Consider the following 143070-nt stretch of genomic DNA (forward strand, 5'->3'; position numbering starts at 1 on the left):
TGTTATATGTATATCACTGTAGTCTGTGTTTGTGTTTTATATCCCACTAGATTGTATACTCATTAAAGGCAGAGACTGTGTCTTATATAAACTTTGTATTTACCTTACTACACTGTATACAACAGGCACTTAATGTTTACTGTACATACTATATTATGATCTCAACTTGATCCTTTCCCAGATTTCCATAATGGTAAATCAACCCTTCTATTTTCTTTCACCTTCCCCTTGCTTCCCTCTCATCTTTCCATAGGCCTGGAACTTTGCCTTAAAGAAAACACAAGTTTAAGATGCATAGGGAGAAGAGGAAGGATTTACTAAGTGATTGCTATGTATGAGGCACTGAGTTAAATGCTTATTGATCAATCTTATTTGATTCTCACAACAACTCTAGGAGATAAGTGCTATTATTATTTTTTACTTTGAGGAAACTGAGGCAGACAGAGGTTAAAATTACTTACCACCCAAAGTCACATAGCTAAGAAGTCTCTGAGGCTAGATTTGAACTTAGTTCTTCTGACTCATCTCAGTATTCTATCAACTGTACCACCTTACTGAAAGAGATCAGTTAGGTTCTTTCCTTTTTAAAACAAGAGGATTGAACTAGATGACTTCTGAAGTCTTTTCTGGCTTAGATGGATAATCCTAAAACTAATAAAATTTTTCCATTCCCTAGCTCTACAGAAAGGGCCAAGACATAAAGAAAAATAGAAAAAAAGTACATTACATTAAGATTTGTTTTAATAGAAGAAATTGAGCTGGAGATTGTTAGATTTGATTTTGCTTTGTAGGAGAATGTCACTAGAATTAAAAAAAAAAAAAAAGCAGAGAAGACATGCAAAAATAGAGAAAAGTTTTCAGTAGAGAGATGGATCAGGGAGGAAACAGCCTTAAAGTCAAAGAAAGGAGTGTTAGATTTCCCAAATAAAACAATGGGATTTTAGTTATAAAAGAAATGAAAGTAACTGAAGTCAGGCAGAATCTAATCAGTTATTTGTACAGACTTACAACCCAACCAGACTCATTAAGTACTGAAGAATGAGCAAAAAGATTAGAAGCAGGGAAGACTTCTGCACATTTTCACTTAAATACCAAAGCAAATGGCACACTAATGAGTCTATCTATTAGAACCAAAGCAGACACTCATGTTGATGTCCAAATAATGGAAAATCTATTAGCAAATACGTTAATTGGAAACTTATTTTTGCATCCATTTAGCATGACTAATATACTGAGTCTTACAAAGGGTAGACAATCAGTGAAAATCTTTACTAAGGATCCCTAAGGAGAGGAAACATCAGACCTACACAACTGACATCAAGTGGTAGAAGTTCAAATATATTTTTCTTTAATGGCATGTAATAATGAGTTAACAAATTAACTAACCTTCAGTTTAAATAACAAAGATGACCAAAAAACAAAGAGGCATGACTCTAATTAGCCAACTGGCTAATTCTTAATCCTTCATTTATGGATAGGAGGTTAAGTCTGATCAACATATTTACTATATGAAAAAAGTCTTCAAAATAATCATAATAGCTAACATTTATATGGTACCTACTATGTTCCAGGAAATCCTCAGAACAAGTCTGAAGGTACATGCTATTAATTTCATTTTACAGATGAGAAAAATGAGCAGAGATTAAGGGATGTGCCCAGGATCGCACAGCTGCTGTCTAAAACTGATTTTGAACTCTGGTCTTCCTGCTTGACTCAGAGCCCAGCGTTATATCCACTACTTAGTGGCCTTGAAATTTAATAAAATCAGTTTAAGATATCTGAGAAATTATTTTAAAAGAATGCAAAAGGAATTTTTTTTTACATTTAGAATGAATTCTGTCAAAGTATCTTGGAGAGGTCTGGAACTCTGAAAAGGTATACTTGAATCAAGGACAACATGGTGCTTATAATTAAGGACCTATTCCGTGTGAGATAATGGTTCTCTAAACATATACTTAATGTGATAGTGATGTAATGGGCAGCTGGCTTGTTCTCAGTGTGCTGTAGTGATGTAATCATATTGAGGTGTTTAAGGGAATCTCAGGTGCAGAAGTCTCTCGCCACCACAGACACAGAAGAGTCTCAGACATAGACACAGAGAAGATTCGGGACTCCATCTTTGACTATCCTTGTGGTGGCCCTTCTGCCTTCATCATTTCTCTCCCTAAAGACCAAGGCCTTACCAGAGATCCTCTAGAAGGCTAGTCCAGACATTACATTTTGGCGCCCAACATGGGGCACCAAAATATAACGTCCAGACTAGCTCTCTAGAAAACTTCGGGACCCACCCCTAGTCCTTGATCTTAATGGAGGAGTGATGATGGCAGGAGGGCCACCACGAGGCTAGTCAAAGATGGAATCTGGAATCTGGAGTCTGGAGCCTGAAGTCTTCTCTGTGTCTGTGGCCTCGAGAGACTTCTGCACCTGCAATTCCCTTAAACACCTCAATATAATTACATCACTACAGCACACTGAGCACAAGCCAACTGCCCATTACATCAATATCACATTAAATATATATTTAGAGAGCCATTATCTCACATTGAATAGGTGCTTAACTATAAGCACCATGCTGTCCTTGATTCAAGTACACCTTTTCAGAGTTCCATCCCTCTACATCTCCAGGCCCACTACATCTCCGGTTTTCTTTTGTTTTATAACAAAGGTGGTCATGTCTTCCCTCATTTCTCAGGAAGGGAGATGAAAACACCAAAAAGGAAGTGCTCAAGTGCTCTCAGCCACAGACACAGAGAAGATTTGGGACTCCAGGTCCTGATGTCCTCTAGAGAGCTAGTCCGGACATTACAGTATCTAAACATATTATTTCAAATCCTAGGATTTATGAAAAATGAGAAAGCAAATGGTTTTGTGACTAACAGAACCAAAGCCATCTTTATCCATTGTTGAATGCTGTCTACCTCCAGAAAGATTAAAGATTTTATTATACCCTCAAATTAAATTAAAAGTGTACAACTACAAAAGGATTTTTTGAAACACTGAGTTTTCTAGCTGGAAAGAGCCTCAAAGATCACACAGTTCAAATTCTTCTTTTTGCAGATGATGAAAGAGATGGCTGGAGAAATGACTAATCCAAAGCCACACAGCTAACAAGGAGAGCTGTGACTGGAACACCACTCTGAATGATAGAAAAGTACCTTTCTTCTATATCATGCCATATCTAGCTTCAAGATATGTTATAAATTTATATACTGTTAAGTATGAAGGCTAAGGTTACTTATACTTTCAGAATCCAATACTTAACGTGCAACAAGAAAATTGGATTTACACACATATATTATATCTAGGTTATACTGTAACACATGTAAAATGTATGAGATTGCCTGTCATCTAGGGGAGGGAGTAGAGGGAGGGAGGGGAAAATCTGGAAAAATGAATACAAGGGATAATGTTAAAAAAAAATTACTTATGCATATATACTGTCAAAAAAATGTATAATTATAAAATTAATTTTTAAAAAGTATGAAGGCTATAGCAGTGGTCTTTGAGGTCAGCAGTATGGTTTACATTATAATAAACCTTTTTTTCTATAACTCCTTTCTTCCTTGAATTCCATACAAACTAAAGCTATAACTGTGGGATTGAACCCAAGTGAGTAACTAATGCTAAACTCCTGAAGGGCTTTTCTTCATTACTTTCATCCCTGACATCATGTTGGCAAAAACAGACCTAATCTTAGGGACCTGCAGAAGCATCAGCTAAATCCTGAACCTCCCTGTGTTCCCGAACACAGATTAAAGCTGCATTCCCCAAACTACCCTGTGTGAGGAGTAAGAGCTTGTCTGTGAGGATAGGTAAGCCTGCTGTGCATTTGGGAGCCTTTTAATTAAGCAGAGCTTATTTAATTAAGCCCTAATTCAGGTGTTCATTCCCATAGCCTTCTGATTAATAGCTTGAAATAGAGCTCCCTTAAGGTCTCTAACTGCTCCATTAGATGACTTCCGTTTGACTGTCTCTCAGAAGGAGGTCTGTTATTTATACTTAAAGGGTCATCCTAGAAATTTCATGCTTACCTATCTATATTATTGTTCCTTCTGGTTTTATGAGAGAGATAATTCTCCCTGGAACTAGCAGGGAAAATCAGGATTCCAAATGAACACAACATGGAGAAAAGACCAATTCCATTTAACAAACGTGCAAGTCCCTATTATGTACAAGGTAGAGCAGCAGCTTAGGGATAGAAAGCTGGCCTCAGAATCAAGATCTGAGTTCAAGTGTCACAAGTCTGGTACTTATATTCTGTGTGATCCAAGGCAAATCCCTTAACCATTCCCTGTCCCAGGCAACTAAGACTATTTAGGTCATAGCCTGAAGTTATTTCCTTGTTAGTAATTCCCCATATACACAAAATTTTGGTGTGTGTGTTTTTTTTAAATAAACAGACTAACAAGCAAGCAGTATTTGTTGTTGCTGGCCAAACTTCAGTCCTCTCCAGCACTACTCCTAACTACCTAGAAATCAGACCCATGCCCTGACATGATCATCTTCATTTCCCCCATCATCCTTTTCAGCTCTACATTATCTTTTATTATTAAGAACTTCAGCTCCTTGAGGATAAGGACTGTCTTTCCTTTTGCTTGTATTTGTATTACTATCACTTAATAGAGTATCTAATATATAGAAAATGATTTTTTAAATGCTTAATGCCTTACCTTATTTTGTTTTGTTTTGTTTGGGGTTTTTTTGGTTTTTTGGTTTTTGGTCTGCAAGTAGTCTGCTGGCAGAAAACATATATACATAAAGTTAATTTCCAGAGGAAGAGCATACTAACAACCAGATAGCATCAAAGAAGACTCTCAAATAGAAAGTAGTTGCTGAATTTCGCTTTGAAAGAAGAAAAAAAGAGATTAGACAGCTCTCCAAAAAGGCAATATCACATTCAGGAAACAGCTAAAAGGCAGTCTAACTCTGATGCATCATGAGAAGTCTAGGAAAGAGAACTAGGAAGGGAGGTAGAAACAGTATTGTGAAAAGCTTTAAATGCCAGGTAGAAAAAAAATCACCTACTGAAAATGTAGCACAACCTGAGCTTGTGAGTATGAAGATAAGGTTGATTAGAAATAATACTGAAATTTATATAAGGTTTTGAGGATTATGTAATATATCACTTACATTGTCTTGTAGGGTAAACAATATAGGTTTTATAGATTAACTCTGCCACTTATTAATTGTGAAGGACTTTTCCCTTCTTTTAGTCCTCAGGTAATGACAAAGTTATCACAAGCCAAGTCTTCTGTTTTCAGATGGTTCCAGTAAGAAATGCTAGGATTCTGTTCAAAATAACAGCATAAAATTCAGTTAACATTTCTAGGATAATAGACCCAAAATCCTTTTGGTGAGGATTCTTTCCCTAGAGGATTCAGAATAAAGCCCTTTCTTGAATAGATCCCCTTGTGAACAGATAATCCCAGTAACATCTATCCATTTGCACTACTCAATTATCTCTTCTGCTAACTAACAAAATGCAACTATGAAGAGGAATTTTAAGCTCACAGCTTCAACTTTGCACAATACAAACAGAAATCTGCTATCCATGAGGATAAGATAATTTTTTTCCAAGTCTGCACTTCTCTCAATAACATTCTTTACCACAATGCACTTCCTAATGCTTGTTTCACCAGCCCATATACTGAAATTAAATTATATAGAAAAGATCAATATGGTCTCTGTGCAAAGATGACATGCAAATTTGTGAAGTACTGCATATTTTTAAAGGCATCTTACCTCTCTCTGTGTATCTTGAATTGGGAAATCTCAAAATAAAGAATTCTGGTTTTCTACCAACAGTCCTACTAAAACTAAATGACATTTTCACTTAAGAAGAAATGAATGTCTGCCAAATAAAATATTTTCCAATATGTGATGAGATGGAAATAAAATACAAATTAATATCAGCAGTAAAAACTGTATTCAACTAATCTCTTCTCCCATAGAAATTGTATCTATGCATTAAAAGGAAAGTATAAAGAATAATTCCAGATAATTCAAGGCTCAAAAAGAAAAACCAATCTGAATTTCAACTATAATATTCAGATGCTTGCAATATTCTAGTTATTATCAGAGCCTCCTAACTTACTTATCTCAAGTTTCTCTCCTCTCCAATCCATCATCCATATAGCTGCCAAAGTGATTTTCCTAAAACACAATTCTGACTATATCATTTACCTGCTCAATAAACTCTAGTGGCCCCCAATTACCTCTAGAATCACATAAAAATTCCTTTGTTTAGCATTTAAAACCCTTCACAACTTCACTCCAATCTACCTTTCCAGCTTTATTAGACATTATTCCCCTTCATTCACCCTAGAATATAGTCAAACTGGCTTTCTTGCAGTTCATCACACAGGAATCACAAATGGTCATCTCCAAACCTTTGTAAAGATTACTTGTTCTCCATGCTTGGAATTCACTCCCTTTCCACTTTTCAGCATTCCTCCTTTATTTCAAAGATCAGTCCAGCACCACTTTCTACAGGAAGCCTTCCCTGATACCTCCCAGATACTAGGGCCTCCCCCCAAAAAACTGTCTTTTGTATATGTTGTATTTGTTTTGTTTATATTTTATTTATTTAGGAATATAACTGGGATCCTGCTTGGCTGACATACCTTCTCCATGTTGAGGGGCCTAGGGAGTTTGCTTTTGGGAGAGTCGTGATGATGAGGAATGAAAATGTCTTGGAGAAACTGTGAAGCATATGTAGACTTTTTATAACTGACCCTAGTAGTATGTATTGAAGGTTCTTTGGTTACCTGTAGAATCAGTCAAAAAGGCCTATTAGCATCAGTTACTTCCTCTTCTGGTCTCATTTGGTGACTTTCTAAAGTATCCAATGGGAGACAGTTCTATAAGTTCTGTAAGGAAGTTCTTCCCTCTGAGACCATCTAACCCCAAAAAAGACCTTCTAGCTTATGCCTTTGTTCTTTTCCCCCCCATTTTTCAATTCTATTTAGTCACTGGTTTTAGAGATCAAAGACTTGATGAAGGTCTATCATTCCTGATAATGGATATGTAAACAGGACTAAAAAGTTCTGTCATATAAATACTCAATGCCTTGTTCCCCCATTGGCTTTGTCATGACTATAGCACATGAAAAGTTGTAAATTCTGATAGAAACAGAAATCTTCCTATACCAAATGGCAAGCCTGAACATTTCAGGTTACTCTAATTTTAACTAAATGCTTTGGGTTTTAGTTTTGGTTTTGGTTTTTTTACAATGCTTGTGTACCCAGGTCATCTACACAGGAAATTTCAATTCAACTCAATCAAGGTCTCAGATAAGGAGCTGGAATTAGACACCAAGATGTATACACTGGCTATCTTGTCAAGCCCTCTTTTTAGTAGCATTCATTGGGAAAGACAGGAAGGAAAAAAACAAAATCAGTATTAAAATCTCCTGTTCCTAATTGTCCCCCTCTTTTAACCCTTCCAAGCCTTTTGGAGAAAAGAATCCTTGTTCAAAATGTTTTTTTTATTCATTTCTGCTAATCTGCAGCTACCAGAATAATGGCATGTTTAATTAATGACCCAATAAAAAGAATTTGTGCCCACTATGCAGTGAAAACTACTTTAATCAGTCTCACTCACTTGATGCATTAGATGAGGAAAAATAGATGAATGAAAATGAACTTTAAAAAGAAATAGAAGTTATGATCTCTGATATCAAAAAGTTTAAAATATAAAGGAAAAAGGACAAAAATGTCAGGAAAAACATTCATCATAAAAACACATAAAGAATACACAAAACAAAAACAAACTAACACAGTCATAAAAAATGAAAAGGAATTGTATTTCACCTTCTAACTTATTTATTTAACCTGATGAAGTGTGCTTCTTTCAGAAAGAGTTCTTAATCCACTTGCTAGTTGAAGACCAAAATCAGTGAGCAACTTGAATGGTACAGGTTCCATGAACGAATGAATGCTTGTTCAACAGTCCCCAGAGTATGTCCAACTGTCCTGGTGTAGTACAAAACAAAGGATGTTACTCCAAGTCATGGAACATTATATAAAATTCTTTGTGAAAGAGTAACTCACCAAAATTACAGAGGGATACCATAAGAGCATCCCAAAATTAAATATTCTTCCAAAAAGAGTTTTATAAATTATGCTTTATTTGTTCCTGGGCTCCAGTTGGTCCTGAGCATCATATGATCAAATATTGAGTCTCATGCCCAATTTCTATACTGAACTCTGAGTATCTTATGAAAGTTGGGGACCTTGTTATTCATGAGTCAAACTTAACTTTATTTTTAAGATTTTTAATTAATTCCAGGTGAAAGCAATAAGCCATAGAAGAAAATTAACCCTCTGGGGAATCAAAACCTGAAAATTGATCTTTATGAGTTCACAGTCCTTGGGAGGTAGGGGACAAGTGAAGGGTTATACCTATGCATTTTATACTCACTTCTCTGTGAATACATTATGAGATGAGACTATCACACTTTTATATTTGTATACTTGATAACTGGTACAATGCCAGGAATTAAGTTTAAATTACATGATTATTGATCAATTGATTTTGTGAATTTTAGATGAGATTGATTGAATTCTGATATTTTTCTGGTGACAAAAATACTATACCTAATTTTGTTTTTTTTTGGTTTTGTTTTGTTTGGGGGGGGCGGGGCTGGTTTCCCTCAGATAGAGGAAAGGAGAAATTTCTAAGTAACTACACCAATATGAGGTAAAACACCATAAGGAAATTTCTAGATTTTCCTGTTATTTCCTAAAGCTAGCATTGGAAGACCCATGACCTTACTCTAGGCAGCCTGGTTAGGTTATTTTCAATATATTTAGCTTAGGTAGTGTTCTGAAAGGAAGCCATTATTTCTCACTTACAACTAAAAGGCTGCTGACCCTTGGTACATAGCCCAAAATGCTATCATAGTCCAAGGTTAGCATGAGAAATATTAGGTCAGGAAGAATTTCTTCCACACCATGGTGGGACATCAAAAATGTGAAAGTCAAAAATTTCTGCTCTCTATGGCACTTGGTATTTATTTTGGGATGTCAAGCCATAAGTGTTACAGTGAAGACTCAAAATTTGTATGAATTTGGGCAAACTATTTAATCTTTAAGTGATATTGTTGAAGGCATTGATCTGTAAGGACCCTTTCAATTCTAAATTCTATGATGTCTGGTAGACAGTCACATACATAAAGCATAATTTTCAAATCTTCCTCAGGAAACTTTCCATAAATTCCTACCCTGAAGCCTCACAAGTTAGAGAGAAGATCCTAGATACTCAAAGACCATGCCATGCCCACACTATAGTGGGTCCAATCAAACAAGAAAGGCTTTTGAGTTAGAGGTAGGGAACCTTTGTTCTGCCAAGAACCACTTGGCAGATATTATAAATTATGTAAATTTATGTATATATATATATATGTATAAATATTATAAATATCATTTGTGGGCTATAAAAAATTATCAACTAATAGAATTCAAGCAGTGAGGAGTTGTTGTATCTAGCTTTCAGCTCATCATTGCCTGCAGTTGCCTTAACAAATGACTTATATGGCTCATGAGCCAGAAATTCCCCATCCCTGTTTTAAACTCAGGGTAGTTAAGGACTACATAGCTATCATTCAAGAAGCAGCTTCGATTAGACACTTGGATTAGTTCACTACTAGACAGCTACCAAGAGATGACTTTTGGAGTTAGCCTTAACAAATCATAAGTATATTTATTTATATGCAATAGCATGAAAGATTTGTCTTTTGTGTTGATTGAAGGAGGACCCACTACACAGATAAAATTATGAAAATGTTGAACTAAGCTCTAAGTAGCACTATTTTGTTTTGGTTCTAAGTGAGGAATAAGAGTGAAGGGGTTATTCTTAAGAAATAAAAGGGGGGAAGGCAAGAAGTCTACTCTAGTCACCCTTCTTCAGGCACTATAAATCCACTAAATCAAGCTTATTTTTAAACTTATTATTGTTTCAAGGGTAAGAAAGACAATACCCTTCTATCACTACAATACAACAACGCTAGCTCACAGCCTGCTTGAAATGCCTTTTTAAAAAGTCAAAGCTTTTTTCCCACAATTAGAAATAAAAATCTTAAAAAAAAAAAAAAATCACCTGTGAGAATTTACATGTTGATTTGAATGTTGATATAAACTTCAATGAAAATATAAATGGCATTAGATCCTTTAATGTTCTGCCTGAGGGTATGGGATTGGAAAACAAGAGGGTACAAATTTAAATGGATGAAAAAGGAGGAGGGAATGCTACTAAACAGTGGGAAAAGTTCCCAAAAAAAAGAGTCTAGAGAATGCAACAAATTCTTGACTTTATAATTTTATCCCCTGCCAGCTCCCTTTGCTTATCTTTACTTGTGTCAAGAATAACAGAAATCTTTCCTGATATAGAACAGTGCTGCAGTAATCTTTGGAACTATAGTAAGCAATCATCATGACAAGACTCCTACAATTACATTCTAAATTCTGGTCTATTGACTTCTACTCCTGTCTCCTCCTATTTACCCTAAAGATCTTCTTCTCCATGACCATAAAATCACTAATGTTCTAACCTATGAGAGTAATTCTCTACCATCTTCTGAACTTGGTTGTCCATACAACAAGAAAAAAATGAAGCGAATGATTGAATCTTTATTTATTAGATTAGAATATTTTATATTGTTTGAACCCTGGAAAAATTCCTACTGTAAAACTATAATTGGTATGTGGGTCTTCAATTCTTGATGGAAAATGCAGTGTTCATTGGTACAATTACACAAACACAAATCCTTCCTCTTTGTCCCAGGCCTCCAAACAGATAAAAATTCCAGATCTTCTCCAACTCACTTCCAATTGATCAATGGACAGAAACAACTACACCCAGAGAAGGAACACTGGGAAGTGAATGTAAATTGTTAGCACTACTGCCTGTCTACCTAGGTTACTTATACCTTCGGAATCTAATACTTAATGTGCAACAAGAAAATTGGATTTACACACATATATTGTATCTAGGTTATATTGTAACACATGCAAAATGTATGGGATTGCCTGTCATCGGGGGGAGGGAATAGAGGGGGGGAGATAATTTGGAAAAATGAATACAAGGGATAATATTATTTTAAAAAATTACTCATGCATATATACTGTGAAAAAAAATTCTAAATAAAAAAAAAATTCCAAATCTTCAAAGTAAGGTCCCCAGGCTGTGAAGTTGAGGAATCTCATTCAGTGGTCTCTGGATTCCAAGAGAGCATGGGAAATCTCCATCCAGAAAGGTGAGGAAGCCAACCATGTATTACAAGCTATTATTGAACAAGTGTGAGGTTATGAAGAGATTGCAGCAAAAGACTCTGAGGATATCTTTAGCAAACATTTTATGGGACCCCAAAGATATCCACAAAAGATTTGGTCCATTACCCAGTCTTTTGCAACCATCTTATGGTTGTACCCCCACAAAGTCACCTTGGTAATACCCATAGGTCCTAGAGCATCATTCTAGAGCCTCTATGGGGCAGCTAGGTGGCTCAGTGGACAGAGTGTTGGACAGACTCCTTCCTGAGCTCAAATATGGCCTCAGATATTTGCCAACTGTGTAACCCTGATTGAGTCATTTGACCTTATTTGTCTCAGTTGCCTCATCTATAAAATGAGCTGTGTCATGACCAAAAAACAAAAAAGATCTCTTCCAGGTATAAAGCTATAATCTTATTGTTAGGATTCATACAAAGTGCTAAGTCACTGGAATGGATAAGAGATAATAGTTATCTAATTTAGCATGGTTCAGTATGATTGATCTGACCCTACAAGGAGATGTAATGGGCCAGAACTTGAAACAAGGTACTGAGTGGAATTGAGGAGACGCTGGTTAAATATAATTTAGCACTGATTTATCCTACAACAAATAATGGTTTCCTAGTAATAAAATGATTGGTGTGCAGCATATAAGCAAGAAGCTCTCAGGACCGGGGGGAACTTTGGAAGATTCACAACTAGGATTCACTTCCAGGAGATTCACAAGCCCACAGAAACCCACAATCCCACTCTTGGAGTCAGAGTCAAGATTCATTCCAACTTCCACCTTTGTGCAGGCTGGAGACATTTGGACAAGAGCTCTCGGGAACCAAGGAGAGAGATAGGCCTCTGTTAAAACTACCTGGGCCCAAGGAAGGAGACAAGACTTAGAAGGAGAAAATAAAGGATCTGGACTTTAATTCCTGGCTGCATTTGAAGTTATTGAACTGAACTGAAACTAAGGCTGCCTCTAGAAGCTCCCCAAGAAACCTGCTCCCAGAGAATGATTACAATTTAAAGAAGAGAACATTACATCTTATGATTTCTGGTTTTACAGATGAGTGAACTGAAGTACAGAGACGTCCATAACTAATAAGTGTCAGAAGCAGGTTCAAATCCAGGTCTCTATTGATTCCAGGTCTAGTGGTCTTTTTACAATGCTGATAAAAATAAATTCACCCATGAAACCCTCAATCTGAAGTTTTTCCAAGCGAGGTTAGCTCACCTTGATGGAGATAACCATGACAGGCCACCATATGTAAGGTGACCTGGATTTTTTCAGCACAAGTCTCATTTCAACATTGAATGGCTTCAATAATGAAGTCAGAAAGACTATGAAAAAAATCCTTTATGTACCATTTTTGACTTGGAAAAAATATGGCCACTATAATCTATAAGCTTGTATGGGGGGAGGAGGAGGTGGAGGAAGATTTAAGCAACAAGGCAAATTACTTCCTAACATAGGACACTGAGAACTCACAGAATAATAGAATGTCTGGGGTGGGAGTGGGGGGCATCAGAGGTCATCTAGTTACTTGACCTACACATGAGCAGGAATTCTCTGGACAGAAGGTCAAAATGGAATGCTGGAATAAATCAATGGTCCCTTCCAGTTATAAAAATTTATGATCTACTATCCATGGAAGATTTGGAAAACAGACAACTAAGAAATCAGAATAATTTGCAGATTTTAACAGGACTAAATTGCCTCTTCATGGAAGTTGCTACAATTTACTAAATGTCACATAATTTAAAATCCAATACTTTTAAGGTCTACAAAAACTAAATCATCTGCAAAATAATCCAAAGCCCCCCTGGAAATATTATAATATGTAACTGTGCTTAACAAAATAATTTCAATTTTCACCTTGAAGAGATATTCAGGATAACATGAGCTATTTTTCTCAGAATCCTACTATTTCAAATAAACTAACTTGTTTGAGATGCCAACTGCAAGACAGCTAAAAATAGATTTAGTACCAGATCTCTTGAGGGAAAAAATGTCATTCATATAAATATCTACAGGGATAATGGCACTACTGTTATAGGTGAGTATGAAATTTGAGCTATTCCCTCAAAATCTGCACTCTACTGCAGGAGAACCACTATTATAAGAAAGATTACTTGGCACAGATACAGAAAATCTGGATTTGAACCCAGCTCTGACATTTGCTAGATGTGTAATCCTTTGCCTTTATGAAGCTCTGTTTCCTCATTTGTAAAATAATAATAATAATAATAATAATATTTATTCCCCAACTTAGCTCCCAGAGCTCTTGCTATGAGTGCTTTGTAACCTTTAAAATTTTATTTAAATGTATTTTTGTTATTGTTATTGAGAAAGAAAATGTTTAAACTACATGGTAAAAAAAATTTTTTTTAAATGTTAGTTTTGCTTCTTGAATCCTTCTTTTTGTCAGGGGCAAAATGAACACGACTCTGAGCTAAATTCTCAGTTAAGAAACTTGAATAGAATAAAAACCTACTTATTGAAGCTGGCAAATAATTCTAAGGACAACAAAAAGGGCTTTTTGGCCATGTCTAGAGTAAGAAGAAAATCAAAGAAAGGATTGGTCACTGAATGTATGGGCCAGTTACAATGAAAAACAGATAATACAAAGTTAGTCAACTCTTGGTCCACTTCTGTTTTTTCTAGTAGGGGCAATAATACACTTTGGATTGAGAAATATAGAATGGAAGTGGTTAACAGAGAATTGAAACCAGTATTGAATAAATTGAGGAAATGGTAAGAAGTGGCTTGAAATAAGGGAAGAGAAGGCAAGAGCCTTTAATTGCCCTTAATGAATCTAAGAAATGAATCCTGAATGAATTCCAGGATACTAAACAAATTGGCTAATGTCATTACTAAGTAAGACAGTGATCCCTTGTAGGGGGAAATATAAAAAATGAAAGTACCACAGGATTATGGAAGAGCAAATGTTATTTTGATTTTCAATAAAAGTAAGAATGTGTTCAAAAAGAATCCTGATCCAGGCCTCATACTTGTCAATTAAAACACAAACTCAAGAAATAAGGCAAAAGGAGTTTATTGGCGCATTAAGGTATCAAGCAATTGGAGTGTGGCCAGTCCCACCTCCTCACAACCACCTCACTTTCAATTCCAATTGTAAATTGCTTTTATGGACAGGTGTAAAGCAAATTACATTTCAGGGTAAGAAAATCCTGACTGGCAGACCTCAATGAAGAGGTGGAATTAGGCCTCAGCCCCTACCCATGACTGCATCACTGAGGAAAGGAATTAGAGCTAAAGAGAGGGGAGTAGCCTTCAGGAGATGGGATTAGTCCTATGGAGTTGCACTTTCTGCTGCTGGTAGCTGAATACTGTACGCAAAGGTTGAACAAGGTTAAAACATGGTGGGGGTCACTCAGACTGACTGTCCCAAAGGTTATATCTTCACTATAAATTTCCAAATTATGGTAACTGTTAAAACAATTTAGTAGATTTTGAGGATTGCCGCTGGAATTAAGATTAAGGGCAAACAGCATACATCTCTCTCCCCTTCCTTCCTTCAGGGTGATAGATGTGTTTTTTAGTAAAAGCTGATTTTATCTAATTAGAGAATAAGCAGAACTGAAACTAGTATGAAATGATTCAACATAAAAATTCAATTGTGTACATATATTAGTAGTTGTCACCTAAATTAAAATAGAATATGCAATGATATGTTAGACTAGGATGTAATTAAGAAATAAGATAAAATGGACTTAAGAAAACAGTATAGGTAAAGAGAAGTGAGGAATCAGAGTGTAAAGTAAAAATTTAGTCAAAAAGTTTCTAAGCTTTTATCAAAATCCACTGCAGAGATATAGAAGGAAAAGGAAAAGAGGAAGTTTGAGAAGGGTTTGATTTCATTGAGATATCCACTTCTTTTTTCTGTTTTTTTTTTAATATGTTTTTCCCTTTTGCTCTGATGTTTCTTTCCCAACATAATTCATAAAATAATCTGTATTTAAAATAAATAAACTAAAAGAAAGAAAGAAAGAAAGAAAGAAAGAAAGAAAGAAAGAAAGAAAGAAAGAAAGAAAGAAAGAAAGAAAGAAAGAAAGAAAGAAAGAAAGAAAGAAAAAAAGGAAGGAAGGAAGGAAGGAAGGAAGGAAGGAAGGAAGGAAGGAAGGAAGGAAGGAAGGAAGGAAGGAAGGAAGGAAGGAAGGAAGAGAAAGAAAGAAAGAAAGGAAGAGAAAGAAAGAAAGAAAGAAAGAAAGAAAGAAAGAAAGAAAGAAAGAAAGAAAGAAAGAAAGAAAGAAAGAGAGAGAGAGAAAGAGAGAGAGAGAGAAAGAGAGAAAGAGAGAAAGAAAGAAAGAGATAAAGAAAGAGAGAAAGAAAGAAAAGGATAGCTATGTGACAAAATGGGGAGAGTGCTAGGCCCAAAGTCAGGAAGACTCATCTTCTTGATTTCAAATATGGTCTCAGACTATGTGTGACCCTGGGTCACACTTAACGCTGTATGCCTCAGTTACTCATCTATAAAATGAACTAAAAAAGAAAACAACAAAGCATTCTAAAATCTTTGTCAAGGAGACCTCAAAGGGGTCAGGAAGAATTAGACACTACTGAACAACTGAGAAGAATGGCTGTCAAGAATGGGGAGTAGCCTTCCCTCATGAAATGGGATTAGTCTTAAAGAGAGTAAATCTACTACTAGCTGAGTACTTTATCTAAGGGTTGAACAAGGTTTAAACATGGTGGGGTGGGGTCATTCAGATTGACTGTCTATGGGTGACTTTGTGCAAATGGAGTTCTCAAACTACTAACTTATAATTTGATTATAGAAAAATTCTAAAGCAAATACTAAAGGGATGTGTTTTTCCATGTAATGGGAGAAAATGGATAAGCTCCTTTGATCTGCTGGACATTGGGTCACTCCCAGTGGGCCACATTCAGGAATATACTGGTAAATATTTTACAACTGGCTCTACTATAAAATAAATGACACACTTTTAGGTTTAATCTGTATCATTAACATTTTCTGTAACACTTTTCTAATTCTAAACAATCAACAAAACCAAAAATAAAACCATAATTTGTAATGTTTACCAATTTCCAAAGTGTAAAATACACTGAAAATTAAGCAATGGGTTCTCCAGCTGATATGAGCTGGCTAGCTGGCACCAATACACCCTTGACTCACATGTCATTCAGTATTAAAGATATTGCACTTTGGTATATTTTGTCATCCTATTTTTGAACAAAACAATGCTACTGTTGGTCATGGAGTCAGGAAGAGGCACCACTCAGTGGACCTTAAAAGGAGGGACTCATCTCTTTTGGGCATTCCCTTCTTCTCTAGTAGTCCACAAGAAGGTTGGGGTGAGGAAGGGATGCCTCCCTCTACACACAGCATGATGAAGATACCATATGTGGTATCGAAAACATATCTCCTGAGTGAGCCTGAGCCTGGACTTGTGGTCCCTGGATGCCTCTTCTGTTTTGAGAATAGTTGACCAAATAGCAGAACACCTGGAATCTCCTGGATGAACATTAGGAATTGTCCCCCTATTACTACTACAACTCTTCCAGGAAAAGAAGATGACTACCAGGGAGATGTTTGATCCCAAACATCTGTCATAGCTTTCCCAAAGACCTTGAAGATCCTTGATGTCCAGAGGATGCAGAACTGAGTTTAAGATGAGCTAGCTCCAACATACCCCTAACTTTAAGTGATTCTCCCCAGGATTTGGGGGTAATAATTTAAAGAGGTAGAAAGTTCAATAAAGGGAACTTGATTGATCAGCTACTTGGCACAGTGGATAAAATCCCAGCTCTGGAATCAGGGGGGGGAAATGGACATAATGACCACAATAATACATGGAAAGAATAAAAAAGAAAAAAGAAAAAAAAAAAAAAAACAACCTGAATGTGTAAGTGTAATAATCAACCTTGGCCTCAAAGAAGAATTGAAAAAATACACTTTCTTTCCCTCTTTATAAAAAGGGGAGGAGGGGCAGGGAATGGGTAACTAATATTATCAATCATATACAGTTAATGTGTTAGTTGGTTTTGCTGATCTAACTTTTTTTCTCACTTTTAATCTTTGTTACAAAAGGCTAGGGAGGGTGAAAGGGACATTGAGGAAAAAATGTGAAGGAAAAACAAAAGAAATCAATAAAAATAACATTTTAAAAATGTCATGACAGATTAACTTCACTTTCTTTCTTGATACCATTAAAGATTATAAATAATATAATAAATAACAGGAAGAAAGCAGACCATTTTTTAAAGTATTTCACAATATCTTTGTGGACAGGATGGATGGACTAGATAATAATACGACCGGCATATTTTGGGGATTGTTTGGGCAGGATCAAAGTCTTAAAAGGTTTGCTGGCCTTACATAGGTATGAAAGCTAGGAATGTAGCACTGGATTTAATGTTAGTCCTAAAGATTTACTTCCCCTATTCATTTGTATATGGAGCAAAAGAGATTAGGAGCTGAGAAAATGTACATCAGAAAGCTCCTTGAAATCTTGACAATTTTTTGGGAAGACATTTAGAAAAAAAAAAAAAAAAAACTGAGAGACTTTGGAGCTCTGATCAATGAAGTGTTCTATTATAACTTCAAAGGTTTGATAATAAAACACTTATCTCACTTGTCATCAAGAATATGGAAATGGAAATGAGGCATACCTAGTCAACAACTCAATGTGTTGATTTATTTTACTTATTTAATACGAGGGAAGATGGGGGTGAGGGCAAATGAAGGAGAGGAAAGGAATCATTTGAACTTTACAGAAATGTTTTGTTTTAAGAGCAGCAAATTTAGAAATGCTTTTAAATGTTTTAGGAAACAGAGGGCTGGAGGTTCAAATCCCACATTTGAGGCTTACTATTCATGTGATCTTGGGCAAGTAATTTAACCTCCCTGAGCCTCAGTTTCCTCATCTATAAAATGAATTTAGACTCAATGTCCTCTTCCAGCTCTGAATCCATAATCTGTTATTTTATGTTTAATAAAGAAAACTTTCTAACAAATAGCACTATCCTAAAAATGGGCTATAGAAAGAGAAAAGTCTTTTATGCAAAAGCTGCATCGATGTAACTACTGGGAGGCAGCTAGGTGGCACAGTGGAGAGTACCAGCCCAGAAGTCTATTATAATACTTTTGCCAACTATTATACTATTATGCCAACATTCTAAAGAAGAGATAGGTGAAGTCACATCCCCCTTTTGCAGAGATTGGTGTTTACAGGTGAGGAACACTACTTATAATATCAGATCTTTTTGATATGGTGATCAATTTTACTGGTGTTTTTTCCCCTACTTCCTCTTTTACTTCTTTTTTTTTTTTTTTAATTGTTATAAGGATTATAATAGAACTCTCCCTGAGAGAAGGAAGGAGACATACAGGGAGATATAAAAACAAAAGATTTATATATATTTTTTAAAACTATACATAATAAGTAGGATACACAAAGCCAAGAATTTGTTTTATACTACTGGCTTTTCTTTTATAACTTGGAAAATTGCCTCAAACATGTAAACTTGACAAAAACTCACTAGTTCACAAAAATTGCTGGGGAAATCTGGAATTAGTATAGCAAAAAGTAGGCACTGACCCATATCTAACACCCTACACCAAGATATGGTCAAAATGGGTTCATGATTTAGACATAAAGAGGGAAACAATAAGCAAATTTGAAGAGCAAAGGATAGTTTACCTCTCAGCTGTGTGGAGAAGAAATTTGTGACCAAAGAAGAACCAAAGTACATTATTAAATGCAAAATGGATAAATTTGGTTATATTAAATTTAAAAGTTTTCGTATAAACAAAACCAATGGAGACAAGAGTAGAAGGGAAGCAATAAACTGGGGGGAGGGATGGAATTTTACATCCAAGGGTTCTGATAAAAGCCTCATTTCTAAAATATATAGAGAATTGACTCATTTATAAGAATGCAAGCCATTTTCCAATTCATAAATAGTCAAAGGATATGAACAGACAATTTTCAGATGATGAAATTAAAACTATTTCCACTCATATGAAAGAGTGTTCCAAATCACTACTGATCAGAGAAATGCAAATTAAGACAACTCTGAGATACCACTACACACCTGTCAGATTGGCTAAGATGACAGGAAAAAATAATGATGAATATTGGAGGGTCTGTGGGAAAACTGGGACACTGATGCATTGTTGGTGGAGTTGTGAAAGAATCCAGCCATTCTGGAGAGCAATTTGGAACTATGCCCAAAAGGCTATCAAACTGTGTATATCCTTTGATCCAGCAGTGCTACTACTGGGCTTGTATCCTAAAGAGATCATTAAAAAGAGAAAAGGACCCACATGTACAAAAATGTTTGTGGCAAGAAATTGGAAACTGAGTGGATATCCATCAGTTGGGGAATGGCTGAATAAATTATGGTACATAAATATTATAGATTATTATTATTCTATAAAAAACAATCAAAGACTTATATGAATTGATGCTAAGTGAAGTGAGTAGAACCAGGAGAACATTATAAATGGCAACAGTCAATCCTGAAGGATGTGGTTCTTCTCAACAATGAGGTGAGTCAGGCCAATTCCAGTGGTCCAGTGGGATAGAGAGAGCCATCCGCATCCTGCGAGATAACTGTGGAGACTGAATGTGGATCACAACACAGTATTTTCACCTTTTTTGTTGTAGTTTACTTGCATTTTGTTATCTAAATTTTTTCCTTTTTGATCTGATTTTTGCTGTGCAGCATGATAATTGTGGAACTATATAGAGAAGAATTGCATGTATTTAACATATATTGGATTACTTGCTGTCTAGGGGAGGAGATGGGGGAAGGGAGACAGGAAAAATTGGAATTCAAGGTTTTGCAAGGGTGAATGTTGAAAACTATCTTTGCATATGTTTTCAAAATAAAAAAGCTTTAATTTAATTTTAATTTAATTTATTTTTTTAAATTTAAATTAAATTTAATTTAATTTAAAAAGCGTGAACTTGGGCAAGTCACTTAACTGGGCTGGCCTCAGTTTTCTCATCTATAAAATGGGTGTAATAATATCTCCTTTCTTCTAAGTTGTTGAGAATGAAATGTTTTTAAAGGTTTTTGCAAACCTTAAAGCACACAAAAATTGTAATATTGTCTTCTAGAACTTCATTAATATCTATGAGTTTCATTTCTGAGGTTTGTGGTAGTATTGTATTGCATTTTTTTGTGTTGAATTATGTATGCCAAGGCTGTGATTCCCAAAGTGTGGCCCACAGATCCTTTCTTGGAGTCCAAAAGATCAAAATTATTTTCATAACCTTTCTAAGTTACTATTTGCCTTGTAAAGTATTCCTCCATTTCCTAACTACCTATCCGTGCTCTGTGCAATGCCAGATTTTTTTTTTAATATACTTCTACCAAAACAGCATCTAATAAGAGAGTGGATTCAGAAGCAGATATGAGAATCAAACCAGCCAGTTATATAAAAGATTTGTAAAAATATACAAAATAAGGTCACTTTTCACTATTTTTTGTTGTTGGTGTTGTTTTGGAAAATAGTTTTTTTGTTTTGTTTTGTTTTTAATATTATTTATGTTAACATGTAATGGCTTTATTAGTTTTGTTTTGTTTTTTTTTCAATAGCCACCTGCCCCGGCAGCACCCCTCCCGGGCGGTGCTCTCCCCAATCCAATATGGCCGGGCAGCGGCTTCAACACAGAGAGAATAGCGAGTCTCGTGCCCTTATTAAAGATGGCCACGGTCACTGTTCGTTGCCAAAGACGCCAGACAAAAGAAATAGGCTTCTGGTCCGTAACCAAGGCGACCGCCACATGAGATATCCCCGCCCCCTGTCCTCTTACCAGTATCAAAGATGGCCGCTCGCCTCTAGTTTGTATGATGACTCAGTTTGTGCGAATTCCTTTGACTTCCTGACCACAACTAAAAGGGCGGCCTCTCGCGTGAGAATACACTCAAAGCGCAAGCGCAATACCGCTTTCTCTGCCCGGGAAGATGGCGGCGCGACGGATGTGTGGGAACCCGGAGGTTCTGCGCCTGTTTCGGCCTCAGCGCCAGGTACAACCCCCCTTTAGGCCAAGATCCTGGCACACAGCCCAGCCCACCTGTCCAAAGTGGGCCAGCTCCACCTGTGCTGACAGCCCTGATGACTTCGACCCCTGAATGGGGGCTTATCTAGCTGCATGGTGGGGTTAGAAAGTCTCAACCTCTGACCTGATTGCTTTGCCCTTAGTCGTGACCTCCGACCTCCTTGATGGATCGGTTTTTTGTTTTTTTTAAAAGAACTAGAGACCAGAATTCAAGTCCTGCCACTGCCACTCGTGCAGGGTGACCTTGAGCAAGTTCCTTAACCTTTCAGAACCCATGTGTTTTGCATCTATAAAATGAGGACAATAATTGCTCCTAGGCCATTTTCACTAGGGGTCCTTTGAGTGTCACTGTGTAAATTGCACAGCATTTCGAGCAGCCAGGAGGACTCGAGTTCAAATCCAGCCTCCGACACTTACCAAGCCGTGTGGCTTTGGACGAGTCACTTAGCCCTAATTGTAAAGCAGGATGCACATGTAAAGTTAAGGGCAGCTAGGGGGCGCAGTGGAGAGAGCACCAGCCCTGAAGTCAGGAGGACCCGAGTTCAAATCTGCCCCCAGACACTTAACACGGCTTAGCTGTGTGACCCTGGGCAAGTCACTTAACCCCAGCCTCAGGGGGAAAGAAAATGTAAAGTTAACAATAAAGTCACTGTGGCAGGAGTGGGGACTATCTGCAGTCCGAGGGGGGTCTCTCACCTGTCATTTCCCTCCCTCAGTTCCACAGCATCTCCAGGCATTCGGACTGGCTTCCCGGACCACACTGGAAACAGCCGCCTGGCGCCTGCCTCTCCCCGGCCACACAAAGGTGGGCAGTGTCTCCCTTTGTCCACAAGCTTGGCCCGGGCCCAAGGTGCCTCAGTACCTCCACCGCCCTGCTTGCGGAGAGCCAGGTGAGAGGCTGGTAACAAAGACGCTCCTTCCCCTAGAGAGAGGCTGAACCCGGTCTGGTGGGGAGTGGGACGCGACGGAAGGTTCTGAGAAAATCGAGTAGAATTAATATGGGGAAATGCAGGAAGAGACAGACCAGCGGTCCTCACACTTTCTAAATAGGGGCCACTTCACCGGACTGGGAGGCGGGACTAGAGAAAAACAAAGCCTCACACACTGCCCCCGCCCCTCGGGCGCATCTGGCCCCGGGCCGGGGTTCCAGAACCCTGGCTGTATGAGCCAGTGCCAAGTGGAGGGAGCAGAAAGCGCAGTAGCACACCCGGGGCTTACCGTAAATGGAAAGAACAAGATGAGCTAGACTCGGTGTTGTGAAGTTTTAATAATGAGGTTTAGCCTCGAAGAGGAGTTGTCAAAATAGGTCTGCGGGAGCCGAGTTAAACGTGCCAGTGCCCGAGAGGCGAAGTGGCCACCCAGAGCTACACAGGGGGCTGCATGGGGTTGATGGGTTGCTTAGCTCTACTAAGCTTTTCCCCCCTTTTATTCTTTGTTATAAAAGTGCTCTGGGAGTAGAAAAAGGAGGACCATTTTTAAGAAATTTAAAGGTAATTGTTATAGCTAACGTTGGGTGGTCCTTTGAGAATTACTTGCAGTTTACATGTTATCTCATTGGATCAAAACAAAAAATATCAGCCTTTTAAAGGTGGCAGTCCGAGTGACGGGGATGGCGGAGGTGGTGTGAATGTCAAAAACCACCACGTTAGAAAGGACCTCAAGGAACGCGCCTTCTCACCCTTATTGCCTAGAAGCGCCGGAAGTAGGCGTGCTTTTTAGAAAATAGCTGTTTGAGTCTCAGAGGTTCAGTCTGGCGGAATGGCCCGAGCCTCCCATAAAAGAAAATGAAGTTACAACAAGAAAGATTTAAGTTTTATATATAACATGGGGGAAATTCCTATTCCCACATGACCTAGGTACAGACAAAATTATCCTCCCAGCCTGGAGGTTCTGTGCAAGTTATGGACAGTATGGAAAGAATGGGGAGTTAAGAGGAGCAAGTGGATAAAGATGTTGCAGCATATATGAAGGAACAAAGAGAGACCCACGGAGATTCCTGTTATGTGTTTTTTAATATTTTGTGGATGTATTTTCATTTTTTATATCACTCATTTCCTAATGACTCCTTGTCATCCCCACCCACTAAGCACTAGAGCACAGTCAAACAAACCAAATCACACATTGGCTCAACCGTGTCTGAAAAACAAAATGGATGCATTGCTCCAAATCTGTTGCCTGCCTCTCTACTGAAAAATGCCTAATTATTTTCCCACTAGGCTCTTCACCATACTAAGTTTCTTTTCCTCCAACAGGTGCAGAGCTCTCCCATTCTCCCTGCAACCCCTTCCCCAACATCAGTGACAGAGGTGGTTCCAGCCGGGGCTGCCGATGTAGTCCAGGCTGCCGCAGAGCAGAGCCTCAGTGACCTGGGGCTAGGAGGCTATACTCCCGTGGGGCTGGTGCAGAACTTTCTGGAGTTTGCACATGTTAACCTGGGCCTGCCATGGTGGGGAGCCATTGTTACAGGTAAGGGGGATCAAGACCAAGAAGTAGCGGGGCGGGGTCTTGCAAGCAAAAAGGATTAGAAAAGTAGAGCCTGATGAAGGAACGTCTTAGTGATGACAGCCTCAACTAATAGCAGGAGAAATTACTTGGGTAAGAAATACAGATCCAAAGACTTGGATACATGATTTCTTAAAGTGACATTATGAAATCTATGTGTGATATGCAGTTTGTGAAGGGTCCTCATGCCCAAAGATTGCTGGGGAAGGTAGCGAGGATAAACGGAAATCACATAGTAAAAGGCAATGGTAGAAAAAGGCTTTTGAATATTGAAATTCTGAATATTGTAGGAGGGTTAGAACACAACAATTTAAAACTACTATCATGATCACTGTGGGCCAGAGGGGAAGAACTTTGGTCTAAATTGCTGGGAAGCTGGTCATGCAGAGTGGGTAGGGAAACAAGAAGGTATTAAAACAGTAAACCATCAATAAATGCTTCTTTCTCACTCTAGTAATAAGTGAACTCTGACAGATTCCTAGATACAGAAAAATTAATATTAGGCTTCCTGATTGAACAGTAAAGAGATGGGAGCTTTCTCTAATCTGTGCCCTTGGTGAGGTTATCCCTTCTTGTAGGGACTTAATCCCAGCCCAATTTAAACAGATTTGCATCTGTCTTTGCTTTGTCTTTACTAGGCACTATTGTTGCAAGATGCCTCATTTTCCCCCTCATTGTGAAAGGCCAACGGGAGACAATGAAGTTCAATAACCACCTGCCACAAATCCAGAAACTTACCAATCGGATGAACGAGGCCAAGTTGTCGGGGGACAGAATAGAGTGTGAGTCAGTGAAGGGGGAAGGGTGGGACAGAAGCGACGTGACAGCGGTCACTTGTGGAGCCTTCTGGGGTTGGGCAAGTCCTGGAGGCTCGTGCATACCCTGTGAACGGCCCAGGGTAGGGGAATGTGTGAGTTAAGTGGCAAGGGAGATATTTCCCTGCTCTGGCACCCCATTGTTAACTTGCCTCACTTTTTCTGGTCAGTTTACAGGGCCGCTTCAGAACTGCAGCTCTATCAGAAGAAAAATAATGTAAACCCTCTGAAAGGATTAATTGTTCCTCTAGTTCAAGTGAGTAACTGGACTGTTCTCCTCCCAGGCTTCCAGGACTCCTTTCTGAACTGGTTCCCATTCTTCATCCTCTTAAGATATAGTTAAGATTCTGTACTGACTTCCCCTTCGTACATTGTAGGATTACAACAATAAAGACTTATTCCTCCTGTCTACCTTTTGCCTAGGCTCCTGTCTTCATCTCCTTCTTTATTGCCCTGAGAGATATGTCCTCTCTCCCTGTGCCCAGTATGCAGACTGGTGGGCTGTTGTGGTTCCAGGATCTCACGGTAGCAGACCCCACCTACGCACTGCCCTTGATAGTCACAGCATCGATGTGGGCAATCCTGGAGGTAAGCTTGGATTCTCCTGCAAAACTGGTTTTTGAAGTGCGGGTAGCAATATAAACTAAATTCTGAGAAAGCAGGATAAACCGTAACACTAAAAAGGTTATCTTAGGAAGCTAAGAATAGCAGTTGGGGACAAGAGTGGTAATCTGGCTTATTCATGAATTCAGCTGTGGACCTTTTGCTTTTCAATACTGGCCTGTCCTCATTTATACCTTTATTGGGTTCTGTGAAAACTGTTCGGGTTATAGTTGGTTTCATAGAAATGGTCAGTCTAGTCTAGCCAGCCCCATAATGTTACAGTGCTGTATGGTTATGATGTCATTGGATCATTCCTCCAGAAATTTAGTTGGGCAAGAAAATAGATGTAGCTTTATCTTTCACTTTTCATATGTCTCTGTCTTCTCTGCCTCCCTCCTTTATATGGACTGTTTCCTTATTGACAGCTGGGAGCTGAAACTGGTATCAACAATGCCAGCCTGCGTATGATGAAAAATGTCTTCCGAGTTCTGCCCCTCGTGGTCTTGCCCTTCACCATCCATTTCCCCACGGTATGTCTTGTCTGCCTGTCTGCCTGCCCTAAATTCTGTTGCCTCACACGCCGGAGAGTGTGATCCTAAAAGTCCTCCTCTTTTTCCAGGCAGTGTTCACATACTGGTTCTCCTCCAACCTCTTCTCACTGGTCCAGGTGGCTTTCCTTCAGATCCCAGCTGTGCGTCTCTGGCTGCGCATCCCAAAGCAGATCATACTTGAGCCAGGCCAAGGCCAGACTTTAATGCAGGACGGCTTCTTTAAGAGCCTCAAAAAGGGTAAGGCTTGTGTCCTAGAGAAAGGGCATTGCTGGAGGGAAGGCCTAAATGCTGACTTGTAGCTTATCGCTTCCCCCGATAGGCTGGAAACATGCCCAGGAACTTCACCAGTTACAGGAGCAGGAGCGCCGCATGCGGAACCAGCTGCAGCTGGCTGCTAGAGGCAAGTCGTTTTCCTTGATTTGGGATTCTAGGCTTATCTTAGCTTCAGTTTCTCCCTTCTTATCTATTTACTCTCTTCTTCTAGGCCCCTTACGACAGACCTTTGCCCACAACCCCCTGCTACAACCTGAGGGAAAACAGCCTTCTACTAACCCCACCACTACCAGCAGCAAACCAAAGCCACAGAAGCCCTGGAAGGATACTCTTGGATGACTGCTGTAGTACTTACCATCAAAGGGCCAGAGAACAGTGACTACCAAGAGCCTCAGAGTTCCTGAGAGCAAGATCTGGACAATGCTCCCTACCCTGGCCCTAGGAGCAGTGGGAATGAGAATTTTCTCACAGGTGTTCAATGCCACAGACTCTTAATAGACCAACATACAAAAGTGGGTATGGGAAGGCTTTCAGTGATATATGCATAGTGAGCATCTGAGCCATTTTCTCTTCTCTGGGAAGGTAATAAACTTCTATATTCATATACTATTTCCTGATTCCTTCTCAGTAGTCAGCATGGTAAAGGGTTTGTTTGACAAAGCCTAGGATGTCAGGATAGAAAAACTGGGTCAAATCCAGCCTTTGTTATCATATAGGTTTAAAAACAAAAACAAAAATCTTCCCAGCCCATAGTTCTGTTTATTCCATTTACATTCATGTAGAAACTTTCCAGCAAAATAGTCACCTTTGCTTGAAGAAGTATATCCCTGAGTTGGTTGAGAAGTCAGATCTAATTAAATCAATAGCTCATGTCTGTGTCCTATACTTTCACCCCCAACTCTGAGAGATAATTCACTCTAATTTTGCACCTGTTACAGATGCAATGCAAAGTCCCTACAATGGACTTATGATCATATAGTTTCTAACTGTCAGAATTGGGAGTAGAACCATGATTTTCTGTCCCTGAGTTCAGCAGACTTCCCAGTCACATTTTCCCTTATCTTTGCTACATCATACATAAGGCATGGCTCTAAAAAGACCCCATGCAATATTTTTTCAGATGATGGGTCTAATTAAATAAATATTTATTAATGAAAGTAACTTTTTTAAGACCAAGAAAGAGATATTTGCCAATTTGGTTATAGATTCCACTGCCTAATATTCTTTTTGTGTTTGTCCTCAGTGGAGGTAGAAATCAGCTTTTTAATCAACATTTTACCATTTAATAATTTAACTCTCTTTAAGTTCCATTTGAAACAGTAATTTCATCTGACTATATAAAACACATGGGCTTAAGGTTGGAGGGAAAGGAGTACCTGGGAGACACTTACAGAGCATCAGGATTTTTTTTCCCATCTCTATACCACATCTGTGAAAATCACAGCCAAAGTCATCCCAAAAGAAAATCTGACAGTACAAATAAAGAGGCCACTGTGTTCCCTTTTATTGTTATCCAAGATGGTCCTACAAGTGCCCTCTGCCCCTTTGGTAGGTTCCTCCCTGATGAAGACAGGAGCACTGCTAGCCCTGGTGGGCTTCAGCGGGATAAAGGGATGGGTGGGTGGAGCAGAGTTCAGCTACTGATTAGTCATTCTGGCACCTGCTTCTGTTTTTCCTCCTCCTGAGGAAAAACTAATAGGAAAACCAAACCCAAGGCATGCTTCTTCCCCCCCAACCTTCCATTTTAAAAATCTTGAACAATTAGTAACAAAAACAATAAATTATTCTCCACATCTCTTAAAGAATAAGTTCAAATGGTTCCTAAAGTTGTCCCAAAGCAGGTTCTGGACTTGGTAGGCTGTCTTCAATCTCATCCCTCTGGCCCTGGCCACTGGGAAAAGGAAATCCCCTGCCCTCATTGTCTTGTGAGGGGAGAAGTCAGGTTGTTGATTAGTCGGACTTGGAGTCCTGTTGCTTGGACATCTCTTCTTCATCTTCAAAATCCATCTCTGAAGCAACAGACATGCAAAGGACTTGGAGATACTTGGTGACCAAAGCTACAAAGAAGAAAGAGAAAGGTCACAAAAGAAGAAGGATTATCTGAAGATTAGGGGAGGAGGATCTGCATCAGATTTGAGAGCAGGAGGGCCCCATCTGAAGGGCAGTCAATAACTTCTCTGAAGGCCAGAGACTTAGAAATAAGGGAGATCTTCACCTTAAAGAACAAGACATAAACTTCAAAGTCAAGGTCCAGGATCCCCCCGACTCACCCACAGTCCTCCGCAGACAGTGTGGCCGCTTGTGTTCTGGCACTCTGACAAAGAAGAAGTAAAAGGGCAGGCCTGAGAGGGCAATGCCAATGCCGATAAGGGAGTTGATGGTATCACTGTAAAGAGGGACAGCCACCAGAAAGACAGTACAAAGGCAGAAGACGATGGGGAAGAACAAGCTCAGCTGCAAATGGAAAGATGAACAGGGCATTAGACAGCTTCAAGTTCCTAGTGTCCTGAGGAAGTCTGTGATAACTGACACCCAATAAGGTCATCAATGTCTTCCCCCACTTTTTTTTTTAAATTATTGCCCTTGTATGAACCCTCTAATTTTCCTTCCATGAAGTTTCTTGTGTCTAGTTCCCAACTGCCCCTGAACAGTCCTGGCTCAATGTTCTTTCATTAGGAGGACTTCCTGATGTTTCATAGAAACAAAGTTAATAGATCACCTTGAGGGGCCGATGTCGATTGGGTTCTTTCCAGCGTAAGTAGAGTTGCCCCACAATGGAGAGACCCACGAAGAACCAGTAGCTGAAGCTGTAATAGTTGATGAGCTGGAAGATGTCCTCCACACACAAGTAGATGAGTGCCATGGCTCCCTACGATATACAAATCCTGGAGCTACCAAGAACTGGACCCAGCCTCCCCCAGAACAGCACTATTAATACTCCCTCCATTAACAGCCCACCCATCCTTTAGGATAACACTTACATTGAAGAGCAGGGATGGCACTGGAGTAAACCTTTCAACATGAATCATGCAAATGGCATCGGGGAGGTGGCCTTCTCGCGAGCCCACAAAAAAAAGCCTGTTTCAGGTAGGAGAAGGGTGGCTGAGGTGGACTGAAGTGAAGGAAAATTCAAAACCCACAATGTACAAGGAGAGCCGGAATCTGAATGGTGGGATCATCATGGCACAGTTGCAAAAGGTAAGAGGTGTATTTATCACTGAGCCTAAAGAGTACGATAGCAGGCTGGGCCCCACAAGTCCTCCCACCTGTCTATAGTATTCCTCAGTAACCATAGTATCTCAAAGGAATACCCAGTCTTACCTGGAAGCCGCCACAATGGAAGCATTGAGACCCCCAAAACAGGATAAGGCAACGGCCAAGGGAATTGTCCAGTTGAACATCCCAAAAATTCTGTCAGCAAATGTCTACGTGGGGCGAGTAGGGAAAAAGAATGTTTATTGTATGAAAATCAAGGTACTCTCCCTCCATCCCAGGAACCTCATGCTTGCTCCCTAAATCTGAGGTTACCCACTCTCCAATTGCACCTCTGAGGTCTTCCATTAATGCTGAAAGGGACAGGGACCTATCTATCCTAGACAAACTTCCTTGCCCTCTTGATGGCCATAACCCTTTACCACAGCAACAGCATCACTGTCCATGATGTCCATCATGCTGAGCACAGTGTAGTAGGCCACATTGGTCAAAATGTAGATAATGGTGACAATGGGCATGGAAATGCCAATGGAGAGGGGCAGGTTCCTACAGAGAAGAAAGGGCACAAGTTAGAGCCCAACACCCTGTAATTGATCTCCCAACATCCAAAGGCTCTTCCCTGTACCTCTAAGAACAGTAGAACGGCTTGCTATATGTCTACCTTTAGGCTACTTGCTGAATGAATGCTGTTTTATTAAATACCACCTAATAGGCACTGGGCTCACATACTGAGGATAGATGGAAGCACAGTTCCTTCCTTCAAGGAGTTTACATTCTCCTAGAGAAATTTGGTATATACACTATTTTTTAACCATAAAGTCCTGTATAAGTAGTCATGATTACATCGGCCTAAGTCCAGCCCTAATTCTATTCTAATTCTCAATCTATTTGTGACTAAGGAGCTTTTGGAAAAGGTGCCATTAAACCTCCACCACAGATAGAAAATTGATGGACTCTACAGATTGAAACAGTTATTTCTCTGTTTTTCTTGGGGTTTGTTTTTTTTTTTTTTTTTTTGGTAATATAACTAAAGTAGAAATATGTTTCATATGTATAATGGGTATTGTCTTTATAGATGGAGCAGGGGTGGGAGGGAGAGAATTTGGAATTGAAAATAAGAAAATTAAGGAGATGGGGCTACTACTTAAAAAAAAAGAAAAGAAAAAGAAAAACCTTCTGCTATACAAATGAGAGGGAAGAGTTGTTTATAAGAAAAGAAAATGTGGCTAATAAAGGGCCAAACTACAAGATAACAGTGCAGGATGGTAGAAGCCATTTACCCAGAGCCTAAATGAGTCCAATTTGCTAATGAGAATACCTTCCCCAAGGCACCAAAGAAAAGATATTTTCTAACAGTCTCCACTGAAAACCTCACTACAGATAATACAGGAAGGCTCTAAAATGTCCTATGGAGAATAGTTAAAAATAAGAGAGAGAGCCATCTATCTTAACCAGTTTACATACTATTCTAAGTAGATCTGGGGTCTTTGACTAAAGGGTCTTTGAAGGTCCCTTCCAGACCAATAATGTTATTGAGGGCACTCCAAAGCCAGATGGCAGTTCTAGTCATACCAGTTCTGTCCAGCAGGTGGAAACAACATTCTAGCCTGAATCCAACTTGTTTCTACGAACTGCCCCCAATCAGGTTCTGAGCCTTTACTAAAGGGCCACCTTCATGTTTCTCAAAAAATAATATGGTCTAATATCCATATCATTTTGCATGAGAACCAGGTTATTCACAACTCTAAAATGTACCCAAAAATGTGTCCATCCTTTGCTTATTTTCTTCTTCCTCTGCCCCTCCAGCTTGTGTTTCATCAAGGTGGCCACTAAATTCCCTCCACTTTGACTGAAATGTTGACTGTTCAGAATTGGGCCAGATTGGGAGGTTTTCAGTACTATTGCTACCAGGCATATTTCCCAAAAGAGATCAAAGAAGAAATGTTCTATATATACAGAAATCTGTAAAGCAGCTCATTTTCCTATTACTGCCAAGAGTACCACCATCCTCCTCCTAGTCGTCCAGGCATGAAACCCGCGTGCCATCTTAAACTCACCAGCCCCACTCCCCCCATCTCCAGTCTGGCTTCCTACCATTTCTGCTAATGTCTCTCATGTATGCTGTCACTCCCAGGAAGCCCTCATCACCTGGTGCCAGAGCTACTGCAACGGCCTTCTGGTTGGTTTCCCTGCCTCAAGTCACTTCCCCATCCCAGTCTGTCCTCCAGTTAGCTGTCAGATTGATCATCCTAAACCCAAGGACTGATGAGGTTATTCTTTCTCACACACACACACACACACATACACACACACACACACACACACACACACACACACACATCATTCAATAAATTCTGGCAGTTTCCCAGGATCAAATCCTTTTCTTTTAAAAGCCCTTCATAGCTTGGCCTCTTCTTACCTTTCCAGTCTTCTACCTTACTCTCCTCCACATACTCAGTGATTCAGTGACAATGGCTTGCTTGCCATTCCTCACACACAACTTTCTGTCTCACAATTGCATTTTCACCAGCAGACTCTCAAACCTGATTATTCATCTCCATGTTCTGGCTTCCCTGACTTTTTTCAGATCCCACATTCTGTAAAAAGCCTTTCCTATTCCTTAATTCTAGTGCCTTCCCTCTGAGATTTATCCTCTTTATATTTTGTTTGTAACTGTTTACATATTGTCCCCTTCATTAGCCTGTGAGCTCCATAAGGGCTGAGACTTTTCCCTCCTCTGTATCCTTTTTCTTGTAGTAGCAAAGAATAAAAAACTTAGGGGTTGCCCTTCATTGAGGAATGGATGAACAAATGATGGCATATGAATGGAATGGAATACCATTGTTCTACAAGAAATGATGAAAGGATGCCCAGTGAAACCTATAATCTAGAATGATACAGACTACTCCTTGGGGTTATCACCATTATTAATGATGACTCCTATTTGCCTAGGTGTCTAGCCACAGAAATGGAAAGCTAGATATTGTAGTGAGTTAAAAGAAAACAGCAACACCGTGCTATAAAATGGGGATGGACAATAAGAAAATATCTCACAGGGTAATTCTAAGAGTCAAATGAAATAATGTATATAAAGTACTTTGTAAACCTAAAAGTATAAGCATTTATTAAATACCTTCTATCTGCCAGGGGCTATGCTAGGCCCTAGTAAAAGATAAAACAAAGCAGTCCAGGCCCAATCAGAGCTCACATTCTTACAGAGGAAGAGAAATGTGTACATAGAAATATATACTAAATATGTAATTTTTTTTAAATATGGCGAAAAGGCAGTTTCAGAGAAAACTGGTAAGAATCAATGAAATGAAGTGAGCAGAATCAAGCAAACAATTTATGCAATCACAACATTGTAAAAGCATTTTGAAAGAGTTAAGAATTCTGATCAACACAATGATTAACTATAATTCCAAAGGATCAGTAATGAAGAATGCTATATATCTTCTGCTAGAGAAATAACAGACTACATATGTAAATGAGACATTTTTTAACATGATCAATAGGGAATTTGTTTTGCTTGATATTTGTTACAAGGATTTTGTGTAATTTTATTTTTACTCCCCAGTAGAACTTGAAAAGAAAGCAAGAGAATATTAATGTTTGTTCGTTTTGTTTAATAAAATTTAATTTTTATAATATTCAAGGTTTTCAAACAAATTAATTCAACATGGTAATAAATTTGGAAAATAAGGAAAGGATGGTGAAGGCTACAGAAGGAATACATATATAAGATCTATAAGACTGTGTACACTCTAATCTCTTAAAAGTATCAGGGTAAAAGGTAGATGAAAAGCCCTACACAGGTAAGTACACAGGAAAGTGTAAGTATGAAGTCTTTGGTGGAGTACCTACCTTTCAGGATTCTTGATCTCCTCAGTGACATAGTTGAGAGTGTCCCAGCCCGAATAGGAGAAAAGAGCAGAATATAGTGCCAAAGCAATATCTCCCATTGAAAATGAAGACCCCTCAAATGAATTTTCAAAGTTAGTCGCCTCTCCTGGAATGCAGAAAATTTTGTGGGGTAAGAATATTAAGACAATCCAACAATCTCAAAGTGATTCAGAATAGAAGGTAAAACAAAACAAAACAAAAAACCCCACTAATGCAGATGAACCTGAATTTCTTAGATCTTCAGAAACTTGGAAAAGATAATGTCCAGACTAAAGGTGGGGAAGGGAACAACTGACAGTCTCTTAGGATCCCAGATTTAGAGCTGAAAGGAATGTAAGCCAACCTTATTTTTCAGATGCGGAACCTAAGGCCCAGAGTTGTGGAATAACTTATCCAAGACCATACACCTAGTAAGCAAACCCGTCCTCTCCAAATCTAGTGCTCCTTTCCCTATCAGCATGCTGCCGGGTCAGAAGAATAGGAGAGGATCTGGGGAGAAGTATTCAATGCCGTGGTGTCCACAGAGAAACCGGGACCTCTTAACTGGATGCAGAGATCCCTGAGGGCCACAGAGCGACTTAGAAAACCCCGTATTAATATCCCATGGTCTGTTCTGTGACTCTCCAGGTCATTGTAATCTGGTTCAAAGGGCACTCGGGGAGTGTTATGGGTTGCATACAGCCCTGGGTCTCACATTTAACATGTCTATTCCAAGGTTCCGGTGGGGATGCTGAGGGTTAAGAAGCCATGACATAACAAAGACTGGGATAAACAAAAGAGTTCCACAGTTGTGCTTAAATTTGCCTCCTTAGTGGTCTCTTCTGGGCCAGCCAGAAGGATAGATCAAATCTAGATAAGAAAGAGAAGTTTAGTATCTAGGTGAATGATCTTGCATCTAAATGGGCACACCCACACACACCTGCACCTTTTGAAAATAGGCAGGGAAGAGATTCAGGTGAGCTTGTTTCCACCTTTGCCTACTCCCAAGAGTATCAAAGCTCTAGTGTGCAGCAAGGTGCGAGGGCCCCTGGAAAGCCCCTGGACCCAAGCACATTCCATACCCTTTGCCAAGACCAGCTTTGCCTCTTACCCTGGCCTATTTTGACAATGCCAGCAATGATGACTGCAATCAGGGCCAGGACTTTCGCATAAGTGAAAATATCCTGTACCATTGTTCCCCATTTGACATAAGCACAGTTAATGAAGGTTAAAAGACCTGGAAGAAAAAAAAAACCTTGGTTAATGACCATATCAGGGCAGGAAAAGGGGGGAAAACATTGATTTCCAACCACCTTTGGGTCAAGGTGTCTGCAGGGCCAAGAGCCACTTCAGCTCCCACGTGGTCTTAATCATCATCATCCCCAAAATTAGCTGAGCTTGGACATATACCTTGATCTAAAGATCATGGAGCTGCCAATTAAGGAACTATGCCCTTGCCCTCAAGTAACTCGCCATCTAAATTGAGGACATGGGACAAACTCAGATTATCTCAGATACATGGTAGAAGTAAGTAGGTAGTGAATGCAGCGGATAGAGTGTTAGACATGGAGCCAGACCTGAGGTCAAATTGAGCCTTAGACATTTTTATTAGCTGAATGATCCTGGACAAGTCTATCCTATGCTTGCCTCGATTTCTCAATCTATAAAATTGAAATAATAACAGTATCAACTCCCAGGGTTGTTATGAAGATCAAATGAAATATTTGTAAAACTTTTTTGCAGACCTCAAAATGCTAGCTATAACTATTAGTATGGCTAAACATACATTAATAAGAGAGGGCAAAAAATGGTGGAAAGAGATTGCAGAGGAGAAAAGTTTTGCTGCTTCTCCCTTCCCCCAGTTACATCCCCCTGTTCTGACTCTTTTCTGTTACTGCTGAGTTATTTTAACCTTGATCCTTTCCCTGAGAATAGTCTTGTTGTGACTTATCCACTGTCTGAGCCAGCAGGTCAGGACGTGTGACCAAGGATTAGAATCTAAGCCAGACTTCCCGTGCCTGCCAGCCCTGTTGCTTATTTTTCTGTTGAAAGAGACACTTGGAACTGAGAGGGCCGCTGAGAATAGGTAGGGGCTTTACCTCTGGTCCAACAATCATCTCAGTGGGAACAACTACAAATATTCCTCAGGCAATTCTCTGGATGTAACTCTAGAATCTTAGCATGAGGGAATCCGGTAAGAACTACAGAAGCCCTCTACTCCAATGCTTCGTTTTTACAGATGAAAAAGCTCAAAGAAGTTGTGATTTGTTAGTCCCTGGTAGAATTCACCCTTCAACCCAAGACTCCCAGCTCCTTGCCCAGACACTTTCCACTGCACCACACTGCCTTCCTCACTATTTCCTGTGGCTTTGTTAAATTTCATAGGTCACCCCTCAGATGAAAGAGTCAAGGAAGAAAAGCCCACACATTGTCAACAGGCAAGTTGGCTCCAGTAATACAGGATGTGAAAGGAAAGAAAGGTGAAAAAAAGCAGTTTTGAAGCCAAAAAAATCTTTATTCGAATCTGTTCCTGTCCCAAATCTCCCCTTCCTTGCGTTCTCTCTCTTGGTTTTTCCTTCTCTAACATAGGGTAGACACATTCCCTTGGAGGACAAATGTGAACCATGTTATTATTCTCTCATGGGCTCCCTTCCCCTATGGGCTTCAAAGGAAAAGACAAAGTCCATCTGTCATACAAGTGATAAAACTGAATCACACCGGGAGACTTGCCAGCTCCAGACCGCCAGGTCAGCTGAAGACTCCAAGACCTGCTCAGCTCAAGGATTCAGTTTTATCAATATGGCCTCCCAGCTCCTTCCATGCTCCAGTCTTCCCATTTCTTTTTTCTGGAACGCTCACAGCTATATGTCATTATAACCAAATGACCAAAATAATCAAAAATTAAGTGTTGTTGCTCAGTTGTGTACCACTCTTCCTGACCCCATTTGAGATTTGCTTGGACAAGATACTGGAGTATTTTGCATTTCCTTTTCTAGCTCACTTTACAGATGAGGAAACTGAAGCAAGCAGGGCTAAGGGACTTGCCCAGTGTCACAAGGCTAGCAAATGTCTAAGGAATGATTTGAACTTCCTGAGTCAAGCCACAAATCTGTATCCAGCTAAGAGTGACTCCTCTCCCCCGTATCTACAAAGGAACAGTCCTGCGTTCTCCACTGCCAAATCCTTCCACTGACGGTTACTGTTCTGAATCTGTGTCCAATTCCAGCAAGGTTCATTTCTGTTCCATATAGAAAGAAAAAAACACTACAATAAACAATAAAAACCTTATCATGGGCTAGGCCAGAATGCAATTAGAGCACCAGGCCTCCCCAGTGCCAAGTTAATCATTAAGGCACGCACAGGCATGCACAATTGAGCCAGTTCCCCACCAAATGAGCAAGGTTCCTTCATCTTATCCTTCAGTTCACTGCTCTTCCAGCTTTTCTGCTGCTCCCTGGACTTCCCAACACCCAATACATCCAAGGGGCCACTCCCAGCCACTCTCACTCGAGATTCCCAGAAGATTCTCAATCCCCCCTTTCTTGTGTCTTCATCCCCCCTCCCCTCTGGCCACCACCAGCCTTGCCTCTCCACCTCTCCCCCGGTACCCTTCAGGAGATACTACAAGGTGCCAACATTCTAAGAGCTCTGTGGCTTTTCTCAGGCATTAAATTGTAGTCACTCCAAATTAAACAAAAGGCTCTGCGTTACCCTGGGGAATGGATCCTAATTGGGATGGATTCAAGGGACCCATTTTACCCACAGTACAAATGAAGAAACACTAAATTTGAAAGCAAAAGTCTTGGGTTCAAACCCACCTTTGACATTTACTATATATGGGACCCTAGGCAAGTGACAACCTCCTGGGAGCCGTTTCCTTGGGAGACTATACTAGCTCAGCTGTGGTATGGTGGATAGAATGCTGGACTTGGAGTCAGGAAGAATTTATTCCGATGATAAGCCACCACCTCTCTGGGCCTCAGTTCCCTCATTTATAAAATAAAAGTGAGTTGGATTCATGACTTCTAAAGTCCCTTCCAAATCTAAATCTGTTATCTCTTCCTGAGACTAAGAACTCGACAAACAATCCTCTTCATTTCACTACAGCAGAGGGTAATGAAAAATGAAGGTTTGTTTGCACAGTTCAATCTCCACAATCCCTTACTTTCTACTCTGTTCTCTGACTTCATCAGTAAACTTATCATCTCTGCAAAGTTACTCCAGTCCCTATTCCTCTGGTCTCAGAACTCTTAATTTTACAGGCTTTGTCCTCATGAGCTTCAGGACAGATGATGTATTTGAAGGGAACTCGGGGGAGATGGTGTGTCAGCTCTGTGACCTAAACTCCTCTGGTATCATATCACTAAATAAATGTATAAGGTGTCTAACTTTGATCTCTTTGTTCTTTTTAAGGTGAGAAAGGAGTCCTGTGAAATAAGGTGTGAAAGAAAAAGGACATTTTGTAGGAGTGGTAGACCTGACCTCTTTTTTCAGACTCCAAAGCTCAGCTTCCTCTGGACCCAAGGACCATGGGAGCAGGAAGTGAATATGACAAGTAGAAGAGTGCTGACTTGACTTTTTTCCTACCCCTCCCAGGGTGGATACAACTGATGGGTGGCCCCAGAGCTATAGCCAGGATCATTGCTCTTAAAGTGGAACTCATGCTTTGAAGGCAGAGCCAGAGGAGGAAAGCACTTGTAGAGGAGGAAGACACACACTGGATTAGTCCCAGAGCAAACTTGACCCCACATTCCCACTCCTGTTTGGCAGGTCAGTTCTTCCTGACTAGGTGTGTCAGGAGTCCATTCTGGTCCAGACAGCGTCCTGGAGATCCAGCCTTGTCTCAGGCCTTTCTTGGTACAAGGAGGCCAAGTCATTTCTAGCACCAGCACATACTCAGACCTACTTTAAATTGGATCTGCAGACTCTGTCATGGACTTTCTCTCAAGTAGGAGCAAGCTCCAAAATTGACCTGGACAACTCAGGACTGAGTAATCCCAGAATCAAGCTGCAATTTCTAGGGCCATTCAACCAAAGTAGAGCTACCAAGCTTCCAGTGGTTTATCTGTGTGCCCTGACCATGAGCCCAAAAGTGAACTGTCCCTAAAGAAAGACATTAACCTGCCATTCATGTAACAAGACCTGCTACAAAATCATCCCAGGACACTTGGACTTCTTGTGGATGTGAAAACAGAGAAGTATTCTATGCAGGAGTTAAATGGCTATTAGAATCCCTACATTAGAAATGAACCTAAAGAGACCATCTTCTCACTCAGTTTCACTTTGAACCAAAAGCAAGAGGCTTTTAGGAACTAGCTCTTTCATCAAATACTGGGAAATAAATATGAAAGCGTTTCGCACACAGAGAGAAGTGAAAAAGTGGGTAATGGCTTCTAGAGGACTCTAAAAATCTCCCAAATGTCAGCTGGGCAAAAGCTGCTTTATCCTGAGGTGAAACAAAGCCTCAAAGTACCCTTCAATCACCTTAGTAGGAAAGTGCTATTTCCTCCATTCCTTAGACCCAATGTTCCCTTTGTAGAAATGCAGTCATGTCACCCAAACTGTTGACTCAAATATAATGAGTTCTAATTTACTGGTCAGACTACAGTTTGCCTGCTAGTCATTTAGTGGCCACATGAACAGAAATGTACCCACCCTCTCCTTCTTTCCTCTCTGGGTCACTTTACTGGCCCAGAAAAACTACTAGGTGGGTTGGATCTTTTTGATCCATCTTTCCTGTAGCTCATGGTGCTTTTGTCCTCAGCACCACCTTTTCTGCTGCCTTACTTACTCTGTGCCAGTTTAATCTTATATATTGCCCACTTAAATTAAGACTCTTCCTTAATCTCTCCGTGTTTCTCTGTCTCCCTTTGCCTCTCTTTGTCCCCCTCTCTCCTTTTCTCTTGAAGACAGTTAGGTGACTTGTCCAGTCACACAGCCAAGGTCTGTGATTTGAACTCAGACCCTTCTGACTCCAAGGTTGGTATTCTATCCACTGCACCACCTAGCTGCCTCCCTAATCTCTTTTAGAGACTTTCTTTCAACTACTCTAGTAGCAGAGAAAAGAAGGAAAAGGAGGAAACCAGTCTCCAGCTCGAGATAGATTGGAAAAACTTCAAGAAAGGTCAGTCTCACTGGGATGAAAGGGGTGTTCAGCCCAGCTCAGACAGTGTCTGGGAAAGCCAAGAAAAGGGTCTTTAAACACAGCAGATTGGCAACTGAGACCCTCAGTCCTGGCTCAGTAGTGGAGCAAACTAATGGGGCAGCCTCCAGTCCCAGCTCAGAAGGCAAATTCTGAGAAACCCAGCTGTTTCTTGGAAAGAACAGACAAAGCTACCTCCTGCAAACAGAAGGGGCTCTGCACTCAAATCCAAGGCTCAGAGCTGTACAGGAAGCTTGGGACAGCATCCCCTTTACCCCAGGAGCAGAGCTTGACCATAAAAGTCACAAAAGAGGAAATACAAAAAGGAAAGGAAAGAAAATAAGCAAGAAACAGAAAAGAACCTTGACCATAGAAAGCTACTACAGTAACAAGGAAGACCAAAACACCAACTCAGAGGTGGACAAAATATCCACAGAGGAAATCTTGAAGAATGATATGAATTGATCTCAGGCCCAAAGAGGCTTCTTGGAAGTGCTCATAAAATACTTTAAAAGGCAAATAAGAGAGGTAGAAAAAAAATGAGATAATAAATGAGAGATACACAAAAGAGTCAACAGCTTGGAAAAGGAAGGCAATTCCTCAAAAGCTACAATTGGACAAATGCAAAAAAAAAAAAAAAAATCTATCTTCAAAAGTAGAATTAATCAAATGGAAAAAAGAAATACAAAAGCTAACAAGAAAATCACACATTAAAAACTGGAACGAGGCAAATGGAAACTAATTACTATGAGATAGCAAGAATCAGTCAAGCAAACTAAAAAAAATGACAAAAATGGAAGAAAATGTAAAATACCTCACTGGAAAAACAGCTGACCTAGAAAATAGATCCAAAAAAGATAATTTAAAAATTGTTGCTCTACCTGAAGGACATGACCAAAAAAAGAGCCTAGATGGTATTTTTCAAGAGATTATCAAGGAAAACTGCTCTACTGTTCTAGAAACAGAGAGGAAAAATAATCACTGAACGAATCTATCGATCACTCTTCAGAAAGAGATCCCACAAGGAAAACCCCAAAGAACATTGTTACAAAATTCAGAACTACAGTCTCAAAGAAAAAATACTGCCAAGCTGCCAGACAAAAACAATTCAAATATCAAGGAGCAACAGTCAGAATCTGGCAGCTTTTGCAATAAAGGATCAGAGAGCCTAGAACTCATATTCCAGAAGGCAAAGGACCTGGGGTTACAACCAAGAATTAACTACCCAGTGAGATTCAGCATCATCCTTCAGGGGAGGAGATGGAGCTTCATTGAAGTAAGAGACTTTCAATCAATTCTGTTGAAAAAACAGAACTAACCAAAAAAGGAAAAGGAAAAAACTCAAAGACAAGTTTTGAGGAGAATTGGTACAATATGAAAAGCCCCATATTTGGCATCTAGAGGATCAGATCCCATTTCAGATCCTATCTCTGTCACTGCATGATCTTGTATAACCTTCAAGGCTTCAGGCTCCTCATCTGTAAAACGGAGGTAGTCAGAATGGAGGACCAGCTCTAAATCTATGATCCCATCTGCCTAAAACTTTGTGCCATTCTATCGCACCTTCCCCACCCACTCACTGCTCCTTGAAGCCTTCATCCAAAAAATCCCTCTGGAGGATGACATCCTGCATGTCTAATTCTAATGTCAACACTAGTGGAGTGTGTGTGTGTGTGTGTGTGTGTGTGTGTGTGTGTGTGTTAGAGAGAGAGAGAGAATGAGAGCCAGACAGACAGAGAGAGAGAGACAGACAGACAGAGAGAGAGAGAGAGAGAGAGAGAGAGAGAGAGAGAGAGAATGAGAGCCAGACAGAGAGAGACAGAGACAGAGAGAGAGACAGAGACAGAGAGAGAGAGACAGAGACAGAGAGAGAGAGAGAGAGACAGACAGAGATACCCAAGTGCTGAAATCCAAGGACTTAATGGTGGTCGCTAAAAGACCCTTTGGGAACAAAGTAGATCTGTGGCTACAGAATTTTTCCTTATCTAAACCCAGATGCACCACTAAACAGAATCCGGGGCTCCTGGGTTAGCTTGTCTCTAATCTAATCAAGACAGTTGCTCTGGTTCAATATGGGATATAGAATTTAACCTTCCTCACTTACTTCTGGTTACCCAGTTTTTCAACACATGAGAAAATTCTTCTGAGAACACTCCTGGAAAAGGTGACTGGCTTCTCAGTGGAGGCCAGTTCAAAGGGCAGAGGCCAGTGGGGGGCCCCATGAGGCAGCTGTTCTGCCTCATTAGTCTTGTGTACATGGGGTCAGTGGTTCTGGTACAAGGCAAAACTGCATGACAGCACATGCCCAAGTACCCCCGAGCACGGAGCTCAGAAGGGCCAGGGCATAGCCTCTAACAGTCCTGTTCAGTCCTCTTACTGTGCTGGATTCAGCTACATTACTCCTAAGAAGCCAGGCTTCCCCCTTAAAAGTAGTCTGGAATGAAAAGCCTAAATTCATGTCCTATACCTCTGATGATTTCTGCCATTGTGAGTGTGGGCAAGTCTCTCAGACTCTCTGAGCCTCAGTTTCCTCATCTGTAACATAAGTAGGCAAGATTAGATGACCTCAAGGATCCCCGCTGGCTCTAGAACCATAATTCGCTGATGCTAATGGCAACTGAGCACCAGGAGTGTTTCAGTCTCCCAAATGCTATGAAGTGATCCGGAAACTGATGTCCCAAACATAAGGGACATCACTTCCATGTGAATCCTGGTTCATCAACCTGAGATCTCTCCTCAAAGGAGGTTACAAAAATTCTTATAAAGCGCCCTTAGAGGGAACGGAATAAAAGTGGGCTGACGGGTACAGGTGGGGAAACAAGGCACTTGTAGTGAAAAGGCACTCACGAAAGAGCAGCAAAATCTGGAGAGATTGACATGTTTAAACTAAGCACTGTGAGCAAGGTGTCAGGTGTGGGGCTGCCTGACTGCTACCAGAGACATCCAGAAATCAGCTAAGAACAGGACAAAGGATTTCGGTATCCAGTCACCTGAACTCTCCTTGGTTCTGCACCTGGCTCACAGAGTTCAAGACCATAATACCATTGACTTAAGAGTCAGAAGGAAAGTTCGTGGTCCAGTTTTTTCATTTTATAGCTAAGGAAACTGAGGTCCAGGGAAGTTAAGTCATTTGTCTTATGTCACACAGGTAAGAAATGATAAAAGCTAGGATTTAAACACAGGACAAATTTAGCATTTGTTTCATTGCAACATGTAATGAAGCCTCCCTTTCCTCCAGATATCAGCTTCTTCTTCTGTAAATTAGAAAGAATTCTATTATTCTTTCTGCTATTCCTAAAAATAAAAGGGATGCTTTGAATCCCACCAGAAAAAGAGGACATAGAAGCTGACAGTTCTCAGTAGTTATTATACCATGCCCATGATAGGGATTCCTGCTAAGGCATTATGCTCCCTGGCTCCACTCAGGGTCATTGGATGGATGGTGGTACCAATAATGACTGACCTCCCTGTGGAGTTCTTAGCTTTGTTCTAGAGTGAGTTGTAGATCAGAGGTGTCAAACTGCCCAGGCTCTGAACCAGATTAAGATGTAATTAAGAAATGTTTAATAACAAATAAAAATATAATAAAACAGATAATGCTAATTTGTGGTTTGAGAATATTAATTTATGGTTTTCTAAATCACTATGCGGCTGACCAGCAGGAATCTGTTTCTATTTGAGTTCAGCATTTTTGCTCTATATAGTAGACTCTAGGATGCTGGGCTTAGAATCAGGATAACGCAGCTTACATACAGTTTTATTTGCAGTCATACTAGCTATAGGACCACAGATGAGTCACAATTTCTCTCAGCCTCAGTTTTTTTGGATTTTGGAGGGTTTGTTTTTCTGTTTTTTTGGTTTTTTGGAGGTTAAGTGACTTGCCCAGTCTGGGTAACACAGCTAGTAAGTGTCTGAGGTCATACTTGAACTCATGTCCTCCTGATTCAAGAAGCATGTGCTCTGTCCACTGCACCACTTAGCTGCCTTAGTTTCTTCATGTGTATGATGAACATAATATCTATAATGCCTACCTCATAGGTATCAAAGGATACCAGACTAAAAGTGCTTTGCTGCTATAACTGATAGTTGCTATTAATATTCTTCTGTCCAAGGCTCATTTTGAGAAGTTGCCAGAGGCACTTTACAAGGGACAATCCATGAATTTCACCTCTCAAGATGAGAGAATCAAAGTAATAGCTTGGAGGAGAAAGGATTCTTCCCAACTTCAAACACTAACTTTTCTCATCAGGAGAATCATCCCCAAGAATCACCTTTCTCTCTGTCCCTTCTGTCCACTACTCCTGTTTCACTGTGCTCCAGTCTTTTCTACTAGGTAACTGGTAGACACAAAAGCCGGACATGCTGACTGCAACAAAAAGTCACAACTGAAAGCTTGGAAGCAAGAAGCAGGCAGAAAAAAACTCTTAAAAGGTCATATAAGAACTTGAAGAAGCAAGTAGTCAGGAGCTATTTTGTGTCATCACAATCTGAATCATCAAGAAAAAAAAATGACATCATGATCAGTATACTGTGTCTCAAAAAGCAAAAGGTTCTTAACACATTTTAGAATATTCAAATTAAAACAAGATGATTGGGAGCTGTGAAGGGCTCTTCTGTCATATGAAAAATAAATTTAGGTGAGATGGTTCATTCCTTGACAATGTCAAAGAAGTGAAGCTTTGTTAAATGCATGAATCTGAGGCAGGGAAAGCATTGAGTCAGAGGATCTGCATTAGAAGCCTAGCTCTGTCTCTTATATCTACCTCTATGACCTTCAGCAGCAACTCATTTTACATGTCAGACTTTCAGATTCCTCATCTGCAAATGAAGGCATTGAATCCAATAACCTTTAAGGTCCCTCCCAGCTTGAAAACCATGACCTTCCCAGCTGGATTCCAATAAATAGTGAACTTTCCTTTTAGTAAACCCCCCTGTCACCTCTCTTCTAAAAGAAACAAAGGATCCCCTCTAAGTCCTTTAGACTATGGGGGGGGGGGGAAATTCCCTCCTAAAAATATAAGGCATTACCCTCTGGCTATTGTACCCATATACAGAGGATACCCAGGCAGAGACAAAAAATACATGGAGACAGGTGCATCCATAAGATGCAAACAAAGAAAAGCTCAAAACTTTGAGTAGAAGCAAAAACAAAAAGAACTTTGAAGTATGGGAAGGATAGGATAGGACAGTTAAAAAAAAAGAATCAGATAAAAGGACAGAAACAATAGTGGTCCTGCAGAACCTTGCATTCCTGCCTGCCTCCGAGGTCAACCATGGCAGCTGTCCGAAACAAGGCACCGTTTCTTCCCTTCCTAGCAACAGGGGATCAGGGAGAAAGAAATGCCCCAGGTATCCAGGCATTTTAAATGTCCCAGCCGAGGATGGTATTTCTCAGAGGCATGGGGAGTCGGGAACAGAAAGATTAGTGGAATTTCCTCCCTGCCCCCATTCAGTGTAGTGTCAATGCTATAGTAGCAGTAACCGGGGAAGGAGTCATAAATTTCAGGGATCTAGGATTTACAACAGATCACAAGCCGTCTATTATACCAAATCTTCATCTTGTTTTATATGTCATTGATTTCTTAAACAGTCCTAGTGAATCTATGAACCCCTTTTCAGAACTGTTTTAAACTTATCAAAGTAAAATACAAAGGAAATCAGTTTATACTGAAATAAAAATATAGGGTTTTGGTTTGAGTTTTTTTGTTTATCAGGTTCTTGGACCATCCTAAACTCTATCTGTCCCAGGTCAAGAACATTTTCCTTCTTAGTATGTAGGTTAGAGAGTCCCCTGGTATTCAGAGCAGTAAAATGATAGCTAGTTAAGTATCAAAGGCAAAATTTGAACTCAGGTCTTTCTGATTGTAAAATTAAGCATTATACCCCCTCCACCATACTCCTTCTCCATGGGAAGGGAAGAGGAAAGGTAAACAGTAAGAAGGATAATTCTTCCAGTCCTACTTCTTACTCCCTCATCATTTCCCTATTCTCAGTCCCAGGTCCCAGCCCCTGCTACAACCCCATCTTTCACCCCAAGTTCCCTTTCCCCAACTGTACTCACAGATGCAGGCAGCTGCAAGCAGGCGTCCAGCAGCATATGGAGCAAAACAGCTGGGGAAGAACGGTTGTACCATGTAGTTGGCAAAGGTGATGGCAATGATGGCCTGGCTGGTGGGCTCAATGATAAGCAGGGAAGTCCAGAGTCGGATGAAGGCCATGAAGCCCCCAAAAGCTTCAAGAATGTAGGCATAGCTAGCCCCAGACTTCTTGATGGTGGTCCCCAGTTCAGCATAGCAAAGGGCTCCAAAGACCGAGAAGAGGCCCCCGACCGCCCAGATAACAAGAGAGAGACCGAAGGAACCACTGTACATGAGCACCCCTTTGGGCGAAACAAAGATACCAGAGCCGATCATGTTCCCCACGATCAGGCACACCCCATTGAGCAGGGAGATCTCCTTCTTCAGTTTCATCTGTTCGGGGCCTGAACTGGGCCCATTGGCCAAGGAAGGAGCATCTTCATCATGCTGGGCAGCCACTTCATACTTGGTGCTGTCAACCATTGTAGGGGAAAAAAGGAAGTCTTCACCAGCTCCCTGGCATCTCCCTCTGAGGAAGAAAGAAAATGGTCCTGAAAGAATTGGACATGTGACTGACCCCTACAAAAGCCAAAAGGGGCAGCCTGACCCCTCTTCACCACCCCTGGAGTTTCCCTTCCCACCTCCTATGCATCCCCTCTCAGTTCTCCACATGGACTCTACCTTGGCCTGACTGAATCTTTTGGGAATAGAACCAATCAATTAGCACCATTTCTTAGGCTCCTACCATGCGCCCAAGTACAGAAGGTATAAATGAGAGACAGGCCGTTCCACAGAAGAGAAGAAGCCCTCAGTTTCCTCCACCATAAAGATCATAGCTTTAAACCCAGACAGCACCTCAAAGGTCATCTGGTCTAACTCTCCTTTTTTTTTTAAACAGAGGAAGAAAGTTAAGGTCCAAGGGAGGTTCTGTTATTTGCTCAAGTGACACAGGTAATAAATAGCAGGAGCCAGGACTTGTACGCAAGCCCTCTAGTTCCAAAACCAGTGTTGTTTACACCGTGGCGCATAATTTCCTGTAGAACAGGCCATAGAAATTATTCAACAGAGAGAAAGAATGTTGAATTCCCCTGAATCTCATGTGAAAAGAGGGAGTAAACAGGAAGATGATGATAATAATCCCTTCAGCTGTTAGGGTGGGAGCCCTTCACCCAGTGCTGGGTACAAGTGTAACTGTCCTGCCAAGGCATTCGTCAGACTGTTGCACAATATTAAGCACCAACTTAATGCACAGCCCCTTCTGTCTCCATAAGGAAGAAGGTCCCCTAGCCTTGATGATCTGCCCCCGGAAGGTACGGGTTTCATGGCACTCTTGATAAAACGGAAGTTCCACTCATAACTCTACAAGGCACTGTGCTATCAAGGAACATTCCTTGCAATCAGAATTCACACCATGCTGCAATATCCCCAACCAGCTCAGTCATCACCTGTAAGAGATGCAAGCCTTTGTCATCAAGAGGGGTCCACTACTGTCCAGCACTTAGCACAGTGCCTGACACTTAGGCAGGCACTTAAAAATGTTTACTGATTGACTGTCACTAGCAAGGGAGCCCATTACTTTAAAAATACGAGTGGCTGGGTTTGAGTAAAAGGAGAGATAAACCTAAAAATGAACAAAGATAGCCAGAGAACCCTAGGGGACACGGCTTCTCAAACAATAGGACTCACGTTAAGAAAGTGAGGTTAAGAGGTTAAGTGGCTTGCACAATAAATAGCGGAGAGGACACTGACTCCAATCCAATGCTCTTCCGCTAAACCACACAGCAGTCCCATCAGACCGATTAATAGAAAGATACTTATTCGAATCCCATGAGGAGGGCCAGAAGAGAAATAAGAAGGCAATGACAGAAAGGCAAGAGGGACAGCTGGAAGGAGAAAGACATAGCTGGAAATACTCAAGGCAGGAGACAGACAGCTGAGGGGAAGACAGGTGGAGAGATCCCTGGGAACACTGGGAGAAAATGGGCTAAAGAGTAAAGACAAAGTATTTAAATAGAAAATATGAGTGGGGAATCAGGAGAGGAAAAAGGCTGAAAGTAAGACTTACACTTTTATCCTAGATATAGCAGCCTCTGGCAGCGGTAGTGTGGAAGATCCAGCTGGCCTCCTAGAGCTCTTTTCTTGGAGTTTTCAGCCTGTGGTAAAGAGAAAGACTGGGCAAACACATATGGATTTAACTCAAGAAGGGGGAGGAGATGGGGGAGATGAAGGAATAGAGGAGGAAGGGGGAGGGGGAAGTTGGTATTAAGCAAGAGTCTAGGTCCAAGGTTCACAGGCCCTTCACATCTGCAAAAGGGGCTGGCTAGGACCTCTTCAATCAGCATTTTCTCAGATAAGAAGACCTCAGGAATCTCCTTTGTCAGCTCAGTCCAGAGATAGATCGGTGAAGGGGAGGGGCAGGCAATAGGGTGCCACTTCCGCCTGCACCCCAAAATATGCAGTCTGGTCACAGAGAGTTAACATGGGCAGCAAATAGAGTTCTAGTCGCCCTACTCCTGATTCTTCTCTTGCCCCTCAACAATTTGTTTTTAAACAGAAAAAGCTTTGTGGCGACCTAAGTTCTTTTGGAGATTTTCAGTCTAGAAATATTAGAGGAAGTGTCGGAAATGCTAGATCCCTGTGACACTGCTCCGTGAAGTGGCTTCCCCCTGCAATACTCCAGGCCGAGGTGGAAAACTCTGCTGACTTCCCCTCTGTCGACTGGAGCTGTCTCTAGTTTAGACCATTACCCCAAAGCTGAGTCACAAGCCATCTCATTACAAGCAAGTTCAAGAAATGGCCCCCTGATCCCGTCCTGCCCCACCCCATCACATGCCCTTTCACCCTGAACTATTCCTTAATCTCCATCTCAAAAAAGCGCACCAAGACATTGGAGGTAAACAAGGACACCACTGAAGTAGTTGTTGGAACTTGTACTCTGTGCCAACTGAGACAACACGGGTTCAAACCCCACTTGTGCTCCTTCCTATCTATATAAGTTTGCTCAAGTCACTTCAACTCACTGGGCCCGTTTCCTCTTCTGTGAAAGGAGGACATTGGACTATATGACTTCCAAGACCCTGCCTACTCTAAAATCTGTGCCTCTTACCCTATTGGTGCTTACCTCCAAAGCCCTAGAAACTCATACAAAATGATAATAACGATAATAATAAAACAATCGCATTTATATAGCACCTTTACATAGATATCCTACTTGCAGTTATTACATAGTAATCATAAAGCTACTAGTTGGATAGAGTTCTGTATATGGAGTCGAGAAAATAAATTTAAATACAGCCCCAGACACTGACTAGTTTGTGTTTCTCTGGGAAAATTATTTAACCTCTTTCTGCCTTAGTTTTTCATCTGTAACATGGGGATAATAATAGCATCTATGTTCCAGAATTAGTATGAGAATCAAATGAAATAACATTTGAAAAGTTGTTTTGCTAACCTTAAGGCACTATATAAATGCTCATTACTAATATCATTTCCTTTGATTAAAAAATAAGCATTCAGCCAAAATAGCGGAAGTTTATGCCACATTGATACCCAACCTTAAATGCATCCAACTGCCCCATCTCTTATTAACATAGAGCACTTCACCCCACCCTGAATGGCTCCAGGGATGTATCACTAGGCCAGGATTCAAACACAGCCTCAGACCTTTATTAGCTATGCGATCTGGACAAGTCACTTCTGCCCCTCTTTGCCTTAGTTTACTCCTCTGTTAAAATGGGGATAATTATAAAGTGCCTGCCACATATTAAGTGCTATATTAATATTGGTCATTATTAAACCACAATTCTATGTCTCTTGTCACGCTAATTCTCACTCATTGCAAACAGACTCAGAAATTATAGTGATGAAAATCCTCATTAGACACCTTTTCACCCATAATTTTTCAGACTTTCTGGGAGTTCATCAAAATATAAAACTCAGGTAGGTGTAGAAGGAAGAGATCTTGGAAATCATCTTTCCTCCCTGCATTTTACTAAAGCCTTTAAATGGAGTAACTTCTCCAAAGTCATTCGGGTATCAGACTGAAGCAGGATTCAAGAGCGGGTCCTAGCACCCCAAAACTAAACGGACGGAGTGCCTGCCACGGAGGACCACGGGCTTCGAGGAGTGTGCTCACTTCCCATCCTTGGCAGCCCTCCCATTACTCTCTGCAAAGGCATAGCCTAGATCCCGTAATGGAGTGCAACTATATAAGGGAGAAGGAAAGGGGAAAAAACCTGGGGAGACAGGCTGATGTCTAAGGAAAAGCAACAAGCCCTCGGACCTCTTGGCCGGATAATTCCATACCTATAACCCCACTGCAGTACACAACATCCCCTAGCGGACACACAAGGAAGTGGCAAAGACTGAATCTATTACTTGCTCTAGTGCTAAATTGGACAAACCAAGTCGGCCAGGGAGCACCGTCAGTCAGCTAGAGAAAAAATACCCGGTCCCTGCCTTCAGGCACCCTGGCAGGGAACACAGCGGTCCGGCCTAGCCCCAGCATCTAGCATTCATTCTCCCCTAGGTCACTTGGTTACTATGACCAACTGTGGCCGTCCTCAAGCTGCCTCCCCAGCTCATGACACCTGATGGAGGCAGCGAAATCCCAGCCCACCTGAGGCTCCCCACAGTGACCGTGGGGCTCCAAGGAGACCATGAGTGCTCCCGCCCAACTGCCTCCGAAACGTGGCCATTTTGGGGGCTCTGGACAAAGCAGTAAACAAGCACCAGTCACTTCTTTTTTTGGATAGGGAGTGAGGGAAATTCCAGATTGCAATGAGACCCCATAAAGTTGGGCAATAAAAACCTTCTGACTCACAAAATACACTGAATGGTAGAGCTGGCAGCAAATGCCCATTCTCAAGGGTTAACCCCTGCAGCACGCTTCCTCTGGAAAACCAGGACAAAACCCCCCGAGTCTTAGATCCCCAGCCCACAGAGTAAATGTTAGGACACACTTCCTCCCTGAGAACCAGGGTGCCCTGCCTCCCTGTTTCCTGGCACTAACTGGTTTGCACTGCCTCCCATAACAACAGAAAGCAAATAGAAAACATGCACTTTCTCATCAGGCTAAAGCCCCCATAACCCCTAAGCATGCAACTTTGCTCCACCCCCACCAGTTACTTTGTTTTCTAGACTTACTGTAGCTGACAAAGACGGTCTATTTTTAAAATGAAATACAAAACATGTTTTGCTCCTGTGGCCCAGGGTTCCCATTAATAGGGGGGTTAACATCCCTGAGAAGGGGACCCTGCAGGGGAGCTTCGGGAAGGGTTGTCCTCCCTCATTTTTAAGCTTCACCCTTCCTTTCTCCCTACTTTCTTTGCCTCCCACTTCTCCTTCTCTCTCACGTCTTACCTGTCCTGTGATACTGGGGCAGGTGCAGGGAAAGCAGGGGCCACAGTAACTCCAGAAAGCAGGGAAGGGGGGACAGGTGCTAGGCAGGTTAGCCAGAGTGCTAGAGCTGCAGCAGTCACCAACTTCTGAGGAGAAGCTGGAAGCCGGGGGTGGTGGGGGACCGAAATGAAAAACAGGAAAACACATGTGTGACTCTGACCGGCAGGGAGGAGGGGCCAGGGGATGGGCTGGAGCTGGGACAGCCCAGGCAGACTCAGGGTATCTCAAGAGGTGTCAAGAATGGCACCGAATATTCCCCAGAACTTAGCCATGAAAGGAAGTCTGAAGTGCTGGAGAGAAAACTTGGCTCCACAGTCAGGAAAACTTGGGTTCAAGTCGGTCATCTGACACACCAATTGTGTGTGACCATGGGGCAGCTTAACCTCTCAACACCCCCTGGCAGCTCTCTAAAATGGCAAGCCACAGATGAGGGGCAATCTGATTTGTGGAGGAATTTTCATTCTGGAATCTCTCTACACTGAAAAAGTCCCAATTCCCCTTCCAGCAGCACTAGGAGACCAAAAATAACTAAGCCACAGTTCCCTTGTTCTTCATATTTTATCTATTCAGTTTCCTTGCTCTTTTGCATCCAATGAACACCTAGGATATCAGAGAGTTTGGCTCCCCTTTCTGACATATTACGTCCCTTTTAATTCATCTCTTACCCATTCTCTACCCATTGAACATCCCATCTTCCCTTAAATCTTCATTGTTCAGATCAGAGGGTAATTAAATGACTAAAACCCTAAGCTAAAGCATCATGGCACTTAGAGAATCAATCTTAGAAAGTTGTGTAACATCATGGGGCTAGTCCCTCAGCTAGTGGATAAGGTGAACCCAGGATAGGATACTCCAGATCAAGGAAAGCCATTTGGAAGAACCTCAGTCAAGTACACAAGACCCCAGGCCAATCTCAAGCCAGGAACCCTGAAGATCTATGATCTGCCCATCCCCGCGAAGTTTACTAAGTGAAATTCAAATCACTCATCAAGTTCAAATCACTCAACAAGTGCCTAACATGTACCAGGCACTATATGAACTACTTTATAAATATTACTTCATTTAATCCTGATAATAACCTTGCAAAATAGGTGCTAATATTACAATCCTTTTATCTATGAGGAAACTGGGGTAAATAGCCATTAAGTGACTTGCCCCGGGTCACACAGCTAGGAAGTATCTGAGGTCAAATTTAAACTCAGGCCTTCATAATTCCAGGCCCAGAGCTCCATCCACTGGGCCACCTAACTGCCTCTAACTTCTCTTTTTGGAGGGGAAAAAGCAATAAAAACAAATAAATATAAAATAGGGTTTGTTTGTTTGTTTGTTTGTTTGTTTTTTAAGTAATTTGAGGGCAGAGCACTTCTAAATGGGACAATCAGGAAGAAAAAAAAGTGTTGTTGAAAGAATCTAGTGATTTTACAAGGTGAGGAAGGGTTTGGAGGATAGCTTGGATTAAGACATAAAAGAGATCCAAAAGAGAGATGCAAGAATTTTTTGCTGAGGGTATACATTTGTGAACAAGCATTTATTAAAGCAAAGTACTTTTATAAATGTCATTTGATCCTCACAACAACCCTGGGAGGTAGATGCTATTATTTTCTGTTTTAAAATTGAGGAAATCAAAGCAGAAAGAGTTTTAGTGAGTTGCCCAGAATCACAAAGTTAGTAAGTACAAGAGAATGAATTTAAGTCTTAGGAATCTTAAGTTTATATCCAGCACTCTATCTCTTGCAGTTCCTGGAAAAATAAGCAGAAGTCAGATTATAAAGATGAAGGAGGTGGAATTTTATTCTGGTGGCAGTTGAGTGACATGTCATGTTCAGCCCTATTAAGACCAACTATCCATTTGACTACTATGGAGGCAAGTACTAGAGAGAGGAAAGGCTGAAGTCAGAAAGTCTAAGATAGTCTATGGCAATAGTCTAGGTAAAAAGTGATAAAGTCCTGCACAAGGGTGGTAGTTCTGTTAGAGAAGAGAAAAGGGTACATACAAAGAGAATTCACAGAGACAGAAATGTCACGATTTAGTTACTAATCACATAAGCTGGGGAAAGTTAAGGATAATTCTCAAGGCTTCAAACTTGGATGTCTGAAAGAAAGATCAGTCAGTCAATAAGCATTTATTAGGTACTTACACAGTACAAGGCAGAGTAGCTAAGCATTGGGAGATAAGGAAGACCAAAGTACATTCCCTGCCCTTAAAGGGCTTACATTCTAGTGGGGGAGATATGTCAATAATTCTGTATATACAAGATACATATAGAGTATATCAAAGATAATCTCTGAGAAAAGACAATGAAAAGATCAGGGAAAAACTTTCTGCAGAAAGTAGTGCCATCAAAAGGAATATAAAAATTAGAAATATGAATGGAGTCAAGAGTTGGGGGAGAGATGGACATATTGAATTTGAGCTATCTGTAGGACATCCAGTTGGAAATGTCCATTAGACATCTAGAGTTCAGGAGAGAGACTAAGGATGAATTATGAATCTGAGAGTCATTTGGAAAAGAGATGCTCACCATGAGAGAAAGTGTAGAGGAAAAAGAATTAAGCCCAGAATGGACCCCTGGGTTGACTGTATGCTTATATATAAGACCTAGTGCATGGATGATAATCTATCAAGGAGTCAGAGAAAAAATATCTAGACATACAGGAGAAATCAACATTCTGAAAACCCAGGAAGGACAGAGCATCCAAGAGAAGATGGTCAATAGCATCAAAAAGTTCATCACCAGAGTTCAAAGGAAGTGAAAATTTTTAAAAGGTTGTGGTTTAAAGAGATCATAGATGCCCCTGGAAAGAACATTTCAATTGAGTGATAAGCTACAAAATCAAATTGTAAGAGGTTAATGAGTGAGAATAAAGGAATTGGAGGGAATAAATCCTAATCTTGAGAAATTGCTGCTGGATTCTTAGGGGCTGGAGTACCATGCTTCTCTTTAGGTACCTAGGCAGTTTCAAATAGATTCACTTCCAGGAAGCCTGGTTCCTTCTTCTCACATTCCCTGGCTCATTATGCCCATAGGCCCCTCAAGGGAAAAAAATTGCTTAAGGTTTAAATTATGGTTTAAAAACCTAGAATTTCCTTTAAAAAGGTCAGTTTTAGAAACTGAGTGGATGCCCATCAGATGGAGAAAGACTGAATAAGTTATGATATACAAATGTAATGGAATATTATTGTTCTATAAGAAACAACCAGCAGGATGATTTCTGAAAGGCCTGGAGAAACTTATATGAACTAATGCTAAGCGAAGTGAGTAGAACCAACAAAAGAATATTGTACACAGCAACAAAAATATGTAATGATCAACTATGATGGACTTGGCTCTTTTCAACATGAGGTGATTCAGGCCAATTCCAATAGAGTTGTAATGGAGAGAGCCATCTGCATCCAGAGATGGTGGGAATAAACGTGGATCATGACACTATTTTCATCTTTTTGCTGTTGTTTGCTTGCTTTTTGTTTTCTTTTATTTTTTTTTCCTTTTTTGATCTGATTTTTCTTGTATAGCATGATAATTGCATTTAGGGAAGAGGGTTGGGTAAAGGGAGAAAGAAAAAATTTAGGGAAGAAGGGAAGGAGAGAAGGAGGGAAAGAGGAAAGGAGGGGAGAAGGGAGAAAGGGAGAGAGGAAAGAAGGAGGGAAGGAGGAAAGGAAGGAAGAAAAGAAGGAAGGAAGGAAGGAAAAAGACAGAGAAAACAGGGAAAAGACCAAGGAATTTCTCAGGGTGTTTGTCTTTGTTTTTAACCATGTCATAGCAAAATACAATATTCTTTTACTGCTGTATCACTAGGGAGCCAGGAAAAAGCCCCTAAGTATGCACATGGTTCACTACCACTAGGAAGAACAACACTAAGCATGGTTTTAAAAAGAAGGGAAAGGAATATCCCTTGATACAGGGTATAGGAAGCTCTTTCTTTGTAATTCAACCGAAAAAGCAAGGAGAGGTAAAAGATCATAATTTAAAGGGATAATAAGGGATAAGGAAGAGACATCTGGGCATTTAGGCTGTAGGGAAGGTGCCAGTAAAAAGGAAGAGATAGGAAATTAGACTGCATCCTAATCAAGAGGAAGAAGCTCAGTTTTTAAAAATTGTATCTTATTAAGATGTAAACCCAGACTGTAGATGTTCCATCCTGAATAGAGTCAAACTTGGGGAAATATTTAAGCATCATTACCTCTCAAAAGACTTTCTCACCGTGGCAGGTCCAGGATTAGACTAGATGTTCCTAGGTAACTAGTGCTACTATAGAATTACCTTGACTTCCAAGGATACTCAAAGGCTCAACTTATGGTAGATAGTGGTTCTGTGATCTGTGGTGGCAAGAAACTGGAAATTGGAGAATGGCTGAATGTAATGGAAAATTATTGTTCTATAAGGCGTGATCAGCAGGATGATTTCAGAAAGGCCTGGAAAGACTTATATAGACTAATACTAAGTGAACTGAGTAGAACCAAGAGCAACAAGATTATACAATGATCAATTCTGACGGACATGGCTCTTTTCAACAGTGAGGTGATTCAGGCCACTTCCAATGGTCTTGTGATGGAGAAAGCCATCTGAACCCAGAGAGAGGACTGTAGGGAGTGAGTGTGGATCACAACATTGTATTTTCACTTTTTTTGTTGTTGGTTACTTGCTTTTTGTTTTCTCCTTTTTTTCCCTTTTTGATCAGATTTTTCTTGTGCAGAATGATAATTGTGGAAATATTATAGAAGAATTGCAAGTAGAGGAGAGGGTGGGGGGAAGGGAAGGAGAAAAATTTGGAACACAAAGTTTTGCAAGGGTGAATGTTGAAAACTACCTGTGCATGTGTTTTGAAAATAAAACCTTTAAATATATAAAGAACCCCTGCTCAGGCATAAGCATAGATTGTGTTTTGCCATTCAAGCAGACATAACAATATCCTGAGTTTTGGAAAATAAAGATAAATGCATAGATACACAGATACACATACAAATATATATATGTGTGTATCTACATATATATAGAGAGAGAGAGATCGATATAAATATTTGTGTGTGCATTTTTATAACACAAAGATGATCTCATGATTAAGGGCCCCAAGTAAAATTCTAAAAAGTACACAGATTTTTTTTTCCCCCAAGACCCAGGATATTGTTGTACTTGGATTGTGGAAACTGTTTTAAGCCATGGAAAGATTTAAGGATGTGAACTTGGATGGAAAAAATTTTTACATAGTTACTTTCACTAACTTCTAACTGAAATTTAGTATTTTCTTCAATTATGTATGTAGGCAACAAATGTTATTGTGAGAAAGGATTAAGAGGTTTCATTAGAACAAAAAAAGTTAAGAAGTCCTGTGCTAAAGAAATAGAAGTAACCTTATCCTTATAGGCTGTATATCTATCTATCTATTTAGATAAATAGATAGATAGAGAGAGAGAGAGAGAGATATGTGTGTATATATATATATATATATATGTGTATGTGCACATATGAGAATGTATGTATGTACATATGTGTATGTGTGTGTATACATATGCATGAGAGAGAGCTGTATACAACATTCCAGTCTGTGCTTTTGAACAGGCTGTTCTTCCATGCCTGGAATGCTCTCCCTCCCCCACTTCTGCTTTGAAGAATCCCTAGTTCTCTTTCAGGCTCAGCTCAAATGGCACATCTTACAAGAAGCTTTTTCTTTTTTAGTTCTTAGGTTCTTCTCATATTATATAGACAGACAGATATAGGTATAGATATAGATATAATTAATTTTTATTTATTTTGTTTTTACTTATCTATGTATCTATGTTATTTACTACCCACTATTTTACTTGTCTATGAGATCCCACCCTTCTCCAGTAAAATGTGAGCTCCTTGAAAAGAATGTATTGTTTCAGGTTTCCCTTGTATCCCTAATATCCAGCAGCACACTGCAGGCCTCATAGTAGGCACTCAATAAACATGTGCTGAATTGCTTTAATTAAATGTGGGAAATAGCACTTTGTAGATAGAGGGGGAAGGGAATAAGTATTTATTAAATGCTTATTGTAAATGCCTTAGTATAATACTTGGTATTATACTAAGCATTTTATACAAATATTGTCTCATTTGATCCTTGCAACAATCCTAGAAGGTATTATTATCCCCATTTTACAACTGAGGACAGTAATGCAGAGAGGTTAAGTCACTTGCCCAGGGTTGCACAGAGATTGTATCTGAGGTCACATTTGAACTCAGGTCTTCTTGATTCCTGCCCATCCATAACTAGATGCCTCCCTAGAGAGAAGACTTTAGGGTGTGGAGGATCCAGGTTCAAGGTCTGCCTCTAACTATACGAAGTAGTTAAAAACAGTCTCCAATACCCATCAATTGGAGAATGGTTGGGTAAATTATAGTATATGAATGTTATGGAATATTATTGCTCTGTAAGAAATGACCAACAGGAAGAATACAGAGAGGCCTGGAGAAACTTACATCAACTGGTTTGGAGTGAAATGAGCAGAGCTAGGAGATCACTATACAATGATACTGTATGAAGACATATTCTAACTGAAGTGGATATCTTCAACATAGGGAAGATCTAATTCAGTTCCAATTGATCAATGATGGACAGAATCAGCTACACCCAGAGAAGGAACACTGGGAAATGAGTGTAAACTGTTTGCATTATTGTCTTTCTACCCAGGTTACTTTTGCCTTCTGAATCTAATTCTTCCTGTGCAACAAGAAATTCGGTTCTGCACACATATATTGTATCTAGGATATACTATAACATATTTAACATGTATGGGACTGCCTGTCATCTAGGGGAGGGGGTAGAAAGAGGGAGGGGAAAATTCGGAAAAGAAGTGAGTACAAGGATAATGTTGTAAAAAAAAATTACCCATGCATATGTACTGTCAAAAAAATTATAATTATAAAATTAATTTTTAAAAAAGGGAAAAAAACAGTCTCCAGTATGTTTTTCTCTCTTATTCAGCAAAAGCAGCATATATATTACAGCCACGGAGGAACTGGGGCACACTGAATATTTTAAGTTGTCTTCTAGTTAGACCTACAAACCCCTTACCTTGACCTTGGGACTCCTATACCTTACCTTCTCCTGGACCACTCCCTAAATGACCTCCCCAGAGGGAGGCAACTTAGTCATTCAGAAGACAGAACTGCTACTGTAGCCCTCTTGGGAGGGCTGTCAGGGAGCAAGATGAAACTGGGGCTGAGAAATGTGGAACTCTCAGGATGTGGGAAGGAATTTCACAGCATACCTAGTGAAGCGACACACCCTTTAAGAATTACTGCTGTAAGAATATCAGTTACCTATCAGTTTACTCAGAAATTATAGATCTACATCAGTGGAAAGATATTCCACACTGGGAATTCCCACACACAGATGAAATCATAGTTCTACAGGGTCCTACTATCTCATTCCCCCACACACTCATATACACACACTCCTACAGACAACAAAACCAAACAGAAAATGAAATCGATTTTATTTTAACAGACAAGAAAAGACTTGTTATTAATGTGGTAGTTATCCCTGAATCAACTGATTGTGTACAAGCCAAACCATCAACTTGTCAGAGTGAAAATCAGAATTAGTTAAAAAAAAAAAAAAAAGTAAGAAGAAAAAAAAAAAGACAGAGTGAACCACTGAAATAATTCAATCTTGAACTATCTAAACAATTAACAACCAAAAATAGGAAACATAATAGAAATGACAATGAATTCATATAATCATCAGTTTATCCAGAGATTAGAGACCTACATCAGTGGAAAGATATTCCACACTGGGAGTTCCCACACCCACATAAAATCACAGATCTACAGGGCCCTACTCTCTCATTTCCCACACACATATTCACACACACACACACACACACACACACACACACACACACACACACACACACACACACTCTTACAGACAACAAAACCAAACAGAAATTGAAATCGATTTTAGTTTAACAGACAAGAAAAAACTTGTTATTAATGTGATAGTTATCCCTGAATCAACTGATTGTGTACAGGCCAAACCATCAATTTGTCAGAGTGAAAATCAGAATTAGTTTAAAAAAAAAAAGACAGGGTGTACCACTGAAATAATTCAATCTTGAACTATCTAAACAATTAACAACCAAAAAATAGGAAACATAATAGAAATGACAATGAGTTCATATAATCATTTTATAAACAAGTCTGGCCAATATAAATTAGTTGCCACATAAGAAGCCCAAAAGAACCCTGTAAGCACCTTAGTCAACAAACAGCTTAGTTGTCAACAAAAGGAGATGAATCTCTCCATTGATGACAACACTGAGTTAGTACATAAACTCATTTGCAAAATACCTTACAAAAAAAGATGTTGGGTGATGATGAGCAGTATCATCCTATACAGTAGAAAGAAGCTCAGGTAAAACTTATTTAAAGAAGGCTTGGTGAGGTATCCAGATAAATGAAGTAATCCTAAGGTCATTAAAGGACTAAAACAGAAGGACCCCCCCCCAAAAAAAAAAAAAAAGAAAGAAAGAAAGAAAGAAAGAAAAATGGCAAAGATGTGAGAAAAGTATTACAATAGCTTTCTTCATCCAGGGCAGATTGTTGTGATGAGGTCAGAGTAGCAATTCCTAGTTCAAAATAATCATTTGACAAATTCACAATAGCCATTCTCTTTGACAGAAGGAAGGTTTATTTAGGGAAATAAGTTATAGACAAAAATAAGAGATAAAATAGGCACCAAGAGAGGCAAGTATGAAATAAAGTCGGGAGAGCATATAGTTAGCAAGGAAAAAGTTCTCCAAGGGAACTCACAATTAACCAGGAGAAAGGAAATATTCCATAAAGTAGGAGTAAGCCAATGACTAGCATGTTAGGCTGTCCATATTAGGGAACTCAAAAGGGAGGGGAAAAATCAAGGTGGAGAAGAAGTACCAGAGAACTCAAAAGTGAGGGAATCAAAAGAGTCAGACTGAATGCACCTAGCAGATAAAGTTTCAGACCAGTCTAAAGATATGCTAATCACTAACTCAAAGGTTGTTTAAAGATGCACAAAAGTTTGAGAGACAAAAGTTCCATCCTCACAATCACTCTAGACCAACAGGATACTCTGGGAATTGGTTATATCTGATAATTGCCAGTTGGGCTTTTTCTAATACGAGAAGATATTCATCATTTGGATCCTAATATCAATAATCCCAGATGTGTTTATAGGAGAGATAAATTTTTTAATTAGCTATAAAAGAACAAGGGTAGCCAAATTGGGCTAAATGGAGTCAAGGAGATATGAGTTGTATGACAGAAAGATTAGGTGGGCCAGTAAGAAAAATGATTATTTCTCTCCCCTATAAATTATTCAGGCAACCTTTGAAGGGTTCATAATGAGATGAAATCATTGATGAAATCAATCCAACTGGAAAACTCAGAATTGAGTAAAAGGCAAAAAAAAAAAATTGGTTTAGATGAATTAATGGATTCTAGCTCATAGTATTTTGGTCAGGTTTAGATAAAAGTGAATTGTCTCTTTTGTTTAAATTACCCTAGGCAGGATGATATGGATATAGATAAGTTTCTGATCCAAATTGAGTGATCAAAATCGCTCTCCCAGCCCTACATTAGAAAAACCTACCCCTTATTAGAATAGTCGTTATTCTCATTGCCTGTTAACCAAAGTGATTTTTATATATTATACCCAATGACATATAGGGATGAGGGATAACAAGTAAACAACCAGATTGATACTTTTTTCCAAGTCAGAAGAAAATAATGAAGAGTTCCAACTTGGTTCAGGAACCTCTAGATCAAAACTCACAATAGACTATGGACAAGAGTCACCAGTAATAGATGGTACATGGGGGTGGGGGTGGGGAACAACTGAAAGGGGAAGGAAGAATTGAGTTCAAATCCAGCCTCAGATACTTAGTGGATCTGAGCCCTAAGCAAGTGACTTAATCTGTCTGCCCCAGTTTCTTCAACTGTAAAATAAGGATAATAATAACACTATATCCCAGTTTTGTTTAAAGTCTCAAATTAGATATGCTTGGCTCATAGTAGACACTATATAAATGCCGGTTGATGTTTACACACACACACACACACACACACACACACACACACACACACACACACACACACATACACACACACTCGATGTATAATTTCTCCTTCACTGAATCAGATGGGTGATTCTTCTGTAATTGAGAATTGAAAATTTATCTGGGAGCATTAAAGTTTACTCATATTCACATTAACTAGTATGTGTCAGAAACAGGATTAGAACACAATTCTTCCTGATTCCAAGGCTCTTTCTCATATGTATTTTTTTGTTGTTGTTCCCAGGGAATTTCTTTGTTGTCTTACTTTCCTTCCCCCACTGATAGGAGGTACTGAAGATATCTTCATTTTGCACATAAGGAAAGCAAGACAGAAAACAAATGGACTTTGGAGATGCCACATAATCTTCAAGGTTTCATGAAAGATTTTTTATGGAAATTTCAGTTGAATCCAAGAAATCAAAATAGGGATTTAAATCCTTACTCTTCTTTCATTTTTCTTTCTTATTTTATCTCCATAGACTTTCAAGTGGATTGTTATTTAACTATCTTGACTGTTTATTCACAGAATCTTGTTTCTTGATGATATGTTGAATTATGATTTTGTTTGAGTTTTTAGTTTTAATTTTGTTAACCTGCTCCTCCCCATTATGTAGTTCAAAACTCTCACCTTTTCCCATAATTTCTTCTCTCTTTGTGCTAATCTATTTCACCCTATCCCAAAATTCTCATCAAATTCTTTCCTGAAATATATTTATCAGTTTCCTCTATCTCACATCTTTTCAATATTCTTATCTTTTCTACCTCTTCTCCATCTATCAAGACTACATATTTCTTCCAATGTCAGCTTCTCTATCACTTTTGGTTGCCTTTATCACCTATCTAATTCTCTCTCCTCCCTTCCTTCCCACTCTAACACTCCTTTGAGGAATCTGCCAACAAGTTCTGCTGTGCCCAGTCTAAAAAGGTCAATGTCTTGTTGCCATGAAGACCATTACCCAAAAATAAAAGTTGTGTGCCTTGTTGGGATCTGTGCTCAGAACCCTAACTTTCTACCTTTCTCTCTATTCTTCCCTCCAACCCCTGTGCCTTCTTTGGAACACTGTAACCTGAAAAGAATCTAATGGTTTTGAGGAAATGAAAGGGTGTGGAGGAGTGCTAAGAGGACCCTAATGGGTTTAGACAGCATCCTTCCCTGATTCCCCTTCAAAATCCTAAAATGCCTTTCTCTTAATTGAAGCTTAATAAATGGTTATTGACATTCTGGAGAGCAATTTGAAACTATACTCAAAGCTATCAAACTTTGATCCAGTAGTATCTCTATTGGACCTATATCCCAAAGAGACCAGAAAAAAAAGGGGTGGGGGAACTACCCACATGTGCAAAAATGTTTGAAGCAGCCCTTTTTGTAGTGGTAAAGTACTGGAAACTGAGTGGCTGCCCATCAGTTGGGGAATCGCTGAATAAGTTAGGTTATATGTCTATAATGGAATATTATTGTTCTATAAGAAATGATCAGCAGGCTAATTTCAGAAAAACCTGGAAAGACTTACATGAACTGATGATAAGTGAACTAAGCAGAAGTAAAAGAATATTGTACACAGAAACAAGAAGATTATACGCTGATCAATTCTGATGGACATGGCTCTTTTCAACAAGGTGATTCAAATCAATTCCAATAAATATGTGATGGAAAGAGCCATCTGCATCCAGAAAGAGGACTATGGGAACCAAGTGTGGATCACAAAATAGCGTTTTCACCATTTTTTTTTTACTATTGTTTGCTTGCTTTTTGTTTCTCTTTTTTTTTTTTCTTTTTTTGATCTGATTTTTCTTGTACAGCATGGTAACTGTGTCTAGGGGAAGGGATGGGATGGAGAGAGAACACAGGATTTTGCAAGAGTGAGTGTTGAGGGGCAGCTAGGTGGCTCAGTGGATAGCGCATCAGCCCTGAAGTCAGGAGGACCTTAGTTTAAATCTGGCCTCAGACACTTAATATTGAGCTGTGTGATTCTGGGCAAGTAACTTAACCCCAATTGTCTCAGAAAAAAATAAAAGTATTGAAAAATATGCATACATTTTGAAAATAAAAAGAGAATATAGAGGATCCTAATTCAAAAAAATAAAAGATAGTAAAAAATAAGTAAATGGTTGCTGAATTCATTATTATGACTAAGTTATTGAGGGGTGGGGAAGTGCAATAAGAATAGAAATGTGGACCTCATTAAGGATCTGCCATAATTATGGAAATAGATTGGAGCTAGAGGGCAGGGAAAACAGAAGTTATTTTTATGCCCTCAGGTCCTTGTCAAGGCCACTCTATTACTCAGTCACTAAAAATTATTCTCACTTATTGGCTGAGTGATCCTGGGGGCAAGTCACTTAACCCCAATTTTCCCCCAAAAAAATAAGCTTAAAATTTACACGAATTGATACAAAGTGAAAGAGCAGAATGGGAGAACATTGTACATAGTAACAGCAACATTATGCAATGAGCAACTATGAATGATTTAGCTCTTAGCAATATAATGATCCAAGACAATTCCAAAGTATTCATGATGGAAAATGTTATCCACATCCAGAGAAAGAACTGATGGGATCTTAAAGCAGATCGAAACATACTATTTTTGCTGTGTGTGTGTTTTCTTCCTCTTTGTCTGCCTCTTTCACAACATTACTAATATGGAAATGTTTTACATGATCATACACATATAATCTATATCAAATTGCTTACTGTTTTAAGGAAGTAGGAGGGGAGGAAGAAAAATCTGGAATTCAAAAATGTTTCGAATGTTTTAAAATGTTTTTACATTTAATTAGGAAAAAATGTTATTTTAAAAAAATTATTTCCCCTCCCCACCCCTGCCTCGACAATAAACTTTTATTTAGTCTCTGTGTATGTATATGTTTATGTATGTCTCTCTGTCTCTTAACTTTGCTCCCTCCCCCAGGTCACCTGTCAGATGTATTATTCCTCCCTTCTAGTCTTGTCTCCATGGGCTCAAAGCCCATATGCTCTGGGGTGGGCAGAGGAGGTAGCTGCCACCCAAAGCAACCTGGCAGGGAGCTGGGGCGGAGGAAATATTTTGCTAGAACGAAGGGAGACCTAAGGCCATGGAGAATCTGAGGCATCTCTGCAAGGGCCAAGGTGCCCCTGAAAAGTGCCCCATCCCTCCCACACCCAGTCTTCTACTGCCAGGCCCTCCGCCCCCGCTGAGCGGAGATTGCATCAGCTCAGGAATCCCCAGTTCTGGCTTTCTCTGCCAGGTAGGGGAGGGGACACTGTGCCAATGATGGTCGCTGGGAGGCAGCAGTGAGGCAAGCTTTAGGATCTGCAGAAATGCTGCAGTGAGCTCAGGTCCTGAATCGTTTTATAGCCATCTTGAGCTAAGTGGCAACAAGAAGCACTTAAGACTAATTAGTTGAAAGAAAAAAAAAAAAAAAAAAAAAAAAAAAGATCTGGAAGTATTTACGCTAATTGTACTATTAAATGGAAGGTAGGTTCAAATACCATCCCTGCCACTAGCTGTGAGGCCATGGATTTCAGCTGATCTTTTTCAGGTTTAGTATCCCTCTTTGACTAATAATACCTTCAATATTCCCCACAGGGTTGTAAGGCCCAAAAGAGAAAGCATATAAAGAAATGTAAATTTATGTGGAGCATTACAGACTTAATTTTTGAAGGTGTTGGAAGGATCTTCACACATGCCTTCACTTTATTGAAGAAATAGTCATTAATAAGGTGGGGTGTTTTTTTTTTTTGGGGGGGGGTAGTAGAGAGGGGTCAGTAGGGACTCCCAGTAGGAAAACTCTCTTCTGGCAGAAAACTCTTATGTAATTTATAATTTCAGGGAGTTGCCCAGGGTATCAGTGACAGAATTTAAACCTGAGTTTCCTTGACTCCAATCCTTTAGGTCAGATTATTCCTAATTGATAAAAGCTGATTTTTGGGGTGGGGAGAGGGAGGCTTACCTGCCCAGAGTCACACAGTCTGAACTCAGAGCTAGTGCTCCATTGCCTCACCTAGCTGCTCCAATATTTAACATTTATATTGTGCTTTGACCCAGTGCTTCTTAAACTCTTCCCACTTGAAACCCCTTTTCACTTGAGAAATTTTTATGTGACTCCAGGTATGTAGATATACAAATTAGGTATACAAATCAAACATTTACTAATAATAAACCATAATTTTGCAATGCCCACATTCAGTTATGAGACCTCATATAGGGTGGTGACCCACAATTTAAGAAACAGGGCTTTAACTAGGCTATAAGAATATGATGATGCAGTACATAGAGAGCAGGCCTTAAATCTTTGAAAATCAAAGTTAAAGTCTCATCTCTGATACATACTGTGTGATTGAACAAATCACTTGATTTTTCAGTACTTTTAAGCATGCAATGGTAGAGGAAGTTTTATCATCTAGGAGTTCCCTGTAATAACTATAATAATATAACTATTAATAAGTAATAAATATAAATAATAATATTAAACTATAATAAATAAAACTATAAGCCCAGTGTTCTACATACTATAGTAGTACATTTGGTCAAAAGCACCTACTGTGTGCTGAACACTGTGCTAAGTGGATCTGGGAAATAAGAGGTTTAGACTAATTATACTGTGCCCTCATGAACTATTTTAATGATTCTGTTCTTGGACATCCCAACAAAAAAATACTATCTTATTTGAAAATATAGTGTACATATGAAGATTTCATATTTAAATGTGCTAAAATACTTCCACCTCTTCTTTTCCCAACCGCTTTGCCCCTAGTAGCCATAAGCCCTTACACAACTGGCTGCCACTGAAATTTTGTGCTTTTAAGATACTTTGGGATCCTTAATACAAGGCTCCCACTATCCATTACTCCACGTCTCAGCAGATGTTCATCACATAGAAAGCACAGTGCAAGCTTTAAAGAGAATAAGTTGTAAACACCTCCATAAAACTATTATTTACTTCCCTGAGGGCAGGGATTGTCTTTTCTGGGTATCCCCAATGCTTATCAGGCAAAGAACAAAAACTTAATAAAAGATAGTTGACTGGGGGCAGTTAGGTGGTATGGTGGATAGAGCACCAGCCCTGAGTTCAAATGTAGCCTCAGACACTTAACACTTCCTAACTGTGTGACCTTGGTAATCACTTAACCCCAATTGCCCCAGAGAGAAAAAAAACTAACTAAATGAAAAAACATAGTTGATTGACTAGGACTGAACCTATGATTTCTCATTGGTACAATTGTGATTGTTCATTTGGTCCCTGGATCACATTGCCCTGGGATTCTATTAGCAAAAATACTGGAGTGGTTTGTCATTTTCTTCTACGTGGGTTAAGACAAGTAGAAGTGACATGGCCAGGATCACAAACTAGTAAATTAATTTGAACTCAGGCATTCTGGATTCCAGGCCCAGCACTCCATCCACTGAGCCACTCAGATGCTTCTTCCCATTGGTATAGAAAACTCCCGATGATGAAAGGCCTCTGAAAGCATATTCCCTGCACCTTGTCTGCAGTCGAGTCTGAGAGGGTCGCCAGAGCACTGAAAAGTCAAAGTGGATTTGTCCACACAATCAGTACATGTCCAGAGGTGGGACTTGGACCCAGGTTTTCAAATCCTGAAGGCCTGTTCTCTATGGACACCATACTACTTAAAACACATATAAATATCGGCTGTTAGTAGTGGCCTAATGGATTGGAGACAACAGATAGTCAACAGACAGCATACGTTGGATTAAAGGAAACTCATATTCAAATCCTGCTGCTGGTATCCTAAGCAACTTCCTAAAATTATAAATTATATAAGAGTCTGCCTGAAGGAGCTCCCTCACTGACAAAATCATCGATTGAGAACCTTATCATCATCACCCAAAAAAATGTTGATCAATAAATATTTCTTCAATAAATGAAGGCATATGTAAGGGTCTTCCCAACACTGCCAAAAGCCAGGTGTCTGTGAGGTGGATACTGAAGTATTATTACATCCATTTTACACTTAACTGAGAGTGACTTGCTCAGCTAGCGTCAGAGGTGGATTTGAACTGTAGTCTATCTGACTCCTAATTATCAGTTTTTATCATTGCAATGTGAGTTCCCGGAAGGTAGGGACCGCTTGACTTTCACTGTATCTCCAGCACTTGGCACAGTGCACCACATATAACAGGTACTTAATAAAATGCTTGTTGACCTGACTTTGATCTATTTATTCGATAGGTAAAGTTCTTTCAGAGTGACGCTTTCCCCCCACCCACTAGAGGGCTCCAGGCCTTCACTGCAGGCATGAGTTCATTCTCACTTTGAAAATCAGTTCATTTAGAACTTAAAAAAACATTTGTGCTACAGTAAAGGGGAGGGGGAGAGGGGTCGGTGTCACATCTGTGGCTATTGTTGGATGAAAGAGATGGAAAATTTTTATATTAAATTAAGGATGTAAATGAAGTGTAAATAATAGACAAACTAATATTTTATTGTTCTGTGGTTCATTTTATCATCACCATCGCATCGCTGATTGCCATTAAGTGTAATTTCTTCTCAGATGCTGCCAAAGGGAGGGACCAGAAAAAACATGACAGAATGTGAAAAAAGACACAGCCTTATGCATTTCCAGTAAAGCATTATGGACTCCAGCCAGTCCACTCCCTGCAACCTCTCAAGTAGATCCCTACGAGGAACAATTATTCAATCAATCAATAAATGTTTATTAAGTGGCTTCAATGTGCCAGAATGGAAGAGAAGGGAAAGGGAGAAAGGGAGCATAACCACTCACCCTTATCATCAGAACCATAAAGTGACTAGTTGCATGTTGTAGAGCTTTGCCGCCTTAGACCTGACAGTCTTAAGGAGCAGGAAAAAATGTACAGAATAAGAATATACCTAAGTAGAAAATATGAATGGGTAACATTGGAGACAATCTATTAGATTGTAAATTCCTTTAAGGGCAAAGAATACATTTTTCTACACCTACACACACACTCTAAAGAAGAGTGTCTTGTATACAGTCCATGTTTAAAAAAAAAAAGATACATATTTAATAATTAATACTCAAAGTAAGAGCAAAAGATTGAAATATGCATAATTAAGGTTGATTGGCAACAAAGAAAGCTGATAGAAAATAGAAGATAGAAAACTGAACATGGAGTAAGGAGATCAGACTTCAAATCTTAGCTGACTCCAACTGGAGGAGCAGGGGCAAGTCAAAGCCTCAATTTCTTCATCTGTAAAATAAGGATGATCATATTTGTACTACCCTCCCTGCAGGAAGGAAAGCATCTGCCATAGAAACTTAGTGCCTTACATATGAGATGGAACTGGACAATATACTTGGCCAGAGCACTATCAAAGAAAGTGATTTTTGTATTGCAAAGGATCACCAGGCAGCTTCAGAAGGTTGGTACTTAAAACGAGACGTCTGAAATAAATTCATGCTAAGTAGAATGGGGTGATCAAGTCCCTATTATTAGTCAAGAACAATGCTAACCACAGGGATTCAAGAAAAGGCCAAAGAACAGACTTAATGCTCCAAGTCTAAAGCAAACAACAGAATAACAGAATATAAACAATATGTAAACCAGAGTTAAAAAAGAAAAAAAAAAAAAAATTCAGCAGAGGAAAGGCACCAGTCCCCTTAGATGGGGGTAAGGAAAGGCTTCTTGCAGAAGGAATGTAGCAGAGGCTAAAAGTCATCGAAGGGGAGATGAAGAGATAAAGTAAACTAGGCAAGTGAAAACAGTCTAGAAGTGGGGGTGGGGAAATGTAGAAGTAGACTAGAAAGGTAGAAAAAGGCTATGTAATGGAAGGCTTTAAAAGACAAAGGGTTTTATATTTGATCTTGGAAGCAAATAGAAAGGCACTAGAGTTCACTGAATAGAGGTCTGACATGGGCGACTTAAATTTAGACAAATTAATTTGACAATTAAGTGAAGCATGGCTTGGAATGTTAAAGATGTAGCATTAAGAAATGCTACAAAGGTAAAAATCAATAGACCATGACAATAGATTGGATATGGGACCTTAAGAATGAAGAGTCCAGGATGGCACCTAAGTTGAGAACCTAGGTGACTGGGAAGATGATGATAGTTATTTATACTTATAGATAAAATAATTAGCAAGAGGGAAAGACTTGGTGAAAGGGGAGAGGAGGGGGAAGGAGGAAAAGGGGGAAAGATTGTGAAGTCAATTTTAGATGCTCATCCATTTTGAGATGCCTAAGAAATTGGAGATGTGAGGCTGGAGTTTAAAAAAGAGGTTGGGTGGAACAAATCAACCTAATAATCTTTTGCAAAGAGATGGTAGTTGAATCCATGGGAGCTAATAAATGAAATAGTAGGTAGGGGGAAAAGAAGAAAATTCAGAATAGATCCTCCTGAAGAATTTCCATTTTAGGACATGGATGAAGATCTATCTAGCAAATGAGACTGAAAAGTAATGGTCAGAAATGTCACAAAAATCTAAGTGATCAAGTAGAAGAGAGTAATCAACAGTATAAAAGGCAGCAGGGAGGTCAAGAAGGGTGAGAACTGAGGAAAAAATCATGCTATTTGGCCATTAAGAAATTATGGGTAGCTTTGGAGAGGAAAGTTTCAGTTGAACAAAGAGGTTTGAAGATTGTCCAGAGTTAAGAAGAGAGGTATTGTAGACTGCCTTATCAAGTTTAGCCACAGAAGGGAGAAGAGATAGAGTATTATATAGCCAGCAGGAATAGATTGTGAATATTTCTTCAGGTTGAGGGTGGTTTTTTGAGGACATAGTCACATTTGTGGACAGTAGGGCAGCAGCCAGTAAGTAAAGAGAGATTGAAGATAAATGAGAGAATGAAGAGCAATCTGCTGGAGAAGATAATATGTGAAGAGAAATTTGCCTTGACAAGATGAAGGGTCATCTTGATAAATTTTTGCTATTCATTTCCCAATGGTAAACTGATAGATTAGAGATGTAGATATAAGAAATATTTTTTTCGACATGGATAAGCAACATGAAAATTTGTTTTCCTCAACACATGTACTTCTTACAAGGGTTCATTTTTTTTTTTTATTGAAATGGGAAAAAGAAAAAAGTAAAATGGGGGAAAATAATTGAATACAGTTGAAATTCAGGAAAGTAGCTTATGACTTCCAAAGCAGTCTACTCCCTTTGGATTATTCCACTAAGTTAAAGAAGAGAGGACCAAGATCCAAAAAATGCCACAAAAGCATTTTTTTTTCCCAATCCCTTCACTCATATCAAACCAAAAGCTGCTGACTATGAAATCCTAAAAGATAATGACCTATAGAGGATTCTGAATGGCTCTAAATTGGCAGAAAACAATCTCAATAATGGTCTTGGTCCTAACCATTTCAACTCAATCTCATTTGCTCTATTAGTTTGCTAAAGGCTTTAAGACTAAAGGACACCTGGATAGAGAGTGAAACTACTTTCTCTTGAAGTCAGAGGGTAATAAAGTTACTTAAGTGCCTTTACTATGAGAGTCCCAAGAACGCAGATGATTCTTGTTTTTTCTCCCACAATCCAATCCCACATTTTTTGCCATAGATAAGACTCCTGTTGCCATATCAAACAATGTCATAAAATTACTTTGTCTTCCTTCTAAAAATCTCTTCATTCCTAGTTTCCCCATCTCCTACCAAAATATCACCATACTGTTTTTTCTCACAAGGGCAGGTACTTCCTTATTTTTGTCTTTGCTGTCCCCAGCCCCAACACAGATCCTCATACCAAAAAAAAAAAAAAAAAAAAAAAAAAAAAAAAAAAAAAAAAAATTGTGCTTCTTGAATTAGGATCATACTGTAATATCATGTTACAACAATTCATTCATTTTAGGCTTAGGGAAAATACAGTGTTTCCCCAGATCCACATGGTTCCCTCCTCTGCCACTTTAGGGAATTTATATTAAATGAAAAGTTAGAAACATCATAATAATCACTCCAAGTACCAGTTAGAAAAATACTTAATATTCTAGCAGAAGTTTGACTCTGTGCCTTAATTAACATTTATTGGTATCTCAAGGTAATCCCTGACATGATTGAAAAACTTCAGGATACTAGAAATGTTAGGAATAAAAGAGAGTCTATTGCACATATTAATAAATAGGCCCTGGAAGGGAGAAGTTATAAAAAGAGCAGACCTTTTCTTGGAATTTCACTCCTCGAGAAGCTGGTATCTTTTACTCCAAGATGCCTAGAGGGCTGATGACCCTCCACCTTCCTAGATCTCTACCTTCTCCGCCACCGCCCAATTTGACTTTCTCTTTCTCCTTCTGGTGATAGTCTCTGTGGCCACAGGTTCTTTCAAGCTCAGGTCTGGATGTGTCCAGAGCTTCGGTTCTGCAAGATCCTCCTTTTCTCAACTCCTGCTTTTATACAAGTTCTTTAGGGTGTGACCACATTTGTCCATCCAATAGGAGCAATCTTTCCATCATACCTACTTTGATTGATTGATTCAACCAGGAAGCATTCTCATCTAATAACTGAAACTACTTTTTATTGGAGATAGGAAGTCAATAATCAATGGATCCCCATTACAATACCTTTACAATAGAGCCATAAATTTAGAGCTGGAAAGGACAGAAAACAAATTCAGATAAGTGAAAAGCTGGAATTCAAACCCCAGTCCTCTGCCAAATCCAGTGGGTTGTCCCTTTGGACCATGACTGTTGATGTGAATTGAATTCCCCTGCATATCCAATTAGTTTCCACATTTTTCTGCTTCATTCAAAGAAGAAAAAAATTTCCCTGACTTCATGAAGCTTGCCATTTCATAGCAGACATAAGAGATAAATAAAATTCAACACATACAATGCCCTCTATATCCACAATACTCAGGTAGGAACGGGAAATAAAAATTTAATCCTATCTTCAGAGGTCACATTCTAGTAGACAGGATAACAGACACTGATAACATTAGTACACAAGTCTACAGGTAATTATAATAAATTATATAATATGGTAAATGGATTAGGAAGTATAAAATAATGCTATATTAGGCTAGAAGAGGTAAGTGCTTTACTAAAGAGAAGAGGATAATCAAGGAAGTCTTCTTGGAGGTGAAGACATTGAAGTTGGATCCATACCACCAGGACCACTGTTGAGTCTATGCTACCAGGTTGTCACTGTGGGCACACAGATCTGTCAAAGAACTGTTTTTATTAGCGGAAATCTTCCCATCTAATGATACCTGCCTGATTCATTCATTCCCCATTGGTTAGGAAATTTCAAACCTTCTTACTCTCCCCTACCCAGAAAGTAAAAGTAAATCTCAGAGTTATCCACAATAATCTCAACATTCCTGTCCCCACCACCTACTCTATAACTATTAGTCCTTTCTACTGTTCCCTCTGGAACTCCTATGCTACAAATTTCTCTTTACTATGGATCTCTTCCTCTCATGTTTCTTCCACCTTCCAGCTGTCATTAAAATCTGGGCCTCACTAAGTTTTCTCAAATAAGATTGAATTCTTAGACCTTCCCATGTAATACTGGTTACACCATTACTTATATTCCTTAATTCACTAGAACCAGAAGTATAATAATTAAAAAAAAAAACTTCTTGCCCTCTGTTTCCACTTCTAAACTATCAATATCACTCAGCAACTTCTCCTCCTTTGAGGTTCACTCTATATAAATTTATCATCCAATCCAAATCCTGGTAGTAACCATATTCCAGGACAGTTTCCCTCCTTTTTCAATGAGTTTGGTGCCTGGCTCATTATATTTCTCTACTCAAGTTCATGTCTTTATAATAGGTAACTTCAATGTACATGTTGACTTCCCTCCAAATATTTTAAATTCTCCCAGTTCCTTTTCTCCCCAATTCCTATTTCCATAGAAATGGTCACACCTTGATCTTGTCACCACCTGCAAGTTCTTCATTTTCATGATAAAGAATTCTCTAATTTTCTTTAGCAAATCACAATCTCCTACCACATTCCCTTTGCTATCCTCTCAAGTGAGGTTCTCACTCTATGTTTTACTAAAATACTTTAAGACTTTTTGGGCAGCTTTGTGGCACGGTGGATAGAGCACTAGGCTCTATTAGGAAGCCTCATCTTCCTAAATTCAAATCCAGTCTTCAGACATTTACTATCTATGTGACTTGGTAAGTCATGTAACCCTATTTGCCTCAGTTTCTCATATGTAAAATGAACTTGAGGAAATGGGAAAGCACTCCAGTATCTTAGTCAAGAAAACAACAAATAACTTTATCAAGAGACTAAAATAACTGAATAGCAACAATAAAAATTGGGCTATTCACTGAAAATTTCTCTTCCCACAGCTTCTCATCTCAAAACTTAACTTCATCTCCTGCCATTTCCTCATTTATTTCAGTCTCTGAAGAAGAGGCAGTATACCCTCACCAAAGACATGCAGAGATTTTGGATTAGAATTTTTTTAAATGCCTAACAATTAAATCTATCCAAAAGTATAGGTTTCTCCTTAACTGGAGGTATTTAAGTGGAGATTGGCTGATCACTTCTCAAGGATGTTGTAGAAGGGACATCTTTGCTGTTCACCTTCACTCAACCTTTACATTGATTCCAGTCTCTCCAACCTTCATCAGGATCTCATTATAGCAATTCCCTCCTATTTCTCTCATACATTGTGAATGTTCTCCCTTGATCAACTCATAGGATAACAACAGCACAGAAAATGGATTGGACTTTTCCTTTGTATGAAGGGGGAAAAAGAGTCCCAACTCTGTCTTTTATTGGCAATGTGTCATTATTTTCCCCATTTCTCCAGAGTCTAAGAGAGACTGGCTAAGATAAAGGTCCGTGAACTCAGATTGGAATGTTTGAATCATGTTGCTTAACAGCCTTGAGTTAGAAGCTGCAAAACTCTCTTATCTATACTTGCTCAGACCATGAGGCACCACCCTACCAACCAGTGTTATCTATAGGGCTATCATTTGGGAAAATAGGAATTTGGACATAGAAGACACAAAGCCAAAATCATTTTTAAAGGTATTACAAAAATGATTAATATATACATGTGCATATTACATATATATCTTAATACAGGCATTTCTTCTTATTTGAAGTCATCTAATGCAAACAAGAATTTATTTATAGCAAAATTTTAGGGGCATTCTTTTCCTATTATATAAGTTTCTGTTTTTGTTTTTTGCTGAGGCAATTGGGGTTGAGTGACTTGCCCAGGGTCACATAGCTAGCAAGTGTTAAGTGTCTGAGACCATAGTTGAACTCAGGTCCTTCTGACTTCAAGGTTGGTGCTCTATCTATTGTGCCACCTAACTGCCCCTATAAGTTTCTGAAAGAACAAATTCAGTTAAACAAAGGACCAATTGGCTTTTGTTCAGCATATCATCTATTGGTACCCTACATATTTGTAAGCTAATGTATAACAGGGACTAGAAGGGGTACCATTATACATGATGACTTATTGATTCATGACCCATTCAAATACCTGATCTATGTGCTTGAACTTAGATTTTTAAAAGGAGCTAGAGACAACAGTGGTAAGCCTGGGTCATCAAAAGATTTTTAGGATCAGTTCTACAGGCTGTGGAACATGAGAGTATGAAATATGCAGAAATAAGAAGAGGCACCAAGAATAAAAATGGTAGGATTTCTATAGTCAGAGATATGTGATATGTGAGAGATATAGCCAGATATGTAATGATACAAGGATTATGGATGGAGATATAATACATTTTGTCATCAGTGTTCTCTGATAAAATCTATATTATACTTTATACATAATCCCGTTGTTTAGCACAATGTTTGGCACGTAATACAAGCTATATAAATTTTAGCTATTACTATGTCCTGTCTTTCCATCTATTTAACCCTAATATATGGTATTCGGTATTTATTTATTTGGCTGTACATGTATATTCATTTTTTTATATATTTCCTTATGAATCATGTTGGGAGAAAAAAATCAGAACAAAAGGGAAAAACAGCAAGAGAAAAATAAAAGAGAAAAAAAAAAAAAAAAAAAAAAGAAAAGAAAGCGAACATACTATATGTTGATTTACATTCAGTTTCCATAATTCTCTCTCTGAATGTGGAGGTGTTTTCCATCCAAAGTTTATTGGGATTGCCTTGGATGACTGAACTGCTGAGAACTAAATCTGTCATAGTTTGATCATTTCACAATCTTGTTGTTACTAAGTACAATGTATCCCTATTTCTTCTTTGTTATGAGCCAGAACTTGAAACAAGGTACTAATGCTTATGTATTTAGTTCATACCTTTACAGGAGTTCACATGTTAGTTCACACATTCACACCTTTAGAGAGCATATATAAGGAGGAGTTCACAAGCCCACTAAAGGACAAATCCACTCTTGGACTTCCAGGAGATTCACAAGCCCACTCTCTTGGAGATGCAGAGGCAGATTCATTCCAACTTCCACCTTTGTGCTGGCTAGGGACTGTGGGAGATTCAAAGCCAGGATTCAGTAGAGGAGATTCACAAGTCCAGCAGACATAAGGAAGGCAGAGAAGTGGCAGGCTGTCCTGCGGAGAACACTGAAACCAAGATCTGGAAGGCCTCCATAAAACTAGCCAAGCCCCAAGTGAAGGAGATAAGATTTGGAAAGAGAAAATAAAGGATCTGGGGGCAGCTAGGTGGCACAGTGGATAGAGCACCAGCCTTGAATTCAGGAGGACCCGATTTCAAATCTGGTCTCAGACACTTAACACTTCCTAGCTGTGTGACCCTGGGCAAGTCACTTAACCCCAGCCTCAGGGGGGGAAAAAAATTGAAAATAAAGAATCTGGACTTTGACTCCTGGCTGCATTTGGGATTATTGAACTGAATTGAAACGAAGGCTGCTCCTAGAAGCTCCCCAAGAAACCTGCTCTCAGAGAACATTACAATTTAGAGAAGAGAACATTACATTTTGGCGCCCAATGTGGGGCAGACAGGATCCTGATCCAGTGAAAAAGTCTCTGTGACCCAGAAATTAGGGAGAGTACAACAAGGAAACTTTGTTAAAGAGCTAAAGTAGAATTTCAGCTGAAATGGGACAGATGTTTAGAAAACAGCCTTCTGTTTCTCTTCAAGGAAAACGTGTTTGTTTGTTTGTTTGTTTTTGTTGTTGTTGTTTTCCTGAGGCTGGGGTTAAGTGACTTGCCCAGGGTCACACAGCTAGGAAGTGTTGTGTCTGAGACCAAATTTGAACTCTGGTCCTCCTGAATTCAAGGCTGGCCACCTAGCTGCCCCCAAGGAAAATGTTTACAGAGCATTGTCAGGGTTATGAAAAGCCAAGGTTTTATTATAATTTGGGAGCAGATCACTGACTTTTAGAAACTGTATAGTGCATACCTCCTTGGTTCTCTATGGAAAAAGAATTGGATCTAGAGGAGTGGAAATTAGTAGGAGAGCAACTATGTCAATACTACAATAAAAATGGACCTGACTCAATTTCCAAATACACACCTAATACATACAATTTAATACAACTGGCTTTAGGAAATTATATAAGTTATAGAATAAGGAAAAAGAAGAAATCAGGAGGGGGAGGATCCAACTAAACTAGGTGAAGAGGATGAAGAATCAGATAAGAATTCACAGCATGAGAAATTAGATCATTCCCAGTCCCCTGATCTACCTCCCTCAATTAACCTTCATGGGTGGAGGGAGAAGGAGGAGGGGGAGAGGCAGTAACATAATCAGAACTACATATAAAGAAGCCTATGACAAGATTACAAAAAGCACTGGTTAAAGCAAAAAATGAAGGACAGGATATATCTGATTTTATAGATGCATACCTTGTGATTGAAGAGCATGACTCTTCAGGTCAAAAAAGGAGAAGATAACTCCTTTTGATTTGGATAAAATTAAGGATCTAAAAAAGGGTTGCACTCTTTATGGGGCTACATCATCTTATGTTAAGATGTTACTAGATAATTTTTTCTTATGAAATCCTAACCCATAGTTGGAAATTCATAGCAAGGACATGTTTAGAACCTGGACAAAACTTGTTGTGGCTTTTGGAGTACCATGAATTATGTAGGATTCAAGCCAGATGCAATAAGCATACAGGAGTTAAGGTACAAGTCACTTTTGACCAACTAGCAGATGAAGGTCAGTATGGAGAGAATTCAGAACAGATTAATTATCCCATAACAGTGTATGAGCAAATTTCTAAGGCTGCAATAAAAGCTTGGGGTTTCCTCCCCAGACAGAAAGATGGAGGTGAAGCCTTCACAAAAATGGAGCAAGGTCCCAATGAACCCTTTGTGGATCTTGTGGGACATTTGCAAACACCTGTAACAAGAACCATTGGAGAAAATGCAGCTACAGAAATAATGACCAGACATTTGGCTAACGGAAATTCCAATGAGGTTTGCAAAAGAATTATATGGGGACTACACAAAGATACTCTTTTAGAGGAGATTATAAGACACTGTGCCACAGGGGGCACAAATGCTTATTATACCCAGACTATGATGAACATGGAAAGACAAGGTCCTTCTTGACAAAGGACTTCTAGAGAAATTCATCAATGTTTTCAATGTGGAAAAATAGGACATCTTAGAGCTCAGTGTAGACATAAAGGTAGAGTGAGAAGACAGGGTGAGAGAATAAAACTCAAAACCCTATGTCCAAAATGCCACAAGGGCTTCTACTGGGCCTCAGAATGTAGATTGACCCAGGGAAATGAGAGGCAGGGCCCAGCCCCAAGATATCATACAAAAGACAGGTGGGGCATGATGGCAGCTAAGTTTACACCCAGAGAGTCTTTAAAAAGTCAGGACTCTGATGTGATCTATCAGCCAAAAAGCAATCACATGTCAGAAGGGATTACATGATCAGTCAGCCAAAAAGCAATCAGATAACCAAAAGGGATTACAAAAGGGAAAATAGAGGGTGTTTAAACCAACAGGGCAGTGTCCAGTGCAAATAGCCCCAATGTAATTGCCAGATGATGAGAAAAGATCTAGAAAGTGGTAAATAGAAGGGAATTAGATAGGTTAACTGCTTGAGAGAAAGGATTTTTCTTGAATTCCTACAGATGGAGAAGGAAACAGATGGATAGCAATGAGCACCTGGAGAGAGACAAAAAAAGAAAAATCTGGAAACAAAGGAGAAGACCTAAGAACAAAATCTGCAGGAATCATTGAATTCCCTTACACGAGATAAGACTATTGCAGGATTTGAAACCCAGCAGGAATCATTGGATTCCTTGAGATGAGAAATTGTTGATAAAGGCTGTTACAGGACTTGAAAACTATCAGGAATCATTGGATTCCTTAACACAAGATGAGACTATTGCAGGACTTCAAAACTTACAGGAATTATTGGATTCCTGGCACATGAACTAATGGACAATAGATTCCTTTTGAATTATTTTTGGGACTTATGGACATGTATAATTCATGTTGATTCATGTTATTTGTTACATCACTATGAGCCTGTGTTATGTTATTATGTACTTATGTAATTTATGTAATACCTCCCATATTGATGGATTTGTGTATACCTGTTTTAAGAATGAGCGCCTTCAGAAACCCCCTAATCTGATTTGATTTCCCATTTCCTTTGGTGTTTTTATTTCCCTTCCTGAGACATCAAGGGAGGGTGTGAACACCTCCTTTTTATGGTCTTTTCACTCTTTTTTGAGCAGTCAGGGAAGATGTGATTACCTTCTTTTTTGGGGTTCTCACCTCCTTGAGAAGGTGAGAAGGGAGGTCATGACCACCTTATATTCTAAATCAAAAGAAAGCAGAAGATGTTAGGCCAGAACTTGAAACAAGGTGCTAATACTTATGTACTTAGTTCATACCTCTAAAGTTCACACCTTTAAAAGAGTTCACACATTCACACCTTTAGAGAGCATATATAAGGAGGAGTTCACAAGCCCACCAAAGGAAAAGCCTACTCTTGGGCTTTCAGGAGATTCACAAGTCAGAAACCCACAAGCCCCATCTCTTGGAGAGGCAGAGTCAGATTCATTCCAACTTCCATCTTTGTGTTGGCTGGGGACTTAGGGAGATTCAAAGCCAGGATTCAGTAGAGGAGATTCACAAGTCGGGTAGAAATAAGGAAGACAGAGAACTGGTGGCAGGAGAACACTGAAACCAAGATCTGGAAGGCCTCCAGAAAACTAGCCGAGCCCCAAGTGAAGGAGATAAGATTTGGAAAGAGAAAATAAAGGATCTGGACTTTAATTCCTGACTGCATTCAGGGTGGTTACACTGAACTGAACTGAAACTAAGGCTGCCTCTAGAAGCCCTCCAAGAAAGTCCAACAAAAAATGTTCCAGAGAACATATTTTAAAGAGAAGAACATCACACTTCTTGTTTAGCTCAGTATCAGTTTGTGTCTTTCCAGGCCTTTCTAAAATCAGCTTGTTCATCATTTTTTATAAAACAATAATACTCCATTACTTTCATACACCATAACTTATTCAGCCATTCTCCAATTGATGGGTATCTACGCATTTTCTAATTCTTTGCCACCCCTAAAAGAACTGCTATAAACATTTTTGCAAATATGAGTCCTTTTCTTTCCTTTATGATTTCTTTGGAATGCAGACCCAGTAGTGGCACTGCTGGGTGTTAGGTATTTCTAAAGCAAATCAATCCTTTATCTCCTCCCTAACTGATTCTTTATCCCACCCTCCATAACAGTTGTTTCAAACATTCTCTCCTCAACCTTCCAAAGAAATCCTTCTTCTAAGCCAAAGCAATAGATCAAAGAGAAATGTGATCTACTGCACAAATTTTGTTATGTGAAACTATGAACTATATACTTACTTGAATGCGGTCCATGTATCTGGAATATTTGTCTGTGAGTTTTCTGTTTGTAAATTAATGGATGCTTGGGTGTGAACCTAAAAAGCTATATCTGTATACCCAATGTGCCTTGCAAGGGCTGCAAATTTATAATTGATGAGAAAACTATTAAGAAAGGCAGGGGCTATGCTATATGTACCAGAATGCAGTTCTGCTTCTTGTCCCTATAGTATTCCCTAAATCTTTAAGTTCACATGAATGGTATAAGTATGAGATGTTAAGAAAATAGGGAACAGAGGTCTTCCTCATAACTTTCTAGCTTGTTGATAGAGAAGGTAGTAAATAACGGCTTAAGCTAAATATTGGTCTCTACATTTATTTTATTCTAATATTTATTACTATCTGAAATTCATTGATTTTTGTTTGGTCCATTGTAGTTTTCAGAAAGCCCATTTCTTGAATTAGGTTTGCCACCTTATTTTCTAATCTATTTATCCTTTTAATTCTTTCCTCTAGAGAGTTTATTTCATTTTTAATCTCCTACTTTATTTCTTTTAAATATTTATGTAATCCTTATTATTATTATTATGGTGTCTTCACCAATTAGCTGCCCTAGCTTTTCTTAAAGAAGGGAGCTCAACCCTATAATCAAACTAAAAATAAATCAAAGTAATCAATACTGATTTCCTTTTCAGAATACATATATCTAGATACATACAAATATATCTGATCATATCACTTTTCTGCTCAAAAGTTCCCTATTGCTTTCCCAATTAAGTTCACATTCTTTTACCAAGCAAAAAGCCTCAAAAGTTAGTACCACCCAATCTTTTCATTCTTATCACATATTTACTCCCTCCTTACATTCTACATTTTAGCCAAATTCAACAATTCTTTGCCCCACTCTCCACATAGACCATACTCTCAAACTTTCATGCCTACAATATCCTTCCTCCTTATTTGCCTGAACTTCTAACCAAAACTTAAAATCCAATTCTAGTGCTTACTTTCTATAGAAAGCCTTCCTTAATCTTCTGGTTAGTAGCACTTTGTTTTGTAACTCTCAAATATATCACATAATATTCTATATACATAATTATTATACTTGTTAATTTTGGTGTTCTATCTTCCTACTTGAACTCATCTTCCTTGTCTTTCCTAAATTTTGTCCCTCCCCCAGTTCCTATGACAGGAGACAATCAATAAGTGTTAATTTTCTTTGCTTAGAGAAGTACTGAATTAGATTATTTTCATTCATCAGAACTTTTGTGATGTGAAATCCTAAACTTTTCCCACTAATCATCTAAGTCTATTTCAACTTGATTCCCTTGTCCAAACCTTTTATCTTCCGATTTTAAAATGCCACAATGAGCCTATTCCAGCTTGCAGTCTCAAGCCAACAGCTCCAGAAAATGACCCAGGAGTCCTGACTCTGCCACTGCTTACAAATGAATTAGTATATTGGATTTAACATATATTTCTACCATGTTTAACATGTATTGTACTACTTGTCATCTAGGGGAGGGGGTGAGGGAAAGAGGAGAAATTGGAACACAAGGTTTTGCAAGGATTAATGTTAAAGAATTATCCATGCATGTGTTTTTAAAAATAAAAAGTCTTATTAAAAAAAAAAAAAGAATGAATTAGTAATTTAACCACTTGGTGATTCTGGTTCTTCATCTACTAGTACTACAATTGATTATCTTTCTAATGACTATGTTTCTCATGCTTCATCCCAGGTCATGAGGTTATGATGAAATAATGCATATAAGACTTCCCTGAAAAGTAAAAAGCATTAATATAATATTATTCCCATTTTTTTTCCTACATCAAATTTCTTAAATTATTTCATTAAGATTCCTCTTTTACCCCAACCAGCCTTGCTTTTATTAATTTCTTGAGAACAGACTTCTTTGTTTGCATCTTTGTGTCTCCTATTACAGTGCCTTGCACTCTAAAGGTGATTAGTTAATGTTTTGTTTAAATAAATCAAATCTGGGTTCGTGCCCTACCTCACACACTTAGAGACATATTATGTAGAATACAGACTCCTGGAGGTTAAAGGCTGTATCATCTTTCATCATCACATACCCAGAGCTTAACATAATGTCTTTGTATATAGTAGAAACATAACAAAGATTTATTGCAGAGGTAGAAGACAGTGGGTGTGAAATATTGAATGTCATATCAGTCTTATTCCATGTTCTGGTCAAATCTGATGAATTTTAATCCCTATTTTTTATTCTTTGGTATAAGGGATGGCCTTCTGGTAGGGAAGGGGAGAGGATGGTACTATATTGGCAAATGTAAGTAAGTTAAAAAACAAAAGATACCACCAATACTGTCTTAAAAAAAAAAAAAAACAACTTTGTAGAGTTATTGATTTTCAAATCCATCTTGTCTAGTTAGCCTGTTTCATGTTCCCTCTCTGAAGACCTGCATTTTCTCCTTCCTTCCCCATCTCAGTACAGTCATTCCCACTATAATGGAAATAAGTCTTTTTTTTTTCTATAAGTATGGTTCCTCCCTTCCCCTCTTTCTCTGACCTTCCCAGAATTCCCAGAATTTAAAGAAGAAATAATGACTCCCAATGAATGTATTAATGACTCTTCCGTTTTCCTCCCTCCCAGCATCCGGTCCCATTCACTCCACTAGTCCCTGGGGAATGAGGTAGCTACTGCCCTGGACCAGGTGCTTTGGGAAATACAGAAAAAAATAAAATTTAAAATTAAAAAATAGAAGACCTTGTTTTAATTGCAAAGTGCTGGATTTTGGACAAATAAATTCCCTCCTTTTTAGCATATAAAAAAAGTAACAAAGTGAAAGAACAGTAAACTTCAAAGTCCATTCATAGACTTTGAATTCATCATTATCCTCAACTAATATCCAAAAGTAAAATATTATTTTATGGATAACTCACACTGGACAAGCCCTCACAAGGTGAACAGAAAAGTGATACAAGGATACACTCAAGGTCTCCCTTAAGAACTTCAGAATTTATTGTATGACGTGGAGACAATGGCAGAGGACTGCCAGCACAGTGTGTCCTCATCAGAGAAGGTTGAATTAGCTCAGAAGAAACTCAAGATTCTACTCAAATGTTCACAGGGACTATTAGTGGCAGCCCATTTCAGAGCACATATTGGTCTGATAAACCACAGTCAGACATACTGTAACTCTATTTACAGTGATGTCATTTTGGTCCTCTTCAAGAATGAACCATTCACAACCATCCATAAGTATTTCCCTTCCATAATTAAGAATTTTATACCATTGTCAAAAAATTTTCTTAAGAATTGATTTTATCACTCTCCTGCTCAATAAACTTCAGTGGCTCCCTACTGCCACTAACATCAAACGAACTCCTTTGTTTGGCTTTAAAAACTCATCGATGAGCTTTTCCACAAAAAACTGAGGTATTACAACAGTGACTGGTAGACTAATGAGTTATTTATAAAAAGGAGAGAGACACTATATGGCAGGTAAAGGTAACTTGCTGCCATAAGGCAGGAAGGTTCCCAATGAACTCTCAAAGAATTGGAGAAATTACACTATTGGCGGCCAGGTTAATACTAAAAAGGAGTTTAGTGTAAGATTAAGGTCCAGTAGCTTCTTTTATAGGGGGGAAATAATGGGGTAGAGCTGACATCATAAGGGCCTTCTGATTGGATACAATAACTCTAGAGTTTGCCAATGCAACCAATTAAGGACCTGTAGATCCTAGGCCTAGCCCCTTTTGGCTATTGTTTGGGGACTGATTGACACATTAAATGTCAATAGCAGTCACTTCTGCTTAGGCCAGAAACGAGGAATTCAACCAGAGCTTACTGCAATTGTTGTTCTTGTTCTTCATTCTCTAAGAGGACCAGGACATCAAGGAGAGGATGCCTGACTTGTAGGGTCAGTCTTATTCCACGTTCTGGCCAATTCTGCTGAATTTTAATCCCTATTTTTTATTCTTTGGTATAAGGGATGGCCTTCTGGTAGGGGAGGGGAAAGGTAGGGAAAAGACATATTGGCAAATGTAAGTAAGTTAAAAACAAAGATATTACTGACACTGTCTTAAAAAAAAAAAAACAACTTTGTCGAGTTACTGACTTTCAAATCAGGGGATTTTTCTTGCGCAGAATGAAAATTGTGGAAACATATAGAAATGTACATGCTTAATATATACTGGATTACTTGCTGTCTAAGTGGGAGGGAGGGAGAAAAATTTGGAACACAAAGTCTTCCATATATTCTTACATATATTTGAAAATAAAAGCTATAAAAATAATAATAGTGTCTGGCCCTCGGGTCTTTTGTGAAGATCAAATGAGAATTATAAAACACTGCAAAATGTGGAGAATGTTATATAAATGGGGGGGAGTAGAAGAGAGGGAAGAAAGAAAAAAGGAAGGGAAAAGGAGGGAGGAAGAGGAGTGGGGAGGAGGGAAGGAGAAATGCTTAACAAAAGCTCGTGTCTGATCGCTGCTGTGCCCCACGACCGAAGTGGGCTTTGTATGTAGTTTTCTGCTTTTCTCTATTCCTGCTGCATGCTAACTTTCTCCACCCCCATGCGAATATAAACTCCTCCAGGAGAGGGATTAATTTTTGTCTCTGAACCCTCGTAGGAGTCTCAACGCCTGTGCTTAGCATATAAAATGGGCTAATTAAATAAAAAGACTAGAATTAAAGGCCGGTAGCGCTAATTAGAACGCAGGCGCAGAAAGACTCCTTCCCACAACAACTAACAATGCCTGCGGTGATCAAGATGGCAACTGCGTTCTGTCCGTACAAAGACCGAAGATGGCAGGGTGCTCCCCCAAGATGGCGGCCCCCTAGGACTGCGGCGCCAAGATGGCGGCCCCCGGCTCTCTCCTCGCAGACAGTCGTTAGTTACTTCCGCTCCTCCCTAGTCCCGTGGCGCCTCCCCTTCCGGTCTCTTCAAACCTCCCCCTGGCATGGCTGGGCTGGCGGTTTTGTGGTTGGGTAGGTGGGACTCGGGGTGCGGGACAGGGCTGAGAAGCCGGGCTGGGGGCGCCTCTGGGATCGGGAGCGGCGAGGGTGCGGGCCAGCTGGAAGCGCCTGGCCCAGGGTAGCTAATGATGCTCCTCTTCCTCCCCAGGTGTGCGGCGGCTCCATCTGAGCGTTGCGGGCCGGGCTGGTAGCGCGTGGCGAATCCAGTGAGGGTCCGGGGCGGGGATGGGGGTCCTGGACCGACCGAGGAGCGCCCGGGGGGAAGGGCCCGTCACTGGCGGGTTACGGGCAGTGGTATTGGCGGGGGAGGGGGACGGTTGAAGCGCTGGGCTGGGAAGTGCCCAGGTGTGGGCGGGGCTTCACTGACCTCTGACCTTTCTCCCCAGGCAGGGCCTGGCCGCCAGCCCCTCAGGCTATGGGCCGCTCACCGAACTGCCGGACTGGTCCTACGCAGGTGAGCTCTTGCAGCCTCCCGGCCCAGCGCCCTTGAGATGTCAGCCTGAGCCTGGAGGGGAAGGGAAGTCTGGGGCAATAACTGCAGCCGGTCCATTTTATACCACTATAAGTCTGCAAATCCCCTTACATTCGTGCACTCCCTGATCCTACCAGAGGGGGGGGGCCACACGAGATAGATCTGCGGGGCCCATTAGCTCCGGGACTCCGAGCAAGGGACTCCGAGCAAGTCTCTTTGCCTCTGTTTAAAAACGGAGCAGGAATTGTCAGCTACTCAACATGTTGTGCAGAAAACCCCAGATGGGTCTCCAAGAGTCTGCGGGAGCAGCACCGAGCGCTGTTAGCCCCATTGAGGCAAGAGGCAGGGGTTATGGAACTCGCTTGGGTGCACTTGCAGCAGGGCCAGCCTTAAGGTTTGCAGAGGGATTCGCAGACATTTCCTTTGGAGTTTCACCACAAACCTGGAAGGCTTCTCTTTGCATGGAGGAAACTGCTTAAGGGATAGTCCCTCAGTCATGTGGTTAGCACGTGGAGGCAGAATTTGAACTCTGGTTTTCCAGACTAACTCAGACAGCTGCCATATATCACAAGTCTCTTATCTGCATGGAGCTGTCCTGGGCTCTGGAGATGGACGAGGGACCAGATCTATAATCACCTCTGCCAATTCAATCAGCGCCTTCTCAGCATCAGACAGTTTTCTAGCTTGCTGAGGGGTCAAGTGGCTTGCCCAGCTTCAGCATGTGTCAGAAACAGGATCTGAATCCAGGGCTTCTTGGTTCATATACCTGTTCTATCCTCATAGAGGTTCTCAAACTAGGGCCCACAGCCTGATGCACCCCAGGTTATGGTAAATGGGCTGAGGGGCGGAGACAGAGTGTGAGTTTTTTTTTACTCTAGTCTGGCCCTCCCACAGTCTGAGGGACAGTGAACTGGCCCTATTTAAAAAGTCTGAGGACCACTGCTCTGCATCCTGTTACTCTCAGTTGGGGATAAAAAGGTCAGTTTTTTAGTCATTAAAAACAGTCATTTCTTCAACATGCTGGACCATTTGTCAAGGTACTCATCTCTGTCCTTTGCTACAGCAAATGTATATCAATTTCACTAGTAAATACTGGGAATTCAGGGGTATTTATAGGATTAGAGTTGGAAAGGAATAATAAGAGACCATCTAGTCCAATCCTGTTTTATAGATAAATAAATTGAAGCACAAAAGGTTTTTTGACGACTTCTTCCAGGAAAAAACAACAGGGTCTTTGCTTTTCTTGAGTAGCAGTCACCTCTTGCATAAATACTGACACTGCCCAGCTGTAAGTTACCTTTTCCTTCCTTTATTTTCATAGAATGTTTTGTCAGGCACTCCACTTTGCCTTTGTCACACTTTACCTTGTAATATGCTTTCTTAAATAGCTCCCTTCCCTGTTAGATTTTAAGAGCAGAGGCTATTGTAGGTTTTATTTTCCTATTTTCTCATCTCAAGAGCCTAACTCCAGACCTTGGACATAGTAAGCACTCTACAAATATCTGTTGAATTGAATGCTAGGATGGTATGGAAAGAGTTTGTCACTTAAATAAATCAGTAAGGCAGTAAGCATTGAACAAACATCTGTTATATGTTAGCCACTGTGCCAAGCACTAGGGATACAAAGGAAAAAATAGCCCTGCCCTCAAAGAGCTCACAGTCTAATGTAGGAGAGAACATGCAAAAAAGTATATTTTTAAAAACTCTTGTGGGATAAATAGGAAATAATGAGGGAGGTACTAGAATCAGAGAATTTATGGAAGTCATCCTGTAGGAAGTAAGATTTTTACCAGCGACTTTAAGGAAACCCAGAGACAGATGAGGAGGGAAAGCATTCAGACATGGATGGAGGATAGCCAGGAAAAATATAAAGAGCTAAGAGATAGAGGGTCTTTTTCATGGAACAATGTGGAAACCATCCTCACTAGATGGGAAAATACATAATAGGAAGGAAAGTTAAGATATAAGGCTAGAAAAGTAGAGGAAATCAAATCACCTAATTTCTCTGAGCATTAGTTTCCCCACTTGTGAAACAGAGCTAATTTTGCCCTATTTGAAAGAGATATTATGAGGACCAAAAGAGATAATGGATGTAATTTCTCAATAACAACTCTACAATATCTATTGAACATATTCACTCTCTCACCAAATAAAACACCTACCTAGGTAGGCTGGCTACCAACTGTATAAACTATCCTTATCACTTGCCCAGACTACTAAAATTGGTTTTGCACTGATCTTCCTGCCAGTTGAATCAGTCCAACTCAGCTGTCCATATTGCTGTCAGAGTAATTGTTTTCTGTATTGTTCTAATTATTTTACTCTTTTGTTACAAAAGTCTTCTCAAGCTACCTAATATCTTTAGGGAAAAAAACTCAAAAGATTCCTTTGCATGGCCTTCAGAGCCATCTAAAATGTTGTGGGATCTTAACCATCCAATTTTCCTGCCTTATCTGATATCATTCTCTTTATATTTACTCAGTTCCTACCAAACTGGACCACCATATCTTCTGTATACACCATATACTTTCCTGTCTACATGCCTCTGACTCATGAAGTCCCCTAAGCTCAGAATATCCTCTTATCCATCCATTAAAAAGCCCAATTCATATATCATCTACCATGAAACCTTCCCTAATTATTTTTAATGACCTTCTGTGGACCTCACATAGCTCTTTGTTTTTGGTTTCTTTTTTGGACAGCAAGCCTTAAGAGGACAAGCCCTCACCTGTTTAAACTTTGTCCCCACCATTAAAATTTGTATATAGTAAGCTGTTAGTAGTATATGAAAAAGAGCTTTGAAAACTAGGATGCAGGGGGCAACTAGATGGCTCCCTGAAGAGCACCAGCTCAGAAGGGGACCTGAATTCATATGTGGGCTAAGACACTTTGTGACCCTGGGCAAGTCACTTGACCATTGGCCTCAGCAAAAAAGAAAACTAAGATACTATGTAAAATGGTGGTTATTTTATTATGCCTTCAGGATAACAAAACAAAAAAATGACCTTGATATATAGGATGGATTAGAAAAGGAGAACCTAAAGACAACACCATCAGATTATTCTAATAATCCAGGTATGAGTGGAGCTCTTCCTGAAATAGACAAATAAGATATGGTATTTTGTACTTAATGTTGGTGACTGCCTTTCACAAGACATGCCTTTTCCTTCTCACCTCTATTTATAGATGGTAGATGTGCTCCCCCAATGAAAGGCCAACTCCACAGAAAGGCACAGAGGGAAAAGCTTGCGGTGAGTAACTTGAACCCTGTTCAGCTGCATTGTCACAAATTCCTCTGACTTGGAGATTTTTATCTCTTAATATGTTGAGACTACTTCTGTAATATCCTCTCCTTTGGCTTCCATGATACTATCCTGATTCATCCTCCACTTCACTGATCTCTTTGCCCTCTAAAAAGTGGGCATTCCATAAAGCTTTTTTTTAATAACCCTTTTCATTTTCCTTTGGTGATCTTATACACATTAATGACTTTTTAGTATTCCTCCATAAGTCTAAAAACCTGATCTCTCCCCTAAGCTCTAGTTTCACATCCTACTGGATCATTTGGGTGATTTACTATCACCTTGACTCAACCCGTCCAAAACTTGAGCTCCATCTTCCTAAATTGTGTGGGTGTGTATATATATCCCTGTATATGTGTGCATGTCCCAGTGGGATGCTTGTAAATGCTCAACAATTGATTCTCTTTAAAAAAAAAAAAAAGAAGAAGAAGTATGTGTAATGTTCAGGCTAGCTTTCTGGAGGACATCGAGATCAGCTTGAGCCCTTGGTCTTAGTGGAGAAGTGATGAAGACAGGACAACCACCATGAAGCTGGTCAAAAATGGCATGTCTCTCTTCTAGTCCTTCTTAGCCCTTATATACCTCATTGTAATTACGGGTATTACAGCATACTGATTATGTGTGAACTAGAAAACGATCCATCACCATACTAAGTGCTAAGTATATATGTGAACTAGAGAACCACCATCTCATCAATTCCACTGAGTTAATACTTTGTTTCAAGTATTCTCCTCCAGAGTGCCAGCCCTCTACATCTATGGGGGCAGCTAGGTGGATAGTGTAACAGCCCTGAATTCAGGAGGACTTGAGTTCAAATGTGGCCTTAGACACATTGTAATACCTCCTAGCTGTGTGACCCTGGGCAAGTCACTTAACAAATAAAAAATATAGCATTTGACAATTTCCCATATGTAAATGTGTAAAGGGCTAGAACTGAGCAATGCACTTGAATGATGAAGCACGTGAGACTAATTGCCAATTGGACCGTTCCCTATTAACTTGTTTAAGGTTGACCCTCCCCAGCTGTTCTGTGCTGACTTGATTGGTGAGACAAAGAGAGGGAAGTGACTTGTGTGGGAGGAGTAAGAGAAACTTGGGTGGTGGAACTCACGCTCACTTGCACTCGTGACCTGGCGTTGGAGGCGACGGTAAAGATCAAGAATAAAGACGTTTAGTGATCCTGACTCCTGCTGATTTCTGGAAAGATAGAGTTCCAGCATAAATGCTTACACTGAAAATTGAACAGTGAACTCTCTTGAGCTGATATGAATTAGTTCCAGCACACTCCTTTGTTTCCCTTTTCTAAATTTCTGTTGATGGACTACAATGTTTTGTCCACCTCACCTACGTGGTCATATTTTCTTGGCTATTTTCTTGCTGCTTTCTCTTCACTCCTTCCTCACAACTCCTCAATAATGGATTCAATTTAAACAAAATAATCAGCATTTAGACTTTGTAAACAGGTCTGGCCCCACCATTCTTCCAAGCCCCAGGCCCAGCTCTCCCCTCCTCCTCCCTTCCAATCAGAAACATTTGTCTTGGGATCATACAGTAGAAGGCTGAACAACAGGACTGCAGTCCCCAGGTGAACATTACTTAACCTTCCTAGGGATCAGTGTCCTCATCTCTACCATAAAGAGGTTAGATGGAATGGACTCTGGGCTCTCTTCCATTTGCAAATCCTGTCAACCTGTTCTCACTGATTCTCTTTCAGAGACGAATTGTGCTGCTGTCCCAGGAAATGGATGCAGGACTGAAGAAGTGGGAGCAACAGCAGCAGGAGAAACGGCAGGAGGAGGAGAATAGACAGCAAAACATGCTGAAGCCCAAAGGGGCTTCTATGAAGGACCCATGAATCAATAAAGTTAACCCCCTTCTTTAGCCCCCAGTGTTCCTTCCTGTTGCTTTCTATTTTCTCTTCAGCTTCAGTAAAGAGAGCCTTTCACAGCTCCAGGCTTCCCCCCACTCTTCAAGGGGGAAAAAAAAAAAACAAACATGAATACCAGGGAGAGGGGAACACTGGGGTCATTTGTCTAGTAGGCTAGTCAATATCCTTATCTCTGGGAAGCAACACAATACATTGGAGAGAGTGATGGAGGACCAACCAAGTGATGGGGGGACCTTCACAAGTCATTAAATCTATGGGCCCCAACTTTTTCATCTGCATAATGAGAGGATGTGATTAGGTGACCTCTTAAGGTCATGGATGATCCTATTAGCCCTGATTCCACTTGTTGAACAAAAAATGCCAATTTTGCCACCTCAGGATAAAAACTGGCCCATAACCTGCATTTTCAAAGAAACTCTGCCACCTGAACACAGGAGCAAGGCTAACCTTGCAGAATTGAGACAACATGATCCTCTTTAAGCATTTTGTAATAAGTGCAATTAGCTTTGGGGTTCATATCCTTCCAAGCCACTGATCCAACCTGTCTAGGGCTCTCTTAATCTTGGAGTGTGCTGAGGCCAGAATGAAGAGAAAGGAGTCAAAACACCTCCATTTCTGGCTGTTGGGAAACATACCAAAAGTTGACCAGAAAAAGATGGGTACCTGGGGGTGGATACAAGGAAGGTCTAGAAGGGCTCACCCCCTCTGACTGAAGAAGACACTTGAAAAAATTGAACTGGACAAATGTAAGTCTTAAAATGATGTTTGGATATTAGGAAGTCTTGCCCTTGCATCTTGTTTCAGGACCTTAGTAGGGAAATGGCCCAGAATGAGTAGAAGCCACCATTGAAACAGGTTTTCTCATTTCCCATCTTCCTACAACTTTTAACAACTGGCTCTGGTCCCTTTTGTGAGCTGGATTCTTTTCCTACCCAAGAATTCCCCTACCTGGCTAGCTAGCTGCTAATCCTCCTTTCTTCCCTAGATCCCTCCCATTCTGCTCCCCTCCCTTCCTTTTTCCTCTCCCGCTGACCAAATGCAATTTTTGGCTCTTAGATTTCGCTGATTGTCAATTTTGTCTCCCACTCTTTTCCTGCTTGCTTTTGTGCTGCCTCTCTAGATCAGCTTCTTATCAGGTTCCCCCTCCTTCCTTCCCACTCTGTCAGCTGGACTTTCTCCCAAATCTGTTCCCTTTGAAAACCTAATCCTTGAAGTGTTTAATGTGTCAATACAAACATCTCTGCTTTCTGTTCCCTTATTTTACCAAGCACCTTTTCATTTTTTCTACTAAGTCATTGTATTGAGCCCTGGTCCCATTTCAGGGACTGAAAAGAAGCACCAGGCTTCCTCTACCCCAAGAAACACTTCCAGATAAAGTCCCTATAGATTAGATAGATACTCCAACTTAATTGATTTTTTTTAAAGGGCTGCTTTTAACAGGCTTTTACAAAAGATATTTTTTGTCAAATTATATTCTGATCCTAAGTAGTCACCCCAATGATTACCTATTTGTGAGGAGAATGGGATAAAAAAAAGTAATGAAAGGACAAAGGTCTATAATTTGAGATTGGCTGGATCTGTATAATGACCCCGAATTGTTGCTACGTCCTTCTCTTCTACCTCAAATGTTGAACCTTGGGATACTTAGTCCTATCTAGCCCCCACCCCCAACCTGAACCTTCCCAGACTTCCCACTCCCTAGGGAAAGAGTCTAAATACCAGAAGAACAAAGCCACCCTAAATATGCTTATGATGAGAAAACCTCCCACATCCAGCCTCTAAATCCCCCCTCCCCATCCCTGCTTCTGACTGTGGGCTCAGCCCCTGCAGATGGCAGCCTATACCACAAAAAGGCAACTTATTATTTTTTTTTCCTGCTCTTTGCTGTAATTGGATTCATACTAAAGCAACCACGTCCCCATCAGAAAAGAAGGAGGGGGCAAGGGGAAGAGGCTGGGAGAAAAGGGAGGGACAAGAGTAGTAAGTGAGTGAGAGAGAGAGAGAGAAGAGGGCTCCAGATCGCCGAGTAAGCAGAAAAAGAACAAAAAAAGCAAAAAACAAAAAACAAAAAAAAAAAAAAAACAAACCCCAGGAATCCGAAGGAAGAACCAGACAACCACTTCCACAGAACAAACCCCCCAGCTCCAGCCTGCTCCTGCAACTGAAATCCAAGGGGGAAACGAGACAGAACAAAGGAGCCCAGAGAGAGAAGAGACAGAGACACTAGGGGGTGTGTGGGGGATAGGGGGTGCACAAGACTCAAAGTACCAACAGAGAGATTCCCAAAAGTTGCCCAGACTCGGGTTGAACCATGTTCTGTGGCCCTAGCCCCGACGGGAGCCTGCTTCTCTCTCTCCTCACTCTCAGCACAGCCCTCACCTCCCTCTGCTCCGCAGACAGCAACTTTAGCCCTGAAGTAAGTGTGATTCTCCCTCCTTCCCCGCTTCCTATCTGTCATGGGGGGGGACGACCCTCTCCGTTTCTCAGAAGGACAAGACAAGGGACTCGGATCTGTATGGGGGACTGTTTCTTGGGCGCCCCAGCCTCGCGGGCTCCGGGCTCTCCTCCCCTGCTTCCTTCTCCCTTTTCATCTCCTGCTTCCAAGTTGGTAAAACTTTTGTTCGCCTCTCAGCTCCATACTTAACTTTCCTATTCCTTTCTTTAGGAAAGCCGAACATCTGGGGCAGAATTTTTCCCCTGAATCCCCCTGGGCTCTGAGCTCAGCTCTGGAACGGTTGGGACTTTGATAAATATTTGGAGCCGGCTCAAACCCCTGCCGCTGTCCCCATTTCTTGTCATGTGCCGAGCTGGTTGTTTTTCCAACTTTCCACATCTCCAGTTCTCACCCACACACCGCTCACGCCGTGGCCAGCCTCCCCCCTCCCTCCTTCTCTCCTTCCTTCCCCCCAGCCCCCTCTCCTCGCTCGTCCCAGGGCCCCGGTGGGGGAGGGGGACGGGGAAAGAGTTAATAGTTTGGAAGTCTGGCACCGGAGGGAAAGGGAGCTCTGTGCCTCCCATGTCCCCTCCTCTGGTTTTCCCTTCGCTTGTCTCCTCCCCTTCCCTCTCCTACACTGGGTTCCTCTCTCGTCCTTCTTCCTCAAGAGAACCGTTTCTGTGCCCTGGCGTCGAGGTCCGCGGGGCGGTCACCCGGGCCTGGCCCGGCCCCACACCCGAGCTGGGGTTTCCGTCCGCACAAAGCTCTCCTTGTGAGCCAAGGGCTCCGCTGGAGCTGGACTTAGGGACTGGGGCAATTCTTACCACCCCCACCCCCTACTCTTCTGGAGGGGGGGTGTGCTTTTTTCCTTTTTAATGTAAGAAAAAAAAAGTTCTGAAAGATTCGGAGAGAGCAGAACTGGGTCAGCCCTGGCGGGAGAACTACCTTCACTAGGCCCTCCCACTCCGACTCCCAAAGGGGAAGACCCCTGCACATGATCCTTCCCCTTTGGGTCAGTCTGACCTGGTCCTTAGCCTGCGTGGTCTCCCTTCCCCCCTCTCCTTCCCCCCGCTGTCCAGGGCTTTGGGTCTCCAGGTCTCCCAAAGGAAACTGTGTGGGAGTTGTCGGTGGAGTTTTTTCCTCTCTCTGCTCTTTATTTCGGGGTGAAGGTGGGAGACAGATTTAACCAGCTTCTTATTTTGGGCCATCCCATCCCACTCAGCTCAGCCGTGGCAAGAGGCCTGGGTGCGGCAGGGAGGGGCTGGGTAGGGCAGGGGGGACAGAAGGGGAAGAATCCGGAGTCAGCCCTTTAGGCCCAGGGTAGTTGGGCAGCCTAAAAGAGGGGGAACCTCTCCAGGGAAAAGAATAGACTCCCCCACTGTAGGGAGGTATTTTTGGCTATCTAAATCAACCCAGAGGCCCAGAATGGAAAAAATGTCTCCCAAACCTGGGCCTGGGAGAGCTCAGAGATGCCAGGAGGAAAAATCCCTGCCCTAAGGCTTATGTCACAGCTAGGGCTGGGAGGACACAGTTATCTTTCTAGGTTGGCAGGCCAGAGCCCAGAGTTCCAGCCTCACTGTGGGGTGAAGAGGAGAACCTAGAACAAAAGGAGCTTGGACATCTGTAAGACCTGCCCCAATCCTACCCAGCCTCCTCTTCCCTAGGGCCCTGGCCCAGGCCCTCTGAGGGGAGGGACTGGGCAGCCCTGGCACTCTGCTGAAATGGGTCATAAGCAGTCCCAGTGCCAGAGCCACCATCTGCTTCTGGGCCTCTAGTTGTCGGACCACTGAGGGGTGGAGAGGGTGAGGAAGGGAGGACCAAGGGGGCCAGGGCTTAAGTCCTGCTCCAGAGTGGGAGATCCTCAGGCAAGGTTCCCAGGAAGGTGGGAAGGGGCCTCTTGACCTTGGCTGCCACCAAGACGGGGCTCCTGGGTTCAACCCCACTCATCCTCCTCCTGCTTCATATAAATTCTAGGACATGGAGAATTCCAGAGACAGGAGCCCTAACAAACGAGAGCATGGAGACCTCCAGGAGCTGGAGCAAATTTTTTCTCCCCAGAAACCTCCAAATCTTGAACTAGAAGCCTTTTTAGTCTTAACTCCATGGCTGACCTCTCTTCCCCTCAGCCTGTCTGGAACTTATCCTTCCCCCCACCCTCACCACAGACACAAGTCTTCTCTGTGGTCTCAGCTTGATTCTGTGGTTCTTACCCCACTGGGCTTCCTGTCGCTCAAGAGAGGGCAGAGAGCCTGACAGGCCAGCGAAGAGGGATCATAGCATCTTAAACTAAGGAAGGGACCTTAGAGGTCAATTTGCTCCAGCTTCCAAGGTTACAGATAAGGAATCTGAGGTGTTCTTCATATTATGCTACTTTGGGAAAATGACGTGCTTTAAATAAGAGATGATTCCAGCTCTTAGGGAGTTTCATGTGCTTCATTTCTCAAATTAGGCTTTCTCACTGTTTGACTCTGGAGAAGTCACCATCTTACTCATGGTCTCAGTTTTCCTATCTAGAAAATGGATTGGAGTCAGGTTGGATTAGGTTTATGGGATGTGAATGTTTAATGCCTACTTCCTTAATAGGTATCCTCAGAGACAGAGGCTGTGTGGGTAGGGAATTGATGTTATTTGAAAGCATATTTTAAAATGTTATTGCTCTCCCCTCTACTCATCCTACCAGGAGTCCTAGAGACTCAAAAGTTAGGACTCAGCTTTGTTGACCCAGGGCTGGAGATAATTCTGAGACCTCTCTCCCTTCCTCCCAGTCTAATTCAAAGCCAAGGCAATAACTTCAGTGTGGCTGCCCGACTCCCAATCCCCTTCCCAGAAACAGTGCTCTGTCTCTTTGCTAGGGTTAAGGTATCCAGTCGTTACCCAGGTAAAACCCCAGGGATGCTCTAGGGAGGATGGGAGTTCCCTACATACTTGAGTACAGGCCACAGCAGGCCTTATGCATGCATTGACAGTGGGGGGGGAACCTGGCCAACCCAACACAGGTCAGGACAGATCCTTTCCTCCCAGAGACCCAATATGTCTGAAACAAAACCATTTCTCCAGCACTTAGGAGGTTAAGCTCCTTCTCTTCCCTCTTCTCATTTCTCTAAAGGAGGGACTAAACAGAAAAGAGGATTGGGGGATTCTGAATAGATTGTTTTGTTTACAGCTTGGGCCCTTGCTCCTCTCAGCCCTTGTAGAACAGCTTCCCAGAATCAGTGTTGCAATGTCGATCCCTCTGGGCTCAGGTCCCTGTCAGCTGCTCCTGAGTCACCTCCAATCAGCCCCACAGCAGAAGTCCCAACTCTACCGCAGAAGTTATCACTCTTGTGCAAAGCTTGGAGTTAACTAATTGTCACACGCACACTGAAGTCCCATCTGCAGCTAATAAATCTCTGTTCCTTTTGAGCCTAAACCCAAGCTGCTGGTCACCCCAACCCTTCTCCCTAGCTCTTAAAAAAGTCAAAACCAGGGTATACTCTGAAGCATCCCTTAATCCTATCTCTACTCATCCTTCTACCTCTTAAGATCATCCATAAAAACTCAAATATATCAATATTCTATAGTCTGTACATTACACTTTCAATTTTAATTTGCAGGCTCTAAGTCCTACCTCATTGTTCCTACAATAAAGGCTGACTTTGTTAGAAATTGGGCTTTTGCAATATGTGTGTGTTTTTCATTAAAACACCTCCCCCAAAAAAGCCTCAGTTCAGTGTTGTTGTTTTAAAGAAAAAACAAATTACCCAGTCTTTATCATAGAACAATTGATAAGACATACCTTAGGTCAAATACTTTCTTTCTCATTCACCTTCCTTCCTTTTCCTTACCTCACTAAGATGCTGAAAGCTATTTATAGGCCTTTTGGGCAAACCATCAACCCAGAGGTCTGATTGTGCCTAAAACTGGGATCTTTTGACATTTGGATAGACATCCTCTGATCTCAGTAAGGCATGTAATTTTTGGACACATAATTTCCCTTTCTTGAGCCTCAGTTTCCTCATCATGAAAGGTTTGGACTAGATGACCTCAAAGGTTTCTTGCAGAGCTAAATCTGTCTATACCTCCTCCTCCTTCCTCATCTTACTCTTACCCAGGTATTCTTATGACTCCATCAGCTGAGGAGGGGGTACCAGTGGATCACATAGGCTGCCAATCTGTTATCCTTCAGTCTTGCTACTCAAATGTCCTCCTTTTCCAGTCATACATCTGTTTCTTTAGAGACCTCTTTCATATAACCCTCCAAGTGTTTTCATTGCTCTTTGAGTGACCTGAAGTTTTAGTTCTCTAGAGATTATAGTATTACATGATTTACTGCCATAGAACTATATATACTGGACTTTTTTTTTTCTTTTTCTGAGGCTAGGGTTAAGTGACTTGCCCAGGGTCACATAGCTAAGAAGTGTTAAGTGTCTGAGACCAGATTTGAACTCCAACTCAGGTCCTCCTGAATTCAGGGCTGGTGCTCTATCCACTGCGCCACCTAGCTGCCCCTATATTGGACTTTTAAAAGACAGGGATTTATTTTAGGAAATATAGAGTCATTAAGAGTAATATATAATGTTCCAAATGCTAACTAGACTACTGTCTCCTTCCTGTTCAATTCTGGATGGAAGAATGGAGATAAATTTCAATGGACCATAGATTTAGGGATGAATAATATCTTCTTTAAGGTGTTGTTGAGTCCAGTCATATCTTTTTAAATGACTTGTCCTGGTGACACAGTTAATATGAATTTGAGGCAGATCTTCCTAATCCCAGGTCCAATACCTTACCCACTTTAATGGTAACCTCTTTTTATAGCATACAAAGGTATATAATTGTAAATAGGCATGAGGTTAGCTCCATATACTTGTTCTAAGTTCTTGGTCTATGTTTATTGCTATACCAACTACACCATGATCCTGTCTCATCCTTTCCCCCAATTTTCATGCACATCTATAACGTCAGTCATGTTCTTCCTACCTTCAACATCTTACTCTAATGGGCTTGGCATAGGATGACCATAGTGAAGAGACAACCTGAAGAAGACTAGATTTAGAAGGAATATGGAGCTGTTTTCAAGTATTTGGAAGATAATCCAATGAAAAACAGATTAAACCTGTTCTTCTTGGCTCTAATGGGGGTATCCCAAAGGAGCCATGAACCAATATTGAATTCATGAGCTATTGACTTCCCAGGCCCAGTAGGGGCTTCATGCTAAGCTTTAAAAATCATTCTTTTTTAGAGGCATCTGCCAAAGAGCCTAAAAGGCCCTTAGAGCTATCTCACTCATCTTGATGAACATCTTGTTTTACAGATGCAATAATCAAGGCCCAGAAATATATATTACTTAACCCAAGTCACACAGATAGTAAATAGCAAAGACAGTTTTAGAGTCAGCCTTTTAACCTTCTTCTCCCACCGTGAATAGAGCACTGAATTCAGGAAGACCTGAATTCAAAACCTGCCCCAGATACTTGCTAGCTATGTGTTTGGGTTAGTAATTTATTCTCTTGATGTGTTTAAGTTCCCTCACCTGTAAAAAGAAGGGGGTTGGAAAATAGTTCTGAAATCCCTCTCAGCTCTAAATTCATGACCCTATGATCATTCAAGGGCCCTCCCCAAACATTTCAATTTGTTAAGGACATTGCTTGCTAAGGAAGAATGATATCAGTAGGAAAAATCCCAAGGTGGGATTTGGTTTTACCCTGATCAAGGACTCCCAGTTCCTGTCTTGTTTTGAATTCCTGGGCAGTCCCCTTGGTTATGCTACAGAACAAAGTTAATACTCATGATCCCTGTGTGATTAGTCATTTTTGCTCCACTTGTGTCTGACTTTTCGTGACTCCACTGTTGTTTTCTTGACTGAGATATTGGAGCAATTTGCCATTTCCTTGTTCAATCCATATTATAGATGAGAAAACTGAGGGAAACAGAATTAAGTGTATTGCTTAGGGTCACACAGCCAGTAAAGTGTTTGAAGCCAGATTTGAACTCAGGAAGATGAGTTTTCTAACTCCAAGCTCCATTTTCTATCCATTTTTCCATCTTGCTTCCCATGATACGTGTGTAGAGCATAATATTTTGAACTGCAGAGAACTTAAGAGACCATGCAAACAAGATCACTGAACTCAGAGTTGGAAGGATTGCCAGAGGCCATAGAGACCAAATAGTACTTGATCAGAAATTCCTTCTATGAACTAATTATCCATCCTCAGCTTGAAGACCTCCAGGGAAGAAAACTCCACCACTTCCCAAGACTGCTCACCTTCCTTTTAAGCAGCTCTCATTTTTTTCATTTATGTCAAACCAAAGCCTCTCTTTTCTACAGCACTCTACTGCTTCTAATTCTGCCCTCTGAGGCTAAGAAGAACAGATTTAATCTGTTTTTCACTGGATTATCTTCCAAATGCTTGAAAACAGCTCCATAGTTCTTCTAAATCTAGTCTTCTCCAGTTTGTCTCCTCATCATCTTGGTCAACAATGCTGGATATAATCCAACATTATCAATATACTTCCCAAAATAAAATTCATTGGGTAATCATGTCCTTCATTCTAGACATGAATGTCTATGTTTCTCAATGTGGTATAGGAGAGTATGGTTTTAGCTGCTCTGTCACATGGTTGACTTATTTCAAGCTTGTATTCACTAAAAACCCCAGATCTTTTCCCCATGACATTGTCTTGCAATCACTTCTTAATCTTAATTAAAAAAAAAATTGATTCCTTATATTCACAGTCACTTCCAGCTATGAACCCATTTATCCTGTTAGGAATCTTCACTTGGTTTGTTTTTTTGGTTTGGTTTGGTTTGATTAATATCTGATAGTATATTCAATAATCCATACCCATAATTCCCTTCTTTACTGAAAGACCATTCTATATTTGTGAAGCTCATTTTAAAAATCCAACTTAAAACTTTAGATCCACCTCTATTCCACCTTATTAGAATTAGCTGCTGTTCTAATGTATTAAGATCTCTTTAGATCCTGATTTTGTCATCCAATTTGCTACTTATCCCTTCTAGCTCCATATTACCTACAAATATGACAAAACTACATATACAAGGAGCACTTCACTTGAAACTTCTCTCTAAAGTGACTTCAACTCATTAATTACCACTCTGGGGATCCTGTCATTCCACCAATCCTGGCTGATCCTAGACTGGATCTATTTTAGATCTGCAAGGATATCACAAGGGGTTTTGTTGAATGTTTTGCTTCTGAAATCTCATTCATTTTACAGATGATAAAACAGATCATAAGGCGTTAAGTGAATTATCTAAAGCCACAAAAAGTAAATTAGTCTTAACTTGAATCCAGGGCCTCCCACTATCATAGAATCAATATTAACCTCTCAGGTCAAGGTTTAGATAAAATATGGTTCTATCTTCCCAGGAAAAAAGTCTTTAAGACAGGCTAGCTGGTCAGTCCTACAAGGCTCATCCAGAGGAGAAACCTAGTCTACTCCATTAAAGGGATTAGGAAGATCTAGGGTGAAGAAATCCAGAACACGGAAAAGGTGGAGGAACAAGGCCTCCCTATTCTTTGCCTACCCCTTGGGTAACCTACTACTGCTCCCTTCTTCCCTCCAGGCTTGGCTCCAGCAGTATGGCTACCTACCCCCTGGCGACCTCCGAACCCACACCCAGCGCTCTCCTCAGTCCCTCTCCACTGCTATTGCTGCCATGCAGAGGTTCTATGGGCTGCGTGTGACGGGCACTGCTGATGGAGACACCATGAAGTGAGTGCCAAATGCCTGCTGGAACTTGACCTGGCCCCCTGACTCCCCTCCCCACTCCCTAGACTTCATCAATTAATAACAGCTACCATTTACTATGTGCCAGCCACTGCCAAATGTGTGACAATTATTATCTGATATCCTCACGATATCCCTGGGAGAGAGGGGCTGTATCCTTATTTTACAAATGAGGAAACTGAGGCAGGCAGAGGTCGTGATTTGCTCTGTTACACAGCTAGTAAATGTCTGGAGCTACTCAAGTCTTCCTGACTCCAAGCCCTGTGTGTGCTCCATCTACTGCACCACCTGGCTGTGCCACTTAATTAATTAATTAGACATTTATTAGTATGATCCAGGCTGTGCTAAGCCACAGAGACAAAACCAAAACTTGGAATGGTGCTTGAGTGATCATAATCTTATTTTCCTCACCCATTACCCGCAGAGGGGGCACCCAAAAACGCTGGCCCACTACCCCTCTCCCTTCAACTGATCCTGACCTTACCCATGCCCTGACCTCCACCATCTCCAAACACAGACCCTGTCTTTTAATTAATCTGCAGAATGTTGCATAATAACTCGATGCCAGTCACTGGGACAGGCCCTCTTCCTTCCCACCTCTTCACCCACCTTTCCCCGATATTCTTTGACCCCCTTTCCCATTGACCTGAGCCTCCCCTTCCCCCCTCCTCAGGGCCATGAAGCGCCCCAGATGTGGTGTCCCCGACAAGTTCGGTGCAGAAATCAAGGCCAATGTGCGGAGGAAGCGTTACGCCATCCAAGGTCTAAAATGGCAACACAATGAGATCACCTTTTGGTGAGTTCCACAAAGACACAGGTTCACCCTAGGGCTCCCCCAGTCACAGAAAAGCCTTCCCCAGCTCAGGACCACAGGGAGAGAGGGGGACTCAGTCAGTGTGGGGGCAGTGATCCACAATAACTGTGGGGGGATAGCCAAGCCCAGCAGGAAGGTTCAGAGAGCAAGGGCAGCCCTGATTGCGGGACTGGCAGCGTGGACCAGGCCCGGGCACAGAGAAGGCTCCCTTTACCCTCCATCCTAATGATTATACCTCGTGTTTTCAACTCCCGCTCTGGACTCAGCATCCAGAATTACACGCCCAAAGTGGGCGAATACGCCACGTTCGAAGCCATCCGCAAAGCCTTCAAGGTGTGGGAGGGGGCCACTCCGCTGCGCTTCCGCGAGGTGCCCTATTCCTACATCCAAGACGGCCATGAGAAGCAAGCAGACATCATGATCTTCTTCGCCGAGGGCTTTCACGGCGACAGCACTCCGTTTGACGGGGAGGGCGGCTTCTTGGCCCACGCGTACTTCCCCGGCCCCAACATCGGAGGGGACACGCACTTTGATTCAGCCGAACCCTGGACAGTCCGAAACGAGGACCTCAACGGTGAGTGGGACGGCCAGCGTGAGAGAGACTAGAGTATGGGGCAGGGAAGGGGCAACTTCAAGGAGAAAGCTTACAGCTGACACCGGAGTACAGAAGTACAGTCATTCTGGTATAAGGCAAAAGAGGAAGCACTCATACTGGATTACTTGCCATCTAGGGAAGAGGGTGGGGGGAAGACTGGAAATTGGACTGCGAGGTTTTGCTAGGGTCGGTGGTGAAATTATTTTTGCATATGTTTTGAAAATAAAAAGCTTCAATAAAAAGAGAGAGAGAAAAGAATATCCACTTGGGAAAATCAGAGGACAAGCACTCCTCAGGTGTGTGAGAGGGGGGGTGCCTCGCATATATGATTAGGACCATACGATACTGAAGTCCCTTCCTATTCTCGGATTCCAGGATTCTTGTTCAAATCCCACCTGTGATACCTTGCGGCAGTCACCTAGCCACCCGGTTCTCAGTTTTCTCATGTGTAAAACGAGTCGATTGGCCTAGATGAGCTCTGAAGTCTCTTCCAACTCTTGGTGTATGATTTTTTCATTGCCCTTTCAGATGTAGCTTTCTCCGTGAAATTTATTTTCTATCAAATTCTGCCCAGCTAATGTGCCATGGCATAGTTGATAGAGGGCCAGCCTTGGAATCAAGAATACTTGGATTTAAATCCTGCCCTGGGCACACACTCGTTCTGTGATCACATAAGGTCAAATCACTTAAGTCTGAAAAATCCAAAGGCACTTTTTTTTTTAAGTAATATTTTACTTTTCCCCAATTACATGTAAAAATAATTTTTAAATTCATTTTTTAAAATTTTGAATTCCAAATTCTCTCTCTCCCTCCCCTCTCTCTCTTCCTGAAATGGCAAGCAAGTTGTTATAGGTTTAGTCATGTTGTGAAAGAAAACAGACTAAAAAAAAAAATTAAAGAAAGCGAAAAATAGTATCTTCTATCTATGTTCATTCTCTCAATTTTTTCTCTGGAAATGGACAGCATTTTTCATCATGAATCCTTTGGAATTGTCTTGAGTCTTTGAATTGCAGAGAACAGCTAATTCAGTCATTTTACATTAATCATTTTACAATATTACTGTTACTATGTACAGTGTGTTCCTGTTTCTGCTCATTTTACTTTGTATCAGTTCCTGTATATCTTTCCAGCTTTTTCTGAAAGCTAGAGGAACTTCTAAAATTGTAACATACAGATTCTATGTGAAGGGAGTTTCCCATACCAGTGAAGTAATAAGCTCCCTATTGTTCCGCAAAGAACACCTCTAATTCTTTGGGAAGACGTGGCACAAGACAACAAGAAAGAGAAAAAACTCAGGAAACTTGATTAAGGTTTCTCCTAAAACTCTTTCTAAGTTCCTAAAGGATGTAGAATATTGGACCTGGTATTCCTATCCAAAATTTGCCTTTGGTCATGGCATTATAGGATTGAGAGATGGAAAGGATCTTAGAGATCATTTAGTCTAACTCCCTTTTTATAGATAAGGAAACTGAGTCCCAAAGAGGTTAACTGAATTATCTCAGGTCATTCAAATTTAGCATCAGACCTAGATTTTGAAACACAGTTTCATCATGGCTTCCTCCAAAAGACTTTACAAGCCTGTGTGACCTGAGAAAGTCACTTAACCCCAATCGCCTTGGCAAAAAAACAAAATAAAATAAAACAAATTACTTTATAAGAATGATAGTTTCCATGGTGGAGTACCTTACTGATAACAGAGAGAGTAAAGAGCCCTCTGGTTGCATTCGTTCTATTCCTTTTTCTACCTCTCCCAGAGTATAGGGCAGGAATTGCTTGAGTTATGATTCAGTTAACAAAGCTGCAATAGCTTGTAGAGCCCAAAGCTTGCTGGGAGAGTGAAGGGATAATTATGCAGAATGTGGGCTGGGTTGGATAGGGAACTATAGGCCCTTATAGCTGAGGGCCAGTTATAAGAACAATAGAGAGGGGCTACCCATATGACAGAACCTACTCCTTTCAGGGAATGACATATTCCTTGTGGCTGTACATGAACTGGGCCATGCACTGGGTCTGGAGCACTCCAATGATCCCTCAGCCATCATGGCCCCCTTCTACCAGTGGATGGACACAGAGAACTTCTTACTTCCTGAGGATGACCGTCGAGGCATCCAGCAGCTCTATGGTGAGCATCCCCAACATTACATCCAGGCTCCCCCTTATAGTCTCCCCTCTCTTGAATCTTGTTTTATTTTAGCCTTTCATACACTCATTTCCTCTGATAGCTGGTTATCATTAGTAGTAATAATACCTGTGTTAAAAGAAAGCAAAACAAAAACACATCAGGAGTAAGGAATCTTTCTCTCCTTCTTTCTCTGTCTCTCTGTCTCCACTCTCTTTTTTCCTTTCTTCCTCTCTCCCTGTTTCCCTTTGTCCCTGCCTCCTTTCCTCCCTCTCCCTCTCTCTCTGTCTCTGTCTCTCTGTCTCTCTGTCTCTCTCTTCTCTCTCTCTCTCTCTCTCTCTCTCTCTCTCTCTCTCTCTCTCTCTCTCTCTGCCCCCCCCCCTCTTCTCTCTCTGTATTCTTGTTGCCTAGCACAGTACCTGGCAGACATTAGACACTTGTAAATGCTTGTTAAATTTAGTTTAATTGAATACAGTTCAGAAGTCTTTCTTGGTTTGTTTTCATTTCCTCCTCTCCATCTCTTTCCATTTTCTCAAACCCCTTCGTCCCTCTTCATACTCACTTTCTTTCCTTGTCTACCAGCCCCATCTTTGTCTATTTTCTCACATCCAGTCTCTTTCAATCTCTGTAGCTCACGTCTCCCTTCATCACACAATCTCTTCATCTTCCCATACCTCATCTGCCCGTTCCTCTCATCACATCTTTCTCCATCTTCTCATACCCAGTCTTTCCATTTTCTTATAACCATTTGTTTTCATTCCCACATCCCATCTCTCTCAGCCTCATACCCAGTCTCTTTCCATTTTTTTATACCTCACTTCCAGTCTTACTTTATTGCCTTATATTCTCCTCTTTTTACTTCTAGGACCAAACTCGTCTATTTGATATGTAAAGCTCTGGCTCTCTATACCACCACCACCCGGCTCCCCCCTCCAGTCCCTTCCCCCTAGCCTCCGACCAGCTACTTGTATCTTTCCCTCTAAGGTTACCTTGTTTCTATTTTCTATCTTCTCTATGTTGTTATGTACTTCTGTCTGTGTCTCCTCCATTAGAACATATGCTCCTTGTGGTCAGGGACTCTCCTTTTTGTCTCTGTATCCCTAGTACTTAGAATGTCTAGCACTATAGGTGCTTAATAAAATACAGAATCCTAGAATTTGAGAATAAAATACTCTTCTTATACTCTTCTTTTTGTCTTCCTTCCTCCATCTCCTCACAAACAAGCTCTTCCATCTCATCCCAGCTCCTTAGCTGTGTCCTTTCCTTACATCCAATTTCTTCATCTTTTCATCCCCATGTCTCTCTTCCTGATGTTCTAATTCTTTGTGCTTAGTTTCTCCTCTCCCCATATCCCAGCTCTCTATTTCCTCTCACCCCATTTCTGCCCATCTAGAAATCACTCATTTCCTCAAGGCGCTCTCTTTGCTTTTGTACTGTCCTCTCCTGAATGAGCCCATGCCTGATGTGTACCTGTTCTTGGTCTCAGGGAGTAAGTTTGCATCCCCCACCAAGACTCCTTCACAACCCAGGACCACCTCCAGGCCCTCTGTCCCAGGCAAGCCCAAAAATCCCACCTATGGACCGAACATCTGCGATGGGAACTTCGACACCGTGGCTGTGCTCCGGGGGGAAATGTTTGTCTTCAAGGTAAGGGGAAGCAGTAATAAAGCTGATGGGGATAGAGTTTGGGAGAATCAGGGATTCTGACCTGGCAGTGGGAGGAGGTCTCACATAGGACTCTCAGAATAGCTCAGAGAGGAAGGGATAGTGATAGGGTGGGCACAGCAAATTCAGGGGTCATCTCCTCTGCCTGCATTTGCACATACAGGAGCGCTGGTTTTGGAGAGTTCGGAATAACCAGGTGATGGATGGGTACCCGATGCCCATTGGTCAGTTCTGGAGGGGCCTGCCTGCTTCTATCAACACGGCCTATGAAAGGAAAGATGGCAAATTTGTGTTCTTCAAAGGTGACCAGGCACTTGGCTGAGGGTGCTCAGGTGGGGGAGGCAGGTCCTGTGGAATAACAGACTCTCAGTGAGTATGAGGGTCTCTGAACTAACCTCAGATCTCCTCCCTGCTTCCCTCTCTAAAGGAGACAAACATTGGGTATTTGACGAGGCCTCCCTGGAGCCGGGCTACCCCAAGCACATCAAAGAGCTGGGACGGGGCCTACCCACTGACAAGATTGATGCGGCCCTCTTCTGGATGCCCAGTGGAAAGACTTACTTCTTCCGGGGAAACAAGTGAGGATCTCCCTCACCCCCCCAAAAAAAAGCCTCTGTCTCAGGCATTCCAGCCCTCTCCCAGGAAAAGGCACCCTTCTAGCCCTGCAGAGAGCTTTCCCACACAAAGTGACTGGCCATCTGCTGTTGCCTAGCAATAATAGCCAAAATCAGGTGCTGAATCAAATCAGTGGGATGTGACCGGGTCATCATTTTAGACCTGGTCATTTGGTGCTTTCTACCCACACCACCCCTCCTTCTCTCCAGCCCAACCTCCCCCTCCCCAGCTCCACCCAGGCTGTCTGGCCTCCTCTGGCCAAACTCTATGATTAAAGGCTGCTGGTGGTTCATCTGAGGGCTAATCATGGGTACTGTAGGAGGCCCAGTCCCTCCCCTTTCCTCAGTGCAGCAGTCCCTCATTATCAGACAGGCAGTCTCTATACCCAGCATCCTTAGCTATAAGGAAGGATGAGATGACTGGATCCTTGCCCCAAGGGCACTGAAATTTAGAGAGTGCTGGCCACATTTTCAATCCTTCAGCCCCATAGAAATAATTGAGCTGAGTACCTTCCTAGTTAGCAAAAATAATTAAAGCAGAAAGCAAACAAACAGACCAATTTTTACCCCTGAGGGAATTGGGATTAAGTGACTTGCCCAGGATCACAGACAGCTAGGAAGTATTAAATGTCTGAGGTCAGATTTGAACTCAGGTCCTCCTGACTTCAGGGTTGGTGCTCTAACCACTGCACCACCTACCTGCCCCAGTAGCCATATGTTAAGTGAAATTTTGATCAGGTCTGCCCTGTGATCTGACCCTCTCTCTCCTGAGGACAGACTCCAGTATCAACCTTGCAGTGATCTAGGGTCTCCATTTCTCCACCAGAAAATGTTTTCCTGAGATCTTTCCCTTTGTGAGAAAAAAAGTCTTAGGGACTCCCCATCATTGCAAATGAGCTTGCCTTAAAATGGCAATTTGGGCAAAATGGGCAAATTGTGAAAGAGTCTCCCCTGCTCTGGACATTAAAATTACTAGATTTCAAGGCAGCATACCAGATAGACTTCTCGATTTGAAATTAAGAAAAACTGAATTTGAATTCTGTCTTACATAGTTTTATTAGCTGTAGGACTTGGGAAAATCATTTCACTTTTCTCTGTCTCTCGTTCATCTATAAAATAAGGATAATAATAGCACTGATCTCAGAGTTGTTGTAAGGGTCAGAGGAGATACACTGCAAACCTTAAAACCCGATAGAAATGTCAGCTATGTTAGTAGCTAACTGCTATGTTAATAGCTAACTAAAATGCTAGTTTGTTACAGCTTCTAACTGATCTCTTTCCCTTCTCTCTCTCAGATACTACAGATTCAATGAGGAATTCAGAACAGTGGACAGCGAGTATCCCAAAGATATCAAAGTCTGGGAAGGAATCCCAGAATCTCCCAGAGGATCATTCATGGGCAGTGATGAAGGTGAGGGACCAAGAAAGCAGCCCAGCCACATTCTGGGCCTCTGTTTACTCATCTATAAATTGAGACCATTGGGCTGGAGGATCTCTTTTTAAGATTTGCTTCTAGCTCTTAAATTGTAGGGTTCTATAGAAGGAAGGAAGGATGGGAGGTGAGGAGAGAAAAATGAGAGCTGGGAAGGACAGGAAGGAAGGAAGGAGACTGAAATGACCACAGTATGTGTGGAAGTCAAACCAACAGAGCATTCTTTTCATGTCTTCCTCTCTTTGGGACTTTTCCTGTTTCGTGGGGTTCCTCTCTCTCCCTTGATTCTCTCCAATTCCTCTCCTCCCTTTGATTTCGTCCCCATGATCCAGTTCGCTTTGTTCCTTTCCTATAGCTTTCACCTATTTCTATAAGGGGAACAAATACTGGAAATTCAATAACCAGAAGCTGAAAGTGGAGCCAGGCTACCCTAAATCAGCTCTTCGGGACTGGATGGGCTGCCCTTCTGGGGGCCGGCCTGATGAGACAGAGGAAGAGACTGAGGTGATCATCATCGAGGTAGATGAAGAAGGCAGCGGGTCTGTGAATGCCGCCGCCGTGGTGCTTCCTGTGCTCCTGCTCCTCTGTGTCATTGCTGTCGGCTTGGCTGTCTTCTTCTTCAAACGCCATGGAACCCCCAAGAAGCTGCTCTACTGCCAGCGTTCCCTGCTGGACAAGGTCTGACCCCCCAACAAGCTGGGGGGCTGGCCACCCCTCCCCTGCCCACCCCCTCCACACAGACTTTGCCTCTGGGGGCCAGGGGCTACCAGTGTAGGGGGAGGGATGGTCCCATATTTCCTCATGGTCTCCTAGATGCCCCACAACCCTCCTTCTGTCCTCTTTCACCCCCTAATCCCATTCCCCGTGCCCTCCCCCTCCCTCTACTCCCTTCACTTTATCACTATACAGGTCCCTAGGGTACTGGGCAGCAGTAGTATCATAGAGGTCCCCTGTCTCCCTCTGGGGAGCTCTCCTACTTGGTGCCATCCCCTCCTCTGCTGGTCATCCTGGGGGCTCTGCACTTGAAGGCTAGGACTCTCTGACCTCCCTGGTGAAGGTCAAAGTCTGGGTCACCTGCTCCTATTTCTTTCCTGGACATACCTTGCACCTCTGAACTTTAACCTCAGGAGGCTCTGCATATTTCCAGCCCCACAGACCCCAGGTTTGCCCAGTTGGCAGCCTCCCACCACCTTTTCTGGCTAAAATGAACCTCAGCAAAGGAAGAAGAGAAGGCCCTGAGGGCAGAGATAGTGGGGTTATATGGACAAGATATTTCATTCCCAGGGTTGCCCATCCCAAAACATTGGGGTTGGAATATAGACAAAGAAGCAAGGTGGCCATTTTGCTTTCAGCGTTGCTAGGTCAACAATACATGTCCCTCTCTATGGGAAGCATCTGTTTCTTTCCCACTCACCTGTTCACTCCAAGGAATTTCTTTGCAAGGCAAAAAGCTTGAATCAATAAACTTAGTAGGGGAAAAATCCTCAGCTGCCCCACTTACCGTCTCCCCAGCTCTGTCCCTGCTCAGTCGCCTTCCAAACCTTAACCTTGGATTTGGGAAACCAAGGTTGGAAGAGCCATAGAGTAGCTACTGAGGATAGGGATGGGACCAAGGAGAGACAGCAAAGTCATGGAAACTCAGGGGTGTAGCTATATAGAGAAAGAAAAGACTGGGAAAAGGATCAGCAGCCCAGTGACTGATGTGGAGAGACTGTTAACCGTGGAAGCCAGAACCACATGGATGAGGAGCTGGGGCTGGGACCCAGGGGCTGGGCTGGGGGAAAAGAGGAACAGTAGTCTCAGAGAAGATAAAGGTGAAAAAATCAAACCAAAAGACCAAACTGGAGGGTGTAGCTGGTGCAAAGGGTAGGGGCTGGAACTGAGTAGTACAGATTTTTGTGATGGGGGTGGGAGTGGGGGGCATTTATGAAGGCTAGAGAAAGGAACTAGGCTAGAGAGAAGAGAGACTATTTTTAAAAACTGGTCCTCACAACTTTGCATGTGAGCAGGACCCAGGACCCAGGGAGAGGGACTCAAGGAAAGCCAGGGTAAGGGGAATGAGGAATAATAGGGAGAAGGTGATGGGAAAGCTCCTAGAGATAATAAGAATGTCCTGAGCCTGGAGAATGGCCCACTAGGACAATGGCCAGTGGGATCTCTTGGCCTGGTTGCTGGGGTCCCAGGCTCTGACCCTAAATGGTTGGGACAAATCTTGGCCATGGTGAGAAGAACTGAGCAGCCTCAGCCCCCTGTGCTGTCAGGAGGGAGGGCTGGGACTTAGCTCTCAGCCCTGGGTGTTTCCCAAGGGACATTACCGCACCTTCACACCCATGGTTCTTCTCACACCTTAATCTTAGTATTACCCCTCTTTGTCCTGGACCTCCCCTCCCCTTCCCTTTCCCCACCCAATTTGTCCATTTCCAAACTCCTTCAGCCACCAGAAGGTGGACATGGTACTGGGGGACTTGGGAGAGGGAGGATCCCTGTGGGGAAAAGGAAAGAGAGAGAGGGGAGAGGGGGAGAGGGAGAGGGTAGGGCACATCATGGGGATGGGGTGAACGGTGCTGGCAATTCGGCTAAATTTCTGTTTCTTGTTTGTTTTTTTAATGTATATTTTATTATAATTATTATATGATTCCATTAAAATAGTTCCTTTTTGTTAACAAAGAGTATGGGAAATGGAGGGCGGGGGTTGGGGGGAAGGAGGGAATTTAACCGCAGGAACCTGCAGGGCGGGTCTGGGTCAATCCCCTCCAAGGAGAACATTTTTTTTAAATCCTTCAATGTTTTCACAAAGAATAAAAATGTTTCACATTCTCCACGTGATTACTGCTCTCTCCCGGGGGTAGCTGGGATTTGGATGCTCATGTGAGAGGGAAAAGGGTGTGGGGAGGGAAGATCCAGAGAAAAATTAGATCCAGGATATTGTTGAGCAGCAACTAGAAGGCAAAGGGGATGATAGAGCTTTGGCCCAGAATCTGGAGGATTGGAGTTCAAACCGGGCCACAGACTCAGAACACTTCCTAGCTGTGTGACCCTGAACTAGTCACTTAACCTAGATTGCCTTGCAAAAGTAAAAATACATGCTATTGTTGAAAGAGCACTGATTTTTGAAGTTCTACCATTGATTGGCTATATGAGCCTGGACAAACTACTTGACCTTTACCTTCCTTGAATGTCCTTTCATGATATAGTGAAAAACATATAGGATTCTGAGAAAGGAACACTTGTGTCTGAACACTTCCTAGCTTGTGTGTCCATAGGCAAGTCACTTGTCTCTGAACCTCAGTTTCCTCATCTGAAAAATGGGGATGGCATTATCTCACTAGTTGTTATGAGACCCAAATGATATATGTAAAATGTTGTGCAGATTTTAAAGGGCTATACAAACACCAGCTATTAATACTCCAGCTCTCAATTCTATAGTGCTTTAAGAGAAGAGAGTGAGGGGTGCATAGGATGGAGAATTTTACCTTCTGCTTTTATGGAGTAGGGTTTGGGTATTCTTTATAATATTAAGTGGATATGATAACTCCCTGAATCCTACCCTGAAGGAGTTAGAGGACAGACTCCTGGAGATGATGACAAGGCTGCTTTTTCATTCCCTAGATCTGGTGCAGGGTGGAGAACGAACTATAATAAATGAGAAGCTGAGACATTTCAGAAGGTCCCTTGGCGGGAGGAAGTGGTCAAGCCAGTAATATCTAGGAAAATCTTTCTAAATTTTCCTGACTTATCCATGTGATCTAGCCATAAATTCTCATATCCTTTTATCTTGAGCAAACTGGGGATTTCCAAACTTCTCCTAAGTTTCATGAAGTATAGTCTGGGGTTAGTTCACCCAAAGTCTTCTAAGCACTGATCACCTCTCAGGCTGAAGAGCCCAGTCTGACCTCAGTGGAGTATTTGGCATGAATTGGAGTGAAGTGAACATGAGTATTCCAACCAAGGGAAGGATCAATCAGTCAAAAAAGCATTTATAAGTACTTTAATATGTACCAAAAACTGTGTTAAGTACTGAGAGTAGAAACAAAGGCAAAAAGTCCCTGTCCTTTATTCACATCTAATATGGAAGACAATATAAAATTAACTAGTTGACAGAAAAAGAGAAAATATAAAAAAAAATAATAGCAGGGGGAAGTGGGGATGCAGTCCAGAAAAGGCCTCCTGCAAAAGGTGGGAGTTGAGCTGAGTCTTAAGGAAACCAGGGAAACCAGGAGGTAGAGGTGAAGAAGAAAAATATTCCAGACATAGGGAACAGTTAGTGCCAAGGCTTGAAAGTTGAGATGGTTAAAAAATAATTATGCAGAACAAAAGGTGCTTAATCAAAATCTCACATAAATCCTTTTCCAACAAAGAGAATCCCACAGAAGAGGGCCCCAAATTACAGTCCCCTCCTCCCTCCTCTCCCTCTCTCCCACAGGAACTGTCCTGTGGGTCCATCCCACCAGGAAGATGAGCATAGTCAGCTCACAGTTCATTTGGACAGGAAAAACATCATGCTGAGTCAGCCCAGCTGGGAAGGGTAGTTTCTTCCCTTGGTACAGCCCAGTCTAAGCCTGGCTTCTGGGAGGGGGTAAGGAAGATGCGTGCCCCCATATGACACTCCTGACCCAGACCCTTCAAGACCCATCCAATCCGCCCGGGGTTCCCTGGCCTCCTCTGTTCCCCATCATTCTGCCTCTCTGGGCTCTCAGGTTCCACTTCTGGTCTCCTCTAACCCAGACAGTTTATCCAGCTGCTCTGCAGAGCTGGTCTGGTCTGATTGCTTTGGCAGAAGGGGTCTCCCACCTTCCTGCCAACCAGGAACCCTGACCCTATGCCCGGCCCCCTGCTTTTCCCCTGCCAACAGCTGTTTGGACTGCTGCCCCTGCCCGGGTAGGGCCAGATCTCCCATCAGAGATATCCTGCCCCTCCTCATCTGGGGGAATTGGGTGGGGGAGAGGATCCTGGGTGGGGGAGCCTCCAAAGGTGGCAGGGTAGTCTGTGTGGCATGGAGCTCAAAGATGAGCTCATGGCCCCTTTGTGTTTGTGTGGTGCACATCTGGAGGCAATTACAGATGTTCTCCAGTGGGAGTTCTACAAAACACAGCTGGAGCCAGTGAAGGAGAATGGTGGAGCCTAGAGGGAGGGGAGCAGCCAAGGGAAAAGAGGAGGGGAGCCCAGGGCTCCTGCTGCTGGAGTGCGGTTTCCCCATCACGAGGAAAATTATTTGGAGCTGATTCTGCAATCACAAGATGCTCTCAGCAGCCAAGTGGGAGAGACGGGACAGGCGGAAAAAAAGAGGGGGAATGAGGTGAGGGTAGCTTCCATACAAGCCCAATAGCATCAGAGGGGACCCCTAGATTCATCTCTCCCCAGACCACTTGTGCCATCTCCCATTGGGGCTGGGGAAGCTCTAGGCCTGCTCCTTTGAGGGAGCAGAAACATGGAAGTTTTGTACCCTAACCCCACTCCCCACCCCTACTCTGTGTTCCTGAGTATCGTTTTGGTTGGGCCAAAGCAGTGGAGGGGAAGGACAAGGGTGATGGATGGAAGAAGAGGAAGAGGAAAGAAAAAGCTATGGGATGAGAGAACAGCCACCTGGCCCTGTTTGGATCTTTCCCTGACCCAACTCGCCCAACTCGGCCTGACCCACTTTTTCTCATTCCAAGTTCCTTTATTCGAAAGCAGCAGCATGTGAGAAAGAGCCAGGCTGAAGATGGAAGAAGCCGGGAAGTGGAGAAGTGGGGGGCAAGGATAGCCACTAGAGGGTAGGGGATCCTTCTCCCCCACCCCTTCCATTTAAGGGGGGGTGCTAGGGACTCCCCTGTCATCTCTCCTTTTCTCCAGAGACTCCTGCGGCCAGCAAGGCTCCCCGCCTGCAGGGCTGCCAGCCAGGCGCTGGGTCAGCGGGATGGGGAGGGAAGAGCTGAACCAAGCCCAGTCATGGAAGGGAGGGAACCCTATGGCTGACTTCCCCTCCTCCTCCCAGGCCAGCCACCTCTGCTCCTCCCTTCCCCTTCCCCCTGCCATAGTTCTCCCCTCTTCCTCCTGACCTCCTCATCCCCATTCCCAGTCAGAAGCTTTCCTGATTCTGGGTGACTCTCTCTCGCTCTATGTGTCTCCAATAGCACAAGTCCCCATCTTCTCCACAGCTTAGGGTCCCAGAGAGTTACTTGGAGAACTGAGAGCTTAAATCACTTGGCCTTGGTCACGCAGCCAGCATTTGTCAGAGGTGGTCCCCTTGGCTCCCAGGCCAGCTCTCCAACTTGTCACAAACTCGTGCCCTGGATGGAAATTCCAAGCCCTTAAAGTCTCTGTCTGAATGTCTCCAAGGAGTATTTTCTAATTGTCAATATGTGTGCCGCTCTAAGTGAACCCTTCTCTGTTTGCCTTTGTTTGGCTTAGGAAAAAATCCTCTTCCCTTCGGGGTCCATCCCGATTCTCCACTCAAATAAAAGAAGTCAGGACCAGGAAGGGGTGACAGGCTCCCTGGGGTCCTGAAGGGCTCATCATTGACTTAGGAAGGAGCTCTGAAGGATTTGGGAATCAGAAGGAAGCAGGAAGTTCTTGCCAAAGTTACTCCACTGTTATGGTCATTGGTGTGGCTCCTCCCCTGGGTCTGACTTTATATCTGTTGGGCTGGTTCCCATAAAGTCAGCCCTGTCCTGGGGAGACCTTGCTGGACTACTGCCTCCTGTCCCCCAACAGTCTCGGGAGCCACAGGGAAGACCGGAGCCCAGAAGGGGGAAGGGAAGCAGGCCTGCCGCTTTCCAAATGAGCTCACTCACACATACTTTCCACCCTGGCCCATAGCCGATGGCTGAGCTCTTCCCAAGCCAGGCTTTCCCCAAGCCAAGACCCAACCCCCTCCGACCTCCACAGCCACCTTCTCCTGGTCCCCTGGAAATACCATAGCCAAGGGGTTTCTTCAACTGACCCCCAAGGGCCGGGGTTCCCCAGCCCACCCTCCTGCAGCCCAATGGGACAGTGAGTCCCACCAGCTTCCTCACTCCTCCCACTTCACTGAAGGCCCTGTAAGTCTGGGGAGGAAGAGACTAACCACAAGGGCTCATCGTTGGGGTGGCGGGAGCAGGGCTGAAAAGGAAGGGGCAGTGACCTAGGGACAGAGGGATGAATAGGCTTCCTCCCAAGGCCCAAAGTAGCTCATGACTCACTACACAGGAGCAAAAAGAATGAAGCTGGAACACTGTCTCATAAGACTGGTCACATCCTGCTGTCTTCCTGGTTTGCCTGTAAAGGGTATTTCCCTTGCACAGAATGTGGTCTGGGGCCAGGTGAACAAGTGGGGCAATTCACTTCCCCAAGGGATGCCAAGGCCATCAGAGATGTAGCAGCAAATCTCAATCTGTTTCATACTAAAAGATGAATGAATGCCCTTGGCCCCAGACAGGCAGTGTAGACAAATGTGAGCTAGGGTAAGAATCAGTTGGTAAGAATTTATTAAGCGCCTACTGTATGCCCAACACTGTGGATACAAAGAAATATAAACTAAAAAAAAAAAAAAAAAAATTATCAAGCACTTACTGCCTGCAAAAGGTCCTGGAAACAAAAAACAAGAAACAGTACCTGCCTTCAAGAAACTTACATCCTTTATTTAACACAAAAAACTTACACTATATGTATGAAATGTATGAAAATGCACTATAAAACATATGAAATTTTTTTTCTTACAACAATCCTGTGAACGAGAAATATCATGTTTCTGTTTTGCATTTAAGAAAATTGCTTAGAGGGTATAAGCAACTCTGATTAATTTTTATTTTGAATTTGAACACCAGGTAAAATGGGTATTTTCGAAAAGATGTCAGATAGAAAAAAAAAAGTTGCTCATGAAACAACTTATCTCTTATTTGCCATTTTTAATCTTAAATTGTGCATATAAAGAGTTCAACCTATAATTTCAAAGCTGTCCTATTTGTCTGTGCTTTTGTTTTTTGATCTTCCTTTTCTCTCTGATGGATATTGTTAAAGCTGTTTCAATGACTTTTTTTTTCCCCTCTGCTTCTTTATTTCTCTTTTTCTATCCTATCCCTATTACCCCTTGACTCCCAGTACTTCCTTTCTTATATTGGAGAGGAAGGGAGGAAGCTTACACTCTACTAGTGGAGAAGATAATTGAAATACACTCAGATAAATATAGATACACAATGTAGAGAGTCATAAGGTAAAAAGGAGATCCAGACAAAGGCTCTAGGAATATCTAAAGAAAAAGAAAACCCCGGGAAGGTTTCATAGTACAGGTAAAGAGAAGTTAATATATTCTAGGCAAGGGGCACAGCTCCAGCAAATGCACAAAGACAGGAGATGAGGTGCTAAAGTCAGGTAATGGTCCAGTTTTACTGGAAGAGAATATAGTAAGGGGAATAATGTAAAATAAGGATGGAGAGGTAGATTAGAGACAGTATCTTGAGGGCCTTAAAAAAAAAGCTAAGCTAAGAGAAGTAATATAAAATCACTGAAGCATTTTGAGCCAGGAAGTAGCATGATGAGACCTGTACCTTATTAAGTTGGAAGATTAAGCTGGTAGCTAGAAGGATTGAAGAGGGAGAGAGCTGTACATAGAAAGATATGTTACACTGGTATAGGTAAAAGGTAAGAAGGGGATTGAAGAAAAATAATTATGAGTAGAAAGAAAAGATTACCTCTCACCTGGACTGTTGCAATAGTCTCTGAATTGATTTCCTTGCCTATCATTCCAATCATTCCTCCACACAGCTCCAAAAGTGATTTTCCTCAAGCATAAATCTGACCATGTCCCTCTACTGCTCAATAAACTCTTTTGTTGTTATTTTTCAGTCATTTCCAACTCAAATTGATCCCATTTGGAGTTTTCTTGACAAAGATACTGCAGTGTTTTGCATTTCCTTCTCCACCTCATTTTACAGATGTGGAAACTGAGGCAAAAAGGATAAAGTGACTAGTCCAGAGCTAGAGTGTCTGAGGCAAGATTTGAATTCAGGAAGCTGAGTCTTGCTGACTTCAAGCTCAAGGCTGGTTGTCCTCTAAATTCAAGTGGCTCCTTATATTGCCTCTAGTTTCTTTCTCTTTTTGTAAGCCTTTTATGTTCAAAACATATGCAGTTACTTGTCTCTTCCTCCTCAAAATTACTTTGTGTTCATTTTGCTTGTATTTTATATTTATTCATCTCAGTCAGTCAATGGGAAAGCACTTATTAAGCTCCCACTATGTGCTAAGCACTGTGCTAAGTGCTGAGGGAGCAAAGAAAAGCAAAAGACAATCCCTGCCCTTGAAGAGCTCACAAGAGAGGAGAGAACATGAAAACAGTCATGTCTAAACAAGCCATATACAGGATAAAAGGCTCTAAGATGGGCATTTTCTCACTGCCTCCCATGCTTCCCTCTTCTGCTCTGACTATTAACCTCCTTGGCTTCCTTTAAGTCCTAACTAAAACTCCACCTTCCATGGGGAAGCCTTCTTTAGTCGCTCTTCATTTCAGTATCTTCCCTCTGTCATTTCTTACTTGCCCTGTATTACATCTATTTGTCTTCATGTTATCTCCTCCACTAGATTGTAAACTCCTTGAGGGAGGCACTATCTTTTTTGCAGTTTTGTATCACCAGCACTTATGCTTAGCACATAGTAAGTGCTTAATATATGTTTATTGATAAATAGGAAATAATTGACAGAGAAAAGGCAGTTAGAATTAAGATTAAAATGGGCTTTCAGTAGAAAGTGAGGTTTTAGCTGGGACTTGAAGGCCAGGGGATGCAGAAGGTGAAGATGTTGAGGAAGACATTCAAGCAAGAGGGAGAGTAAGTTAAAATTAAAAAGTTAAAATTTCTAAAAATATATTGTCTCAGAATAGCATGGATCAGAGAATATAGTGTTAAGGTATGAGATAAGAAGATTGGAACGGTTGGGAAATGGGGGAGAAGAGAATTATGCATTTGATCCTGAAGGTGATATGGACCCACTGAAGTTCATTGAGTAAGAACTTGGAAGGAGGGGAGGGACATGGTTGAACTTGTACTTTAGAAAAATCACTTTGGTGGCTGAATAAAGGATGAATTGGAGTAAGGAAAGACTTGTGGCAAGCAGACCCACAATTTCAAAGATGAAATCTATAGGCCTAGACAACAGATTGGATATGGGGATGAGAAGAGTGAAAAACTGAAAATATCACCTGTCTAGGTGGCAAGCCTGAATGACTGGCAAGATGGTGGTGGTCTTCACAGTAATAGGGAAGTCTTATTTTATGTCTTGGATACAATATAAGTTCCCAGAGGGCAGAGAGTATTTAATTTTTGTATTTGTATGCTCAGAGCCTAGAAGAGTGCCTAGTACATATTAAGTACTTAATAAATGTTTGCTGATCAGTTGGTTTATACAAGAAATGCTATAGAATCAGCTGGATTTGGCAACAGATTAGAATTTGAGGGGAGAAGCAAAGATGAGTTGAAATTTAGAACTTTGCTTGATTGGGAGCATGATGAGGCCCTCAACAAATGTTGAGGGGGAAAGGTAAGCTTTGTTTTATTGGGGGATCTGTGGGGGGAGGCAATTAAGGATGAGAAATGGTGAGTTTAGTATCTGTCAGTAGGCAATTATTGCTTTCCAACTACATAGCCAACACTATGACGGGTATCTTGGAGATACAGAAGGATAAGAACAAATATTCCCTGACTGAAAGGAACTTATGACCTTTTTGTGCCCATTATTCCCAATTTCAACTACTGAAAAAGCCATTTATAAGTTCACACCCCCTCCTCCTTTTCCATAATATCTTCCAGCTCTATTAGGTTAGGCTGACCCAGCCAGGAAAAACTGATTGGACTTTGTTGAATATTTCCAATCTCTTTGTAGGACTGAGAGTCTGAGAATGGAGGCGGTGGGGGAATCAGGGTGGGCAGGAGACAGAGGCAGCTCAATTCCATCCCCATGTCATACTGAAAAGAACAACTGGTCTTAGAGTGATTGGAGTTTGATCCTGGGCTCCATCACTTTCTAGCACAAGTCACTTAGCTTATCTGAGTCTCAGTTTCCTCATCTGTAATATGAAGATGACACTTTCTCCTCTTCTACCTCCCTGGCTTGTGAAAAATTGTTCTTTGCAAACCTTGATTCTTTAATGAACCTGCAAACCTGAATATATTATATAGCTATGAATGATGAGTATTTGCCATCGCAGTGATTTCCCAAATAGTCCCCATGGTCCTTTGGAATACCCCAATAATAGCTCGCAGTTATGTAGTGCTTTAAAATCCTTCCCTATACGTTATGGAAAAGGAACAGCAGCAGAGCTATAGATAGAAGGGCAGGACCCGGCTCCGGGGGCCAGCCCTAGTCTTCAGAAGACCCAAGTTTTCTCTAAGTCTGTGAGATAGCAGCACCCCCTGGTGATGGGTGTAGGGAAAGTGAACGGGAGGTGGCTAGGAAAGCAGCTCCTTCCCCAGAGGGCCCCAGCCCTCCTTCCCACCCTGTTTCCCTTTCTCCTTTTTCCATTCCAGACACCTGTACTTAAGGGGGTGGGACTAGGGGTCGAGACAGGCTTTTCTTAGCCTCTCACTGGCAGGAAGGAGAAAAGTCAGCTCCCTGACTGCCCTGGACTATGTGGGCTGTCCTCTGGAGGTGGATTCAGGGAGGGAATGGAAAGGGTGAGAATGAGGACCAAGATCCGGACTGATTCTTCCCTGTCCCCAAAAAGGGGCACCAAACCCAGCTTGGGAGAAGTTCTTCAGGTCCCAGACCCCCCCTAGGACTCAGGGTCCAGTTACAGAACACAAACACACACAAACACACATACAAACACATACACTCACTCACACACACCACCTACACCCCCACAGAAAGAAATTGGGACATTTCCTTTCAGTAACCTTGAGACATGGTTACCTGCTTACTATGTCCATGGCACTGTTTCTGGTCAGGAAATACAGAATTTAGGGGGAGGGGAAGGTCCAGCCTTCAAGGTACAAATAAATACATGATCATTTGGGAAGAGAAAGCATATTGCCCACTGGTGGGCTTCACGGAGAAGATGGTACCTGATAAAAATCCTGAAAGAAATGAAGAGGGAATACATTCCAAGCATCTGGAACTGTTAAGGCAAAAGCATGGAGCCAGGAGATTTTTTATAAATATAATGTGTTAAAAAAGTACAACTACAGTAAGATTTTTGGGACATCTCTTATTTCCTAATCTCCTATGGCCTGAAACCACACCTTGCCCTCTTAATCTTTTGTAAATGTTATTATCCTTTGGGCCTAGGATGATGATGGTTCAGGGAGAGAGAGAATGGTTTTTAATGATCCTGGCAAATACATGTAACCCCTGTTCCAGTGTCAGCTGACTCTCTCTTAATACACAAAAGATAACTTCCATTTCCTGATCAGGTAAGAGGAAGGTAGTCATGTGATAAGATAGAGGGGGGGAGAGAGAGAGAGAGAGAGAGAGAGAGAGAGAGAGAGAGAGAGAGAGAGAGAAGGGAAGAGGAAAGGAAGGAGAAAGGGAGAGAAGGGGAGAAAGAAGGGAGGAAGGAAAGGAGAGAGGGAGAAAGAAAGGGATAAAAGAGGGAGGGAGAGAGAGAAAGAAAAGAGAAGAAGAGAAGGGAAGAGAGAAATAAGAAAGGAAGGAGAAAGGGAGAAAGAGAAAAGGAGGAGAGAGAGAAAGAAAGAGACAGAGATAGAAAGATAGAGACAGACAGACAGACAGAGAAAGAGAGTGTGTAACTACTAGGAGATAAGACCTGAAAGCTTAGAAAGAACCTGCTACTGCACAGTCTAGGTTCAGCCACTTCTGATGCTCTTGAGAGTTGGATTTCCCAATTATCATTTGGACAAGATAAAAATGTCCACAGGTCTTGATTTGGGTCTTCTGGTCTTCCATGGAAAACCAGAGTCAGGATGTAAGTATTGAAATCTGGAGATTGAAATAAGGGAAGCTCTAGTCCCATGTTGTGATTTCTATTAGGTTGGTGGGCTGGAAAGATAATTTCTTTTATGCTCTTTCCTCCACTTTCCCAATTAGAGTCAGTGATCCTGAGCCAGGCTCAATTCAGCATTTCCCCATCCTTTATCTCCTAGGAGTCTCAGTTAGAAGAGAAGGGGTCAATAATTCCCCCCTGCCAGTCATCCCTGAATATTTGGAAAAGCAAGCAGGAGGAGGTTTAGAAAATGATCCAAGCAAAGGCAAATAAGGAAAACAAAGTGCCTAATGACTACAAAAACACAAATGGAAAGAACAACAAACAACCTATCAACAAAGAAATTTATTATAGTGACTAAACTTGATTCTGAAGAAGAGGTGAGAAAATATTCCTTTTCTTTTCAGATCATAGATATAGAACACTGGTCCATAGATTGTGAAACTCAATAAATGTTAGTTAATTTTACTAAATTACCTTCCCCCTTATCTCTAGGTATAGAAATAGGGAGTGATATATTTAAAGGTGATATTAAAATATAAGATTTTAAGAAAAATGTAAATAAACAACTAGAGGCCTAGAGTTTTTGTTTTTAATTTTAATTTGTTTAATGTGATATGACTAATATAGAAATACATTTTACATGACTGCACATATATAAACTATATCAATTTGCTTACCATCTTAGGAAGGTTAAGAAGATAAAGGAGGAAGGATGAACATTTAGAACTTAATTTTTAAAAAGTAAATGTTTAAAATTGTCTTTGCATTTATAAAGACTTTAAAATTGTAATATGTATATATGCATATGTATGTATGTATTATTTTTAAAAACAAAACTGTCAAAAAATAAAATAAAATAAAACTGTTGGATCAACTAGGTGGCTCAGTGGATAAAGCACCAGCCCTGAAGTCAGGAGGACCTGAGTTCAAATTTGACCTCAGACACTTAACACATCTTAGTGTTAGACCCTGGGCAAGTCACTTAACCTTAATTGTCTCAGGAAAAAAAAAAAAAAGAAAGAAAAGAAAAGAATACTGTGATGATAGTATTTGACATTTCTAAGTCCAAACTTGCAGGAGAGAGGGAAAAGTCTTAACAGATGAGGTGGGGCTCATAATCTATAAAAACAACTATGGATTTCATATTCTGATATGTTGAATAATATTGCTGAGATTTATTCTGGAAAGGGACATATCATCACAGAAATCTGATACTTGCTCCAAATAAAAACATGAAGTGGCTCCCTTTACTTTCTCACCATTCATTTCCTCTTGATCCTTCCTGCAGTCTGACTTCCTTTCCCACTGGACTACTAAAATTTCTTTCTTTAAAGGATTTCCTTTTTGTCAAACCAATGGCCTTTTTCTTAATTGTTATTCCTCTTAACATTATGACTTCAGACATTGTCAACAATGAACATCTATTTCTTGGAGGAGGGGGGAATCCACCTAATTGTCTTAGTTGAGTACCGTCTGGGAATAAATATTAGAAAGGCTATTCCACCCATGTGGCCAGAGACATTGCCATGAAAGTACTAGGCTGATGTTTCAAGTAGAATGCTATCTGTTAAGCAAATCAGATATTGAATCATTTATCTCTTGAAGTCATATTGACATGCAAGATCTTCCCTTTCTGGGTCCACACAAGATGACTGTGATATGCTACCTTTCTGTGGGCAAAGGAAAGTAGTACTCAAGTCCTGTGACCCAATATGTCCCCAAAAAGGGGGACATAGAAGACCATAAGGATCACTCTCCTACTATGGTGAAGCCTTCTGAGCTAGATACTGAGGAAATCACTATCTTTTAAACCTACCTTTCTCATATTCCCTTCTTATTCTTTACTTTGTTTCAGAAAATAGTATTTCTGTTTCTTAGGCTCATTTAGTCACTCTTTTCTCTAGCACAGCTTCAAAGACATTTCCAGATTTCTGTGATTTTCTAGTGCTCAATCTCAATCCTACCTCCTCTCTTCTTTGATTTCAATTTCAGGATATCTACTCAATTCTTTTACTGAATAAATGATTTCTTCTCTGCCTTAACAACGCAACACCAATCTTTTTTAATTGTTGATATTTTGGTCAGACTCTACTCTCCCCTCAGCATCTATAGACTCAGGGACTTCGAATACTCTCATTGCATAGTTTATTTAACGAAGTGAAATTGGTACCTATGCCTTCATTCATCATCTCCTCTGACTGCTTGTTGTTTGTATTCTCATTCTTCCCACAGAGTTCTTCTTGTGTCTTTTTCAGTCCCATTCAACTCTTCATGACCCCATATGATGTCTTCTTGGTAAAGGCACTGAAATCCTTTGCCATTTCCTTCTCCAGTTCATTTTACAGAGGAAGAAATGGGAACAAACAGGGATAAGTGACTTGTGCGGGATCACACAGCTACTAAGTATCTGAAGTCATATTTGAATTCAGATCTTCCTGACTCTATACCCAACACTATCCACTGCACCACCTAGGTGCCCACAGAAAAGCTTGGAATGATATAGAGTGATACAAAGTAAAGCAGAGCCAGGAAAACAACACAAACAATGACTACAATGATGTAAATGTAAAAAATAACAAAATTGTTGAATGGGAATGGTGAGAAGTTATAAACACTGGGCTTGAACCAAAAGAAGAGATACAAGATGATAGTTCTCTTCCCACTCCTTTGCAGAAGTGGAGAATAGTTAGTATGAATGCCAGCTATTGCATATAGTGTCAGAAATTTTGGGTATGTTGTTTTTGTGGAACTTTTTTCCTTTTTCTTTTAGTTTTTAAATTTATTTTTATTATAAAGAATTTCACTTGGGGAGGGATACAATGGGAATGTAGATGATATAAAAACAAAATATAATCAATAAAACTAGTTTCTAAAAAGAAACTGACAAATAGAGCTATTCTTTCTGTTTGTGCTCTTGATCCCATCCTTCCTGACTCCAGAGGAAACTTGCTCTCACAATGATTCCTTCTCTCCCCAACATCTTCAATCCTTTTTTTTTTCTTTCAAACATAGTCTCTCCTATCTTTTGAATACATCATCTTCCATCCCCTGCCTCCATCCCCAAACCTGTTCTTCCACCTTGCTTCCCAATATCTGTTGATTGTACTAGTCAACTAGGGTTGAAACCTGAGTCATCTCTGACTCCTCCCTCTTCCTCACCACCTCCATCCAATAAATTAATGTTACATCACACTCATCAGCTACCTTTTTTTCCATTCCCCATCACCACCTTTATTCACATCCTCATTAACTCTTTCCTGGATTATTGCAATACCTCATTTTACAGCTCTCCTCAGGAACTGAACTCTCTGTTTCTAGTCTCCCTCCTCTCCAATTTATCCCCAAATCCTGATGCTAGAGCAATCTTTCTAAAGCACAACTGCAATTTTATCACTTCCATCCTCAAAATCCTTTGAAAGCACCCCTTTGTCTAAAGTATAATTTCAAACTCCTTACTTTCAAGGCTATATCTTCAACATAAAGAAGATCCAACTCACTTCCAGTTAATCAATGATGGACAGAAACAACTACACCCAGAGAAGGAACACTGGGAAGTGAATGTAAATTGTTAGCACTACTGTCTATCTACCCAGATTACTTATACCTTCGGAATCTAATACTTAACGTGCAACAAGAAAATTGGATTTACACACATATATTGTATCTAAGTTATATTGTAACATATGTAAAATGTATGGGATTATCTGTTATGGGGGGAGGGAGTAGAGGGAGGGAGGGGATAAATTGGAAAAATGAATACAAGGGATAATGTTATAAAAAAAATTACTCATGCATATTATATACTGTCAAAAAAATTTATAAATAAAATTTTAAAAAATGATATGCTGATATGTTTAACAATCACTTCTCCAGGGAGGGAATGTTTCATTTATATTATTAACATTTTCTCTATTACTGTCTTAATTTTGGACTAATGATCAACAAAACAATAAACTAAGTTCTGATCTGTAGGTTTTCTTGATTTCAGAGATATAAATGCTCATCTTGGAAATTCTCAACTGATTCAAGCTAAATGGCAAAATGGCCAGAATGCTGTAGGATAAGGCTGGAGCCAGGAGGTCCTGAGTTCAAAATTCAAAATGAGTCTCAGACATTTATTAGCTGTGTGAACCCCGACAAGTCACTTAACCCTGTTTGCCTCAGTCTCCTCATATGTAAAATGAACTGGAGAAGGAAATAGCAAAGCACTGCAGTGTCTTTGTAAAACAAACAAACAAACAAACAAACCCTAAATACACGTCTAATCTTCTAAACAACAACAGTCATAGCTAAAATAAAGGACAGTCAGTCTTGCTTGGGGGTCAAGACCTGGATAAAAGTTTTACCTCTGCACATTAGTTGTATACTTTGAATATTACCCCTCCCCTCCCCCTCAGTTTACTTCAGATTATAGACCAGTCTATGACTGCATATTGCAAAAAGCTACCACTTTCTTTAAATTGTGTTTGTTTATGTTCAACAAATGTGATAACATATGTAAAGTGCTATGCAAAACTTACAGAATATGTGACATATAATACATTATTATAAATTCTCCAAGGGCTGGAACAATGTCTTAATCATCCTTGAGCACTGACAATGTTTTATTTATGTTTTGTGTCTTCTTTGGATTAGAAGCATTCACTGAATGCTACTGTCCTCTCTTTTTCTGCTGCCCAATATCTCTCCAACTCCTCCCTGATCAAGATTCTCTTTACATTATATCTGACAAATGAGCAGACTTTTACTTGGAACTAGTAGAGAGGGGTGGCAATTTACTGTAAACAGCACTTTAATCATACCTGCCGGGTTCACCTAATATAGGGGCAACCACATGCAAGATGCTACAAACAGCTTCTGAGAGAAGACATTCTATATGATGTAAATCGTGTCCCCTTTAATCTGTGGGGGAAGGGTTGGAAAGGAATCTTTGGGGGAAGGGTGATTCAGGGTCTCAAACCAGCCCCAATATATGTAGCTATATGGCCCAGACATTTTGCAAAAATTATCCTAATGGGATTTTGCCCACTAAGAAAGTTGTCTTCCTAGTGTAAATAAATCCCCTTTTGACACAAACTTTGGGTTTCCGAATGTTTTCACAAGGAATCTGCGACATTGACCAGAGATCTCTTACCCTCAATTCTCACACTTCAACATATATTATTCTACCACTTGGGTAGGAACAGTCTCTTACCACTGGCTTTGTGGTCAGAACAAGTTTCATGTTTAAAACACTGAGTTGGACAACTTCTGAAGTCTGTCTCTCCATCCCTGTATCTCTCTGTTTCTGTTTCCTTGTCTCTGTCTCTCATCCAAAGGGAGTGAAGATTTATCCATCCATAACATGGCACTATGAATTGAAACTTACAAGTCCTTTTAATGTGGCTGATGTGGGCACCAGAAAATGGTAGGTCCCAAATCTTAGGGTTCGATCATGTGAAGAATTTACAATGGTCATTCTCTTTAGCAAAAGATGGGTTTATTTAGGAGAAAAGATTACAAACTAAAGAGATACAATGGATACCAGGAATAATAAATACAAAATAGGGTTGGAAGAACATAGAAAGGGATTTTAAGGAAAGAGTAATTCCATCTTGGAACTTGTTTTTTACCAGGAGAAAGGAAGAACTCCATGAGGTTGGGTCATGTCTCTCTCAACTTCTATCATTGCTTCTAATTCTGCCTTCTGGGACTAAACAGAACAAGTCTCATGCTTTCTCCAATGGCTGCCTTCACTTTCTCATCATCCATTCCTTCTTTCACCTACCCTTCCTGACCCTCTCACTCCCACCCCCGGAATTTGGCTTCCTGTTCCCACAAGACTATTGAAACCACTTGCTTATAAGTCACTAATGACTTCCTGTTTGCCAAATCCGAGGGCCTTTTCTCAGTTCTCATTATTTTTAGAACTTATTTCAGCAACTTCAGACACTGTTGATCATCACTGTCTCCTTAAAACTTTCTTTTCCCTGTGCTTCTGTGACACTATCTTGGCTGATCAGTTACCTACCTGATCTGACCTCTTCTCTGTGTCCAGGATCTTCTTATTTTCCCACTGTCTTGTATTGCATGTATAAATCTTTAAATTAGTATATTCTGCCTCCCCAGGAGGGCTGCAAATTTTTTGAGGGAAGGAATTCTCTTTATACGTTCCCAAAAGCACTTATCCATAGTAATATGCAGTGGTAATAGGGCCAGCTCAGAATAGCTGAGCAAATTGTAAATTTTCAATGTGAGCATTTATGCCTCAGAATCTGCAAACAGGGCTTAGATTTATGGTTTTATTGATTGTCTAGGCTTAAGAGAGTGATGGAAAAAGAAACTTAAAAAAAGAAAATATTGGAGAAAATATTAACTATGGGGATTAAACTTAAACCCTACACCTTTTTTTTTTTTTTTTTTAAACAGAGAGCTAGCTATTAAACATTTTATCAGCATTCCATTGGGCATATATTCTATTATGCAATCAAACATTTCTTAAATTGTGTGTATGTCTGCATGTGTTTGTGTGTGGTTCTGGGGATAGAAAGAAAGGATTAGACTTTGCCCTCAAAGATCTTGCATTATATTCTTTTTTTTTTTTTTAATTAAAGCTTTTTCTTTTTCTTAAAACTTTTTATTTTCAAAATATATGCATGGATAATTTTTCAACATTCACCTTTGCAAAACTTTTTTTTTTTCCCTTCTTTCCACCCCCTCCTCTCCTAGATGGCAAGTAATCCAATATGTCAAACATATGCAGTTCTATACACATTTCTACAAATATCATGCTGCACAAGAAAAATCAGATGAAAGGGGAGGGAAAATGAGAAAGAAAACAACAAAAAGAGTTACAGTCTATTTTTTAAGAAACAAATGACCAGGATAGGCCCTGGACCTGGAATCAGGAAGATCTGAGTTCAAATCCAATTTCAGATACTTGCTAGCTATGTGACCCTGGACAAGTCACATTATCTGGATTCATCTCAGTTTCCTGTATAGGAAATAGGAATAATCACAGGGTTGTTGTAAGGATCACATATGTTAATATTTGTAAAAAGCACTTAGTACAGTGCTTGGCACATAATAGGTGTTAGAAGGCCTATTCCTTGTCCTTATCAAGACTAAAGAAATTCTAGTCTGAAAAACAAAAGAAAAAAGTTTTCTTGGAAATGTAGACATGCATATGTCACTTCATTGATGATCTCACTGACATGAGGATTCCCTCCTAACACACAGATTGTAATTCATCCGTGACTTAAATTGTGCAATTCTCCTCTGTGGTGCCCCATAAATCTTTCATAAGGGTTCCATCTAACAAGCTTGGGGGCCTTGCTGTAGGCTTCTTGACCTTAGTTTCATTGTATTACTTGAATCTCACATCTCCAATTACACATAGACCTCATGAACCTCAAGTTGCAATCTCACATTATTTGGGAAGAGGGTTAGAACTGTGCTACTTCTAAAATACAGAAAGCCTAATATTCTGAGGGTCTTGGGAGCAGGGAAGGAGCCATGGCACAACTTTGGGTCAGTTTGCCAGTCGAGCATAACACACCCCCCTCCACCCCCAGTCTTTCCCTCTCCCCCTCCCAAAAAAGGCACTTATTAAGGCTCCAATGTTTTCATTAGGTACTTTCTAGAGAAAGCCTAGGAGAATCTAACACTTTCTCTCTTGTCATATCACTCACCTATTTGGGTGTGACTTTCACCTAAAACTGGACTGAAACCTTTGAGCTCAGAGCCCTTCGGAGCTGCCTTTGAGTCCAGGTGCTTAATAAATATTTAATGGACGAATTGCAAGAAGGGATCTGCTTCAGACTACACAGATGCAGATACAATGGGGGGGGAGGCGGGGGAAAGGTTGACAAAGGCAGGTGGAAATGAAAAATTAAAAGTCAGGAGGCCATTACTTCTGAAAGACTCAAAACGGGGAGCTAGGAATGTCTTCCTGGGGCTTTCCAGGCCAAGTTTCCTGGCACAGGAGACTTTGAAGCACTAAGACACTAAATGCTTTGAAAAGCATTAAGCCTCTAAAAGCGTCTTCCCTAAAGTGGTTGTCGGTGCTGTGGAAAGAACACTGCATGGGGGGGGAGGTCATATGACTTGTTGGGTTCTAATACTGACTCTGTTATTTATTTAATAATAAGCATTAACATCCCGCTTTGAAGTTTGCAAAGCACTTTCTTTATCTTACCGCTTCGATCCCCGCAACAATGCCCGGGCAGGGGGACTGTTTAATAACCCCATTTTACAGGCAGTGAAACTGAGGCGGATTTTGCCGCGTCCCAAGCCCTTCCAGAGTGCAAGTTTAATTCTCTTTATCTACTGAGTCACCCAGCAGTGATGTCACCGAACGCGGTCTCAGTTTCCTCCTCTATTAAGATGAAGGGAGTGGATCTGATGACTTCAAAAATGCCTTTTAGCTTTATAAAGATTGATACATATAATATATAATAAATATAAATGTCTTGTGTAAGCCTTCGCTTAACCCGGTTCTCGGCACTCAGTAAGCGCTTAATAAATGTTTATTGAGTGACTGTAGCACCAGTCCCCTAGAATCCCAAGGGCCGAAGAGTGCTCTCGGGAGTTAAATATAAAACAGAAAAACGAGTTAAAACCTGCCGGGAAGGGTTAAAGGTCTTACGGAGAAGCATTTAAAGGGCCAGACTCGGGGGAGGGGAGGTTGGAAGGGGGCGGGGCGGGGCGGGGTCCCCTCTGCTCCTGCAGTTAGGAAGTCCCGGCAAAGCAGGGAAGAGGTTAATGAGGATAGAGGGGGAGGAGCCCCGCGAGGTGATTGGCAGGAGATGGGGCCAAGTTGACGTCACCCCCCTCCTCTCCTCCCCCTCATTCCCGGACCCACAGCTGGGGGGGCCGAGGGTGCGCAGGAGGGCTGGGAAAGTTGGGGGTAGCCCCCTCTCCCCACACCTTCTCTCCCTCCCCCTCTCTTCCCCAGCAGGAAGTGGGAGCCAGGACCAGCAAAGTTGAGAGAGCAGGGAAGGCCCCGTCCGACTGACAGACAAAGTTTGGCCACGAGAGGAAGTGGCCCGAGCGAGCCTGGGAGGGAGCCGGCTGGCCCGGCAGGGGCACCCGTGCCCACCGCCTCAGCCGCCCAGCCCAGCGCCGGGCAGCAGAAGAGCCCCCCGGGCCCTCCCCAGGGAGCGCGCCCCCTCCCCCCCAGCCGCCCCAAGACTGCCAGTTTCCGGAGCCGGCCCCAGGAGGAAGCTCCCGGGGAAAACAACTCAGAAGTTGGCCAGAGGCACCGCCCCGGCTGCTGCTGCTGCTCCTGCGGGCACCGCCTCCCCGCCCCCAGCCCTGGCATCCAGACCAAGGGCCACCCCGCGGAGGCGATGGGGCCCCGGCTGGGAGGCTGCCCCGGGGGGCAGGACAGACCCTGAGGGCCACCCCGAAGAGTAGGAGCCCGAGCCCTTCAGACCAGCCAGGATGTTTCCTGCCTTCTTCCTCTTCTTCCTCCTCCTGGGTAAGCCCCCTGAGACTCTGCCGTGTCCAGTGCCCAGCCAGGGCTTCAGACGCCCCTGTCCTCAAGGGTCTTCTCCCTGCCAGTCCTGCATGGCTGGGGAGCGAGGCGCCCGCGCGGCCGGGGGTCTCCCCATGCCTCAATTTCCTCACCTCCCCCCCACGCCCCCTCCCCCCACTTCTGAGGATCCGACAGCAGCCCGAGCCCCCGAGCTAGGGCTTTCCTCCCTCCCTCCCTCCCTGCCCACTTTTAACCACCTGTTGCTTTGCTCCCTTTCACTTCCCTTCAGCCCCAGTCCTGGGTCCGGGGTCCCCTGCTGCCCGGAAGTATCGGGAGGCTTCCTTTCTTCCTCCTCTGATTGGTGGTTCCCCATGAGCTTTCAAGGGTGACTCACTCTCCTGTCCTTTCTCCCAGTTCCCCCAGGAGGCATCGGGGCCCACCCGGACCGGACCCCCTTTCCAAATCCGGGTGAGTAGGGGGGATGCTTGCGGGTCCCTGTGGACCTGGGAGTGCACAGGAGGGATGACACCGGTGATGGAGAGGGAGGTTAGGAATTCTTCCCCACCCCCAGCCAGAAGGGCACTGTTTCCTTCTCCAAGCTTGGGTACGACCTTTGACCCTAGAATCCCAGGACTTAGAACCAGAGGGGACCTTAAGAATTATCTGGTCAAACTTCATCATTTTATAGATAAGATTACTGAGGCTCAGAAATAGAGAAGTGGGATACAGGGGAAGAGCACCGAAGTCCACCTCTGAGGCTTTCCTCTGTGATGTTGGTGAGTCGGTTCTGGAGCTCCCGGCCTCCTCGCCTGTAAAATGAGGTGATTAGATGGGACACCTGACATCCTTTCCAGCCCAAATCCGAGACTCTGTCTCCTGCAACTTGCCAACGGCCACACAGGTGTAATTGGCAGAGAAGGGATGTCACCCAGGGCCTCTGAGCTCAGATGGAGAGTTCTCACCAAGGACCTTGGAAATCATGGGATTCATTTATTTTATGATTGGGAAATCATCACCTTCCATGTTGGGACTCCAGGGTCACACACTTAGTTTCACTTAATCAGTCCTTCTCTGTCATTCACTCCCTCCAAATCTAGTAGCTTTTATTTTTCATGCATGCAGCCCAATGGAAGAAGAGAGACTCTTCCATAAATGTCAGGTCTTGTCTGTATTATTCTCTCCCCACTTGGACCAGAAGGCCCATGTTGGCAGAGTCTGGGAGAGTGGCTTGTTATACAATGAACCCCGAACCCCGAGTCGGGATGCTGGAGTCCAGGTCTATTAGGAATGTGACTTAATTAACTGTGTCCAGTTTCCCAGGCTGTCTTGGTTTAAGTGTCAACACTTCCACCCTGATACCTTGAGGTGGCTGGTAGTACAGGGGTGAGAGTCCTGGGCTTGGAGGCAAGAAAATCTGGATTTAAATTTGGCTTTAGGTGTGAACTAGCTTTATGAAAGTCACTTGTCTGTCTCAGTTTCCTCACCTGTAAAATGAGGATAAGAAGACCATCCCAGGATTATTATGAGGATCAGTTGAAATCTTACCTCTCTTTGCCTTGTTTCCTCCAGTGTAAAATGGGGATAATAATAGCATCTGTCTCCCAGGATTGTTGTGAGGAGCAAACGAGATAGTATTTGTGACTCACCCAGTAAATAGTCTATTCTATATAAATGCTTATTCCTTCCCCCTTTATATTATACTTGTTGTTGTTAGGAAAACACTTTTTAATACTTAAAAGGTTTGTAGAAATGTGGTTTGTCTTTTGAGGCAAGAAGGGAATTCCAAACCTGTGATTTCATTGGTACAGATGACTCTGATGAGCTAATTCCCTCTATTAACGAAGATTGGCAACTCCTTCTGAAATTTACTGTCTTCAAGAGTTGTCCTGAGGACCAGAGGGGTTAAGCAGCTTTCCCATAATCACCCAGCTAGTACTTGTCTGAGGCAGGACTTGACCCCTGGTCTTCCCGGTTCTGAGTCTCCTCTTCAAGCTCTTGACTCTCTAACATTTTGGACCTTTTCTTTCATTGGAATAGGAAACTATCAATGCAGATCAGCATCTGCTCTTCTATATTTAGTCTTTGAGGTTGCCTGGGGCACTGAGAGGCTAGATGATCTGTTATGGCTACTCAGCCAGCCTGTGTCAGGGGAAGAGGCCTCCTTGTCATTATGAGGAGGATTATTCATCTTTGTAACCCCCACCTGGGCCTCCGGGCTGTGTGCTGGGGAGGTGTCCTGAGAAGTGCTGATGCATCCTGATGTCCCTGGGGGGAGGGCAATCAGTCTGGGCTGGGGTCTCTGAGGCCTTCTTAGGGTGTGGTCTCAGCCTAGCAGCCTGGCTTGAGGAGGCCTGGTGTAAGCCTCCTTAGAGATGTAGGTGTAGAGTCCCCAGGAGCTCACTCCCATCTTCCTCCTTGCAGCCTGCAGGGGCCCTCCTGCTGTGCTCTCTGGTGTCCAGGGAAGTCTTCGATGGCCCCAAGGCCAGGAAAGCCACCTTCCCATCACTTGCATCTGGGTCATCGTGAGCAACAAGGAGCAGATAGTGACAATCAGGTGAGAACTAGAGCCCCATTCCTCTGGAAATTGCCATTGAGAAACCATCCTGGGGGTGGAGGTAGGGAGGGTGGACATTGCCATAGCTTCCCCACCCACAGGCCCAGGGGCAGTGGTGAGATTCCATGTTGATCTGACTTCCCATACTTTGAAGGCCAGTCCATTTCAGGGTCTGGGCTGGGTTGGAATTGAGCAAATGACTGCTTTCTGTGCTAATCACATACCCAGACTCTTCCCCAAACCTTTCGGAACCCCTGCCCCACCCCTAATCTTCTCTGCTCCTTGATAATCCTGGGGACCATTAACATCCATCCCAGGACTGTTCAGGAGAATCTAATCAGTAGTTCTTAACATTTAAAAAAAAATTAACCAGCATTTATTTTCTTGCTTTTCCCCCCCACTCCTTTCCCTGCACTACCATTGGGGGGGGGGGGAAGAGGAAGAAAGAAAAACAAGGTTTTGGATGGTCTACTGGATCATCTCACACAGATATGATTATTTTCAATCACTCAGAAAAATGGATTAAGTGCAAAGTACTGTCTCAGGTACTAGAAAGGTATGATTAAAAATAATTTAATCCCAGCCCTCAACAAATATGCACACTCTAGCAGAACAAATCTCCAAGCTGATCAAGTCAAAAATCTCATTTTGCATCATGAGTCCGTGACTTCTCTATCTGAATCAATGAGGTCTTCTAGATGCAGTGAGACCTGGAATAGGGGAAGGTCAGTAAGAAAAAGGAGGAAGGAGCTGAGGAGAATGGTAAAAATAAGAGTGCCTAGCAAAGCTGCTGTTTTGAATAGCAGACAGTGGAAGTCTGTAGTTTTGTTTTGTTTTAAGTGAAAGCTTGGAAATTTTTGGTAAGGAAGGTGTGTCAGGAATATCCTGTAAAAGATGAGTCAAATATACTGTATTCAACAAGCAAACCCTAGACAAAGTATGTATATTGCACCTGGAAACTCTGCTCCCCCCACACCTTTGAAAATTGTTCCTCCTTTGTATTTACTATCTTTTGGAGATTCTAAGCTTTTTCAGTAACACATATTCCTTGACTTATCACAAAATACATACATGCATGTCATTGAAAAAAACAATTTTCTGGCATTAAAAATATATTCATTTCACCCTTATTGCAGAGGTAAAAAATTGTCAGTATTAAACCCTGACTGCTGTTACATAGGTTAACATATTGGTTAGTTTTGAAACACTGATTTTTTTTCTCTTTTTTATTCCTTTTTAAATGGGTAGAAAAGACCAAAAGGAATAGAATTGAAAGAGACTGATGTGAAAACAAAGAATGCATCAATAAAAATGTTGAGGGGAAAAAGGGAATAATTTTCATTTATGATAAAATGACATTAGAAAGTTTCTCTCATCATGTTCCCCTTGATGTTATTCTTTGCCTAGCTTGCTTACACTTAGTTTTGGCTTTGCTTAACAGACATAATTAAGAAATGGAGTGTTCTGGTTAACTGGCTAACATGGGAGAACTGATTCGTCATCAGTGCCATGCTTAGATGCTTCCTCATAGCTGTGTGGCTTTGGATAAGGACACTTTGTCCCTCTAACCTTCTGGTACCACATCCATGAAATGGAGAGTCTATATGATCACAGGGTTACTGTGAGAAAAGCCTGAAAGAACTGTAGGAATGTGAGCTGTTACTAGTATTTGAAAGGTACAATAGTACAGAATCTTCCTTTGCCCTTTTGACACTTGCTTTGTATTATTTTTATTTGTGGATGGATCATATTATTACTAGATTATAAACTCCTTGAGAGCAGGAACTGTATTATTTTTCATCATGTCTTTCCATTATCTGAGACAGTATCTTGCATTTATTTATTTTTTTGATTGAATTGAAAATAATCCTGTCTGTGTAAGATGATCCAGAAGACCATCTAAAATCTCCTTTGGCCTGAGGGTTACAATAATGCCCACTGGTTATCCTTGTATGAGACTACAAAAAAATTCTGGTTATTACCGAGTTATAGATAAATAGATGCTTGCTGCACTAGAATCCAGAGCAGTCAGAGTTCTCAGCTATACAAGATGTTTCAAAAAGATGCTCTTCCGGGTTTTTTTTGTGTGTGTGTGTGTTTTTTTTTTTTAACATCACTTTCACTTCTCTTTCCTCCACTCCCACAACCCTTCCCCCACAAAAAAAAAAAAAAAAAATTCTCTCTTGTGATAAAGAAATACGGTACAGCAAAGCAAATAAACTTTTTGACAGTCTGAAAATGGGTCTCCTTCTGCTCCTCCTGTCCACCATCTTTTTTGCAGAGTTGTAGGTAACCTGTTTCTTCATGAGTGCTTGGAATCATGATTCCCCCTAAGGCTTCTTAAGGGAGAGAAATCATTCCATCTTTTCTGGCCCCGTGAGGGAGAAATGAAAGGCAAAGAGAAGGTGCAGTCGTTCAGTTCATCCCCAAAGATACTTTCCCGGTCAGGCACCAGAGGCAAGAGGACCAGACTTAGGGCCAGATCTGGGGCATTAAAAATCACGTGACCTGGTGCCTCAGGCCTGTCAAACACAGATGACTCCATTGATGGAGTTCTTGGAGTTGTGAGGGTTTTTTGGGAAAGCTTTTTATTTTCAAATCCTACGCACGGTAATTTTCCAATGCGGACCCTCACACAGCCCCGTTTCAGATTTTCCCTCCTTCCCCACCCCCTCCAGTCTGAGGAGCTGCTCTGTGAGCTCCTCTGTGAACTCTAAGCCACCGCCCAAGATAGTGTAAAAGTCCGGCTCTTATTTCTGTCTCACGGGGGCCCGGGGACGTAGCCCCTTGGGATGACTTCTGGCTCCTGTAGGTTCCAGAAGCTGCACCTGGCGTGTGGCTCGGAGCAGCTGAGGCTGCAGTCCCCTCTGCAGACACTTAGTTCCCTGTGTGAAGCGCCTTCCAGCCCCCTCCGGTTCTCCGGGGGCAACGTCACCATCACCTACAGCTATGAGGGGAATGGCCGGTCCCTGGGACAAGGCTTCATGCTGTCCTACACTCAAGGTGAGCCGGTTATGGGGAGCCCTAAGACGGGAGGAGGAAGGCCCCCTGGGCCGGTCGCGGGGGGAGGCGAGGCTGGGTGGGGCTCGAAGGGGCAGCAGGTCTGCAGCCCGTCCTGAACGCCCCGGCCCGTTCCCAGATCGCTTCACGTGTCTGCGGGAGGAGTTCCGATGCCTGAATCACAGATGTGTGCCCAGGGCCCAGCACTGCGACGGGGTCGATGACTGCGGCGACCAGTCGGACGAGACCGGCTGCGGCCCGGGCCCTTTCTATAGCCTGACCGCCCTCCCCGGCCGAGCCTGCAACCGCTCCCTGGAAGACTTTTACGGCGTCTTTTCTTCCCCGGGCTATCCCAACTCCGTCCTGTACCCCAGCCCTCACTCCTGCCTCTGGCTGCTGGATCCCCACGACGGACGGCGGCTGATTGTTCGCTTCACCACCCTGGAGCTGGGCAAGTGGGACTCGGTGCACGTGTACGACGGCCCGGGGCCCCCGGACCCCGCTCGCCTGCTCCGCACCCTCAACTACTTCAGCAACGGCAAGGCCATCATGGTGGAGACGCTGTCCGGCAAGGCCACCGTGACCTACCACATGGGGCCCTGGAACAGCGGCGGCTTCAACGCCACCTACCACGTGAAGGGCTACTGCCTGCCCTGGGACCGGCCCTGTGGCGCTGGCTCCGGGGAGGGCCCGGGGGAGGGCTGCTACAGCGAAGTGCAGCGCTGCGATGGCGTCTGGGACTGCGCCGACGGCACGGACGAGAAGGACTGCCCCGGCTGCCTGCCCGGGCACTACCCCTGCGGGGCCCCCGGAACCCCCGGCGCCAGCGCCTGCTACCCGGCTGCCGATCGCTGCAACTACCAGACGTTCTGCGTGAACGGGGCGGACGAGCAGCAGTGCCGGCACTGCCAGCCGGGCAACTTCCGGTGCAGGGACGATCGGTGCGTGTACGAGACGTGGGTGTGCGACGGGCAGCCCGACTGCTCCGACGGCAGCGACGAGTGGGACTGCGCCTACGCCCTGCCCCGGAAGGTCATCACGGCCGCCGTCATCGGCAGCCTCATCTGCGGCCTGCTGCTCGTCATCGCCCTGGGCTGCACCTGCAAGCTCTACGCCATCCGCACTCAGGAGTACAGGTCGGGGTCCACGGGGAGGGGCGGGGGAGTGGGGAGGGGCAGGGGGAGGAAGGCGCCTGGACGGTTTGGGGTTCAAAACAGGCTAAAGAATTCAGGCCAGTCGTGCTCTTCTAGAGGGGGCCAGCAGCAGGGCCTGACTCGGTAGAGTCCCGGGGTTGGACCGCCCATCTCGTTCTTCCCTACAGCATCTTTGCCCCGCTTTCCAGAGTGGAGGCCGAGATTGTCCAGCAGCAAGCGCCCCCCTCCTACGGGCAGCTCATCGCTCAAGGTGCCATCCCGCCTGTCGAGGACTTCCCCACGGAGAACCCCAATGATGTGAGTTACTCTCCCGAGCCGGGCTGGCTCGGGCCCTGTTGGACTTAGACCGTGAAAGCTGGATTAGCAGCCAGACTTCACTACTTACTGCTTGGGTCAGCGTGGGCGGGTTGCCCCTTGGTGCTTCAGTTTCCCCATCTGTGAAATGCGGAGATTCAGACAGACGATCCCAAAGCTGCCCTCTTACTGACTCCCAGGCAGATAGAGGCCTCCTGGCCAAGCCAGAGCTCAGTGATGCTTTCCCTGCTAACCGCACAGCCCTCTGACAGACTCACTGCCCTTCTGTGTCCCTCTCAGAGAAGACAGAAAAGAATTCCACTCTCTTTGTCTTTCCCCACTCTGATGCTTCCTTATCTCTCCCATTACAGAACTCGGTGCTGGGGAACCTTCGGTCTCTGCTACAAATCCTGCGTCAGGATGTGTCTTCAGGGGGCTCATCAGGCAGCCGCCGCCGTCAGCGGGGCAGAGCCACTCGACGACTGGTCCGCCGCCTCCGTCGTTGGGGCTTGCTTCCCCGTGCAAATGCTCCTGCCAGGACCCCGGACTCCAGCCCACAGGCCGCATCTGCCCCTTCTACCTCTGATGCCCCAGAGGGCAGTCAGGGCACCCTTTTAGAAGGAGCAATGGGAGGGCGAGATCCAGAGGAGGCCCCTCCATTGCCTGTGAAGGTGCCCCTTTCTTCTACCAACACCCCCTGTACAGCCCCTGAAGACCCACCCCCTCCAACCACCCTGCCTCCACCCCCCTCGTCTCTGTTGTCTGGGGTGGTACAGGCTCTCCGTGGCCGCTTCATGCCCAACCTTCGGTCCTCCACACCCCCCCAGGCCATACCAGACCCCCGAACAGTGCCCTCATCCCAAGAGGATGAGGATGACGTGCTGCTGCTGCCTCTGGCAGAACCTGGGCCATGGGCAGGGGAGGAGGATGAGCCGATGCTGACCTAGGTCTCCATGGCAACAGCCCCTCTGCAGGGCAGCCAGGAGATGGTCTGTGCAGCCTGGGGAGATCACCCCTACTCCAGACCTGAGGAGATGCCAAATGATACTCTTCTTCTCATATCTTGCCCATAGCCTTGCTGTAGCTACTGTAAAGTTGAATGTCCCAGGGCTAATGGGACCCCAACCCTGTTCCCTCACTATCAGGGCAGTGCCTACTATATCCTGAATAAGGAGCCTACACAGAGTTCCCACATAAAGGCCAAAAATAGGCAGTGCTTCTGGTGTACCCCAGAGTCTGTGGCTATTCAAAAATGAGTAAATAAGTAAGCTTTTAAAGGGTCAGGTGGCAGGACATTCCTCCCTTGATAATTCCTTCCTCTCTTGTCCAGAATTCTTAGAGCAGGGAAGCACCAATCTGCAAATATCTCCAGCCCCCAAGGGAAGGGTTGGGACAGGATTTGGAGCTCTGCTGTCTAGGAGACCTGCACTGGTTCTTGTTCAACAAGAAGTGAAGATAATAAAAAAGTGACTAAAAAATAAGTGTTTGCAGAATAATGGTGTCCTGTTTTCCACCCTCAGTTCTTCCTCCCAGAGCCAGGCCTCTCTGATCCATCTTCCTGTCAGTCTATTTAGAACAAGAGAAGAATCTAGCTAGAGAGGAGACCAAAGCTAAAGGCACAGTCCAGTCTTGTTATGTGTGCTCTTCCCCTGACCTGTGCCAGGTGGTACAGATGTTCTCAGTGCTTCCCCAAGCTGAGGTACAGTTCCTGATGTTCACTCCACTGGGTAGCACTGTGAACTTTCTCTTCACCGAGCAGGAGAACTCCACAGAGAGAGCTCAGTCTTCATCTTCCAGCTGCGTTTCTGGAGCTATCAGAAGCCACATAGGATGCACAATATTATGGAACAAAGAATAAAAATAGACACAGTGAAGGTATAATACCTGACCACAGAGAACTTACAGTCTTCTTTTAGTCAAGAAAGATCAACTTTCCCCAGTCAAAATTGCTCAAAGAATATAATATTGAGCATTAAGATATTTAAAATACTTCACAACAATGATTCTTTTTTTATTATTATAGCTTTTTATTGACATAACATATGCATGGGTAATTTCTATAACATTGTCCCTTGCACTCACTTTGTTCCAACTTTTCCCTTCCCTTCCCCCACCCCCTCCCCTAGATGGCAGGCAGTCTCACACATGTTAAGTATACAACAATGATTCTTAACTTTTTTTGAGTCATAGATTTCTTTGGCAGTCTGATAAAACTCATGGACCTTGTCTCAAAATCAACTTTTTAAATTAAACTAGGACTACAAAGGAAACCAATTATATTAAAATGCAGCTATCGAAATATTTTACAAAGGAAAAAAGAAAAAAAAAACAAGTTTATAAATGCCAGGTGAAGATTACCTGCCTTAAAAGATCCATAATTTCCTCAGGGTAGCTACTCCTACTGAAGCCAGTTCCTATGATCAAAAAAATTACCACAGCCAACGTTCACACTTAGGGAGAATTAATACTTGAAACACAGATGTAATCCATTGTCAGAGCCAACTTACAGTTCTATTTCGTCACTCATCTCTTCTCCCCAACTCACCTTTGTCGGGCTGCTTTTCCCCTTTCCCTGTTGGGGTGTCCTGTCTCCGGAGACATTCTCTCAAAGACTGTGCTGGCAGATTTTGGCCTGGTAATTCTTACAAGCACCTCAGACTCTGCCAGTATAACCCTTTAGTAGCTGAAGTCTTGAATAAGAAACAAAGAAGGAGATGTCACCCACTGGGAAGAAACGCTGTAAGTAGGGGGTGGCAGCTGTGTTTTCCCTGCCCTGATTTACCCTGCCCTAGCCCGTCTCCAACTGGCAGAAAGACAGATATTGATTATACACTGTGAACATCTTTCCATACAAAGCTAATTGCATAATGTTCTCTCTGCTCTCCTGAATCCGCAGGAGCCAGAGGAAGTTCTAAGGAAGCCACAAGGAGAAGACTGGGGATTCACCCGAAGCTCTCCCTGTAGCCTGGCTCCTGTATGACTCAGCAGAGAGCTAGAAGTGATTTCCTTTTCTTCAAGTTCCTCTCAGGATATTGAGGGTAGGTTGTAGCCAGTTTCACTTAAGGGTCCTGTCTTTTCCAAGGTGAGAAGGAATCAGCCAGAGTAGCAGCCATAACTACTTAGTGGCTACCTGAGCTTTGCACGAGAGCATTTCCTTCTTCTGAGAATCCTTCCTTCCCTTATATGCCCCTGGATCCCTAAACCCCCCAGAGTCCTCAAGGATCACGTTTCCCTACTCCCCAAAAGGCAAGAAGGTACCTATCTCTGTGTTGGACTTCCAAGTCTGGGGATACCCATCAATCCCTATCACTGGCGATGGCAACCTACAGTGCTGGTGTCTGTCACTTCCTCACCCGGCTGAGTTTCTTACCTATGCGAGAACTTCTGGTTATGTCTCTGGCTGGCATTTTTATACTAGAAAAATTCTTGTAAAAGACTGTTTTGTATGTGTGCGCCCAAGTAGTGACCTGACTCTGAATGGTGACAACTCTGGACAAGATTAAAAAGTCGGCAAATATTTATCTCTACTGCCCCAGACTCACAAGGAAAGCCATACCAGGCTCTCTCTCTAAATCCCTCCCCCCCACTCCGAGCAATGTCCTCCCTGCTTTCACACTGTGGTATAAATGACTAATAACAGAGCGGTTCCACTGGCTCCCAGAGTACAGGAATTTTAAATGGTCAGCAAAGCCTCTGAGGAATCAGTCTCTAGAGCCATTTCAGACATCAGCAAGCAGGACTCACAGTCTGGTATGTCTGTTCCTGTGTAGAGAATTTATGCCTCATTTATTCAGCATTAGTCGAAAACACATGGTTCCATGTGACTGAATCTTTTTTTTTTTTTTTAATAACTGCTGATCACCTGTATTAAGCACCATAATTTTTAAAACATCTTTGCTATTTTTAATTTTGTGAGAATCATTCTAAAGTATATCGTACATGTTCGTGGCCTTCAACATAAAATAACTTTTTTCTTCGTGACTCAGGGCTATCCATGAATCATGGAACTGTTCTATATACATACTACACAGTAGGAAGAATACTCAGAGGTCTTGGAATCAGAAGACCTGGGCTGAAATTCTGGCTCCCATTTAATCCAACCCAATAAGGGCTCATTAAGCAGCTGCTATATGTGAAGCCCTTCACTGTGATAGGGCTAAGGATCCAAAGGCCAAAAGATAAATAGTTCCTGTTTTCTTTTTATTCTCTTCCTAATAGTATTTCATTTTTCCAATTATATATAAAGATAATTTTAAACATTAATTTTTTATAATATTAGCTTTTTATTTTTCAAAATATATTAAAGTTTTAAACATTCACCCTTGCAAAATCCCGTGTTTCAAATTTTTCTTCCTCTCTCCCCTGTATTCCCCTTCCCTAAGACAGCAAGTAATCCAATATAAGTTAAACATGTACACTTCTTCTATACATATTTCCACACCTAACATGCTGCAAAAGAAAAATCAGACCAAAAGGGGGGGAAATGAGAAAGAAAACAAAAAAGCAAGCAAAGAACAAAAAAAGGTGAAAAATGCTATGTTGTGATTCCCATTAAATCCCCACAGTCCTTTCTGTGGATGCAGATGACCTACATCACAACAAGTATATTGGAACTTGCCTGTAACACCTTACTGTTGAAAAGAGTCCATCAGAGTTGATCTTCATATAATCTTGTTCTTGCTGTGTACAGGGTGTTCTCTTAGTTCTACTCACTTCACTTAGCATCAGTTCATGTAAGTCTCTCCAGGCCTCTCTGAAATCATCCTGCTGATCATTTCTTATAGAATAATAATATTCCATGACATTCATATATTATAACTTATTCAGCTATTTTCCAATTGATTGGGCATCCATTCAGTTTCTAGTTCCTTGTCACTACAAAAAAGGCTGCTATAAACATTTTGTGCAATATTTGTGAATTTTTTTTAAATTTTGAGTTCCAAATTTTCTCCCTTCCCTCCTTCATATATAGTATGTGTATGTATATATATACATATATACATACATACATATATATAGTATATGTGTATGAATATATATATAAAATCATGTAAACATATTTCCAAATTAGGCATGTTGAAGAAAAAATAACCAAAAGACCAAAAATGAAAACTAAAGCAAAAATAATATGCTTCAATATAACAGCGCCTGTTTTAAAAGATTCAACTGAAATGTAAAATTATACTAGAATGTGAAATCAGCATGGGATCCTCTGAGCATGGGATTTTCGGGCTCCTTGAACAGGGTTAGTCTATTATTTGGCTCTGTATGTATAAGGTTTTTGTCCTCACACTCAATGATCCCATACTACTATGTTTTTAAGTTATGTCTGATTTTCATAGTTTTTCTATCTCCTTTTTCCACTTGGAGTTGTTACTTCTTGATAATACTAACAGCCCTCCCCTGCTTCTAAACTGTTAGAGGCTTATCTATCTGTCCACTAAAGGTACAGTTCTGAGTGAGGCTTTCAGTGAACTTCTTCCAGAACTTTCTACCTGGAATTTTAGGAAAGGATTTTGTGCCATATCTCTTTGCTCATTTAAAAGTCTTTTTTTTTTTTTTAACTTTCTTTTTGAGGTCTCAGGTAGCTAAATCTACTCAATATGTAACCTCTCTTAAGAGACTGGTAATGTATAATAGAAAGAACTGGTAGTCAAATCTCAACTCCAAAACTCCCTAGCTGTATGACAATAGGCAAGTCACCAAACTTTTCCCACCTTCAATTTCCACGTTTGTAAAACAGGAACAAAATGATAACATGATATTGGGGTCTAATTGTAGCTGATAGATCAATATGAGATTGAAAGTCTCTAACACATGTTGCACACAAATAGTTCACAGGAACATTTAGAATAGAGATGTCTCTAAATTTACACATTTTGCATTTCTTTTGAGCTATTGCAATTCTGCTTTGCTCATAAAGCCCAGCTCCCTCTTTGCAGGTACACCATGCTAGGCAATCCTGTTCCAATGTCTCCTATGTCTCACAATCAATTCCAAAGTTCTTCAGAGACACCTTGCAAATGTCCTTGAAGGACAATGTCATTGTCCATTCTTCTGACTTTCAAGTGACAATAATACTGTAGTAACTGTCTCACAAGGTTATTATGAGTATCTGATGAGATAATGCATACTCAAAATGCTATATAAATTTCAGCTGTTGCTACTAAAGTACATGATACTGAATTTACTCCTG

The 143070-nt window shown here is 41.7% G+C and overlaps 5 protein-coding genes and 1 non-coding gene across 9 annotated transcripts; 5 read left to right on the forward strand and 1 right to left on the reverse strand.

The window, feature by feature from the left end:
- The first annotated feature begins 5625 nt into the window (after positions 1 to 5625).
- Positions 5626 to 5729, forward strand: LOC141559190 (U6 spliceosomal RNA). The gene has a single exon (XR_012487268.1). It is a non-coding gene; the product is annotated as a U6 spliceosomal RNA (small nuclear RNA).
- A 15361-nt stretch (positions 5730 to 21090) lies between these two features.
- On the forward strand, positions 21091 to 26670 carry OXA1L (OXA1L mitochondrial inner membrane insertase). The gene is made up of 10 exons (XM_074294227.1): positions 21091 to 21285; positions 22034 to 22207; positions 23570 to 23783; positions 24458 to 24601; positions 24805 to 24890; positions 25058 to 25222; positions 25663 to 25767; positions 25857 to 26025; positions 26108 to 26188; positions 26273 to 26670. The coding sequence occupies exons 1-10, from the start codon at positions 21223 to 21225 to the stop codon at positions 26398 to 26400; spliced, it is 1329 nt and encodes a 442-aa protein (XP_074150328.1). The 5' UTR covers positions 21091 to 21222; the 3' UTR covers positions 26401 to 26670.
- An 860-nt stretch (positions 26671 to 27530) lies between these two features.
- On the reverse strand, positions 27531 to 71117 carry SLC7A7 (solute carrier family 7 member 7). Of its 2 annotated transcripts, none has more exons than XM_074294225.1 (11): positions 70914 to 71117; positions 47441 to 47528; positions 45360 to 45904; positions 34268 to 34393; positions 33139 to 33283; positions 29697 to 29820; positions 29383 to 29486; positions 29043 to 29139; positions 28781 to 28930; positions 28332 to 28515; positions 27531 to 28118 (listed from the first exon to the last, which is right to left on the reverse strand). In XM_074294225.1, the coding sequence occupies exons 3-11, from the start codon at positions 45856 to 45858 to the stop codon at positions 28012 to 28014; spliced, it is 1536 nt and encodes a 511-aa protein (XP_074150326.1). In that variant the 5' UTR covers positions 45859 to 45904; positions 47441 to 47528; positions 70914 to 71117; the 3' UTR covers positions 27531 to 28011. The 2 variants fall into 2 exon arrangements, with proteins under 2 accessions (XP_074150326.1, XP_074150327.1); XM_074294226.1 differs by lacking the exon at positions 70914 to 71117 and adding an exon at positions 50737 to 50932.
- Positions 71118 to 84377: 13260 nt separating this feature from the next.
- On the forward strand, positions 84378 to 90109 carry MRPL52 (mitochondrial ribosomal protein L52). 2 transcript variants are annotated; one of them, XM_074294235.1, is made up of 5 exons: positions 84378 to 84466; positions 84603 to 84660; positions 84841 to 84908; positions 88113 to 88177; positions 89943 to 90109. In XM_074294235.1, exons 1-5 carry the CDS (start codon positions 84439 to 84441, stop codon positions 90081 to 90083), a joined length of 360 nt encoding a protein of 119 aa, XP_074150336.1. In that variant the 5' UTR covers positions 84378 to 84438; the 3' UTR covers positions 90084 to 90109. The 2 variants fall into 2 exon arrangements, with proteins under 2 accessions (XP_074150336.1, XP_074150337.1); XM_074294236.1 differs by lacking the exons at positions 84378 to 84466; positions 84603 to 84660 and adding an exon at positions 84474 to 84602.
- Positions 90110 to 92089: 1980 nt separating this feature from the next.
- On the forward strand, positions 92090 to 110340 carry MMP14 (matrix metallopeptidase 14). The gene is made up of 10 exons (XM_074294234.1): positions 92090 to 92532; positions 100121 to 100269; positions 100958 to 101080; positions 101365 to 101672; positions 103654 to 103815; positions 105299 to 105459; positions 105641 to 105779; positions 105905 to 106055; positions 107387 to 107502; positions 107879 to 110340. Exons 1-10 carry the CDS (start codon positions 92428 to 92430, stop codon positions 108205 to 108207), a joined length of 1743 nt encoding a protein of 580 aa, XP_074150335.1. The 5' UTR covers positions 92090 to 92427; the 3' UTR covers positions 108208 to 110340.
- Positions 110341 to 129243: 18903 nt separating this feature from the next.
- On the forward strand, positions 129244 to 138769 carry LRP10 (LDL receptor related protein 10). 2 transcript variants are annotated; one of them, XM_074294230.1, is made up of 7 exons: positions 129244 to 129875; positions 130287 to 130340; positions 132294 to 132426; positions 135239 to 135429; positions 135566 to 136562; positions 136748 to 136877; positions 137246 to 138769. In XM_074294230.1, exons 1-7 carry the CDS (start codon positions 129839 to 129841, stop codon positions 137819 to 137821), a joined length of 2118 nt encoding a protein of 705 aa, XP_074150331.1. In that variant the 5' UTR covers positions 129244 to 129838; the 3' UTR covers positions 137822 to 138769. The 2 variants fall into 2 exon arrangements, with proteins under 2 accessions (XP_074150331.1, XP_074150332.1); XM_074294231.1 differs by lacking the exon at positions 130287 to 130340 and having other exon boundaries at positions 129357 to 129897; positions 132257 to 132426.
- Positions 138770 to 143070: the final 4301 nt, after the last annotated feature.

Source organism: Sminthopsis crassicaudata, chromosome 2 (genome assembly GCF_048593235.1).
Source record: "Sminthopsis crassicaudata isolate SCR6 chromosome 2, ASM4859323v1, whole genome shotgun sequence".
NCBI classification, from domain to species: domain Eukaryota; kingdom Metazoa; phylum Chordata; class Mammalia; order Dasyuromorphia; family Dasyuridae; genus Sminthopsis; species Sminthopsis crassicaudata.

Bases quoted from the DNA above. Each gene is read 5' to 3' on its own strand.
- OXA1L (XM_074294227.1), top strand. From the start codon at position 21,223: ATGGCGGCGCGACGGATGTGTGGGAACCCGGAGGTTCTGCGCCTGTTT. The intron at 22,208-23,569 runs GTGAGAGGCTGG...TTCCTCCAACAG, and splicing joins CCCTGCTTGCGGAGAGCCAG to GTGCAGAGCTCTCCCATTCT. The intron at 23,784-24,457 runs GTAAGGGGGATC...TGTCTTTACTAG, and splicing joins GTGGGGAGCCATTGTTACAG to GCACTATTGTTGCAAGATGC.
- SLC7A7 (XM_074294225.1), bottom strand. From the start codon at position 45,858: ATGGTTGACAGCACCAAGTATGAAGTGGCTGCCCAGCATGATGAAGAT. The intron at 29,487-29,696 runs GTAAAGGGTTAT...CGCCCCACGTAG, and splicing joins ACAGTGATGCTGTTGCTGTG to ACATTTGCTGACAGAATTTT. The intron at 28,931-29,042 runs GTAAGTGTTATC...TGTATATCGTAG, and splicing joins TGCCATCCCTGCTCTTCAAT to GGAGCCATGGCACTCATCTA.
- MRPL52 (XM_074294235.1), top strand. From the start codon at position 84,439: ATGGCTGGGCTGGCGGTTTTGTGGTTGG. The intron at 84,467-84,602 runs GTAGGTGGGACT...CTTCCTCCCCAG, and splicing joins GCTGGCGGTTTTGTGGTTGG to GTGTGCGGCGGCTCCATCTG. The intron at 84,909-88,112 runs GTGAGCTCTTGC...CTCTATTTATAG, and splicing joins GCCGGACTGGTCCTACGCAG to ATGGTAGATGTGCTCCCCCA.
- MMP14 (XM_074294234.1), top strand. From the start codon at position 92,428: ATGTTCTGTGGCCCTAGCCCCGACGGGAGCCTGCTTCTCTCTCTCCTC. The intron at 103,816-105,298 runs GTGAGCATCCCC...TCTTGGTCTCAG, and splicing joins AGGCATCCAGCAGCTCTATG to GGAGTAAGTTTGCATCCCCC. The intron at 105,780-105,904 runs GTGACCAGGCAC...CCCTCTCTAAAG, and splicing joins CAAATTTGTGTTCTTCAAAG to GAGACAAACATTGGGTATTT.
- LRP10 (XM_074294230.1), top strand. From the start codon at position 129,839: ATGTTTCCTGCCTTCTTCCTCTTCTTCCTCCTCCTGG. The intron at 136,563-136,747 runs GTCGGGGTCCAC...TCTTCCCTACAG, and splicing joins ATCCGCACTCAGGAGTACAG to CATCTTTGCCCCGCTTTCCA. The intron at 136,878-137,245 runs GTGAGTTACTCT...CTCCCATTACAG, and splicing joins CCACGGAGAACCCCAATGAT to AACTCGGTGCTGGGGAACCT.